At 42.0% G+C, this 121,896-nt stretch overlaps 5 protein-coding genes, 1 long non-coding RNA gene and 2 other non-coding genes across 12 annotated transcripts; 4 read left to right on the top strand and 4 right to left on the bottom strand.

The window, feature by feature from the left end:
* Positions 1 to 2,757: 2,757 nt before the first annotated feature.
* LOC110988915 (uncharacterized) lies at positions 2,758 to 11,291 on the top strand. The gene is made up of 6 exons (XR_002599521.2): positions 2,758 to 2,938; positions 6,812 to 6,836; positions 7,286 to 7,342; positions 7,814 to 7,888; positions 8,824 to 8,921; positions 9,691 to 11,291. It is a non-coding gene; the product is annotated as an uncharacterized LOC110988915 (long non-coding RNA).
* A 1,073-nt stretch (positions 11,292 to 12,364) lies between these two features.
* On the bottom strand, positions 12,365 to 12,526 carry LOC147800645 (U1 spliceosomal RNA). Its single transcript, XR_015428188.1, has one exon. It is a non-coding gene; the product is annotated as a U1 spliceosomal RNA (small nuclear RNA).
* A 1,218-nt stretch (positions 12,527 to 13,744) lies between these two features.
* On the top strand, positions 13,745 to 13,906 carry LOC147800644 (U1 spliceosomal RNA). The gene has a single exon (XR_015428204.1). It is a non-coding gene; the product is annotated as a U1 spliceosomal RNA (small nuclear RNA).
* A 2,221-nt stretch (positions 13,907 to 16,127) lies between these two features.
* On the top strand, positions 16,128 to 17,782 carry LOC110988914 (uncharacterized). Its single transcript, XM_022252873.2, has 2 exons — positions 16,128 to 16,528; positions 16,704 to 17,782. The coding sequence occupies exons 1-2, from the start codon at positions 16,189 to 16,191 to the stop codon at positions 17,102 to 17,104; spliced, it is 741 nt and encodes a 246-aa protein (XP_022108565.2). The 5' UTR covers positions 16,128 to 16,188; the 3' UTR covers positions 17,105 to 17,782.
* LOC110988912 (tRNA (32-2'-O)-methyltransferase regulator THADA-like) lies at positions 17,525 to 48,882 on the bottom strand. The gene is made up of 36 exons (XM_087142434.1): positions 48,762 to 48,882; positions 46,525 to 46,625; positions 45,245 to 45,375; positions 44,546 to 44,736; positions 43,557 to 43,605; positions 42,808 to 42,986; positions 42,311 to 42,408; positions 41,053 to 41,294; positions 40,509 to 40,689; positions 40,243 to 40,315; positions 39,562 to 39,758; positions 38,832 to 38,999; positions 37,850 to 38,128; positions 37,360 to 37,515; positions 36,400 to 36,522; positions 35,750 to 35,876; positions 35,167 to 35,318; positions 34,247 to 34,548; positions 32,952 to 33,088; positions 30,280 to 30,500; positions 29,679 to 29,788; positions 28,920 to 29,046; positions 28,662 to 28,778; positions 27,747 to 27,869; positions 27,379 to 27,470; positions 26,309 to 26,398; positions 25,578 to 25,706; positions 24,714 to 24,882; positions 23,156 to 23,265; positions 21,552 to 22,173; positions 20,939 to 21,063; positions 20,264 to 20,342; positions 19,985 to 20,144; positions 19,734 to 19,856; positions 19,347 to 19,513; positions 17,525 to 19,039 (listed from the first exon to the last, which is right to left on the bottom strand). Exons 1-36 carry the CDS (start codon positions 48,790 to 48,792, stop codon positions 18,260 to 18,262), a joined length of 6,261 nt encoding a protein of 2,086 aa, XP_086998560.1. The 5' UTR covers positions 48,793 to 48,882; the 3' UTR covers positions 17,525 to 18,259.
* A 1,102-nt stretch (positions 48,883 to 49,984) lies between these two features.
* Positions 49,985 to 69,784, bottom strand: haao (3-hydroxyanthranilate 3,4-dioxygenase). 2 transcript variants are annotated; one of them, XM_022252870.2, is made up of 9 exons: positions 69,375 to 69,784; positions 60,749 to 60,830; positions 59,439 to 59,522; positions 58,985 to 59,091; positions 58,110 to 58,243; positions 57,279 to 57,427; positions 55,882 to 55,950; positions 54,397 to 54,488; positions 49,985 to 53,101 (listed from the first exon to the last, which is right to left on the bottom strand). In XM_022252870.2, exons 1-9 carry the CDS (start codon positions 69,497 to 69,499, stop codon positions 53,017 to 53,019), a joined length of 927 nt encoding a protein of 308 aa, XP_022108562.1. In that variant the 5' UTR covers positions 69,500 to 69,784; the 3' UTR covers positions 49,985 to 53,016. The 2 variants fall into 2 exon arrangements, with proteins under 2 accessions (XP_022108562.1, XP_022108563.1); XM_022252871.2 differs by having other exon boundaries at positions 69,327 to 69,780.
* A 7,519-nt stretch (positions 69,785 to 77,303) lies between these two features.
* Positions 77,304 to 86,526, top strand: LOC110988919 (uncharacterized). 3 transcript variants are annotated; one of them, XM_087142305.1, is made up of 9 exons: positions 77,304 to 77,473; positions 81,641 to 81,765; positions 82,104 to 82,215; positions 82,818 to 82,917; positions 83,133 to 83,270; positions 83,482 to 83,530; positions 83,752 to 83,798; positions 84,923 to 84,967; positions 85,548 to 86,526. In XM_087142305.1, the coding sequence occupies exons 1-9, from the start codon at positions 77,360 to 77,362 to the stop codon at positions 85,565 to 85,567; spliced, it is 750 nt and encodes a 249-aa protein (XP_086998431.1). In that variant the 5' UTR covers positions 77,304 to 77,359; the 3' UTR covers positions 85,568 to 86,526. The 3 variants fall into 3 exon arrangements, with proteins under 3 accessions (XP_086998431.1, XP_022108572.2, XP_022108571.2); XM_022252880.2 differs by having other exon boundaries at positions 77,305 to 77,473; positions 83,479 to 83,530; XM_022252879.2 differs by having other exon boundaries at positions 77,310 to 77,473; positions 83,443 to 83,530.
* A 2,570-nt stretch (positions 86,527 to 89,096) lies between these two features.
* On the bottom strand, positions 89,097 to 101,892 carry LOC147800643 (monocarboxylate transporter 2-like). 2 transcript variants are annotated; one of them, XM_087142295.1, is made up of 4 exons: positions 101,505 to 101,892; positions 91,808 to 91,951; positions 90,850 to 91,695; positions 89,097 to 90,195 (listed from the first exon to the last, which is right to left on the bottom strand). In XM_087142295.1, the coding sequence occupies exons 1-4, from the start codon at positions 101,707 to 101,709 to the stop codon at positions 90,077 to 90,079; spliced, it is 1,314 nt and encodes a 437-aa protein (XP_086998421.1). In that variant the 5' UTR covers positions 101,710 to 101,892; the 3' UTR covers positions 89,097 to 90,076. The 2 variants fall into 2 exon arrangements, with proteins under 2 accessions (XP_086998421.1, XP_086998417.1); XM_087142291.1 differs by having other exon boundaries at positions 89,097 to 91,695.
* Between the last annotated feature and the right edge of the window lie 20,004 nt (positions 101,893 to 121,896).

The following is a 121,896-nucleotide window of genomic DNA, read 5'->3' as shown; positions in this document are numbered from 1 at the left end:
GAATCACGCAGGGAAAAAGTAGAGCAGGAATGCATTTGCAGGATAGGGCCTACTCGAAAGTTGACCGTTTAATTATTTTGTTTTAAAAGGAAGGATCCTACACATTGACATCACAACCTCTTCCCTGCATTGACATACTATAAAAGCCATAAAATTCAGATTTAGCAGCAAGAGACAGAGACGAGCCCCGGGTCCATTGGGAGTCGTAACATCAAGGTTAAAGCCTGCAGGCTGCATGCCTTTTCACAAGTTGGAATTTTTCTTACTGTTTTTCCAACATACATGTTGACTGACAACCAAGTGAAAAGTATACACTTAAGTTTGTTTAGAATGATTAACGACTGACGTTATTAACAATTAGGGCCTAACAGTAACAGTAACAGTAACATGACATCATTAATCATGTTATACACCGGCCGAATAATGTCAGACTCTCAGGCACGTTCTAAGTTAGAGTCTTAGTTTCAAGAAATGTTTCGATTTTCTTCGGTGGACGACACGGTGGGGAGCTAAAAGAAATCTGACAAAGAAACATTATTATCCTGTCAACACGAAACCACAAAAGTCAGTTAACACATGCTGCAGTGCCAGATCGGTGCCAAGACAATGGAATCGCCGCCCCAGTCAGATATGGCTAAAATCAAGTCTGGCGCGAGAATCGAGCAGCGGCAGCGCCGGTGGGCCGTGATCCGTGTATGTTTCTTTTTTTTGTTTTCGATCTGAAAACGAAAAACAAACAACAACAAAAACAAGTCTATTCCGTTTTTCGAAACTCAAAAAACAAGACTTAATTGTTCGGTTTTTTTTTATTTGAAATCGCAAATGAGCAAACAGACTGAGGAGTCATTTCTTGTTTTTCCTGTTGAAAACGAAAAACGGAAGTAGGGCCTATATCTTGTTTTGAATTTTAATCCCAATTTCGTTCGACTGCACAATTTTGAGGACGTGTCAGAGCACTTCTCAAGATGAAAATTGTCCTTGAGCATAAAAGAAATTTTCTTGTGATTTGCTTCTCCTTACTTTTGAAGCAACCGGAATCCTTGTATGGTCTTTGTACGTTTTGTTCATTCGTTTATCTGTTGATCCACTGTTTGAAGAATGGAAACCAGTTCCATTTTCATTTTGCAATGAAAGAAACGTCTTTGTAATCCACCAAATTAATCATGGCTGAACTAGAGGAACAAGGAATTCGTTGCTTCTGAAAGTAAAAGGAGCAGCTCACGAGGAAATTTTCGCATTCTGACGTTTCAACGTTCATCTGAAAAATGCTCAGAGACATCCGTGACGCCTCCTCAAATAGACGAGCGCAGCCAAATTAAAAGCAAGATTACTTTCGCTTTTTGTGTTTCATTTTCAATATTAGAAACAAAAAACGACGTCTTCGTCTTTTCCCATAGTTTTCTTTTTCTCATTTAAAAACGAAAAAGGAACGTTTGTGATTTTTTCATATTCAAATCAAACAACGAAACGTACCGTACGCGGACCCTGGTGCCTTCCAGCTGTGTTGTTTCTCCATGCCTGGGTACGAAGCCACAACCTATGATGTGATCGCTGGAATCGATTATTTCGTACAGTATACTTCGATGAGTACACATACCCAGTAAAACGACTTCAGTGCTATGACCACAATCCCCATGACGAAGGGTAGTTTGTTCGTCGCAAGCCATAGCACAGATGATTTTAGCAATAAAGCTGCATTTCATATTTTGAATGCTTGACAAATAATCCTTAATTTTGCAGATTTGGGGGCCACAACTAATTGCATATTTGTGTTTATTCTGCTGAGTTTCAGTTGATGCACGCAGTAAAAGCTAGCAAATAACTTTTTCAAGATAATTGCAAAGGCAGGGCACTTTAATGTAGGCACAACAAGTGACGTTAAAGGATGAGGACTTTTCTTTTCATCAGTCAGAGTGAAGATATTAAGTGCTTAAATAGGGGTTGTTAGTCTGGACAGCGTCTTTGTTTTTTCAGGATTATTTCTGAGCGGCTGCTTAATTCAGTTTATGCAAAAGTGCACTGGGGACGCTGCTTCCTTGCCTTTATCCCCCCACCCCCACCCCAAAAAGAAAAAAGGTAAGTCGGGATCCATCCATAATGACGGCTTGACACGCATGGAAGATGGGGTAAAGTTACCTTTGCCTTTACCTTTACGTTCAATATGACAAATCAAAGTCAATTCAGGTGTTTTTGTAACACATAATATCCAATACTTTTTCATTTTCACCCATATTTTTGCAACTTATATGTAACTTTTTTTCTTTTTTTAACGGACTCGATTTTGCTTTGAGAAGTCTATTTTTCGTACTGATTTTGATTCTATCAGCGTTCTTTGAAGTTGTTTTTAAAATCTCTATCTCGTTACAATCTGCCACTCTGAGCCCCTTCTTCGTGAGTATTGCCATGGGGGACTCGGGGTTCCCCATGAAAAGGTGAAAGAAAAAGCAACATGAAAAAGAGAGGAAAGGGGATGAAAATCATCTTCATGCTTCAACTTCCCTCTGAATGGACCCCTTTCACTATTAGTTTGTTAATGACGAGTAGTTTGCCCCGTCATCCGGTAACGTCCGGATTGCTTCCTGGAAAGTCTTGCCAAATCCCATCCCTCTTCATCAGACTCGTATTACAGTTCCCCGCCACGATCACAGCCTCGTCAAGCGATACCATAAAGCGACACCGAATAGTATCGGGAAAATGTAATCGAATAAACTCCTCAGGCCATGGCACGTACGGCAGGGCGCGCTTGACCCGGTCGGCGACTTTATCTATCGCTCATTCGCATATAGCTCATCACACGCATCGCGTCGAATCGCATCGCGTGTGTTGTGTGTACGACACTGGCCGGAGGTAAGCGCAGGATTGAAGAACTGTTCTACTTCCCTTTAAAATAAGGAGCAATTTCCAGCATGCCGAAGGTCAGGATTTCCGTTGTGTACTGGTAAGTAGGCAGTCTTTTCTCAATTCGGGACCCTGCTAGCTGCTGCTAGGCCTTGCCTACGTGACAAAGACATCCTCTCCGGTCCATATTCTGCTCTCCATACACGCATTAATAACCACACACTGTGGCGTTAGGCTACGCATCCTTGGTCCAGCCAACTCCCAAAGATTGATTGGAAAGAGTTTCTTACAACACTGACTTCCCTCAATAACAGTTGTCAGAAATATGTACATGGAACTCTTTCTTGGGATTGTAAATTTAGGGACTGTGCTCCTTTAATATAGAAAGGAAAGCTAGCTTTTGAATTCACCGTGGTAGGCCTAGATGTACAATGTACATATCATGTACATGTACATGTAGATAACTGTGACATCATGCTCACTGTTGTCAAAAAAGGGCAGAGTTTTGAGTTTCGAGGGAAATTATGAAGGAAAACTGTGAGTATTTTAACACATGACATATGGTGGAATATCCAAATATGCATGGTTGGTTTATCAGTAAGAAAATCACAATTTCTCACTATTTACAATTTGAAATTTCCCCAAAATTTGATTTTGGGGGGACTTATCAATTTTGCAAGATTAAAATGACAAAAAAATGGGGGGTCCCCAAGTATACAATCCCCTTTTTTTCTGAACCGTGTTCATGATGTGTGACTGTTTATTCTCTGCTTTATTTTTGTAACCATTTCAGCACAACTGACGCCATCCCTTCATGTCCCTTTGATTAACATATTCTTGTAACGTCATAAACATCCATGTGGAGTCGTGTTGAAATGGTTTTATTTCAAGATTTTTATCTACTTACCTAGCCTATGCTGGATGCCGGTCTTCATTACGTTACAACTGGGTACTACTTACCATGCTTAGGCCTACATGCACAGGAAAGAGTATCAGTCAAATTTTGGGTGTTTTAGAGATCATGCCATTCAGCAACACCTATAAAGATTGGACAAGCCTGCAAAACTTTCCAACCAAAGTGAACTTTGGATGAACTTGGACAGTCAGGCTGACCAGGGCCAAGTGGTCAGGACTGATAGCGAGCTCCAAACGGTGCAGTTCAATCAATCAGTCAATCAATCTTGTTTATTTTCCACATAACAATATGGTAAATATCACAGATTTACAGCAAAATATGTTCACATTTTGAGCCAGTGTTTTCTTCCCAACATGTACAACTCGTTTTGCTAAAGTCAGAGGCCACGCCCAAGATCTGTGGGAAATCAAAAGTGCCTATGAACAAAGAAAAAGAGGAGCTTTCATAAACGTGAATGACAAAGGGTATGCATCCAAATCTGCAGGGCCAATTTCATAGAGCTGCTTAAGCACAAAATTTGCTGAAGTGAAAGAAAAACCTTGCTTGATAAATCGGGTTACCAACCAAAACTCCAAGTGATGTGTATTGTTTGGGGATGGTATTTTGCTGTCTTTTGGTTAGCATGACAATCAGGTAGAATTTGAGCTGGTAACCTTTCTTTTTTAAGCAAGTTTTTTTTTTCACGCTTAAGAAAATTTTGTACTTAAGCAGCTCTATGAAATTGGCCCCAGCAGCCCATCCTTTCCACTCAGTGTACTCATGTATGAGTCATGGTGCCCCTTTTTGGTACTCCACGACAGCAACGCATTATGCAGAACTTTACTCATACTGTATGTTGGCTGTGCCGTATGGACATGCTTTTACCATGTGTGTGGGCATGGACATGTACTTTACATTCAAACATTTCATGGGCGCATAAAGTTGTGCATGTCCAATGTCCGTATTCCTCTTGGGTCTAGACAAACGGAAAGGGTGCCTGACTATGATTGTGGGTTCCCAAATGTGCGTCGCCCATAATAACGCCATCATTTGTCAAAACAGTCATTTGAGTTGTCAGTAAAATTAACCACAGCAAAGAGAATTGTATTCCATTTTTACATCCCTTATCAGGTTATTGGCATGGGAATGAATATTTGAAACAATTAAATAACAGTTTGTCCACGGAGGTCTTCATGGACCCTTTTAAAAAAATTCTGACTCACTTTAAGTAGCCCAACCCTACATGTACATAATACTACAAATTACTACTTGTAGTAAAATGTAATAATCAGTGCTGCCGCTTGTTAGATGAGGACATGACCATATTGTTCTCTGAAGCCATAAAATACAATAGAAAAGACAATGTACCACACTGTGCTGTGGCACTATAAATGCATGGCTTTATTGTTCTCTGTACGAGTAACAATGGAAGTAACCTAGCCAGAAGTAGTAATTTGTAGCGACAGGTCCTTCAGGCTCAGACTATTACTGAGTATTTTGTAGTACTGAGTACTGTAAGCAAAACAATATGCTTGGCTGTTAGGGTTAAAACATGCCAAAGAAGTGTCGCCCAAAGTAAATATATGAAAAATTAAAAACAAACATAAATAAATAATTTCCCCCAAAGTACCAGTACAACATATACACATTTTTAATCTTCCTGTCATACGCAGGCACAGTAAAAGAGTGAAACATACTGTATTAAAACCAACCTCTTCATGTCAGTTCATTGCTGAAAATTGTTGACTCATTTCAGTTTGGGCCTTTTTTGCTGAGTAATGGCATTCAATATTGATTTCTGTTGGCCTTCTCTTGGATCTGCAGAAGGGTCAGGTCATCCTTATTGTTGAAAATACAGGTTAAGTACTCCCAACAGAGGCTATTTTGGTCATGTGTTGACGCTGTAATTGATAACAGCAACTTATTATGCTTGACTGTCCAGTGTCCTGCTTGGAAAGCCAGTGTTTAACTTGGAAATGGACAAGGTCTAGAATAAGGAGTTCTCTCTGTGTACCAGCATAAAATCCCAAGTCTTAGTTAGAAGTGTTTACAACAGTGGAAGTCTGCTTCAAAGTGTAATAGTAATTAGTATACCTTTGAAAAAGGCCTTTTAATATCTAACTGTAGGCAGTTTTATTGTACATGTAAGCATTTGTATGATTCTTTGGAGGTTTATCGTATTAGTACCTTTAATCAGCCTGAAAGGGATCCAATAGTTTTTCCTGGTTGTCTTCAACCGATACTACCTGTGCATCCTGCATGTCACAGGATTCTTCCTCATGAAAGGACTGGTCCCCAGGGTAGAAGATGTACAGGTGCAGTGTATACATGCGAGTATGCATGTGTACTTGCAGTCAGACTCTTACTGGGACAAAGGACGGGGGATCGTGCTCACTGTACTTGTAACCTGTGTAGTTTTAATCATGGCAAAGCAGTACACCAGATTTTAAACTTGCACCGGTATTTAAAACGCTGCATCATCTTAATAATGGAAAGCTGACTGGTGTGCAATGAAAGATGGTCTCAAATTATGCAAAGTTTCTTTATGTGTGTGCTTGGCAAGTGCAACCATGCCCTGGGTTGGGTATGGTATGCATGGTAGTCTGTCACTCCTTGATGAGGACTTAGTGATGCTCTGATATGATGTCGGTCTCTTTCTCAAGCACGTACATGAAGTTAATACCCTATTCTGGATATCACACCCTGGGTTGCTAATGTAAACTAAAAGATATCAACCATGTTAAAGAGGGCCATATTGTAACTGAAAATTGGTGTGATTTTATTTTGACGTTGTTGGTTCTTGCTTTCACCTTTGGTTTATTTAGTTTAGGTTGAATCTGCTTTGTTTGGGCTTTGGGTCTAGAATTGGGTTTCAATCTGACCTCTTGTGCTTCTCAAGTAAAAAGTGTCAAAAAAATCCCTGAACTGCAATTGATGTTTAATGCTTTGTTAAGCTTTAAAGTTGCTTTGGTTGCAGTGTTTCACTGAGGGTTTTTGCCATTACACCTTTGTGATCATGTGAACCGTATTTCAACAGCTCACTTACCCCACCTTTTTTCCCTTTTTCTTATGTTGCAGTGGTGGATGAGGGTATGGTGTCAAAGTAAGTGTGCCATTGGAAGAAAAATACAGTAGCAAAAGTGATAAATTGGTTGTCAGCTGAGCATAATGAAACTTGATACCAGCAGCCAATTAAAATTGTGGCCACTTCCCTCTTGCATTATGAATGTGCTCATGGGCTGGCCTCAGCTAATTTCTAGTAGATAGGTTTCCCATGGGATTCCTAAGTGTGCTTACTACAGTCACCTCTTTCAATGTCAGATTTGTTCACACTTTCTGTACAGTTCACACAAGTTTTGCCCCTTTGCTTCTGACAGCATGATGTGACACACAGGAAATGTCATGCACCAGAAATTTGCACTGCCTATTCTCCTATAAGTTTTCTCTTTAGTTCATAATGAGTAATGGTCGTGATTCCTTCTTCACTGACAACATGAACGGCACACCGTTAACTTTGCAGTGTCTCACATACAGTCATTTCTTTTTTATTAGTTTCGGAAGCTGAAAACAGCTCTGTTAGAGGAGTTTGATGCGAACAAGATGGACATTGTAAGTATCAACAGTAATTGACAGAGTGATCAGCATACAGAGATTATATTCAGTAGTTGAAATATGCCTGAGTGAAAGAAAGCCCTTGAATCAAATTGTGTACAAGAAAAAAGAAACCTCCTTGTCTCAAAGACCGGTAGTTGTGTGGTATGTGTAACATCAAATTTGGCATTTCAAATTTCCCACATTTTCTCCAGCTTTCTGCAAGGCAACACAGTGGCACCTTCTTTATTCTTATAAATTTCAAGGGGCCTCAAGCCCCAGGTAAACAAATATGTCTCCAGTCTCTCCAGGGCTGCGCACGCCTCAGTCCTGAAAAATCTTTTAAACCTCCTGTTGATTTTGAAATGGACGACAGTGCAAACTTCAAGTACTTTTTTCACTTTCTGTGAATTTTTTACGCGTCATTGAAACTTGTCTATGTCGTGTTCCTTTGGTTTGATTTGCTGCACTTGTACTCCGCTCATGTAGATTGGGGAGTCCACCCCCGGTATAACCGGTTATTTGGAGGTCTCTGTCAATGGCCAGCTTGTCCATTCCAAGAAGGTAAGGGTGCAGTGTTTTATAGTTGCTGTGGGAGCAGCAGAATTGTTCAAGACACAAGGCGCTGTTCACTGTTTTCAAACAAATTGTTGCTAGTCCTGTTCCCCCCCTTCTCCTGTCATAGCTGCTTGTGAGCTGTAATCTTATGATACAAGTTGATTATGACAAGGTTTAGAAAGAAATTAATAAATATACCGAGGCTGTAAAGGCAATTCAGGACATATTTGTAAGTATTGCATAAATGCCACCTTACCATGCATTGCTGATAATTAACACTTATTGTTTATATTAGTAGGCACCTTGTACTAGGATAAGATTTGTCCTTGGTGGACATGCACATGTATTTTTATTATACATGTACAACAGAGAAGTTTTTACAGTTGACCTGAATTTCAGCACAGCGTGTGTCTGTGCACATTTGCAGTTTGTCCATTTCCTGGCTCTTGATTTCAGCCTTGGCAGCATGCCAAAAGCAGGTACCGGTATACCCAATATTGACCCAGTGTATCAGCAAGTTATCTTCCCGTTACCTAAAGTGGTTGGCAGGGACCATCCTGTTTGGTTTCCTGACTGGTACCTCATAAATATTAAAGTTGAATTTTATGGAAGCATTTAGGTCTAAGTTTGGTGAATTTTTTTCTCCATAGGAGAGTCATACGCAACTACGTACATGTTTCCTCTTGGCTAGTAACAGGTTTGCATGAAGAGTGATAAAAAATAAAGCTTCAAAAGATCATCTCCTCACATACCGATCGAAAACAGCCGATGGTCATGTGCAATGGTTTAGCAAGTTTTACTGAATACGGAAATTTGCACCTCACTTTTTTTCAGTGGTTCCTTGCTGTGTGACAGGAATGGTCACTGAGAACCAAGTGTGTGGGGTCTATAAGAAACTGAGATAAGTGCTTGTAAGTTGCCTTCTTTTGTTGCTGTTCCAGAATGGAGATGGCTACATTGACAGTGACGCAAAAGAGAAGAAGATATTTAAAGCTGTGGAAGCTGCCATGGCTTAAAATGTCTTCAGCGCAAACCAGGAGTGAGTGTCCCATTCCTGACACGACGTGGGTTGTGAAGGAGTGTTATTGTTTATTACATGTATGTTCTCCTGAATATGAGACTACAAGTAATCTTGTGTGATTGCATGTACACTGAACTAGGAAAATGTTCTGCTGTTAAAGGTGTGAGTACATTTCCAAGATTTACAAAAAAAATTGTAATCAAGCATGATGGGTCTTGAGCTGGACCAAGAGGGGGTGCTATTTGCTTAGCAATGGAAGCTCCTTTGATGAAACTGAACTTCGCTGGTTCACGAATGACTAGTAAATCCAGGCGTCACGGTCGCATCGCTACCAACCAAATGAACACTCCCAAACAACACGACTTTTTTCAACTGATGTGGGAGTGCTTCTGCTTGAAGCAGATTGTAAACTGGGTCGACATCATTTGCCTCCAAGTTTTACATTAACCAGAGCCAGCAACATTAGTTGGACAAACAAATCTTTAGTATTTGGTGACATCTGAAGAGGTTTAATTGTCTACTTCCTAAAGTGAACACTACTTAATATCCTTTTCTGAAGTAAATTACTGTGGATACTGTTTATCAATTGTAAACAAAGTAAAATCCTTCATGTATGAATTTTTTCTCACACCGACTGCTCTGTGCAACAACAAAATAGGTAATGAATAGGTAATACGTTTGCCAAATGGAGCATCCTCCTGAAGTACCTCTAACATTTTTGCTGTCAGAGGCCAAGCATTTTAATGAATTTCTAATTGTTCTGTTTCTTCTTGACCTTTGCCCTCAGCCAAACGGACTTGACATTGGGGAGTGGATGGGCCTGTTTATGACGGGATGAGCTTAAACGTGACTAACCCTCACAGGGCTCGTGCCTGATGCTTCACCAGGAACATCCACTGGCAATAGTCAACAGGAGTTTGATTCTGCCGTTTCACTTAGCAGTACTTTAGAATGTTTTGGGTACTAAAATCTTTTTCTTATGACCGTTAAAAAAATGCTCTCAGGTCAAGTGTCTTTTGTACAAGTAAGTCTTACGATGAACTATTCACATCTAGGACAATCTTTCAATAAACCTCATATTTTGTCAAACTTCACTTTAGGTGAAGACAGGTATTCTGGAATTGTACCGAACCAAATTAAAAGCAAATTTTGAATTAAGTACCGCAAAAGTTCAATGTCAGGAACAATTAGGAACGACCAGGCGTGCTAGCAGGCGAAAGATTGACACCTTGAGGCACTCGGAACTACACCAGAGCGACTTGGTTTCAGACATCACTCTTTTCATGGGGAGAACCCAGTGCAACTGTATGTATTAAGTTCGTCTGTCTGATAGCAAAATTCAATTGGGTTGACCCTAGTCACTTTTAATTTTATTTGGTTCAGTGCAACCCTAAGAACACCTATTTGAAACGGGTGTACGATGTAACTGAGTTTTTGAATAATATTTTTTGCCCCAGAATACAGCGTAGCAGTTATTGCTTTAGCAGTAAGATGTTTCTTGGTGTGTAGATTTCATTTTGTTGCATATATGTGCCATATCATTCAGTCAAAATATATTGCTTATATTCTCTTCAGTATCAGTACTTATCTCCTTTAAATCACCAACACAAAACCGACAACTGCTGGGAGTTTTCCCCTTAAAATTGACACGTTTTGCAGTGCACACTGAACACATACTCTCAGGCCCAGTGTCTTTTGTACAAATTAGTCAAATGGTAAATCATCGGTCGGTTAAACTCATATTTGATGTGCAAGACAGTCTAAGTTTTTGACAATATTTTTGCCTCTGAATGCAATATAGCAGTGATTGATTTAGCAATTACATATCTACTTGGTGTGTGGTTTACATTTTGTTTCATATATAAAAATAAAAATACTTTGCTTTATATTCTCTTTTACAATAAATATTCAAAGATGATCCTGGATATGAGTGATTCTAGCATATCAGTACTGATCTCCTTCAAATCACCACTAGTCAAAAAAACGAAATGGTTTTTGTCCGAAAATTTTCATATCTAACAGGAACTGCTTGGCCGGGTTTCCCATTAAAATTGACATGCGAAAGTCCTTACTACTGTGTCGTCTTATATCAATAAGTTGCATAGTGTAAGACTGGCTCATGAAAACAGTAGCAAATCAGTGTCAACGCTTATTTGTGGTCATTCTCCAGATGAAATTGTCATCATTCATCATTAGAAGACAATCAGTTATCAGTGTCTTGAAGTTTTTTCTAGTGGTGGTTGGCCTATCACAGGTGGATACATTTTCTGTAGATCCATACATCGGGCAGACCAAATTTAAGCTTCGTGTTGAAGTAGTGGAGCTAAAAGTAAATTATTATGGAATGGTTTGTTTCTTAAGGTCAATAAAAGAGGTGTGGGAAGCGATTGTGAGATGCCTTAGATTGCAAGTTCATTGTAATTCTTGGTAACACTTTTAGTAGAAGTCCAGTCGTTTGGAAAAGAAGGCTGCACTGCAATTTTAGCCTTTTCCAAATCATGATCATCGTTAACCCAAGTGAGGTTTGATCGACAGCAAGAGTTGTATCAGTGCATATTGTGCGTTGTACTAAGCGCGCCAGTCCATGTTCGCTGTTGCCCTTTGTTTATACGTGTACCCAAGCTGTTTGGTCCTGCTCGAGTGTCCTCTATAGTACTTAATATAAGTTGGTAACCACCACTCCGATGAGACCCATGTACGGAAATTCGGCAACTTTTGACAAGGCCGCAAAGGTAAGCGCTTTTTCAACATTTATTGTATGGTTTTTACAAGCGCCAGGCAGGGAATCTTTTACTTGAAATGCTCCTCGTCGGATAAACGGTCAAAAAGCCATTCTTGCTTCTAGAATTCATTTTTAATTACACTCTCTAATGAATGGAATTGTATCAGACGATTTTTTAGGATATCCTGTTGGTCCCGTTTCCCCTTGATTTTTTTTCAAAACCAAACATAAAAGACTACGATACGTTTTATTACAATTGTGACGTTAGTCATTAGAGTAAGCAGGTAACTTTGTCAGAAATTGTAATTTCTTCTTTCATGGACGCCCTCAAACAAAATTGAAAGGAAACCTTGGAAAATACGGTACAATAATGCTATGCAACCTGCGTTGATAGTCGTCTTTGGTATATCCAGGTGGGGGGGGGCAAGGAAAACTCCCCCCCCCGGAATTTTTTTTACAAATAATACTTGATACGTGAGTAGGAAAGAAAGTAATCGGTATACTTATTTAGAAAATATAAGCATCCAAGCCCTTAGAAAACAACACGAAATAAAAGCAAAGATGTTGGTTGAAATCACCCTCCAATCCAGTTTTACTTTCCAACTGCCGTGTTGATTCATCTTTTTAGATGAGAAAAGCTTGTTCTACAATCAGGCGATGAGCTCAATTGAGGATTCGAATGCAGCTCTATAGCATTGAACATAAGTGCAGCTTTAAGACCTTCCTTTTACTTGATCGTGCGGGGAGAGCGCGAACGCAGTCCCCACCATCAGAAATTGTACTCCCGAGTTCCCCACATTTGGGGGAATCGCAAGGGTCAACCCGCCCGAGTGCAATGGCTAGGCCTCGCCTTGGGAGAGCCGCCTTTTTGATCACGGTGTCTCCTGAGCCAGGTAAGTATGATTGATGATGGAAACTTTGGCTACTCAGTGTTTGGAGATATTAAAATCATTCATGGTGGTTCACTTTGTGCTTACTCAGGGCGGTAGGCAAAGCAATTGTCCTCAACTGCGCACGCGTAAACCTTTGATATGCAAGTGTTGGGCGACGTGTATTTATACGGATATTTGCCCGTATATTGTCAAGAATGGTGGACCTTGAATTTGAACGATGAGGAATTCGGCTCTTAACATGACACTGAACGCAAGAGTGCAACGCACATGGTTTTTGAAGACTCCGTGCACATTATCCATACAGAAGACGGCGTTAACACGCATTTCAATAACATTCATCAAAATCTTTGAAGGCGTTACTGGTCACAGTCTCAGTATTCATACGAGGTCTTTGAGTTCACTCCGGAAAATATCCAGAGAGATTCCATAACCCATTGGGTCGGTAATGGTGCTTGACGGAAGGGGTTGTTAACATTTGAAATTTTGCCTCTCGTCCAATTCTGGAACTTTGACCTTTCACTAAAGTGTTGTCAGTAAGTGTGCACACACTCTAGCTTTTGCAGTCTCCGATGAGACCCAGACACAAAGTTATATTAATTTATGGACTCGCAACGTCACTATAACCCCTAGTCAGTTAAACAGACGTGTCACGTATCATCACCAAGCTTGTTGGGATAGGTTTATCAATCCGAAAATGCCGCAGTTAATGCCGTCAGTGTCGGTTTAATGGAATTTTACATCAGAGGATGTAAATTTATACTGTTTAGGATTCTCAACGACGTTCGATCAGAGGTCAACAAATACTGTGGGATGAAGGTTTCGGAAGACTTAAAAATGGATTGGTCAGAGTCGACTATTCCAAGTATGATGTAGGCCTACGTGATTCTGCAAACAACACTGCATTTTGTATAAAGGTAGGCCTACGGCTGCGTCAGAAATTTTTGGCTGTGGAGGCTGGAGATGATATACATGCACTCGCACACCGTTACGCATGTAGTCTTTGTATCTTTTACAAGTGCCTGTCTGATTAGGAGCCAAGTTCCTTATTCATAGTCAAAGCCATCCGCATCTTGACAATACTACTTCATTTGCATATGAAAGGTGATGCACTTGCGCAGTTGAGGACAATTACTTTGCCTACCGCCCTGATTTTAGCACGAAGTGAACCACCGTGACTGCTTTTAATACCTCCAAACTTCGAGTAGCCAAAGTTTCCATCATCAATCATACTTACCTGGCTCAGGAGACACCGTGATCAAAAAGGCGGTTCCCCCAAGGTGAGGCCTAGCCATTGCACTCGGGCGGGTTGACCCTTGCGATTCCCCCAAATGTGGGGAACTCGGGAGTACAATTTCTGATAGTGGGGACTGCGTTCGCGCTCTCCCCGAACAATTAATCAAAAAGAAGGTCCAACGGAGTAACTGACGCACAATTTACACGCAATATCATTTTTGGACGCACACGAAGGTGAGTTTGGCGCTTTTAGATTTTCTCATGTGTATTACCTGATACTGTGACAACTCTTTGCTATGTACATATAGATAAACGCGTATAGGTTTACTGTAATGTAAGAGGCACCATTCACAAGGCAGAGAAATGTGTCTGAAGAACTACACCACAGATCAGATACATCACATAACATGTTATTTAGCAGAACTATTGTAGTCCTGGTTCACTAAAACGTGCTAGGAGTGTCCATAATCACTGGAGGTCGTCTTATTAGCCACACGTTAAGTTTAAGGGACACACTCACTTATTTACATGCAACCAGGTGTTTTTCTTACGTACCTTCATACGTCTTTCTTGGGGTGGGGACATTTTTGGAGCTCACATAATTCCATCACCTACTGTAAGCCGTACATAACACCTTTACAAAGCATTGCCTTTTACTCATTGCTCAACGACCAACTAAAAACAGGAACTTCACGGGCTAATTGCCGATTCCCATATCGTCACTGAATGGAGTGTGGCTGGTTGTTAAATTTGAGTACGAAACACTTTAAGTTAAAAATGTTCTTAAAAAAAGACATCAAACTTCCAAGACGGAAAATCTTAATTTGACAGGGTTATGAGTGATCTTCATAGAGTGATACCCACGTCATTACCCATCTTCAGCCAGCACCATCTGGAAAAACCTGCGAAAATTCAAGAGGGAGGCTATCAACCTCCAATCTTAATCAACGGCTTTCTGGGCCACGCCGGACAGGAGGTCAGCGGAAAACATCGAATTGGTGGGGCTCAGCAGCATGTCCACCAGCATGTCAGTGCGAGACAGACTATCGAATTGCCAAGACGGATGATTTTTTTGTCAGTGTAGGCAGCTACAGGCAGATCATCTCGCTATTGGCGATGAAGCAGGAGTTTCTCTCGACCGAAAAGTCAACTCACCCGATATTTCGAGAGTACACTCCAAACAACACCCAGTTACCTTCAATTACGAGCGCAATGTAACATCGGAAAGTAATTGTGTGGTAGCCTTTACGGCAAAAGCCTCGTCGTCGGCTGACGTTAACTTGAAATGTTAAATGATTCCATTCCCATCCTTTTCTAGGTTCAGGATGATGTGTTTAGGCGCCCGTGGGCTCAAGATGGCGCTCTGGCTCATCGTCTATACAGGACAGCCCATGGCGTTGAATCATTGCACAAATGGCCACCAAGGCATCCAGACCTCAGCCCCTGTAATTTCTACCCTAGGGATGCTAGAACTCTAAGGTGCACACACCTCTTTTTCCAGAGTTACGTCCTGCGGCAGACTCCAGCTGTTAAACAGTGCATGTAAAAAAAAAGGTATTCCAGCTTTAGGGGTTGAACATGCCGAGGTTAATCAGGTTGACAAGTTGTGTGGTTGAAAGCAACCCCTCGGCTTTCCATTGATATTTCGAGCCCCACTTCTGCCACGCACGACCGAGTTGTTATTGAAAACGGCAAGTTCAAAATACATTTTTGCAAAAGTGGACTGTTCTGTTTGGTTGGGATATTGCAGAAGTGGTCAGCAAAGAGAACAGCAAAGTAGATAGACGCTAGGGGGTTTGATCCCGCCCGTCGTGGCAAAAATTGCCATCAAGATTATCATCAGTCACTAGGTTTTTTGCTCAGATTCAGATGCACAGAAGATTGATGTGTTCGTCCAAATGCCCGAGGAACACCTCTGTCGCATTTCTGGAGCCGGCTTCGGGTAGAAAAACTCCAGGCTAAGGGCGACTTTATTTGAGGCACATCTCAAACGCCTGGAGCTGTTTAAAATTGAAACAAGAAATTATATTCAAGTGGATGTTTGGGTGGCTTGGGATATGGAATTTGTTACGTGAAACAAATTTTCCGATGCTTTGAACTCTAAAATTATCTCAGCTTCGTGAAGATTTCTTCCCTGTGTTGAGGGTTACAGACTAACAAAAGTTGTGGTTTGCTAGAGGAAGATCGACACCCAAATGGAATTATTTTTATTCAGTTTAAAAACATCCACGGGCCTGTTGTCAATTCAAAAACGAATCTCCCACAGAATTTAAGTGGCGCCAGCGTGCGCGCAATTTTCTTCTCGCGTCCTATTAGCAAACGCAATGAGCAAACAGCTTAAAATGGCAATAGCGTTCCCTTCGAATAAAATGTCGATTTCCGAATAAAATGTTCCAATTCAAAGTATAACATCATATAGTAGCGATGGACGTAAGTGATGATTGATCATCGGAAAATTAAAACCAAAAAGGCGTCGAAGGCCCTGTACCCCGTAGGTGGCTACACAAAACGGATCGACCAGTACGGAGCCGTGCCAGCCGCCGTCCTCGCGGAGGAACGCCGTCTGCAGAGGCTGGAGGGCCACATCGAGAAGGGCAGACGGTGGCAGCTGGCCTACTGCGAAAGGGAAGAGAGAAAAGCCGCTCGGCACCTCCAAGAGCTCAATGAGGCCAAGGGGAGGGCTTGGCTGCCGGTGGTGTCACATACCGAGTATCTGTACGGTGGATGTCTGGCCGTGAGGGTGGTGGACAGAGAGGATGACAAGGATAAGGAGGAAAGTAAGTTGAGAAACAGGAAGAGGTTTCTTGTATGGAAAAAGATATGACCCTTTCGAGAAGTTGCCTTCCAAAAACACTTTTTTTATGGAAGAAAAATAGGTTTCATCTTAAAAAAAATGCAGAAAAATGCAGAAGAATTTGTAAAATTTACTGCACTGACTATACTCCACAACAGATGATATCCGTCTTCAACCTCGGAGTACAAGCTGCCATCGCACCCAGGCCAAGACAGATTTACCCAAGCTCTTACTTCCTGACCAAAGACCAACGAAGGGGACACCTCGGACGCCACGCAGCTGGGCAACTCTCAAGAAGCAGTTCTCCCAGGGGATGCTTCCTCGCGGTCGGCGACTCGGCAGCACACAGGACGCGCTGGGCACGGCTTCTTGTCTGGTTGACAGGGCCGGTGGGTTAGAGGGTGGGTGCAGCGGGGGTGACGGAGCTTCTGTTAGGAGTAAAGGACAGGGAGGCGATTTCGTCCACGAAATGAAGCGGTGTCGGTATCTGAGGGTTCCTGTGTGGTATCAGAGCTGTGGAGATGACGGTGATTCAAATCACAGTTGTCATCACAATTAAGAGACTTGGGTAAACAAGACTATCCAAGAGTGAAGACGGAAAATGTCACGGACAGAGGTTTCTGGGCACCGCCACAATCAAATATCACACCTGGTCAAGAAGGAGTTTGGGGTGCTGTGTCCAAAACACTCCACATGCGTAGAGTCCACCAAGCTGTTTCAGAGGTCTAAATGATGCATGCCTCGTATTCTAATCTATATGCAGTCAATGCCACCACGGCAGGGATAAAAGGATATTAAAACTATCATCCACCATTATAGTCATCACAAATCATTCATTGTCAAGTTAGAAGTCCTGTAAACTGACACGTGTGATTGACTTGTGCTTGACGTGACCAATACCCTACTTTTATCTTAAGATAACAAAAAAATGTACTTTCATGCAGTCAGACTCATTAAAAATCATGCAGATCAGCCAAGATTTGAGGTTTGATGAAAATTTAATTCAGTAACAATGCAATCTTATAAAGTGCCACTACTCTAGTTTTATAAAATAACAGTGAAGGGGATCTTGTGACTCTCATAGATTAAAAAATAATTTAGATTTTTAGGACGAGTTAAAAACATGGAACGGCTGAAATGATGAAATTTAAACCAGCCCAGCTATTTACAAAATCGATAAAAACATTACTAAAACAAGTATAGTAAAGGTTGTCCATGGGACAAAATAAATCACAAATTGTGGAGTTCACATTTTTGTTTTCTTCTTTTCATTTGTCTCTTTCCAACATAGTTCTTTCCCTTTCAACCCACCACTGGCATTGTCACTGCTGCACAGAGTGAGTAGCCAAAAGAGATTCTATCTAGTGTTCCCGTAGACATTCTCATAACCACTGAACTTCTGTTTTGACCAATGAGAGAGCTGCAGAATTACAACAAAAAAATTGAAAAAAAAAATACTACTGATATCTTATGTAAAAACACACAAATCTTTGATCCTTGGTTTAAAAAACCAAACATATTGCACATTTGGTAAATCTTTGTGTTTCTATCTCCATATTAAGATGATTATCCTGTGGTTTTGAGTTCAACCCGGGCCTTATAACCAAAGAAGCAAATGCAACAGTAGTAAATGCTTCTTTTGAAATAGGCCTTGTTGCAGTGTGGCAGACACAGTAGGACGACATTATTTGGTAAACATAGGCATCAACTTCTGTTAATTATCTTCACTTGAGATGCACCATAGCTTTAGACTCTCTAAAGGTTCTGTCACCAACGGACAGTGGGAACTGAATCCGCATTCTTGGAATCTTGTCCCAACGTTCTCTAATAACTGACCCCATCTCTTTTTGAGTTTAGTTTCAACACCATCTGACAAAAGAACTGTAAGTGCCAAACTGCATAGCAGAATCTTGTAGCACTCCACGCACTGCATCTCCCACTCCCTGGCAGTCAGGAACGGCGATGCCGGCAGCCAGACCTGGAGACGCTCATCTAGCCTGGTGGCAAGGTCCAGCAACCCGACCCTCGCAGCTTGTTGGAGGTGATGGATGGCACTTGCCGACAGTCTTAGAGAGAAGGGTGGGAACAAGAAGTCATCTCCTGTTTGATGGTGGTTGTCAGGAGCAGATGGTTCTGAATCCTTCGAATCTGATGAGGGGACCCCAATCTCATCCTCTGGCTGATTTTCATCTTGACTGGGAGGCAGTTCAGGCACATCTCCTGCACAGGCGACAGCCTTGCTTTCATCACAAACTGCTGTCTGTGTGGGGACAGTCTCATACAGAGCTGACTGTCTTTGTACGGAAGGATTGTTCCCTGTTTCTGGGTCCTCGGTACAAGAATCTTTCCCTGTTGGTTTCGCAATGATGCAGGGGTCAGAGGTGTATCCTGAACAGCACAGTGCGACAGCGTGAAGTTGGTTACTGATGATTTGGGCCAGATGAACACCCTCAAAGGTGGTGTTGGCCTCCCCCTGGTCAAACAGTCTCTCGTCCTGAGGAACAAACAAAACAACAAAATGATGTGAACCGTGCAAATGGATTTCTTATAAAACAGGATGTGTAAATGTTGGTGGCCCTTCAAACTGTAGTGGACAACAGTAAAATGCCAAGATTATAAAAATGACCATTTTTCAAGTGTCTGCATGGCCGTGTACTCCTAAGGGCGGAGTGATCTTTTTGACAAGTTCATGGCATGCCAGGAAAACATTAATTTCATAAGTTTCAATCATCATTATGTCAGACAACCTATGTACAGGCCAGGTTTTCAATCTGTTGATATTCAAGACAACTATAGCTTACCTGGGGTTCCTCTTCGTGATTTGAGGCGGTCTCCTCTGGCCTGCCCATACCCCACTGGAGGAGACTACAAAGGCAGTCTGCCGGATGTCTCTCAGTGAATACTGACATGAAGAGCTGTATACCAAGATGAAGACCCAAAGATGGCTGGGTGTCCATATCATGCAGGTCTAGCGTCAAAGGGAAGGGTGAGAACAGATCAGCTGACAAACAGAGATAGTTGATCAAAATGTCGGTGTTTCGATCTATCACTGAAAGTGACATGGACATAACTGGAATTTGGGGTAACATTGAAAAAGGGATGTCTTTGTCACATTTTCCAAAATTCCTATTTTCCAATTTGTTTTTCTCAACTTAAGGTTGCATAATGGCTCCATTGTGAGCACCTACCACTGAAAAGGTTGACATGGATGGCCAGCTTGACAATGTAAGAAACTGCTCCCTGCTGGACCTCCAGCTCGTCATCCTGTAAAAATCTCATCATAGCTCCCCACAGCACAAATGGAATATTCCCTGAAAAACAAACATTCTTTCAATTTGAACTGAAAATGTGACAAACAGTATACTCATAATGATAATGTTTGGTATTTGAATGTCAAATTTGACAGATATGACGCCGTTATTTCCTGACCAAAACCTACCTAAACATTCTGAAAGGTCCAGCAAAGTTATGGTTGCCAGTGAGCCAATGGCTTTCACTACTGTGAGGCGTGATTGGACAGTTTGGCCAGCCTGACTACACTGATCCAGGAGAAGTGCCCAATCGTGCAGGAGTTTATATACTGACTCCCCAGTGCCAATCTAAACATCAAAATAAAAGATGGTGACGTTGGCAAATGTATCACTGTATCTTTTTTTAATTCTCATTGCTTCATAAAAACCTGAAATGGTATTCAACTGTTACATAACAACTGGCTTACCTCGGTTGAAAGTAATTCAGAGTGAACCACTGGAACTAAACAAGTAGTGAACTGGATGACAGAGCTGATCAAATCTTCCCTGCCACAACGGGAAACAAAAATACAACAAACTAGGCATAAGAACATCTCGCAGCAAGTCAGGTTTGTGCAGTGACAATTCTCTCTATCTCCTTCCATATCTGTCATCCAGTTCCAATCCCACCCTGACCCACATGTGGATGAGGTCTTCAGTCCCTGCCTGATTCAGATAGTTCTCCCAGGACTATCCTTGTTGGGTTTTCCTCCCACCTCTACTCACTAAACCTCATCTTCTCTCAATAGGTTTCTTCTTCATCGGGTTCCCTCTGACCAACTTCTGAGACAACCTTGGTATTGTTTCTCAAAATTATAGAAATACTGCAAAAAGAGATTGAGATCTTATGGCTGCATGTTTTCTTTGAACATATGCATTGCAGATTTTAAGTTCACTCAAATGTGAGATGTACAATTTTGAGTTTCTCACTCTTTTTTTCCGAGTATCCAAGCCAGAGAGCTTCCCACTGCTCATACTGACTTACAGTGCAGTGCTCTAAACGATCAAAGAAATTCTCTGTAGGCACTTCTTGTCTGCGCAAGTCTTTGATGATCAGGGACAGCTCCTGCAGAGAGAACTTGATATCACACAACTCTACTTACTTCTGTCGAGGCAGACAGGCAACACCCATTGCTATTTGGAAACACTCAATGCAGCCCATCTGACATTTGGGTAGTTGCCACGGAAACTGACAAGTCATGGGATGGTAGCTCAGAAGTTCATAAACCTGTGGGAGATATGTATCCACATAGTTCACTGGTCAACTCCATACAGAACTATCCCATTTCTTGATATTGGAAGTTCATTACCTACGTTGTAATTGACGTATGTTTATCATACTTGATACAGGTAAATACAACCATATAAACAGCTTGGAACAAAGATGATGTCGTTTTAAATCAAGTTAGTTTCAAGGACAAGTTTTGCATGCCCAATGATCTGCCTTAAAGTGCCACTGTAGGAAAAGTATTTAGTTTGCTCAACATGAATAGATAATTCTGCTCGAATCTTTAAGAATAAAAAATGTCAACTTCATTTCTACACTTGTTTGGGTGTGCTACATGCGAATAGCAATAGTCTAGCATGTGAATAAAGAGTTTGCAGCTGTGCTTTTATCTACAAAAACCACTGTCAAACTGCAAGGTATCATCACCCTAAAAAACTTGACAACACCAGGTGACCAGGAGGCCCCTGGTAGTAGATTGAATAATTTACCCGGCTGAGGCAAACCTCGTGCTCCTCCTCAGTTACCATGGTAACCAGCTTCTCAAAGAGTTGACTGGATGACGTGATCACTGCTTCAGGACTGTTGCTTACGTTCTCTGAGGGACCATTCTGGCAGCTCTCAATCAGGTGATTTAAGGCCAGCTCTCTGACCTCATAGTACGGTGAGCAGAGAAGACTGACCAAAATAGCTTCAGGTGACTGTTCTAACCGGTACTCATCACACCTGTGTGCTGCTTTGAAACCAACTTTAGACTCCGTTGGTAAATCCTGGAATTTTCTTTCAGCAATCCGTGAACCCACAGGTTTCATTATGGCATCCATGGGCTCTGCTGAAGGAGCTATTTCCTGAGGTTCTTGATGAGATCTCTGCCTCAAGCAAATGGAAGCGCATGTTGTCTGCAGTGTGATAAATCCAGGCTGGTGTAAACTCAGTTCTGTCAGAGCACTGTGATTTTGGATATACCTCGAAGCAATCGAAGTCACCACCATTTTAAGATCCTCTAGGGGCTCCTCTCTAAGGTTAAAGGCCGTTGACAACAAAGAGGTGTTGAACAGAAAGGTTTGAAGGATGTCCAGGAATGAAGCACGGGTCACACAACACCCATTGTCACTGCAGGAAAGGAACAAGTAAAATGAGGATGTTGCTAACCAGCTTAACAACTATAATCTTGCTTTGAAACTTTTTCTCAGTGAAGTAACTGTATGTGGCTATTAATGATGTTACACTCTCAGTAGAAGAGACATAACTGTTATTACAGAATGGTATATGGGCAAAGTCATGAAGCCCTGAAAAGGTTCAGGTTTAAAAATGTCTTGGAATCCTTTCACTTTTCTGAGTGAATATTTGGATTTCTGTGCTGGTAGTAAGTAAATGAGGGCAGCTGAAGATAGCCTGTAGTAGTGTCATTAGAAAACTTTACTTTTAAACATCCAACATCCCCCAAATTGGTCAATCCTAAAAAGGCAGTGCTCTACAATTTGTAACTGGCCAAACAGAGATTTGTTTGTGGTGTACAATGAACGTCTGTCTGGCTGTCTGGACAGACATTCTTCAGCTAATGAGCAATCACTGGGTCTTTCCTGAAGTATATAATAAGTAGCCAGATGACGTAACAAGTCCAAAATATCTGAATTCAAAAATATGGCCCCCCTCCCCCAAATTTTGGCCATCATTTTAAAAAGCAATAAAACCAATGACAAGCAAAGACTATTGACCAATTGCCAATCAACAATTAGCGGAATTGATTTTCCTGTATGCAGAACTGGGCAAAGTTAGACCACTAGTAGTGGCCTCAGGCTCAAAGTGTCCTTATCCGCTCCGAGCAGGGATTAAAGAGGGCGTATTTTGAAATATAACTGACAGTTATTTGGTACGCACTTACTACATAGGCGCACAAGTTTATGTGCGTTTGACGCGTCGCATGCTGAGTACGCGCCACCAATTTAGTCTGAAATTTATTGTCTTCGCATGCAAGCCAAACGGGCGCAAGAACCCAGTTGGAAAATATAGTACCATCGGTCTTTCTTTCACCGGTGAGGGTGCACTTCAGCTCAGGGCAGATAGGACAAGTACCATGCATAATTGTACATACTCAGATGCAAGCCAGACACAATCAGCTACTGATGACATGACGCCTACCAGGGCTGCACAAGTCTGCTGACTACTTGCCATTTGAATGGCACAGTCTAGAATCTCCCGAATCTGTGAAGCATACAACAGCCAGATTAGAAAACTGTCCCTGACAGACCGTCTTTGATTTCAAATAGTTTTCGAAGACTTTCTACTAACATGGAGTATGCGACCACAGGTACAATTAAAGCAAATGAGGGCACATCCCCCCCACCATTTGTTGGTTGTTTCCCCCGCCCCCAATTTTGGAATGCCTACTGCAGAGACGCATCATCGGGTGACAACCTCATCTCTCCAGAAGTGCATACATGAGATTCTGGGGAAAAGTGTGATCATTTATATGTGCACAGAACTCCTCGCATACCTTTTCCGCAATGAGCCAAGTCATTGTGTCAAAAGAGCAGTGTCATTTGAGAAAAAAGCACACAACGTCACGGCAGCTTGAACATGTTTGGTGAGTGTCAGTCGGCTTATAGTCCCCCCCAACAGGGCCACCCACATGAGCATGCATTGATGTTTCTGAATGACCTACACAATTCTAAACTTGTTCATTAAAAGAATACAAACTACTGAGTTACAATAAGTTTAGAAAACAACTTAGTAAGAGCCTTTTTTTAACTAGGCAGCCATTTCTTCCCTCTTGCCACATACAGTCAACTCCCGTTATTACGGGCTCGGTCATAATGATAACCCAGATGCAACAAGCATATTCTCCCAGTCCCGAACAATTTGTGTTCATTGCTATGGAGAAATATTTGGTCATTACGTGCATGAACATTGTGAGACTCCGCCTACGACGATTTGTGCCGACCCCATGTGAGCAAAAGTATTGTTTTCAACCCATTTACAGCGACTTTTTCCCAAAACCGTATTATCTGAAGCTGTTAACGACAAACCTTTTGTCCCGATTTGGGCATCATACATTTCCCAAGTCTGTCAATGCCTTATCAATGCACCTTTGTAAGAACTTCAACGTAATGTTGTTTCATCTCGCCGATCAATGACATTGCGCCCCGGACATACTGGTAATAGTGGCGCCCTCTTCTGACTGGTTTTAGCCAATTCATGACGAAAGCAAAACGTACACTCAGGACATGTGACGTACTTACCAGCACGGACTTGAATGCTTCTTCTCACTCGGCTATTCTCGGTTTCTTCTGATCCAGGTTGTCAAATATTTGACTTTTCATTCATTTTATTCATCAACATTAGATAAAAATTCAGCATCAATAAGAGACACATAACATCGTCTTTTCATGTGTTTGGCGTGCGGTATCGGTGTACCTGTATATGATTCCAACAGACATGTACATGGCTATAAACTTGTGCAAAATGAGTGTGAAAAATTGCGCTCCGGTTTTAACGACGCTCTGGCTATAACAACAGAATTCTGAAAATCCGCCGGCCCTCGTAATAACGGGAGTCGACTGTACATCCCTGTGTACACTTCCTGCTGTGGCAAGTAAGGACTGTTTTTGCATGAACGTGACAAGTGGGGTCGCAAAATCTACCTGACTGACCTGTAAAAGCACTCCATGAATGTGGTTGTGGTGGGCCGGTTGGTCTGGCGTCCTGGGCAGTAATCTGAGGAGATCTTTCAGCATGTCCAGCTGGCGACTGGCCGGGACCAGAGGTACCAGGGCCCTGGCTGCGATGGCCCGTGTCTTGTAGACAGCACTGCTTGCACAACTGAGAAGTGAAGAGTTCAACACAGTAGGAGGGAAATCTGAACAATAACGTTCATGTCTTGTCACGAAATAAATGCCCCTGATGGCCACTTTCAAGTAAGATGTTGTTCAAGGATGCAGTTATTACAGAAAAGAAATACTGCTTCTCAGTTGCTTCTTAGCAGGTTGAAAGTGCGAAGATTGTATTCCAGATTAAGAGACAGGTGGCAGGAATGACAATGGATCAACTAGTTGGAATTTTGAGTACACTGAGATTGAGCAGTTTTATGCCAGGCTTTTGAAAAACTTACAAAATGCATTCTTTTCTCTGATTCCACATCCCTTCTAAAGCAGTAGGAGTGAAAACAACCACCCTTGGACTTTTTTTGAAGTTTATCAAAGTGGTTATAGGCTGTCAATACCTCCCCTCCAAGCCTACATTTTTGTGCACTTGTGAAAAGGACGAAAGAACAAATGGGAGAACAGGTTCAGCCATAATCACAGACAAATCTAACATTCTTTGGTTAAACAAAACAAAGCAGAGATGGGACAAAACGTTCCTAGGGTAGAGACACAGGAGTTCAAAGCCTGTACCTTAACCTTCAAAATATACCTTCCAAACTATTCACAATGAATTGGAATAAAAGGACCAAATCATGAAATAACAAAATCTAGTTATTCAGACCGCAGCTACGATGTGTGGAGCTCAAATTGTACCTGAGCACATGGGGTACAAAGTGGTCCATGCTGAGCCTGGTGCGAGCCCCGTCCATGGGCGATGGGTACAGCCTGGACAGCAGCAGGAGAACCGGGAACAGGCTAGGGTGCAGGCGCGCTGTGCCAGACCTTGAGACCAGAAATATTACAAGAGATTATTGCAAAATTGAAATAGATACAAAAGTCTAAAATTACATCCCATCCCATCCAAAAGACTCCATTGACTGGAGAATCGCCAAGGTTCTGGACCAGGATTCAATTTGGTTCAAAGGTCAACAGGATCTTCCACTTGGGTACCAGTCCATCTGGTCACATGACCAAAGGCCAACTTGTTTATGCAACAGCCTAGATCAGAAACACCACCAGTTCAAAGATTCAGTTGTCGTATCAAAAGCGCTCTATAGTGAACTTTGTTTTTAGCCGTAACGATTAGTTTATTTCTCATTCCAACAACTAATATGTCAACTAGGTCAAAAGAAACTGGGTCAATTTTTTTTCACAGCAAAACAACGGTAGTGAACCATTCCAGAACAGTGCATGAGTGAATATCAATGAATATTTTGGCAAGTACTTACTGGCAAACTTTATGGTATACAGGAAACATGCAAATAAAGTGACTCAACTAAAATTGGTCTTAAGCTCCGTCAAGGTAAGTTATGGATATTCACAATTCAGCCCATAGATGAGCCTCCATGCAATTCCATTCTTAAAAAATTGCCTCTACTGTCTACCTCATATGCACACTGGTTGCCTCCTTCAACTGCTGTAGTAGGAATGGGTGGAGGGATGGGAACCGGGCAAAGAACTCCTTCCCAGTCATGCTGAAAAAACAACATTTAAGTTTCTATAATCGAAACAGCTTTAACCACTTCGTGCCGGGGCATTTTTCAATGTTGAGGATGCTGGGCCGGCATGACTATCATTTTTTTCCGTTTTCAAAATCCTTCAACAATTCATCATTCCATTTAACAGTCGTTTATAGCCCCACAGAGTAATCTTCAGGTACTACTCTAAGTTGACAGGACCTTCATTGACGCTCGAATATTTCAGCCAGGCCTGCAGCCTTGTAAACAGAGCCCAGATTGTGCGGTGTTATACAACTGTCTTTTGTTCACGAACCTGGCTCAGTGCACTGCTGACCTCTTTTCAATAGGGGCCAGATTAGCATGCAGCGGTGCTGTGTGGCTCATCGCTGCGGTGGTGGAGAGCTTTTGTCCCCGGTGGTAATCCGCTTGCTCTAAATACCCCAAACCCTGGTATATGGTTTCAAAATAACGCTGGATTATCACCACTTTTGAGAGTGAAAAATGCGGGTAATGCCCAGCACCCTGGTCTTTTGTTACAGGGCCCTGTTTCCTTTGTCCGAGTTCGGAGACCCCGGCCACACATATAAACCATAGGGCTCCGATTTCGGAGTCCCTGGCTGGTAGTGGTTAATTCCTGTATTTGCACTAATTGAGAGCACACTAGGAACACAAAATGTCTCTAAAAAGAAACCACTTAGCAGTAAAATTTATATATCCACAGAAAAGCAGACATTGTAAATGAAAAGCCAATATTTCTACCTCGTGGTCCATATCCTTGAGGTTTAATGTAAATGACATAGCATGTTGTTGGTTTTATAAATTGAAACAGCAAGTCTTGCCTCAAACTGTATGCTTTGCATACTGGAGTACTGAGGTACCATCGGACTTTAATGGACTAGATGACAACTGATATGATTGAAAATGATTCCATAGATTCACAGATATACGTGAAATAATTGGCGTGTTATGTAACTTATTCCTGTACAAAGCCTCACCAATTCCTCCTGTCATGAGCCTGTTTCGCCCTCTGCACACCAAAGATTCTTGTCACCAGTGCACTGAATAGGAGAGTGGACGAATTCCTCACCTGCCGTTACAAAAAAAGCAGTAGTAAATAACACGGTTTGATCCTTCTATTATAAGGTCAAAACAGGTCACGCTGAATTGGGCCCAAAATCAGCCACTCCTTTTGGAAAACAGTTCACCAACATCAGTGAGGAAACTGTGGTGTTCTGCTACTTGGCTCAACCATCAAAGAGGAGAATTGGGCTGCAATACAATGGCCAATGAGCCTTTGCCAAACACTTTGTCTGAGGAGTGTCAAAGTAACTGGATCAGTGTGCTGAATACCAGAATGACTTACTGCCCAGAGCTGAGCAGCAAAGCCTACAATGGCTGCCCTGACGCCATCAGCTATGTACGGAATCACATCCTCGCCAAGACGGGCATCTTTGAACAGGACTCGCAAAATGTTCAAGGCATGTATCTGCAATGGAGAGAAAGGCAAAGAATGTATGTCACAGAACTACACTTCTGAACTAACCAATTTTTTTTCAGTACTCCAAAGCATCATATCCAGCTTTGTGCTCAGCATAAAGTGAATTCAATACTTAATTTAAACATCCTTGGAATGAAAAACTAACAAAACTCTTGAAAAGGTTACAAGATACGTCAACTTGATTATACTAAATTCAATTTGCAAGAAGTGTGTCTATTTTCAAAGATTCCTTTGTGTAACTATTATCGGAACTAAGGAAACAAAACAATAAAACCTATCTGACACAATGAAGAAGAGACACGATAAACTGTTATATAACTGAATTCAAAATGCAACATCGTTAATTAACAACAGGCACATACTTAAATATAATACTTAAAAATAAATAATTCTAAACCAATATTGATACATTCTTCCCCCAAACTAAAGGTGGGAATATAAGTTTAATTTGAAAAACGTTTGGAAAACTTGTCCATACCATTTAAATGTCCCACCCTAACTACGGTGTCATTGAAAACTTTAAACACTAAAAATTGTATACAATGTAAATATTTGACACAAAGCTCCGGAGATGAATTCATGGTATTCCTTTGACATGACCGAGCAATAAAGTGTTCTGAAAATCAGATTACATTTTACAGGCATCGTTTACGATGAAAACGAATGCCAATTTGCGTTCAAACATTTGGGAAAATTTGTAAATGGATTTCAAAATTTTTTCGTTTAAAAAAATCGTGTAAACGTCCCACCCTTATCCCAAACCTAGTTATTTCCCGGTACCTGTGACGTGATGGCATCGCTTCCCGCAGACTTGGGAAAAGCCAGACTGAGCAGGGTGTCCATGGCTTGCTTGAAGCAACTCTTACCCTGGGAGCTAGGCTCCGAACCGACCAGGGCCTGGCAGGAATCAAACACAGAGTAAAACACAGGTTTAATAAGCCCTGCATCTGTAACACCCAAGTTAACAAAAGACAACCGATAACTCACACCTTAAACATGGCTTTCAACTGGATACAACTGGACGAACTGCCCAAGTACCTGAATGGCAAAAGGTATCCCGGCACTGCGTCGTGTAGCGCACAGCATTGACTGGCTAGCTGTAATGTCTGACAAAAGGCCCTCTAACCACTGTTTGGGTAGCGTGTGCAAGGTTACTGACTCGTTCCTGTAGAATCAAATGAAAGTACACAATAAACAAGTGGCATGCCTATGCGTGATCAATATGTACATGTATTTGTGGTCATGGCAACCCATAATCAAAATTTTCAAAGATTTAAAACTTACAGATTACAAAGTCTATATCTGCAACAACATGATGGCCGATTTCTGTGTACTCAATTAAAAACTTATGATAATTATTTGGTTTAAATGCTATCAAACTATCACAAATCAATACAGCAGAAAGAAAACCCATAAAATGCCATATAGATTCTAGCAAGTACAGACAAATTTTTTGTTTCAAAAATCTATAGAACAACACACATTAATAAGCCCAGTTGCAAAACGTACACAGAGGTTTACATTCAAATTTCAGCAACCCATAATAGACAGTACAAAGACGTGTTCACATCTGAACTCTTGCTTGGCCAATGGTTAACACATGGTGATGCTTTGAATTCACATTAAGTAGTGCTGTATCCAAAGAAAACCTCATAAAAGAAAGAAAATTCAGTAGTCACTTCACATTTTGATGTGAGGTAAATTGCAATAACATACCAAAGTAAATTTGGAAAAACCTCCTTCTTTAAAGCAGTTAGCTACAAGATGAATCAGATGTTATACTAGAAGTATGCTTACTTCCACAGCCTTGTTGTCAGCATGATGAAGCCTGCATAAGCCAGCTCAAAGGCTCCTCTATGCTTGGATTCCTTCAGCAGCCGCAAGAAGAAATGGCCGATGTCTTCCAGCTGACGAGAGGCATAAAGAAAGCAAAACCTGATCAGTCACTTTCAGGATGACTGTGCACACTGACCGACTGGAACAGTTTACAGAGCGATATTTCCAAAAGACTGACAGGTAACGGAAAGGATGTTGACTTATCAGACATAGATCTCCAATATATTTTGTCCAATATTGCCTGGTTTTACACTCTAAAGAACAACGGGCAATAAATAAGTTCTTTTCACTTCCTGGCCAAAAATTGTGTATTCCGGTAATCTTCCATTCTTGGAAAAAATTGTTGCCTGCTAAAACACATTTGTTCAACAAAATTTCTTTGAAACAATGACCTCTTTACTGTGTAAGAATGAATCTCCAACATCTTACCAACTCTTTCGTGCGAAACACCAAAAAATCCCTCATGTACCCAACTTTCAAAAAATCCATGAAAATTTCAACTGAAATATCTTGCAGCCTCCCTCTGGGACCCCAACTGTGGAGAACCTTGGCCTGTCCTCACCTGACAATGCGAGATCAGACCAGGGCAGGTGTCGTCCCCAGCCAGCGGTGCTGAGAGAGCCAAGTGTCCCATCAGCAGGGAGACCTCCTTCATGCTACGCCAGCAGCATACCAGCACCATCTGTGGGGTGACTCTCTTCAGGGCCTTGCTGGCCAAGACTGCTGGGGGTGAGTTGGAGGGGGGACACCCCTCTTCTGATGCTGGTTCAGGCTGTTCAAAAGCTGGAAGCAACCCGGTGGGGGAGGGGAGTTAACTGTGCTTGAAAAACATCTTCACAACACTGTTTTCTGACACTGTAAATACGCTACAGCTTTTATAAATACTCCGTACACCGCTAACTACGATGTACTACAATATGCTTTGGGTTCAGTGTTGCTTTATATGTGTCGAAATTCTTCCTTCCATGTGATTTTTATGGTTAACCACTTCCTGCCGGGGATTCTGGATCCGGACACGTATGCTTTATATGCATGGCTGGGGTCTCCAAACTCGGACAAAGGGAACAGGGCCTTGTAACAAAAGACCGTACTCGGAACAAAAAACCAGGCTGCTGGGAATTATCGACATTTTTCACTCTCAAAATAATCCAGCCTGGTGATAATCCAGCCTTGTTTAGAAACCGTATACCGGGGTTTGGGGCATTGAGAGCGAGCGGATTACCACTGGGGTCAAAAGCGCTCCATCACCGCAGCGATGAGCCACACAGCACCGCTGCATGCTAATCTGGCCCTTATTGAAAAGAGGTCAGCAGCGCCCTGAGCCAGGTTCGTGAACAAATGAAAGTTATATATCACCGCACAATCTGGGCTCTTTTTACAAGGCTGCAGGCCTGGCTGAAATACTCAGGCGTCAATAAATTTTGTCTGTCAGGCTAGAGGGGCCACCAGACAGTCCTTCATGTGTTTGTAAGTGTCCAGTAAATGAAGATGGGAATTTTTAAAGAATTTTGAAAATAGAATGTTGATGATGCTGGGGCTGGATAATTATCATTTTTTTCTGTTTTCAAAATTATTTAAAAATTCCTGTCTTCATTTACTGGACACCTACAACCACACAAAGGACTATCTGGTCCCTACTTTAATCTGACAGACAACATCTATTGACCCTGGAGTATTTCAGCCAGGCCTGCCACCTTGTAAAAAGAGCCCAGATATTGCGGTGTTAGTAATTTTCTTTTGTTCGCAAAACTGGCACAGTGTGCTGCTGATCTCTTTTCAATAGGGGCCAGATTAGCATGCAGCGGTACCGTGTGGCTCATCGCTGTGGTGGTGGAGCGCTTTATCCCTGGTGGTAATCCGCTTGCGCTAAATCCCCCAAACCGTGGTATGCTGTTTAAAAACAAGGCTGGATTATCTCCACTATTGAGAGTGAAAAAATGTCAGTAATGCCCAGCAGCCTGGTCTTTTGTTACGAGTACGGTCTTTTGTTACAAGGCCCCGTTCCTTTTGTCTGATTTCGGAGACCCCGGCCACGCGAATAAAGAATACGTGTCCGGTACCGGAAACCCTGGCGGCAAGTGGTTAACACTTGGTACCCACATATATACACCCAAGATTTGCTGGATTTCACATGTATAACTTCATCAACAAGTTCCATCCCACAGCTGGCTGGTGATGCTATCTGACTTGTTCACAGACACAACTTGTCCCAAACACAGTGCAAGCAAATGCTATTTGTTTTAAACACATATCCGCTGGCAGTATTTATAACATTCATAATTTTAACCACTTCGTGCCGGGGCATATTTCAACGTTGAGGATGCCGGGCCGGCATGACTATCATTTTTTCCGTTTTCAAAATCCTTCAACAATTCATCATTCCATTCAACAGTCATTTATAGCTGCACAGAGTAATCTTTAGGCACTACTCTAAGTTGACAGGTGACCTTCATTGACGCTCGAATATTTCAGCCAGGCCTGCAGCCTTGTAAAAAGAGCCCAGATTGTGTGGTGTTATACAACTGTCTTTTGTTCACGAACCTGGCTCAGTGCACTGCTGACCTCTTTTCAATAGGGGCCAGATTAGCATGCAGCGGGGCTGTGTGGCTCATCGCTGCGGTGGTGGAGAGCTTTTGTCCCCGGTGGTAATCCGCTTGCTCTAAATGCCCCAAACCCTGGTATACGGTTTCAAAATAACGCTGGATTATCACCACTTTTGAGAGTGAAAAATGCCGGTAATGCCCAGCAGCCTGGTCTTTTGTTCCGAATACGGTCTTTTGTTACAGGGCCCTGTTTCCTTTGTCCGAGGTCGGAGACCCCGGCCACACATATAAACCATACGGCTCCGATTTCGGAGTCCCCGGCTGGTAGTGGTTAAAGAGGGCGCTCTTGGTGTGATGCTTTGGTTTCAGCTTATTTGCTTATGGCGATATGAGAGATATGCCCCAGTTTACACAAGCACTCAAAATTGAGTTTGTACCACTCTTTGGCAAAAATGAACTCGTCAGCATGTTTCAGTGTACAGTACTGCCAGCATCTCCAAAGAAATGCTGACAGCCCCACAGTTGGACAGGTCAATAGCCCACTTTGATATTGTAATTAAGTCTAGTGGTCAAACACATTGTGCATCCCATAGAGCATACACACAGGCTCACAATATGAGTGAAACAAACAGTATGGAAAAGACTGGTAAAAGTATGGCACATGTACGTGAGAGGACAAAACAAGGTTTACCACTGTCAGATTCCTCAGGTACGTAGCCCTCCGGGGAGGAGTTACACACGACCACGCAGGCAACCTCAGCCACCTCCAAGCATAGCTGGATCAGCTGAGACACCATGACATTCCAGCCATCCGAATGGGACATAGTCCTACAATGACAAGAGAGATGCAAATTAATTTTCCATTTTTGCACTGCCCGACGCATATTTAACACTGTATGCTCGGTGTATGCCCCCGATAGTTGAAAACCCACAAGCGTACTCGGGTGGGACTAGAACCCATGACCTCCTGCTTACTAGTGCAGACGTCTTAATCACTTGACCACCGAGCTTGCCGGTGTCGGCTGGCAGGTTCGAATCGGATGTAGCAGCGGGTACCGCAAACAACTATTTCAAAGATGGGTTTGCGCCGGGGAGGTGTAAATTAATTTTGCATTTTTGCCCTGCCTGACGTGTATTTAACACTGTATAATCAGTGTATGCCTCCAAAGGCTTGTACCCGCTGCTACATCCGATTCGAACCAGCCAGCCGACACCAGCAGGCTCGGTGGTCGAGTAGTTAAGACATCGGCACTAGCAGGAGGTCGTGGGTTCCAGTCCCACCCGAGTACGCTTGTGGGTTTTTCAACTAGCCTTCGGGGGCATACATTGAGCATACAGTGTTAAATACACATCAGGCAGGGCAAAAATCCAAAATTAATTTACCTCTCCCCAGTGCAAATCCATCTTTGAAGAGAGATGCAATTAGACGAAGCATGTAGTTCCTTCATGACACCATTGAACAGCCAATACACAATGTAATCCTTTAGTGGAGTGGGGTTGAATCAGTAGTACTGTCCTTACCCTCCAACTCTTTGACCTGGGCTTAACAACTTCAACAAGTGGACTGGGGTTCTCTGACAGAATATCTACCTGGATATTCCTCCTATCTCTACAGCTGAACATTTCTTTTTTGTCTTTCTTTACAGCTTACTTCACAAGTGGAAACTTGGTTTAACTGCAAGTAATTAATGGCGCTGTCTTCAAGTACGGCCGACTATCAATACAACAAGATCCCCTACAGCACAGTGATGTATATCAAGAAGAAATTGACAACCCAAGGACACGTCAGTTACAATTAAACATTTGAAATAATACCACTCGTAATCATAGCACTCTACAGTATTAACATAAACCATATATAAGAATCCAACAAATAGTACATCTCACTCAACTTTTTTTTTCTCTTTTAAAATTCATCTTAGTACCTGTCACCATGGAAAATGCTTTGATCAGTAAAAAGACAAGTGAATTGAAACTTCATTGTACCTCAGGTTTACATCTCCAAGCAGTTCTCTGATGCAATGCAGAATTCCATACATGGGCCCCTGCACAGCCGCCTCCAATAAGCTGTCCTTAGCCACGCCCACCTCCTCGGTCAAATTCTTGCACAGATCAGTGAGAATCCCCAGGATGCTCTTAGGTATGTCAGTAACACCTCTTTCCAATACAGGGGTTGGCTGTAGAGCTACGAAACGAAGCACGAACGAAGCCGTTTCACAGTTGTGGGGTTTGTTGCTGGAGGCAAGTTGCAAGGCCTCCAGGTAGATTTGATGGAGACAACTGGGGTCCTACAAAAACAAACGCATAAATTTCAAACCTTCCCAAATTCTTACAATGTACCATCCAGAAACCAATGAAATAACGAATCACTGTGTCAGATCTTTCTTCTGGAAAAAGTATAAAGCAGGATGCTGACCAGTAGCACACACATAGATTTTTAAAAGTACAAACCTTTCCTTGGTTATAAATCTCTTAAAATGCAGCTTAATCTACCGCGCAATGTGATGCAATACATTTCAGTACTGAAAACGTTGCTTCAGTGGAAAGTAATTCTATGTACTCACTGTATCAGAGAGAATGGGCAGTGGACAGTTTGAGTACTACAACACAATTGGAAGATCTCAGTGGAACCGACAAGCAATGTAAAATTAGAGACTGTACAGAAAAGTAATAAACATTGATCCAACCATTTGTAGCATCTCAACCTGCAGTCATTAGTATATGGGAACACAGTGTGATGTAAGACTATTAATGTATATTGAAATACAAATAACAATATCAGGAACACATTAACATGACGATTTTAAATAATTTTCAACATGATTATTTCATAATTTGTATCACATTCAGGGATTCAAGAAACTAACTCGAACAAAACCACTCAAAAATTTAACACAAGAACCTACTCTTAATCCCAGTGTCTCTTGTGAAAGGCCTCGTAGAAGGTCAAAGGCCATGACCTTGTTACTCTCATAAGGGTCAGTCAGCCTGTGCAACAAAAGCTGGGTGTCGCCTGGAGTCCAGATTTCATTCAGGTCAAAGAGTGTTGATATGCTACCTGCAAGAGTAACGATAGTAAGGCCAAATCTGTAGTCTACAGATAGGTCTGGGTCCTTGCCTATGGGAAGTATACGGGGACATGATGACAATAGCCTTGGAAATAGCTTTGGCATTAAAATGGCTTTTAATCTAAAGATATCACAATGCTCTTTTAATACATATGAAGCTTTGTTCCGGGGTATTCTAAGACTCTGTTGTGAGCTCTACAAAGTCCTAAAACACTCTTCTTTGGTGTGGGCTTCCTCCTCAAAATGTGAACCTCCAAGGGCTAAAAGTTCCCTTCATCTCTCCACGCAAACGCTCACTCCGATGATATCATGAAGTACCATCCAATTCCATACAAGACCTACTCCTCCTTACAGTAAGATATCTGTGTGTATCACTACTATCGCTGAAACTATCCAGCGCAAAGCATCAACTTCAACTCACCCTTGGGTTTGTAGCCGTAAATTGGAGCCATCGTCTTGAGAGTGTGCAGCGCTACTGCCCTCCTTGGGTAAGAGCTGCCTGGTTTCAGGGCTCCAAACAGAAAGCAGGTCAGCCAAGACAGGAAATCCTGTAAACAGAAAGGGAGATGTGGACAAATGCTGCAACAAAGTCGTTTCCTTCAGCATGAGGGGAAAAACTTCGCATGGAAGGGAAAAGAGGGAGGTTGAAAAGATTTCCATTTTATTTAGTGGTATCATAATGCTCCAATGAACAATGTGGTACATTTTCTCTAATGTACCAGCTCTCTTAGCCACTTGTTGAATCCAGTTTCCAATTTTAAGAAAAGTGGGTGTATTAAGCTTAAACCTCACAGGGGAGTTACCAAACAAGTTTGTTGTTCATCGCCTGACAATGTTCTTACATCGCTGATAGGAAACCTGACGTAGATGTGCAACATTTTAAAGTGCTCAGATTGGAATGGTACCTGCTTTTCCAATGGCTATGGGTGAATGATTTGAAATTGAATCACAGAACAGCCCATGAAGTATTTCCAGATGACAATTTGAAAACACACTGATAACCAGCTTCTTATCGATTTGTTAAATAATGCATGAAATGAATATAAGGGAAGGCTGCGATATAAATCCTACCTTGTAAGTCTGGATCTGGTCTTCTGAGGAGGAGCATGGTAGGCTGTCTGGTTGTCCGTGCTTCTGCTGCCTGGCCATCTGTTTCAAACATACCCTGCCACTTTCTCGAATTCTTACAAAGAGCTGATGAGCAGAAAGAAAGAAAATCTTTGTTCAAAAGAGTCATCCATATTGCACCATGCAAAGTATCACTTCAGTCAGGTCAAATATAGATTACTGCTCACCAAATGGGTTTCATCCCTAAATCCAGAAGAGCCCTTTTGTGTTTAAAACGCGAACAAGTCTAACATGCACATAAATTAGTGTTAACTGCCAGGCTGATTGGTCCAAGTTAGATCAGCTGATCTTGAATATTCATTATAAATCGAATCACCAACCTCCTGCATGCAAGTAGAAATGTTATTGATTCAACTGCCCAAGTGTCCAGTACAGCCTTTCGTATGTTTGCCTCAGGATATTCATGGCATTCAGCGAGAGCCAAACAATGGTTACAGGGCATTATCCTTGCCCACAGCTGAAAAAAGGTGGCATCTTATGCCAACTGAAATACCAATTAAATGACAGACAATATTGTTCTAAACATTCCACCCTGTTTAAAAACCCTGTTTTTCATTAATAAAAACTAGCAACTGTGGAGGATTTGGGAGCATTGAAATGGATAAAACTTTTCTTTGGGAAGACTGTTTTTTATTCCCCCCTTTCTAACCTTGGTTAAGACCAGCTACATACCTTGCATAAAAGCAAACACAGGTGTCCATAAATGCCACTTTTTGACATCATAATGCATTTGTTGTGAAGTAGGCTAAAGTTGAAATCCTGAGTTTGTACCCCTTGTGTAATTTGCAGTGGAAAATTTGTGGCAACATCACAGACTGGGTGATTGTTTTCTAATTTGACCCGGCCAAACAATGTTTGTAAAATCATTAGCAGTCTGTAAACCTGCCAAAGAAACGCTTGCACCTTCTTGAGGTGAGCTCCCATCATCTGTCTGAAAGATGGTGATGGGCTGTTGATGTTCAGCACCAGGAAGAACCGTAGCAAAGCCAGCTCCTCAGGCAAGACAGCCTCAGTCGTCTTGTTGCAGTCGCACAGAAGACCCAGGCCATCAATTCTGACCTACCCAGAAACCATTACACTGTTCGTCAACATTCACAAGGAGATTTCAAATGGAATTTATTGCACTTTAAAGGACATCCACTGTTGTCGAGTCGATCACAAGTCCCTGCAAGTTCATTGCAAGTCAGTCACAAGCCTTCAAGTCTTAAGTCAAGTCACAAGCTATTCAAATGAACAGTCACAAAAGCAATCCATCAACACTGTTCACCCTATTACTAATGACTGTTCTTATGAGTGGACTAGTTACAGGACTCATGATGGATTTGACTACAGCACTGTTTTGTCTGTATTCAAGCAATACAACAGATACAGCGCTACGGAACTAGCCAGGTACCTGGCTCTCTCTGTGACACAGGGCCTCCCTCAGTTTTCTATAAGGTACCAGACCCCTCCATAGGCAAGCCTGTGATGAGTGGATGCCATAGTTGTCATCAGTCTTCCCAGCATGCTCAATCAGACCCATGGACCGGGCTGTCTTGAGGCAGGTGACAAGGGCCCCCAATAGGCCAGACTTGTCCATAGATGAAGACGAGCTGCCATTGGCCTTGTGGAGGTGTGTCACAATGAATCCTAGGGCTTCAGGACTGCATTTCAGGAGCCTTGGAACACAATACTGCAGGGGGAAAAGTGAAAATTCAATCACACAATCACACCAATCACACGCAAAAGTGTGGAGTTCATTTTTTTCCCCGCATTTTTTACGACTTTTTTTTCACAAAAATGATCTGCATCAAAATATTAACCATGTAACTGCTGCGTGTGTGCTCTGTTAAATTTTAAGATTTAGGACACAGCCTGGAAAATCAAAATGAAATGTAGAAAAAAGTGAACTGGTTCTGTATAGCGTGTTTAAAAGTGAATAAACTCTGTAAAGTGTGGTCTACAGTAAAAAGATATTAAGAGCATTTTGTAGATTTATCATGCATTTTTGTCCTTTTGAGTGATTCTCATCTCCTGAAAATGCTTTAAAAACTTTCCCACAGCAACTGAAGGCCATTTGCTGGTATATTTTGACAAACCTAATGAACACACTGAAAAGTTTAGTCAAATACAGATCAAAACAATTACAATTGTGCTCGGCAATCGTTGCTCTCTGTGTCACTGCACGACGGAAAGTACTGAATAATGATCTCAATTTCGTGAATACAAGGAGATATGATTCAACAAAATTCAGCCAGATGATTTGGTCCGTTCGTTAATTCATATTACTCTATTTTAATACAATATGCTCTTATTAAATACACAGACTTGTGTGTTTGATCATGGCACACAGATCCTGGTAAAAATGTTCCAAATGTTAGCACCGAGCCACCAACCTCAATCAGGTAAGTCTTCTGGTCTTTTGTTGTTGCTGGATTGCACAGGCATTCTAACACTGGCACTATCCACATCTTCTGCCAGCATCCAATGCCATCCGCTCCGGGCCTGCACTGTGCCAGCCAAGCCTTGTGATGGGTGAATAATCTTTCAAGAAGGTCACAAGCCTGCAAGCAAATGGCAATTTCCCAGAGTTCACAGCACAAACAGATGAAAGCAGTCCCCTGATTTGAGCATCCCGACGGTTGCCCAAAGACCGCCTGTTACAAATGCATATGGACTCAACTGGCCAAGAATCTCATGAATGTTTTATAAGTAACAACACTGTAGAGATTTTGTCCATTTTGACAAGACTTACAAATCAAGTACAGCATGGATCTTCTCTACTTTTTTCACCCAATTTAGTAGTTGACAAAACTCACTAAGTGCGCTTCACTTCCTGCCAAGTTCACACAAAACACAACCTGATGAGAAAGCCACCTTGGCCTAGCCATTGGTTCTCTTGCAGGCCATTTACTCAAACGTAAATGCACACGTACTAAAGGTGTCGCAAATCAAGCTGCCGATGATGTCATGTAATTTTAAAGAGTGAGACTAGAGTGAGTGAGAGAGTGAGATAGATCCAAGTGCTGGTCCGAATTCAATTTTTGGTAAATCAGCCCAACCCATTCATAGCTGCTGTTAAAAACTGGTCCAAAAAAATGTCCACTGAAAGACGTTTCAACTCACATAGGGTGCCAGCGTCTGATCCCCAAAGACAAGGAGAAGCTCCTGAGGCATTGTGGGATACGATGCCAAGATCTTCTCAGCTCCCACGTGGATTACCAGGCAACCCAACGGCATGTACTTGCCCCTGACGTGCCAGTTCACTGCCACCAGCGAGTCCAGCAGATCAAGTAAAAACCGATCCTCAGTGGGCTTGTAATCTGTCTCAACAATATATCAAAACAGATTTAACGCACATGCAAAAGTGTGAAGAAGAATCCAATATCTGAATACTTTAGGAGAATCCTATCGTGAGTGGGATCACCACTGCAACAGCAAATGCCAAAAATGTATAATATTATGTAAATATATTTATTAAGAGGGTAAAGCACCAATTTAATGAAACATTTTACATTTCGCCAGCTACTCCTCAGTAGCTGTGCTTCAGGATAAAGAGGCACAGTGGCCAATCATAAATTCTTTCCAAATAACTTCGCTTGGCTCCCTCCTGAATCCAAAAGACACCATTCAAGTGAAACCTGAAGCCTGCGGAACAAATAGGATCTCTCGACTCCAGCAACAGATCTGTTGCTCCTGCCAGGATCTGTAGAATATTTTAATCAATAGAATGTTTCAATGCACACTGAATGCTGAACAAGCCTTGTGGCTGTTATAATTTTAAAATAATCCAGTCAGTGCATTCACCTGATTTCTGTTGAGCAATGACATGTAGCTGCAGGACGTTCTCAAAGATGCTTTTTGTCTGATATCGTATCCCCTGAAAAAGGAAACAAATTGTACACCTGGCTGATTGATCAAATATGCATGCATCCAAGATGTCACTGCTTATGAATTTGTAACATTACTTTTGATAAAGTAATGTTACGAATAAAACCAATGGCAATGCCATATTGCTTTTATTTAAGAACAAAAAAATTCTAACGAACCATCTGGGACTTTTTTTTTCTTACATCAATTGGATGGTCCCAGTTTGTCCACACATAGTGGATCAGTTTCTGTGGGATTTCAGCTGAACCAAAGAGGCAGGCCTCACTGTTGTCATGGGAACCTGACGTCACGGCAACTACAGCTGTGGAGGTCCAAAGTGTAAGAGTTCGGGCTGCTGTCAAGGCAGAGCTAGGCTCTGTCAACCTGTGGAGAAATCACAATTAGTCAATTGCTACGTTTAAAATTAACATTTCTCCATGAAGATTCTAAACCAATGGTGCATGCTTAAAACCTAACAAATATCCAAGTTATATATTTTTTCATTCAAGTTAATCAGTGACCTGAATGTTTGGAAATAAGTTCCAGGATTAAGATTAAAAAAATTCCACATACCTAGACAAATCAGGGTACCTGTTGTTTTTCTACTTGCAAACTAAAAGATCCGTTCAATCCGTTTTCAATCCAGCTTTTGCCCTGCAAACCCAACCCTACACATAAACCACTTCATCAGGACACAAAGTGCTATAACCCATATTGAAGGAGTCTTAAAATATTGAAACTGAAAACCTTTCTGTCAGTCTCAGTATCTCAGGAAACAGGACATCAAATAGAAGACAGTGGCCATCCACTGGAAGCCCCTGGTCCATCAGGTCCTTGGAGTCCAGCATGGCCAACACTCCATGGCAGACAAAGAGGTAGGATTGGGCAGGGAGGCTGGCAGTATCAAACCTGGGAGGCTGGTATTGAACGGATGGCAGGGGTAGCAGGCACGTAGATGTAGAAAGGTGACCAAAGAGGGCCGTGTATATCTGAAAATGGAATGATGTTTGGTGCTGAAGTAAACCTTGTGCATCCTATTTCTTAGATTGGTAACTTTGGGCCATTAAAAAAATGAATATCCATTTTTGTATACATCTCATTTGATACATAACAATTACAAACTTTCCACAGTCGAAAGCGAGACAATTTTGCAAAACATCATCTGACAACCTACACAGTAAAAGGCTAAATTACATGTAAGCCCTTCCCCATTATAATGGCATAATGAATGGAGCGAGTGCAGACAGGACTTTTACATGATGAATGGCAAAGGATGTAAACTTTTCCATTATCCGTGAATCAGTACCAGATTTTTTGTCAAAGCAATGCTCAATGAGCACAAGCTTCTGTATGCATTAACCCTAACTACCCCAAGTCCGTTAAACACCAACTGTACGTTTTGTCAAGTTTTGACTGATTCAGTATCACATATTATGAATTTGTTCTTCAGCTTGATTGGATTGGGGAACAAGTCGTAGGGTAATAGTGTTGGAGTTTAATTGAGTGGGGACACACAGCGGTTGCTCCGTGGAGTGACTGGCTCGTGGTACCCTGTGTTGGACTGTGTTCAATCTCGCCAGGCTTGGTTCTACCACTCTGCGAGTCACCCACACACTGCAGATAGCTATCCATACCAAATGACTCAAACTTCAACACTGTCAACCTGCTGGAGTTTGACAGACTCTCTCCAGTCATGTGCCGATAATTACAGTGACCTCCCTGTAGATACAAATTACACCTGCTGAACTTTTTTAGGTTCAGTGCTATTTCTAGAACAAAAGCTCAGTGGGTTAGAGTTGAGCAGCAAAGGAAGGTATCTTCCCCATCCACTTCAAGAGTCCCACCACCTACAATGCATTTTTGATAAATAGCTTTTGGTGAATGTGGCAGATAAAGTGACTTGGTTGGCACCATTTAAAATGGTACATAAAAACTATCGAGCATTTGCGTGTAAGCAATCATCAGAAAAAGTGTTTATATGCAACTGCATGGTTACATGACTCACCACATTACAAAGCTGGTGCTCATCACCAGAAACCAGTGAACGCTGAAGGAGAACCAAAGCCATGCCAGCAGCACTGCGACAGTCAGCAAGATAGGAGTCTGTCAAATAACCCAATGGACATATCTTCACATTAATTTAAAAAAAAAAGTGTTGATATGGGACTGAAAAACGATCCATCAGAAATAATTCCAAACACATCCACTCCAAGGTGTGTCCTGAACAGATTGTAAGTATTTCACAACACTTATGTACACGGAGAACTGGAAAAAGATGCAAGCCACAAATACAAGGTTTTGGAGGACTTCCAAGGGTTAAGGAAAGCAGCATCCAGCCAATGCTACTTTCCATGGGCTTGAAGCCCCTTAAAAGCTGGGGTACAAACAACATGTGATGGATTTCCTGCACTGAGGGAGGATTCACAAAGGTTCCTAGCTAACTGATCCTGAGTGTTTGGCTTGATATACCATCCTTTAAATTTCTTGTCTGTTGACTCTTACCATCAGATAAAATATCCCACATCATCTGCAGCATTGTTTCCATTGTTCCAGATGTATTTCTTGCATCATCCACTTGGCTTTCCTGTTGGTAACATCTCTGTATGACCGAAATAACGGCCTTGACAGCTGCCATGCAGTTGCACATTGCTTCATTTTGACCAATGGTGTCCTTCACACATCTGAAACATATGAAAAGTAATGTCAGATCTGACTACTGCACAATGAGCCCCCTTGGGGTTGCAGTAAATTTGGAATTTTCTAATTTACAGTCTACTTTTATTCTGAAATTCTAAAGAGTGGATCACTATTTCACCATTCATTCCATCTTTAACCATGGAATCGTCTAAACGCCAAGTTGTTCAATTTAGTTCTTGTCGCTAAACGTTTTGTCAGCTAGAGGCTGACACTGTTCACTGTGGTCTTCCGCATACAAACTTTGGTCATGCACACTACTGAGTTGGTCATGCAGGCAGGTGTGTATTTTAAGGCTTGAACTGCTCCATACATGTAGGTTCTCTTCGTGCCACGAAACTATTTTTACTCGGCCTTTGAAGGAGAACCGTTCAACCCTCAGTTTACCAACGTATGCTGACAAGACTTAACTCCAAATAAAGCCAGGTTTAAACACTGCGGGCATCAGTCAACAGAAGCTTCACAGTAACTTTCACAGACATATTTCTTGAATTGTGTAAATTTCAAACCCTAAGCTCATGTTTTTCTACAAAATAATTTTGAAGCATAAAACTTACCTTGCAGATCTCATAAAAATTTGGAGGACCTCTCCAAGAAATGTGACAACTGCAATCAAAGAATATTGACAGCAAGAACAAAAATTAAACTAAAGAAAATAATTTTAAGTAACTGAATCACTTTCGCAGTCTCTCACTGAATTGTCCGAGGTTCTGAGCTTAACCAAAACTGAGGGTGCAAGTGTTAGGATATTCCCTCGCGACAAAAAGACAAAGGTCTCCAAAACAGTGGTAGCACAGAAAGTAACGGCCAAAAAATATAACTGAATGTATGCTCATGGAAATGTGGAATCAGTTTCATACTTCAGGCAAATGCAAAAGCAAAGCGAATATTGACACCACAGCATGTTTGCAATAAAACTCTCTTTTCTTAAAATGTGTTCAATTGAATGAATATTGAATATTTGATGTAACATCACCAAATCGCATTCACGCTTACTTATCGGCAAACTATGAATGGGCCTTGGCACAGACTCAAATAGCCAGCAGGATATATAGCACAGAGAGAAAAGTCTAATGAAACCCTTGCATGAACGACAGAGGGCTCTTTTTCACCTCACGACAGCCTCCCACTGGGCAGAGACACTGCACATGTCACGTTTTGCTTAACCACACAGGACACAACATAAAGGGAACAAATAATGTTTCCCTGTCCTCAATTGTCAGTCTTTTGTCCTAGGTGGTAAGTACCTGGACTTACAAAGTAGTAATAGTGTCAAGAACAAAAGGAACGCAGTGCCCTCTCTCCAGTGACAACAGTTTGCACTTGTTTGCTTATATTTAGTGGAAGGTATTTGAATGAATAAAACTCATAGGGTCTTCAAGTGTACGCCAGAAGCTCACTAACAAGCGTGTTCAAATGTCCCCCCCCCCGATCTGTCTCTTCATCAATGTTCAGGGAGTGCTTGAAGTTTACAGTGAACCCTCCTCTCTATTCTTTTTTACAGGGGAGATCAGCTTGATCAGTTTCAATTTTCTCCTGTTTTTACCTTGATGAAACATCAATGATAAACTCTTCTCTCCCAGGGGGAAGTTTTCTAGGAGTCCACACACCACATCCACACACTTCCGACACTCTCTAGCATCCATCTTGGAACATAAAAGTAGTTGATTACTGACGACAGTGCTGAGTTTTCTACACACAAGCTCGTGATCTTTGTCAGGGAAACCTTGGAGAATGCTGAAGCATTTTATGGAAGGGAAAAAAAACAGACAATAAATTCCAACTCCTCAGGTAAATTTGCTACGAAGTTCCTTCTCCCAAATCTTCCAAAAGCACTGTGCAGGAACCTAATGGCAGATTCTCAACTTTTTTTACTTTCAACATGCATCGTGCCACGTGTTAAGAAATAACCACTGGGCTCTACATCCCAATCACCCTCCAAAGTTCTCAAAAAGAACTCCAGGTGGATTTTGAAGGATCTGTTTGACAGCGAGGGTCCCAAAATATTTGAGAAGGCCAATGATGCAAATTCATCCAAATAAAACTCTTGAGTGAAAAATCGAGAGAAATCTAATCCACAGACACACACAAAAGTCTGCAATGAGACTACTGTATAATGATATCCCTTATACTGCATGAATGGACTCTATTTGTGAATGAACAATGCCCCCCTTTTTTAAACTTCAAGTTATTCAAAAGAGCTCATTACTGCAATTTAACACTCTGCAAAACTAAAGTACCATACCTTGCAATGCCCCGATGCAATGCTGCCTTAGGATCGACAGCTACAAAAAGCTGTGTTAGTACATCACTGCACAGATCCATCTCTGTGGCTGAGATGGACTCATGGGCCTGCTTCTTCAATACTGCTCCAAACTTTTCAAAAGACAGAAAATTCAACTATTATTTAAGAAATTTACTTAATGGAATGAACATATGACATACAAAATGATTTATATAGGGTTGATACATAAAGACAAAGTTCTAGCTCTAATCTGCCAATGACATCCATATTTGGATTGTTTCAACAGTCATATCACAATTTAATATGACCCAAATGGTACAACAGTTCTCTGTTATGAGCGATGTCAACATTTTCCACATTATTCATGATCACAGATCAGATATTCTGTACTAATCTCTACCAATGTCTCAAAACAACACATCACATTATCAAACAATCATGTGAACAATGCAAACTCCACAGCTTGGATTCCCATAACCACCAAACCCTTTAAGCCCATATCTCACTGGACTGTGACAGCTGGAAGCAAATTGCAAACAGTATTCCCGAAAGAGTTTCAAAAATGTTTTGAAATGTTCGCGGAGGTTTTCATTTTTCCTTCTTCAGTCGCAGGGTCTCGCTTTTGTGTCGTGGGAATTTTGAACATGTTAAAAAAATTTGTGCGACAAATTTTCTCTCAAAGTAGTTACAGAGTTGTCGCAGGTGTCTCAAAGCCATCTTGAACCCTTCTCAAATTAGTTTCTGTGAGGAGGAAAGTGCAAGAAATATAACACAATTTTGTGAGGGGTTGGTGACCTACGAAATAAAACTGTGACTGGTTGAAGAAAAAAATGAGAATCTGACATTCCAGGCATGAGACAGGCATGAATGTCATGCAACAGTCGCAAGAAATGTATGTGAGCTCCTGGCAAATTCTGGCTGAAATTTTGCTGGAGTTCGTGCGACATTTCATGCAATATTCGTGCGACGTATGCAAATGTGTCGTAAGTACCAAATCAGTGTGAGTCCAAGAAAAACTTGTTGCTAAATTCACAGATTTTCTCATAATTTGTCTCTCCAACTAGTTGCGAGCTGTCGTAACCCAGTGCGATACGGACTTTCGCACACAAATGTTTTACTTTGGATCGCTGTTGAGTGTGAAATTCACAAAGGGAGAAAGGAATTGTCAAACATCAAAATGACCCACTTCAGCCTGGATTGGGAATGGTGAGTCACACTCAACGAGTTATCGAGGAACCGCATGATATAATACTGGGAAGGCAATTGTTTCTCGCACATACCTTTTTCAAAGATGTTACTTGTTGTGGATCATGGCATCCATGAAGACATTCGTTCAGATAATCCCAAGGTAGGCATGATGTTTCACCACTGCTCAAAAAGCCTATTGATATAAATTAAGTGTTTATATTTCACAAAGTTGAAATTTAACCTCGTCGACTCCCCCTCAAAAAATTTAAGCCGAAAATAAAAGCTACTCTATATATTATTGACCTGTGGCTTTCCCAACTACGGTACATGTAATCCCTACCAAGGCTGTAGACCAGTAAATTCTCTACCGAGAGAGTATTTACAAACTGCAGCATTGGTAAAAAGGATTGAATGCTTTAATCAGATCCTGATCTTGTGCTTCTGTGAAATAAGACAAGATGTTAGCAGCCCTTGCAGTGGCTCTGTTTTTCCGTGGAGTGAAGGCATTTTATTTCACAATAACAAGTTTTAGGGGTTGCTGATGATCATGTTTGGAAGGATATTTCTGGAAAAAGTTATGAGTTCATCCACCAAAAATGAACAAAAACTACAGGATGAGTTACTAAGCATTTTAAATTGACGTGTTTCTCAAACACTTTGCAGTTCATGTTTTGCTCAGCTCAGAGCTGATGTTCTTAAAATCATTTCCTACTCCACTGTTGGTACATGCATATCCCATATCCCAGGACCATTGGTGTTGCCATAGTTGGGATATAACTAACTGGACAATGTCAGGTTAGGGTCATGTTATTTAGCGTCAATAAGCATTAAAGGGCGTTAACAAAGCGTAAACAAGTTATTCAAGTATATTTTTGCAAAACGTTTGTATTTATAATATTAATTAGGCTCCTTATTATCATATTCAATGTATCACATCTATCTAAAATTATATTTTGTGTGGAAATTTAAGCGACAAAGTCGGGCCTGGGCCCATCATCCTGAGTGCAGACATTTGAATCCATGTGCGTGCTTATAGACCATTCAACATCAGATAAAAATGGATATCGAATGATGAATTCTCAATGCAATGCGTAAGTACAACATACGCAAACATCAGTACGTCTTTTTTGAATAAGATTCACACGTACAGAGCAATAACACATGTTTGTTTACATCAATATTCCATAGCTGATTAGTTTAAAATGAATGTTTCCCTAACATTTGAGCAAGCTTAGGTCGTCCGATTTCATATGTATATCTTTCGATGGCTGTCTTTCGATGAGCAAGTTCAGCTAAATTAAAAAGTTGTACCCTACATTCAGTCAATGTTAAGCGACTTGACGGCTCTGGAGCAGCAGCTGCCATGCTCATCGGGTACCGATAAAACCCAATTAAACAAAAGTCAAGGCAAAATTCATGTGCAATTCATGTGGGTTTTTTGGCGCAGAGTTAAATGAAATGCTCATTTACTGATTGTGCGTTCAGGTTGTTCACGCATTGCCTTTGCTAATGTATCATTTCAGAATACAGACGCAGATATACAAATGGCCATACAAAAGACGTACAAAATGTCCAGTTTTCCATAGGTTTGTGCAAAACATGGATGTGCCCAGCAGGGCTGTACACGAGTCAGCGCTCTAGTTTTTATATATAGCTCTATGGAACCAACATGGTGCAGCAATATCATACCCATGGAAATGAGGCTGATGAAACACATTGTAGCCTACCTGCAAATCATTTCAAGGATGTTGGATGCGCTGTCTTTAGAGCTAGAGATAGGCATAGGCCTAAATTTGGAATGATTCTAGCCATTATTCTACATGAACTAGACTACAGGTTGGAGGCTGCCATTGTGCCCAAATGGTAGGGCCTACAAGTGAAAAACTTTTTTGATTTTTGTATTTCATGTGAAATGGGAAGGGGCCCCTTCTTTGCTTTTTTATGCTAGCTCCTAGCTCTACTGAGTGGAGTGTTAGTATTCCTCTTTTTCGATTTTGGACAGGATCGTCATACTAACATGACTAATGATCCCGTCCAAATTCAAAAAAGAGCAATATTAACACTCCATTCAGTAGAGGCCTATTCATAAATAATGCCCATGGGTTACATGACTGGTGACCCCCCCCCGCCCCGCCGGCTGCCCAAACCTTAACCATGGAGGTTTTCCTACCTCCATCATTACCACTCAACGGTATTGTCCGAAAATTGGGCAGGCGTAAGGTACATACATGTACTGATGTTGGTGGGCCCAACGTTAGCCCTTAGTTTTTGGCAGCATGAGATGTGCTGCAAAAATCATAAGTACACTGAATGCAAATGAACACTTTACATTTTATCTTCCTTTCAAACACTTCCTCCATAGCCCCTATTCGTCTTCGGATGACTTCTTCGACTGCAGCTCTGTCTCATCAATCATATTCATCGTGCACTGCACGTTCACGTGTGGATATTTTTATGCATGTTGACAAAATCGGTAGCTATTTACTGTTTTGTCTAGTAAACAAATCTTACCATGATTCCACAAAACAGCCGTCGGGCTTGACGTTTCGCTGAGCAGCAATATTCCCGCCTCCTCCATGGTTTCATAAAAATGTATTTTGAGGGGAAGGTATTCACTGATATTTATAATACAAAAAGGTTCATACGAAAACAATAAGACTGCCCATGGGCAGTGATTACAAGAAGGAAGAAATCAGATCTGATTTTGTGTGTGTGTGTGTGTGTGTTTTTGGGGGGGGACAATTTAAAGAATAAAAACCATGCAGACTTTTATGGCCTAGGGCTGAGGCTACATCTGGGGCCTTTTTACACAATTTTGAGGGGAAGGGAAATAAAAACAGACCACACAAAATAATTTACCTTTCTTTCATTGTTTCTCGAAAAATAGGGGGATCCTTATTTTGAGGGGAAATTAACAGCCCCCACTGCCCCCTCCCCCCATCTGCCTTTGGCCTGCTGAGCAATAACCAGTGTGTCTTGTCTTTCAATGGCTGGACAGGTGGTACATGGTGAGCTAGATGGGATTGAACCAGAGTTAATGTGTAGATGCTTAACTTGATGCACCCCTGTGTGGTGACCTCTTGTCCAATCTGCAATATTCATGGTGACCAGAGCAGAGGGTGGCCAATGGTAGTCTTCGCGTACCCTGTATATAATTCTTTCATACAGCACAGTCTACCTACCAGTTTATCATTTTTCTACTGGGGGGGCCGGAGAGGGGCCCCCTGGATCCATCAATGGGGGGGGGGAAGGTAACAACACACCGAACAAAATGTTTGAAGTAACCCTTATTTCCATTTTAACATAGTGCTAACTCAAAAGAACAGTTGACCAGTCCACGTACCAGCACTGTCCAACTGCCTAAAAACTCAAGTCGCAAATCATTCAGTCACAAGTCATGAGCTACTCAACTGAACTACGTCTTTGTTCATTCCAACACTTGCAACTTGGCCCAACCTCAACATGTTGAGAGTGATAAGTTATTTAGTTCTAAATTTATTTCCGAGGGGAGGGGAGAGGTAGACTGTATTCATGTAAAAGCAGAAACCAAAGTTTATTCCAAAACTGTTTTATTTCTTTTTGAAAGATCTCCAATTCTCCATATGAAAAAACTAAAACGATAACAGATTTGATCCACACTGAACTCCCTAAATACCCAATTTTGATGTTACCCATGTACTCATACAAATTACTCTCGGACCCTGAAGACTTTTTTCATATATAGCTCTGTGTATTTTCAAACTGTGATATCAGCTGTAATGACATGTATGTCTGCCATGAAGTAAGTCTCTTTTGTGAGTGGGCAAGGTTCTGAAGAGTCAATTTTACCTGCACTGCACCAGCCCAGGAAAGAGATTACCACATGCTGCAAGTGTGAACTTTAACCATTTCGCTTCCTCCAATGTGGACAGCTTCAAATCTCATTAGCTGCAACTTGCTGACAAAAAAGTAGACAGGTAATATTGGGTCTGCTCTTTTGATGTCACAGTTGTTTTCCCTACAAGTGGCTGCAAAAACTACAGTTGGCTATCAGTTCAAAAGTAATGAGAAATTCACAAAGTGTTGAAAGCCCATGTAGCTATCAGTTATATAATTTAAAGAGTAATGGGACAAATGTCCATGAAATCGAAAACCAACCAGAATCTGATATTTCTACAACTTCTGACTGACCATACAAGTTGCAGCCAAAATGAGAGTGGTCTATATTGTGTCTGGAACTGTACAGAAATGTGACAATTTGCAAATAATGAATGTTTTTAAATGCAGAGACACATCTGATTTTTCTGAAGTGACAAATGGAATGCACCATTCTACAAAGCAAAATGGAATGCACCATTCCATGAAGCAAAAATCTGTCACTAAATAAATGACAATGTGTCCAGTTTAGCTAGCATTTTACAAAAGCATTATCATAGTGAATAAACCCCTGGACGAAAAATCCCTAGTACAGGGATTTTGCATCTCAGTGGCATCTCTGTACCTGAACAAAATCCTACTTGAATAAATCCCAATATGAATCACCTACAATCTCAGAAGTTTCATTTGACCAGAGAATAGGGAGTTCAATTTGCCTTAAGATAGAACCTTCTGTTTTGGGGGCAACTAGGACAAACAATTCAGTGATCTACCAATCAGATGACAAGGGGTTTATTCAACCAAGACTTATGTTAATTCATTTGAATCCAAACTTCAAAAGGAAGGAAATGGTTGAATTCTTTGGGTGTGGTATGAAAACATGTTAAAAATGTATATTTGTTGGCAACCAGCATATGCATTATAAAAAGCACAGTTAGATCTATTTTTGAAGATCACTTAAGACACCCTGAAAGGAAAAGGTATTTTTGTGGTTGAAAATGTCAACAATCATGGAGGAATTTTTCCACGATGGATCACATTTTCCCACAACTACCAAACTAATAAATAAAACTTACATTTCTCTATTTTAGCCTGGTCCACAATATCTAAATAAAGCAAACAGCAAAATATAGCAAGAATCCAGTACTTCAGTATTCAAACAATCTGATATTAACGAACTGTTGTTTCAGCATTTCATGATTCTACTAAAAGTGCTCAGAGCAATCAAACAAATCAAGGAATATAATTATTTTTTTGCACGTAATAAAAGCAGCATCAAAAAGCAGATTTAAATTCCCAAAATTCAGAAAGAAAGATATTGTTTACAACAAATCTTATTTCAGAAAAAATGAAATGACAGAGTCATTTGGCTTAATATCAGATACTGCTGCATAATGTGTGGGAATAAGCATCATGAAGGTAGGCAGCAAAATTAGCAATGCTAAAATGCCCTTTCCCTCCTTATATCAGCTGAATTATTTGTTACTTATTTACAAGAAAATGGCAAACAAACATAGTAAAAAATCAACCAACTCTAGTTGAAAAATTAAAAAGCAACTTGGAACTTCTTGCTTTGATTATACAGTATATTTTTAAACTTTCTACATCTTGAGGTCATCATGCGATCTCTGAATTCCACTACACGGCTGTGTCTGTATTATGGCTACAACTTGCACGAGCCTACTTATTCGAAAATTTTGAAAACAGAATGCCGGCCATCTTCATAATACAACTAATAAACCCCTCCGTATGTTTCCTCAAAAAGACAGGATCTTTGTATGTATATAATAATTTTTTTGCTTGGCCTAATATTATAATCCTCCATATTCTGTACAAAATCCATTGCAAGGTAAGTAGGTATGTAGTAGTACTAAGCTTACTGCTTTCAATGGTGCCTGATGCCCCTTGACAGTCTAAGTATAAAGGAGGCTCAATTTTGATATTACAGTGGAGGATTTTAGAAAATTTAGGAAGGTTCATGGTATGAATATCTTGTTAAAAGGGTCCCTGATGAAGTTTTTCTGGGATACACTCTTAAGCAACTCTTACGCTCACCTTCAATGTGTGAGAACTAAATGATATTCCTTTAGGTTATGTGTATTAGAAAGTGCATTTTTTTGAAACATTGAAAATTGTCCAGCTTTTTCCAGATAACTGAGGATGCTGTTGCTGCCGTCATTCATGGAAGACATGATTCAGGTTCTGTGGTTTGGTTCAAATTTTCAAATTGTGAACCCAATATTTGCTCATTGACATAAACTTTGAGAAAGGTCTGCCCATTGGTTTGTGGCCATGTTCTTACAGAATAACTAAAAAAACCCAAAATTTAGGACAGCCCTTTTTGAAACAAATCGATAAACACTGAGGTTTCATGCCCAGGATAAAATAGTAGTTTTTCTCATGAATACAGAATTTCTCGTTGCATTACAAACCAACAAAAGACACCAAATACCTGTTTCAAAAACAAAACAAAATTGATATGAAGCTAGATAGAGACACAAAACCCCCTTCTCAAGGGATGTTACTGAAAAATACCATTTCGTGGACCCTTTATAAGAGTATTAAGCTAGTTCCCTCTTGATTTCTTCTTACATATGTATCAAAATGTATAAAAATCATCTACTTATTTTTCAATGAAAATATCTTTCATTCCCCCATCACTTGAGCTTTTATTGAGTTGATCCCTTTACATGTATATAGACCAACCAATGAAGTGATGACTTTCCCCTTCAGTCTTTTTTGACCAATATCTTCTTCCGTGGGTCTTGGAAGCACGCCAAACGCACAGAGTCCTTCCCCTGCTTAACAGTATACCTTAAGAAGTAGAGGAGAAAATACAGAAATTTGTAATTACTGTATTCAGTCGTTGGTCTTTATGGGTTCCAGGCCTCAGTGAAACAGGGCACTTTAACAATAAAGTCCAAGATGGCAACAGTGGACACTAAGTCTGGAAGGGAACTACAGTTGACCACCGGCCAATAGGCCCATGTACTGCTGATGTCGATCTTTATTTACAAGTGCACTTTCCAATGGAGCCAGTGGGGACCACGGTCCTCAAGGCACCATAGGAAAACACACACACAAGTGTGTATTTGCCTGCAACTGGGGACCCCCTATTGTTCCTCTTTTGTTTGTACTTTAACTTTTTTAGAAGACCACCCATATGTTTTGTACACAGTTGTCAATCGGGGACCTTCTGTCAATCGGGGACCTTATTGTCCTCTATTGTTCAGGGTCCCCAATTGAATGCAGAAACACACACATAAACACAGTGTGATGTCATCGGTACAGGGGTTTATTGCTTTTTGCCAGTGTGCCTGCGCAATGCAGTCCCACACAATTGAGCCCAATCAAACTAAAAACTCACATAATCACTCATATTTGCATCTCTTGTACCACGTACAGTCTGCCATCTTGTACAACAGTTTTCATGTCAATGGTTCCCTCTCTATTGAGTAAGAAGGCTATTGACAACCAACAATGTAACCATTTCCCCCGAGGCATGGTTCCAAATGCTTGAATAGACAGTTCAACACGTTCAACCATCCATCGCTCCAGTGATGTTGGCCAAACATGCCCAGTATTCAACCCAGCCTCCCACTTCAATTCTCTACACCAGCAAGGAAATACTTGTGCAGCAATCACACTGGGTGACTTCAGTCTAATCACTGACTTACTTTGCAACAGCAAGGCGGAAAGGGACCTAAACCCTTGAGTTTGTCATTAAAACACTGAACTGGGACTCAGGTATGCCATCTTCCACTCTGATCCATTTATCCAAAAACATAATTCAGACTGGTGAAAGTGATGTGATTCTCAAGTGAGATAATTCCACAGCCATGCTTGGTTTGAAGGCAGTCCCCTCGATGAACAAAAGAATCCTTGGTATTGTCTACTGTTTCCAGATTTATGAAAAACATACCTGCAACCAGAATTCTTTTACAATAGTCATTCCATAGTGGTAAATAGAGCGTCACTCAAGCTGGATGGTGTGGGTACCCAAGACTTGATCTCAAAGTAAGTAGATTGACATGAAATTTGACTGCAAAAAAAGGCAGGTAACCACTCCAAGCCTTCTAATTACAGAACTTTCAGTCTAATTTTCTTACTTGGTGTCCTTGGGAATCAGCATGCACTGCCGCTCAGTCAATTCAATCTTTTTTACCTTCTCCTGTCCAACAACGATTTCGGATGAACCTTTCTGCAAATTAAGTGATTCCACGTGAACGTGAGCATTGAATTAAAAAAATAAATCGAGAAAAGAATTTTAATTCAGAATTCTGATGCAACTTTGATCACTAGTGGAGAAAAAGACAGCCACTTTGATTCAAGATCACCAGATACACTGTCATTGGCAAGAAACATATTTTATGGAAGTTGTGAAAATATCCACAGTTGCAAAACCGCTAAGCCCTAAAATACATAAAAACTGACGGCAATAAACAATAACTACATTTGTGACCTGTCACCACAGAATTAGCTGAAAGTCAGAATTTTCAAAAATTAAGATACTGATATTTTTGAATTCTGCCGAAAAAGAGCTTGCCAATGGTAGTAGACGGAATACCTAGGGTAAAACATATGAGGTGAAAATGTGCATTATTCTAGCAGCTTTGCAAATTTGTTTCCGACTCTGTTTCAACATTTCTGACCAGGTACGAATAATGCTATCATCAAAATTGCTGAAAAATATTAAATGTTTAAATATCGAATGTTGTGAAAAACTTAAAGGAGCTAGGTTACTCTTTCCAAATATAACAAAACCCCCAAATTGACCTCCAATTCAATATTTGACTTTGAACCGTCAAAATAGGAAAGAGCAGAATGCAACTTTACGCTCATTTTGTCGTGATGGGTCACATTTATCTTCAAGCAAACTTAAATCCTTGATCTTGCCTGGTCAATCCACATATGCTACATATTAAAATAAAAGTCTATATTGCACTCTGTGTATTATGCAATTCCAAAGGTAAGGGTACTCCTGCATTCGTTATGTGAAATGATTCACAGAGCCATACAGTTCATGGTGAACTCAAAAGTGGTACAAGAGCATCTGATGGCATTTTGGTTTGATGGACATCTTCTGTGTTTCATATTACAGTGCATCAAGTTTGCTTGAAGAGACACACTACATTATTCAGTGTTTAATGAGTGCAGTGGGAAATTAACACGAGCTACACGAAAAGTCAAGTCAATCTAATTGATATACATGCAAGGGGATGAGAGAAAAGCCAGGATAAAATTGACCATGTTGATCTATGGCTTCAGTCTTTGTTGCAAACATCATCTCCTCACACTCCCTAAGCTTTGGGTGATGAGCAAAGAAGTCTAGTCTGCTAATCTAATGGACTCTGGGATATGGGATTCAAACATCTGCCCGAGGCACAGACTAATCTATGGGTACTGAGAAAAGAATGCTGGGCTGACACCTGACAGATAAATTTTGGGATACGAGATACAAATGTCTGCACTAGGCACAGCCTAAACGATGGGTGCTTGGCAAAGAATGCTAGGGTTATTGTTTGAGAAATCATTCGTGCAAGACATACACATAAGTCCTTCAGTCCATTTCATTATATATCTACAGCACTCACCAACTGCCAAGTCCATATCTCAGCTGCCTCACAGCCTCCGACGTGATCCCCTGGTCCATACACTGCAATCTAATAAAACACATATCAGCAATACATGGATTAATGAAAACAGCTGCCCTACAAGAGGTAGTTTATGTGAATCAGGTACCAACACTATCAGTCTTCAGTATGCATCCAAATTTGGAAGAAATAAGCTTGGTACATCATATTACTGTAAGATCTTGTCCTTTCCAACTCCAGGCACTTTTGCAGCAATCTGTGTTCTTCATACTTTCTGATAAATTGAAACACCAAACCTCCTGTGGTGTAAAAGTAATCAGGCTTGAACTGACAAAAAAATTGAACCCGGGTGTGGAAGTTTTTGTCAATTCATGAGGGTCAACATCAACAGTGGTGTGCATTTACCAACAGTAGAAGAAGCTGGTGCCCAACTGAAATAAAATGTGGGTCCCCACATGAGCAACATCAAAATTCAAGGAAAAATGAAAAGTATGTAAGAGATTTTTTTTATATATTGGAAGTTTTGCCCTTCACTGACAACACTGTATAGCCAGTGTTGTCCAAGGGCTTGTGAAAAAATGATTAAGCACATGTGACAAATACATTTCAAATAGCCAAATCGGCCTGAACAAAAAGGCTCCAGGACCTTTGGTTTCAAAATCTGAATGACTAGTTTATGTATGCTCACATTGTTAGTGGGCAATGAAAATGCCTGAATTACCACACCAACTTTGAGATCAGTGCACCCTCCCGGTCTCCCCGAAAGAAATGTACTTGGCTTTTGGGAGCTTGTCCAAAAGGTTGAACTGCAGTTGGAACATGGACACTGCGGTTTCACAGGTCCTTAGCAACCAGCCGACTGTCCACTGCCAGTGCCAATATAGTTTGCACCATGAGGTAAAGAAATGTAACGCTTGGTGTCACCCGCTAAAATGCACATAATGGTACACGCACTTTGGCATTCCACGTAGCCTGGTTTTTATTTTGAATTTTCCCCACATAAAATCTTCAAAACCTGTCCATTTTAAACCTGGTATGCAAATGATATTCTAAAAAAAAAACATCAGACTTCAGGCATACAAGAACAATGAAAATTCACTTTCTGAGGGATGTTGTATGCTTGTGCAGAGTTGGCTAGAGGAGAATGCAAAATTAACTATGCAGTAATTTGAGGTTTACCTCAAGGTTTTACAGGGCTTTTTTAGGGTATGTTCAGGTAAAACGTCTATGTACTGCCTCTTTAATTCTGCAATCTCCCCACACAAGTACGTACCTGGTCCAATAATTTGGAACCGGTTTTGACATCAATAGTGAGGTACACAGGTACGTGTCTCTGGTTCTAATGCCCACACACACACATCAAGTAAAGTTATATGCCCAATGAGATGTGAACCAACCTCAAATTGATACTTGTCTCCAAAGACCTTCTTGAACCCTTTCTCTTGGATCTCCTCCTGATGTTCATCAATCCAGCCCTGGAGAGAGAACGGAGCCTCCACCTCTGTCTCGGTGTCCAAGGTCACAGGTGGATTTTCCGGGATGGTCCCTAAGAATGTGACCGGTGACAAATGGTTCACACTTCTGAAGCTTTCTAGGGCGTGGGGTAGTAGATTTCGCGATCTTGGTGGCAAGTTGATCCGAATGTCCCTTGTTTTGAAATAATTCAACCTTACAAACTTGAAACTCGGCGCCAAGAGAGCATGACAGGAAGTGTGGGAATCATGTCTAGTGATTTACATGTCTCTGCACAAACTCATCGACCCCCGAAATAATTTGATGCTTACATCTTCTAGATGTTTCAATTTTTTATCATCATGTATTATTTTTTTACGGGCGTGGCTTTTCTCCGGGATGCCTAGCTCAGGACACACAGCCATATGCCTTTGACTTCAAATACATATCTTTGTTCTGCAGGCACTAGTTATGGAAATGGTCATGTGAGGCACATGTGCTGTTTTGGTAGAGCAAAAACACAGGCACAAAGCTGGCAATAACTGCAATGCTGCCAACATGGATCCAAGGAAATGGAACATACATGTACAACCTCTGAGGGGTAACTGATTGGCCTTTCTTATGTCACATTAGAACATCAGGTTGTCCATTATGAAGATGGGTGGATAGTGTTCAAACATTTGTAGTGTATTCTCTATAGATCCATTTTTATTCTGCAGACTAATACAAGGTTGAGCAGTGTCAATTTTCTGAGTGGGGTTTCTTTGTAAACACACCTGGAATGGGTTTGCCTGTTTTGTACTGCTCTGAGGCAAAGTACTCCTTGATCAACGGGCCAAGCTGAGTGCCAAGGTCCACACAATGAAACCAAACTTCATACAGAGACTCTGTGGTTCCATCAATGTAATACCTAACAGAGACAAAGTTGAAAACAGCAAAATAGGGCAAATCAATTTGTGGGCCAACCACTCCAACAGCATACATTTAGCATAATGTTGAAAGTCATCACTACTGTGTATCCACATCATGACTACAGCTAAGATTAATATATCTGTCCATCCCTTCCACGTCAAAGTTAAAACCTGCCTGTCCACTCCAACTCCAACAAAACTTTCCAACTGGTATGACTGGTGCTACATGTATCTCGGTCCAAGCTTTTATAAAGCCCAATGCATTTGGAGGAAATATTTAAGGTCACACTATCATAACAGAATTACCCATGACAGAATTACCAAGACAGGCGAAAGCTCTTTGTACATGCACAGTGCCATACATGCACGAACCGAATTTGGAACATTGACTCTTTTGAGTAGGCCACAACCGCTCTGTCTGCTGTTCTTGCATGGAGTCTACACAGGGCCGATGATTTAATTAGCTCCATAGGACCACTGGTAACCATGCGATATAGCAAATATGGCCACACACTTCATGAAAGCCATACGCATTCCCCCAGAAGTACCTTCCAGTCCTTTCATTCTAATGAAAATTTTTCCATTGAAAATTCCAAGTACTTTCTGACCTCAAATTTGATAAGTCGGGGGAGCAGACTTCTTGAGTTGTTTATTGCCAGGAAACTGTAGGCCATTAAGATTACAAATGAAGATGGATAAGATACATTTCACATTGTTTCTGCACATTTTCATCAATATACCTCAGGCCGTCCTTTTCGTCTTCACTGCGTTCGCGTTCCAGCACCAAGCCTACGGTGTTTTCTTTCCTTTGTGGGGAGTGGGGAATGCAGGCTGGTAACAGAAAGCACTGCAAAGAATCAAGAAACTGTGCATCAGTGCATCTCAATGGATTCAGCGCAAAGATTCTTGTTCATTGTTCACAGGCGGACAAAACTGGATCTTATAAAAACTGCTAATCGGCGAGTTGGTTCTTCTGGCACAACTAAGGAAAATCCAGGCAGCTGAGCAAAGTGATTCTGTTTTCACTTGCTAGCGTTATCAGCATACAGAATAGACCTGTAACACAATGTCACACTTTGTTTACATGTGCACGATCCTATGGCAGTGACATGGGACTGTATCATTTGAACTTCCCTTGCCCTCTGTGAAAGTCCCAGAGAGCATACAGCTCATGTGCAATAAAGCAATACTGACCTCTCCTTCCTTGATGGGAATATCTTTGTGTTTTCCTCTTTCTACAATCTTCAGGCACATGTCTCCCTTCTCCATGAAGAAAAACTGTACTGACACAAGCAACAACAGAGTGTATAAGTAATTTACATTTTCAGAGAAAATACTGTCTGACTGGAGCATTCCTGGACATGAAAAAAGTGGGTTCCTTTGACACGAATATGTTTAAGGGAAAGTTCAACGTGACCAAGTGGCCAAGGCAAATACAGTCTGTACACTATCAGACTGCATCGTTCCTTGTATTCCCCACTTTAACCACTTGCTGACAGTGCTGTTACGGGCTGAAAACAATCACTTTGAAAAACGGCAAGATACAGTAGCCTACTTTTGCTAAGCGCTTCAAGTGGGACTGAGAGAGGTCTAAACTTTCTTAGCAGCAGAGGCTCCTTTGGTCAGAACTGCACTTTGCTGGTTTACAAACGACTATGAAATGCATGCGTTGAGGTTACATCGCTACCAACAAAAAGAACATTCCCAGCCAATATGGCTATTTTAACCGTTGACGAAGTCCTTCTGCTCCAGGCTGATCCCAATACTGCCAGATGCTTCAAGCACTCATTCACATGAGTTACTTGAACAGTATGTTTGAAGCAATATGTGCTCCCTGCCACTTCAGGATGCGATGAGTGGCTGAGTTCACGTTCAACAAACAGTCCGCCTCCACAGACTTGTCGGACTTTATGTAGTTGTACAAAACAAACGGGGGATTAGGGTGTTCCAACATCAGCCGCAAGCAAGCTGAGGCACACATAGCTGTGCCTGTGTCAGCCAGATCATGTTTACACATCCTCCGGTGCAAAGTGGTTAAAAACTGCGACCCAAATCACAGCTGCATCCAGCCCCACTTTCACACTGCTCACTCCCGAGGCCATTTGCTAGCGAAACCTTCCCGATACCTCCAAAAGCCTGATATGCAGCAAAGTGCATCAAGAAGCATCGGGCCCGGTGCAAAGCAGCAGTGGCTTAGCTCTAACCTTTCCCAGTTATGGTGAATAAACCAGAGGGCTTTTAGGATTCTGACCATAAAATTAACAAGATTGTGTGAAAAAAATGATCAGGTTGTGCTTCACAGGTGGTCACTTATGCACACCTGGGTGCCGCAATACGGGCGATTCACAAGAGTGCGCCTCCAAGAGTTTGCAACATGTTGACCGATCACAATGCAAATCTGTCGACCCAATCCGACAGATTTCGCGTACTGTGACAGGTCAACGCATTGCAAACTCTTGGAGGCGCAATATTGTGAATCGCCCATATTGTCAAATAATCTTCACCTCTTCCCCTTCTTCAATGTGGTAATCTTTTCGCTGGTTTGGTCCCCCAACAAAGAAGGACTTCATCTGGCCAGCACTGTGCCTGCAGTAAAACAAGACATTGGTAACTGGTGATGACAAACAAGACATTACACACACACTAACTACTCTCATGCAAAAATTGTAATAATTTTATAATAATAATTGATAACACAGGCCCTACTACATACATGTTGTGCCAAGTATGCTCAAATGCACTTTATAAATGTGCTGTAGAATGATGATATTAACCCAAAGCGCCTGGGCCTGCCCTTTTGGCTAGGTTGACCCTCAGTCCTTCAAAATCCTTCAACTGCCGGCCCCAATGGAAAACTTGAATACAGCCTCAATCCACTAAAATCCTCTGACATTTCCTGAATGTGTTCTGTGGTGGGGTGCCTACAGCCTCAATCCACTAAAATCCTCTGACATTTCCTGAATGTGTTCTGTGGAGGGGTGTCTACAGCCTCAATCCACTAAAATCCTCTGACATTTCCTGAATGTGTTCTGTGGAGGGGTGTCTACAGCCTCAATCCACTAAAATCCTCTGACATTTCCTGAATGTGTTCTGTGGAGGGGTGCCTACAGCCTCAATCCACTAAAATCCTCTGACATTTCCTGAATGTGTTCTGTGGAGGGGTGCCTACAGCCTCAATCCACTAAAATCCTCTGACTTTTCCTGAATGTGTTCTGTGGAGGGGTGCCTACAGCCTCAATCCACTAAAATCCTCTGACATTTCCTGAATGTGTTCTGTGGAGGGGTGCCTACAGCCTCAATCCACTAAAATCCTCTGACTTTTCCTGAATGTGTTCTGTGGAGGGGTGTCAACAGCCTCAATCCACTAAAATCCTCTGACATTTCCTGAATGTGTTCTGTGGAGGGGTGCCTACAGCCTCAATCCACTAAAATCCTCTGACTTTTCCTGAATGTGTTCTGTGGAGGGGTGCCTACAGCCTCAATCCACTAAAATCCTCTGACATTTCCTGAATGTGTTCTGTGGAGGGGTGCCTACAGCCTCAATCCACTAAAATCCTCTGACATTTCCTGAATGTGTTCTGTGGAGGGGTGCCCATAGCCTCAATCCACTAAAATCCTCTGACATTTCCTGAATGTGTTCTGTGGAGGGGTGCCTACAGCCTCAATCCACTAAAATCCTCTGACATTTCCTGAATGTGTTCTGTGGAGGGGTGTCTACAGCCTCAATCCACTAAAATCCTCTGACATTTCCTGAATGTGTTCTGTGGTGGGGTGCCTACAGCCTCAATCCACTAAAATTCTCTGACTTTTCTTGAATGTGTTCTGTGGAGGGGTGCCTACAGCCTCAATCCACTAAAATCCTCTGACATTTCCTGAATGTGTTCTGTGGAGGGGTGCCTACAGCCTCAATCCACTAAAATCCTCTGACATTTCCTGAATGTGTTCTGTGGAGGGGTGCCTACAGCCTCAATCCACTAAAATCCTCTGACTTTTCCTGAATGTGTTCTGTGGAGGGGTGCCTACAGCCTCAATCCACTAAAATCCTCTGACATTTCCTGAATGTGTTCTGTGGAGGGGTGCCTACAGCCTCAATCCACTAAAATCCTCTGACTTTTCCTGAATGTGTTCTGTGGAGGGGTGCCTACAGCCTCAATCCACTAAAATCCTCTGACATTTCCTGAATGTGTTCTGTGGAGGGGTGCCTACAGCCTCAATCCACTAAAATCCTCTGACATTTCCTGAATGTGTTCTGTGGAGGGGTGCCTACAGCCTCAATCCACTAAAATCCTCTGACATTTCCTGAATGTGTTCTGTGGAGGGGTGTCTACAGCCTCAATCCACTAAAATCCTCTGACATTTCCTGAATGTGTTCTGTGGAGGGGTGCCTACAGCCTCAATCCACTAAAATCCTCTGACATTTCCTGAATGTGTTCTGTGGAGGGGTGCCCATAGCCTCAATCCACTAAAATCCTCTGACATTTCCTGAATGTGTTCTGTGGAGGGTCGCCTACAGCCTCAATCCACTAAAATCCTCTGACATTTCCTGAATGTGTTCTGTGGAGGGGTGCCTACAGCCTCAATCCACTAAAATCCTCTGACATTTCCTGAATGTGTTCTGTGGAGGGTCGCCTACAGCCTCAATCCACTAAAATCCTCTGACATTTCCTGAATGTGTTCTGTGGAGGGGTGCCTACAGCCTCAATCCTTCAGACTCCTCTGGCCATTTCTCTCATTACGTTGAGGCACCGAATATGGTATCCTGGAGCAGTATGGAGGATTTTACACATACATGTACATGTACATGTATGTGGGCATGAATTAATGCATGGCTTAACATAAACAACACAAGGTCTAACCCACAACCTTGAGACAATGCATCCTTTGCAATCAGCACGGCAATTTTGCCATGCAGCCTCAATCCTCTAAAAAAATCCTCCAAAACCATGTGGAGGATTTTGAAAGGATTGATGGATAGGGTTAACAAGGTCCAGCAAGTGGCATACGAGGGTGCCTGAGACAGCTGCCAAATGCATCTACAAAGGAGACAATGAGAAACAGTTACAGTTTTAGAAGTGGAATGAAAACCCCAGAGAATATAATTCTAGGTGAAACCCACAGAATCAGGTAGGGACTGAAAAGCCAATCCACACGTGTGGACCGAGCTAAGAATCGAACCCAGGCCGCAGAGGTGAAATGCAAGGGAAAAAGCCACCACGCCAACCTGACTCCCCAAACTGCTTTGAAACATCCTGCTTTTAAACCTTTTGTCACACAAAACAAACCGATGAACAAAAACAAAGCAATAGTGACATGGTTTGTGGAGACACCATGTGATTTATCTCTTCCATAAGCAGGTGTCGACGTTTCAAACAGCTTGCTCTGTTCGTCTTTAGGAGAATGTATGGTTCTGGCAGGAGAGTGGTTTATTTAGGTTGGCTAGGGATTCTGTGCAGAGAATCACCTCGTTGAGGCGTGTCATACTAGTTGCAAAATGTCAGTTCATTCCAGTCAGCGCATCCTCCACGAACAGAATAAATGCGCCTTCTTTAAAGTACCCCTTAAGATCTGCAACACGATTCAATCTCAATAGGACCAGTTGGAGCCCTTGGGCTTCAAAAGGCCCAACTTTTTTCGGGAATTTGTCCGTTCTACTAAAAATATTACCTGAAATCTATTCAAATGGCTCCTGTTTTCTTTCTTTTCTTTTTCTTTTCTGTCTCCCTGTTGTTTAAAATAACACTCTGGGGGAATAGTCTTAGAACCCATCCTTGTATGAAAACAGAGGGGCCCTTGCCCACAAAGTACTTTGACAGAGATGAGAAACAAAACATATCTGAGGACAGGAAAGTAGGATGAATTCTTTCCTGACAGGCATGCCTACCATTTTAAAATATGTGAAGGATCACATCGTGCCAGAAAATTACAAATTGTTTCATATCAAAATGCACACTATCCCCTTTAGTGTTTGTAAAAGATATTTTTGCCGAGTATGTTTTAAAAAATTTTTTTACAAGTGACTTCAAGCTGGGTTGACGAGCATTCCTGATTTCAGAGAAAGATTTCTCTTTTTATCCCGAACAATGTGTACAAGTATTACTTTTCACCTTCACTGTAATCTTTGATTCCCACTGAATCCCAAAGTGGGCGTATTAGACAGGACTATTTGGAGGGATGAATTCTGAGGATTTTGAACGGGGTACAATTAAGCTATTTTTAGTAAAATGAGTAAATGGAATGGAAACCCTATGGAAGGTAATTATACTCTACTATCACCAACCATGTCCAAATGTTAAACAAGGCCATTTGTAGAGTCAAAGTTACTCAGACTAGGGGTGTCCTGAAAGTAAAAGAATGCCAATCACATGCACACTCGTGACAAATTCACACCTGTCTGTGGAAGACTGCTTTGCTTTTGAAAAGGGAAAGCACATACACTACTACAAAGGTAAGCCAGAACCATGCCACTTAAACATTTATAAATACACCATTACATTAAGATGACTTTCACATCAAACTTGTAAGCTATCCCATCCCAATTTGTATAAACATAAAACGTGATGTGTAAGTGGCAGTTTAGAAAATGCCTTTAAACACCACCCATATGTATATTGAAGGCCCAATCTACTCTGGATAATGCTTTCCCATAAATCATTTGGAGGCTAGAGGTTAGCTGGCCAGTCCTCAAGGTGGTCTATGAACATACTTAGTAAAACTCCCCTGTGAACGGTGAAGTTCTTGGCCATGTTGGCACACTCTCCAAAGTTTCCAGTTGTACACAATTACCCGCATGTCGAGCCCTCATCAACATTTCAAGATTTTGATGTAATATTTGCCGGTACTTTTCCACTTGATGGTAAGAAAAACTCCTTTTATTGTTGTATCATGTTTAAGATAGATGCTTATTATATTAATTGTTTATTTCTGGCACAATGTGGTATTTTAAGAAACAGCATCTGAGTTAGCATTTGACCCAAACACTGAACTTAAGTAGTGCATTGTGTGTCATGTAGTGAGACTTGAGGTGGTTTATTTTCTGTTTTGTTGGCTTTTTCGCAAGTTGCAAAAAAGACATTCTTTTTGTTCTTTTTTTTGGGGGGGGGCTTTTTCGCAACTTTGTGAACAAGGCTTTATTTTTGTTCTGTTTTTTTCAATTCTCGTCTTCTTCCTCTGCTCAATATCCCATTTAATTTGGGCACGTTTTTTCTACACACGACTTTAGTGCTTTCACATCTTTGGATCTTCATCAAACTTGTACCAATGAAGGACCCTTATGCGTAGATGTGTCTAGAACAATTATGTCATGATGACATCATCAAGTGATTTATTATTGATTTTTCAATACTCATTTCAGCCCCATTGACTTTTTACACGTTTTTGAGGCACGATTTTGGGTACTTGGCGATATTCAATTGTCATCCAAGTTACAGCCAGGAAAGACCCTGAAATGAATCATTGCCAAAGTTATGACGTCATGATGACGTCATCACCATATTTCATATTGATTTTTTAATATTTATTTTTTCCCAATAGTTTGTGTACACGTTTTTCTACTTAACACTAGTCCTTTACTTCGGCTCAAGATTACTATAAGAACGAAAGAGAAATTGGGTACTTTACGCTCTGTTATTTGATTTGAAATATGCCTACGATTCCAAATATGAAGTAATGTTTCATAAAAATTGTTCAATTTAAGCGCAAATCATGTGACATGGACTTAAAGGAGCAGTGTTTCTGCAAACGAGTTTATAGCCCATTGACTTTGTACATGTTTTCAAGCCACAATTTTGGTAACTTCGCGATGTTTGAACGCTGACAAAGTGATTGCCAACAAAGACCCTGATGCAAGACTGATATAAGATGGATGACGGCATGATGACGTCATCACCTTATTTTGTATTGATTTTTCAATATTTTATTTTGCCCCAAGTTTTTCAACAGGCACACTTCGCGACGCTGGTCAATCTGATTTCATGTCTGTGCACACTCATACTCCACCACGTAAAGAGGGTCCCAGAACACATGCGTTATCACGATATTATCAGTGGTCACGTGACATGAGATTAAAGGTGGAGTTTTTCTCTGTAGGATTGTACAGTTTTTGCACTACACACAATTATCGAGCTTAATGAGTGGGTAGTCCTCAACCTCGACCAAGAATTACTACCAGAATGAAAGAGAAATCAGACTAAATTTTCTCTTCCGTTCGATTCCCAATATATCCAAGAGTCAGAATATCAAATAATATTTCATAATTTTTTTTCCGTTTAGACGCAAATCACATGACATGAACTTAAAGGAGCAGTTTTTCTGCACACGTGTTTATAGCCCATTGTCATTGTACGCGTTTTCGAGCCACAATTTTGTTTACTCTGCGATGTTTGATCGTTGATAAAGTGATAGCCAACAAAGACCCTGACGCAAGATTTATATACAATAGATGACGTCATGATGACATCATCACCTTATTTTGTATTGATTTTTGAATATTTTATTTTTCCCCATAGGTTTTGTACACGTTTTTCAACAGGCACACTTCGGGACGCAGGTCAATCTAACTGATTTCATGTTTGTGCACACTCACACTCCACCATTTAAAGAGGGTCCCAGAACAAGTGTGTCATCACGACATCACCAGTGGTCATGTGACATGAGATTAAAGGTGCACATTTTCTCCACAGGGATTGGACATCGAGCTTAATGAGTGAGTAGTCTTCAACTTTGACAGAGAATTACAACCAAAAAGAAAGAGAGATCAGACTAAATTTTCCCTTTCTATCGATTACAAATATAGCCTGGAGTAAAACTATCAAGTAATATTTCAGAAAACGTTTTCAGTTTAAAAACAAATCACGTGACATAGGTTCAAAGGAGCAGTTTTTCTGCATGTGTTTTTAGCCCATTGATTTTGTACATGTTTTCAGGGCATCATTTTGGTAATTTAGCGATATTCAATTGTCATCAGAGTTACAGCCAACAAAAAAGTCTGATACAAAACACCAATATTATGACCTTGTGATTTTTTTCTTGATTTTTGAATATTTTATATTCCCAACATGTTTTTTTTGTTCCACAGCCAGTCTCCAGCAATTTTCTTGATCTGATTGACTGTGTATTAGGTGTGCACTCTTTAAGTCCCCAAACTAGACAGGGTCAAAGAACAACATTGTCATAATGACGTCATACGGTGTTAGCCGACATAACATTAAAGGAGCAAACTTCAAAGCCTTATATCTCCTGAAGGACATGTCCGATTTGGTTGAAACCTTGCAGGTACCGGTATCTAGCAGGGGAAGTGCAATAGAAAAAAACTGACCTCATGTGGTGACGTCATCATGTGACCCGTCACGTGACATTAAAGGTGCACTCCTTCAAGCAATGTATCTTGAAAAGTACTTGTCTGATAGGGTTCAAACCTTGCATTTATCTTGAAAGGGGAGGGCTTCAAACGAATAATGACTTGATGTGATAATGACGTCATCAGAAGACAAGTCACGTGACATTAAAGTTGCACTCTTCGAAGTACTATATCTCGTGAAGTACATATTCGATTTAGTTCAAATCTTGCAGGTCTCTTGAAGAGGAGTTTTCGACAAACATTGACCTGATGTGGTAAGGACTTTGTCATGTGACTAGTCACGTGACATTGAAGGTACATTCTTTACAGCCCTATATCTCGTGAACTACATGTCTGATTGGGCTGAAATTTGGTAGATAGCTAGAATGGGAAGTGTTATAAACAAGGTGACATGATGTAAAGGGTGCAAACTTTAATTCCTTGTATCTTCTAATGTCCAAAAGGGTTCGAATATTGTTATAATGAGGTCACCAAAAACGTTGGGACTTTGGGAACTCTTGAATAGATGCTTGAGTAAGAAGTGAGAAATCTAAATGTGGTATTATCCCAAATGAAGGAATGCCCTTTTCTTGAGAAAAAAAAAAGAAAAGCCCTTTGCTCTGTCCTACAGATAGACAAAACCTCTAGTTTGGATTAACAATGCCCACAGAGCTGCCGTTTTGAGTATATGTACTGCGTTATAATATAATAATATATTTACAATTAATATTTACAATTGTGTTTTGTTGATGGTTTAATTAGTACTCTGCGTCAGTAAGTTTCTGGCCTTCTTACGTTGAATAATGCTTTCTTCATTGGCTTTCCAAGAGTTGCATTTAAGATAATCTTTGTGAATCTTTGTGAATGTCTACTCCAGAGTTTCGATCATTGCTGATTTTGTTCCCTTTTTTGTACACTTTCATGTTTTATGGATTTTGAGCACCTATCAATCTATAATGTTAACTTCGATTGTATTTGTGGTCACTCTTGTTGTTTAATTGGATTCCTAGGGAGCTTTGGTCTTTAATTTCTCTAGATATTCCCATGTGCTTTTAATTCTCAATAAGCTGTCCTCTAGATTTAAACATTTTTTGTGTATTTTATATCTCTTACATGTAGTTTACACGATGATTTTGAGCTCTGAATAACACCAATGCTTCAAACATCAGTAGAACCTGGCGTCTGAGTTTTATGATTGATCAACCAGCCGGCCAACCAACTCGACGGCTGTTCCATGTCAAGACATCTAAACTGCTGCCAAAGTTTTGGAATGGCCCTTTGGCACATGAAGTATCTTCGCTCAGTCCGTGTACCGTATGTCAGTCAGATATGTGAGCTTGAATGGGTGAAGGCAAAAAGACTGGAAAATACCAGAGCAACGTGAGTGAAATCATTCAATAAATGGCGCTAAGAAAGTAGAGCAGCTAAGGATCATCTCTGTGTGCAGAAGAAATTGTGCCCACGATGATAAGTGGGTGCGCCGAAAATTTTCAGTACGTTGACACAAAATTGCTTATACAAATGTGTGGCTAAGGATGGAGTGGGAGTGAGAATCCGTGCCACACTGGTGGGGCTATCTTCCTGCAAGATAAGTTCAAGTAAACCTTTTGTGCATTTATTGTCATTAAATCCAAATAGGGCCTAATGAAATATGTCCTCTGGGACAGTGGTACTCGGAGGGCGCTCCACACAGGCCCTGGCAGTCTAGAATAACGCCCCTAAAGAGCCTCAGAGTTTTCAAAGAATACCTGGTGCATCTACCGGTATACGCCTGTAATTCAGTGCTGTCAACTCACATCATTTTGTTGCACACTGGAGGGAGAAACCATTTCTTATTCTCCTCTAACCAGTCATCCACATTGTCGACTTGCACCTGGTCAGCCATGTCGCAAATAATAGTCCACTTCGTACACGTTGGCATAGGCCTACGTTGTGTTATGTGTTTTGGCGTGTGCCTAGAGAGCTAGCTAGCCTAGCCCAAAGATTGTAAACACTCTTTTGCCTAGCCTAGGCCGTTTTCCAATATTCAACTTCGTCTCCGTCTCAAGCTTCGTCCCCCAAACCAATCCCCGATCGTAGGCCTAAAGCATTTAAATTACACTGGATTACTGTAATTTTTGCCTTTTTTGCATCTTATTTGATGTTTTGTGGCACTATTAGACTAAATTACTGCGCTTACAGCTTCAATGTCAGCTAGTAAAAACAGTTGAAGCCCAAGACGGATCCGATATTGATTGAGTATTGGAAAACGGCCCGCGCCAAGCGTAAGCCGCCTGCGAGTGATGGCTCTGTATCATCAACCGATAGAGGGCGGTCACACTCACAGATCGCGGCGCGGCCCGAGGAAATAAATTCCCAGCATAGACATCAGAGATAAATCCCTATTTGGGTAAAGGGCGTGGCCTCTTCAGAAGAGGTCACATTGCTAATTCGTTGATCAAAAAAATTTATGTCCAAATGCAATCACCACCCATCATATCCTACCCCTGTTTATGCTGAAAAGCCTGGTATAGTTACTTCAAAGTCAGGGCTTCCCCTAGCAATTGACAAAACAGCAAAAATTCCAGCCGGACTGTGTGTTAAAGTGGCTCCATGTGTTTATACCAGGGATCATTCACAAAGACAGTGCCTGGGCCACGCAGGGAATGTTTCTTACCAGGGACAGCTTTGTGTAATCGTTTAATATGCACGCACACACCCCTGGATACGAGTGCGTTTCGGTACGAGTTGAATTTTCTGCATTGCACTAATGCGTACAACGACATCAAATTGCCCGACTAAAAGGCCCAAACAAAAACTTTCCGTTCTCATTCATACAGTTTCCTTCTTGCATGATACTTTCTCATTAGAGCGTTCATGATAGTTATATTTGTTATTACTTACAAGTAGAGGAATGTCAGGGAAAACTCGGCAAAACTGAAAACATCCCCTCTAAAAATTGGCTTCTCTTCCAACGTCCGACTCCGTTACTCTGGAGGTACGTAAGAAAGACGGGCAAAAATTTGGCAGAAAATGGATTTTTATCATGTGCAAGTTAGCAAAAGGGACTTTGAGTGTTAAAATACTAATTGGGATGGAAATGAGGGCAAAAAACGTTTTTAGAGCTTGATGTTGATCGATTACTTCTGGGGACCAGGTCGGCTGAGTCAAGAGCCATTTTACTAGCGTCTGGCTGTAGTGAGATTCAGTACGCATGCGCACAAACCAAGTGAGGGACATGAACGTACGTGACTTACAGATGTTTGTTGCAGCGGTCTTTGAAGTGTTATTTTGGTGGAGGGGTGTTGTGGCTTTGCTGGCACGTGGCAAGACCCCCACCCAATCCTGAAGGCATGGGAAACCAGGCCCATGACGGTACTGTGATCTACTTTCTGCGGGTTTTACTAGCTGTAGAGGCTAGAGGACACCCACTGAAGTATTTAAATGCCCCTAGAAAGGAATATGGGCTCTGAAACCCCAAGAAATGATGCGGCCTTTTCTGAAGCGCAGTCCCAGCAAAATAGAAAAACCAAAATCAAAACGTATCGCAGGGTTAAAAATTATTTTTATAGATGCTCACAACTCTCACACGTTTTGCACAGAAAAATGATGTTCTCGTTCAGTTTTCCTTCATGTTCTAATGGGTTGATCAATGAAGTTTTGAGAAATTCTCACCCAAAGCAAACCAAAATCAAGGGAATTTCCTGAAAAATTGGCCATTTTGAAAATACATCCCTCTGCAAAACGGCTAAATAGTGCCACTTTGCTCAGAATTATTGTAATCCCTGGTCGGGTTCAGGCGGCCTGTTCTTGACACGGGTTTCTTGTTCTCGCGCTCGAACGGCGGGAACACGACTCAAGAACACTGTTCCCGGAACAGGATCCCGCACCTCCTCCTCGTCAGGGTTTTACAGGAAGACACGGAAAACTCGTGAGATTTTGATTTTTGAACAGCTGCAAATGTAGAGAGATGGCTTCCAAAGCCAAAGACCATGGGAAGTTTTGAAAAATTAACATTACATGTAATTATTTTCCGTAACACAGAAATGAATGTTTCTGTTTATGTAGAAAAAATTCAGCCCATCCAAACATTAACTCTCGAATCACGTAGCCTACATGGACGCCACCATGTTGCTTGTTACTAACTGTACTACCAGCGATAATCGGTTATTTGTTCCCGACGTTCGAGCGGCCGATCCACGAACAACAAATGGAGCTGTTCGTGAGCATACGGGAACAAGCCGCCGGAACTCAGCCCCTAAGTCCAGGCCGGAGGTTTAGTGCCATATTTCTTCAATTTCCCTATTCCATGGCTCTCAGAACTCTCTAATATAGAATATTTTGAAGTTTTCGCATAGGGCGTTGATGATCAACTACGGCCAGAATCAGCGCGAAAGCCCTTGCAGTGGACTGCGTACCGTAAAAAGTACCTTACGCCAAAGGCAATGGCGTACTAAGCCGGGGGGCTGCCCCCCCCCCAAAAAAAACCCCGAATGAACGGATATTGCCAAAGGCTAACAAAAGCTTGCCTCCCAAAACAAACCACTGAAAGCTGGTGCCCCCCATAAGATTCTGAGCCCCCTTTGTGCCTTCCCCCACCAGTAAAATCTTAGCTACGCCACTGGTCAAAAGTGGTACCTATAGTCTTTACTCAAGACGTGACTACTTACACTATTGTTACCTGAGCACATCGACCATTTCGACCAACAATAGGTGACACGCTATACTTTTATTTTTCTTGAATAGGCCGAAATATACATGAAATAAAAGCTCAAAACAAGAGATAACCCCCATCTGTCAGTAAAGTGGAATATTTGGGGGAATTTTGGGTTTCATAAGATTGAATTCAAAAGAAGTGGTGCTTTTACGGTCAACAGAAATCATGGGATGTCTGTCATTTCTGATGTTCAGTCAAGAGAGAAGGAAATGAAAAAGGCTGTGATCCAATCTCAACTGGAAAAATAAGCAATATGTATGTAATACAAAACAATATCCAAAACGGATAGACCTAACCACATATGCGTTTAGTTCGCACTTGTTTTATCTGTATTTTGTTTTTTTTATCTAATATGTTACATTCAAGTTAAATGCTTACGTTTATTAAATCTTGTCTTTACATGTCATATGTTTGCAAGCAAGATCATCATCAGAAGGATACAAATAACTTGGTCCCAGCAAAGCGGATTGCTGTACCATTCCCTCTAAGAAAATATTCGCGAGTTGCTTGCATCCAAAAGATACTTTCAGTGCACAAGCGCACGAGATTTTCCTGAAGCGAGCCCTCGCGGGGCGTTTTCTCCTCAAATGCCCAGCGAGCCAAAAATAAATTTCTCGCCCACGACAAATTATGACGGAAAAGTCATCAGAAACACATTTGCGTGTCCTGTAGTGTGTTCTTCCAGTTTAATTGTGAAAAACACAACACTCTAAAATTGTTGAAAAAGAAAACGGATAAAAATCACATGGCAAACTGTTCTCTGAGTGCGTGTCCACGCACCCATCCTTAAGAGTGCGCATTATTACAAATGCACAGGTTGGCTCCGAGAACAATTACGATGAAGTCTATACTTCTTATGGTGGAAGGGGGCCATACTAAGAAACGACGATCTCGTGCGCACAGGAGAAATTACGATTTTAATTTTGTTTACAGTGCACTAAAAATTCCACTTAAATTAGAAACTAATAGCACAGTCGATTTAATGGGATTTTCTGAAGAAAAAACTGAACAAAGTTAGAAACCTGAGAGGTCATCGAAGTCATCATCATCATTAGTGAAGAGGGCCATGACCCCCACCTTTCTAGACGAAAAACGCATGTGCAACGGTTAAGATACGCCCATTTTATCATAATTACCCTAACCTTCCTTGGAAAAAAAATTAGCGAAAACGATTCCATGGGATTTTTTAAATAAAAAAAGAAGTAAGTCAGAAACCTGAGAGAAAATGATCTTCGAAGTCGCACTCCTGTACATTTTCAATAGCCTACTCACGCTTCTTGCTGCTAAGACCATTTCTGCGCATGCGTCCATAATTATGAATTTGTTGGTGGAGGTCTATTATCATAAATGGTACACAAACTTTTAAGTATAAGGCACAACAAAACTGCTCTGCAACTGCCGACTTGCATGGTATCTCTGTTAGCAGAGCGTTATGCTTAGAACCAACATGCCAAGAGTTCGAGTTTCGATGTAGTATTTTTTTCTTTTTAATGGGGTATTAGTTGGTTGGATGATGTTTTATAATAAGAAAGTAAAGCCCGACATTTACCTAGTGTCCACTAGCTTGTACCTAAACACTCCCCTATATCATAATTACCCTAACCTTCCCAGGGAAAAATATTCATCCAGGCGCCAGCCCTAGCTTTTCGCAGCGGGTATTATCAAAATGTGAATACACACGGTCAAGTTGTTGCACGGGGAAACTGTCTGAGGTATTTATAAAGTTAAGGACAATACACGAGGAGCGCGCCGTTCATGGATGAGAATGGCCCGCGGGCAAAGCCCGAGGACATTCTCATCGTGCTGCCGAGTGTATTGGCCTACTCAACACCCTCTGAGAACTCATCGTCACTGTTAACACGAATGTCGTGTTTTTGTAAAATTGGAAAAAAACGCAGTAGCCGAATATGGACAATACACAATCTTCAAGCGATATCAAGTAAGCTGTGCTGGGAGAGTTAAGTAAGCTACATTGTTGTGTTCGTTCCCTGGGGATTTTTACGCTCCAACTACATATGAGATGTCAAATAGGTTGATTCAAACGGCACCCATGCCAGTTTTGCTCTGAACGCCAAGGTGGAAACATAGCTAGTTCTGACAGTGATTGCAGCATTTTCCCTACGCAAAACACATTTCGCTCGGACACTGAAGATTCTGCCAGCGTGTCAGATGCCACATTAAATATAGAAGACATTCTATCCCAGTCCAAAATAAAATATGAACCAATAGTGTCCAACATTGCTGCTGACGAGCTACTGGCAGCAACCCTGTTGACTTTATAAGTCGAATTAATAAGAAAAATTATCTCGGTATCTGAACAAGTTGGATGGCACTTCCAGAGCTCCGTAAGGATCTGCTGCATAGCGTGTGACGTCTTAAATATTAATATTTTATATTTACACTTTTGCTGAGAGTATGGAACAGAAAATCCAGTGGGCCGTAGATTTGTTTCATGATTGGCAGATGTGTTGCAATTTGATGAAAGCTGTCTGTGATACCTCACTGAACATCAGTCCCATTAACGTGGATTTGGATAACATGACCAAAGACGAGCATAATTACTCGCTATGAAGATTCATATGTGAGGTGAAAAAGAAGAACGGTGAAGACTACCTAGGGAGACACTTCATGAGCTTGTGATCTACGTCTAGCTTTTTTGAGTTGATAGGCAAAAACTACAAGTTCTTGTCGGATCCAGATTTCCAACAGCTGAGAAATACTCTTGACGGACTTATGAAAGAGCGAGCGAAGGCAGCTTTGGGAACACGTCGCAAACAAGCCGAGGAGATTACGGTCGAGGAAGAAAGTCATTGTGGCAGAACAGTGTTCTCGGCAGTTGCAATCCCACCCAGCTTCTCAACACACTGGTGCACTTGATTGGATTGAATTTCGCCCTACGTGGTGGACAGGAACACAGGAATTTGCGATGGAAATCCTCGCAATCTCAAATTCAGTGTGACAGTAGTGGTTCTTGAGGTACACAGAGGATGCTTCTAAAACCAACCAAGGCGGCTGGAAACATCGTCACCTTCAGCCAAAGGTCGAGGATGCGTACGAGAACAAGGAAGACAGAGAGCGATGTATTGTTACACTGTTCGAGAAGTGCGAACGTCATTGTCTTCCTGAAGACAAACTACTAGACGCTTTTTAGTTCACGACCGCTGCCTCAGCCGAGAGAACAGGTTTGGTAGTAGAAAGTGTGCTGGTGGCTAGAGTTGAACTGTTTGAGACATTCTTGTTCTAATTCAATTAAATTGACTCAAGGTATGTTGAAATGTAACTTCATAATATTACTGTGAAGCGCATCGAGATGTGCTATGTGATGCGCTATATAAGGAATGTGTTGTTATTATTATTATGTGCTGGATAAAAATTAATGTAGTCTATTAATTAAGAGATACTAAATGGCAGAACATGAAACTTGTGCCAGTCGATTAAATTGTGTACTCTACGATAAAATGTTTTGTTAACTTAATTTTTTGTTTTCACGGCATGCATTAACTTACATTTTTCATAGTATGGATTCACTTAAAATGTTAACCCTGTAAGAGACTAGACATCGGTGTTTTTGATACTTCTTGTTTTGTAATGTGAAAAAGGTAATCATTGTTATGGGTTATTTGATTTAGCTTCATATGCACAAAAGCTCATAGCGTACACTCAAGGAGCCTAAATTATAAAAGAGAGGTTTGAACTAATATGTGAAATAAATAGTGACTTCAGTCTCCCTTGTTTGTGTTTTGCGCCGTTTTTACATATTGAATGGTGCGCTTTGCTCCATTCACGCAAAATAACGGCGAGAAAGAATAATAGTGTGACATCACAGGAGGGTGTTAAGAATGATGTTTAAAAAAAGATGCTGAATGTTCTAAAGCCCTTTTCGGCAGCCATGGAATCGTTCAAATAGAAAAAGGGAAAGGATACGAGTTATGACTTCTTTCGGACGATGAAATAAACACTGAGTAAAATGCTGGTCAAAATAATAACCTATGTGAAAACGTGCATAACTCTCATTTTCAGTTCCTCAGTACATTACTCGGTTTTATTCCGACAGAAACAATGAATCAACTTTTTGTTCAATATATTTTAAAATCTGTTTCTCGTGTCTAGTTGACTTCGGGGCAATCTTCAGGGACCCAAAATTTTGTTTTGTAGGATTTTGATTTCAAATCAAAATCTGTCGGGTAATGTTTTGAATTGCATCCGAATTCAGCGTCCCTCAAACGAGATCTCATGTAGCTGATTGCAGCTTCTCGATGTCTCCCACTAAATCAACAAACGCTTGCGCGCGTCCCTTCATCGCTTGCGCACGCTTCGCCGAATTTTAGAGGAACTGCTAATGGCAAGTTTCCTTGGAGTTGGCCTGGCTTTAAAGTGACTGCTTGTCAGAATAAATGATTTAACAGGAAGTTGAGTCCTATAAATACATTCAAACCGAGTAGCCTATGCAATCCATTTCAACAGTGGTACGTCGGTTACTATTTGACAGCAGGAAAATGACGGACTTCACCTTTAAGAAGAAATGCCGTCCTTTTCCAACGTCTGACAATGTTTCTACCTGTTTTGAAACTCGTATTCTGAAGACGCACATAGAGCGCTTATAGTTAACAAAAGTCACACAGGCCCTCATTCACCAACAAGGAACCAACAATGCAGAACAAACATCACAACACAAAACACGGGTCTAATTTCATAAAGCTGCTTAAGCAAAAAATTGCTTAAAGCATGGAAAAACTTTGCTTAATAAACAAAGGTTACCAGCTCAAACTCTATGTGATTGTCATGCTAACCAAAAGACAGGTATACCATTCCAAAACAGTTTACATCACAAGAAGTTTGGGCTGGTAACCTGATTTGTCAAGCAAGGTTTTTTCACGCTTAAACTAAATGTTTCACTTAAGCAGCGCTATGCAATTGTCCCCTGAACTTTAAACATACCGCAATCGCGCTTGTCTAGTAGGCTATGGGATGGGTTAAAGTGCAAGATTTGTGGTCAAGTTCATTGCACATGAATGCAGAGTGAACCAACACGTTCCCCTGTTATACCACCCAGTCGCCATTTTGGCCTGCACGTTCAGCGTAGTCATGCCCCCATATGCCCCATCTGGACCATACTCTATAGTTTGCTGCTTTGGTTTATTGATTGTAGGATGTCTTTCCTTAAATGACCAAGAATTTGACGACAAAGGTGATGACGAGGTAAGACTCTGATAGTTATTTCATTAGAAGTTCTTTCGTCTGTCTTTGCCCGATACTGCTAAAGGGTGTGTCACAACCAGACTTGTATTCGTGTTACCAAACATCGAGTCCGAGTTCGAGTCACATCTCTCGAGTCCGAGTTATTCGGGTCGAGTACAAATCACGAGTCACAAAGATGAGTCCAAGTCACCTTTATTATTGTACTTGAAACATGTTTCAGATTCTGCAAATGTTTCACTTTTCACCACAGCTTTTTCTGATTTTAATGACTGGAAAACATATAAGCTATGACAAAAAGTCTTTTGACCTACATTTGATCAGTATACCCCGTCCTTTGTATATTTAACATAAAAATAAGCATATAAGGGGCTCATTACAAAGGGTTGCTCAGGCAGGGAATGGATGCCATGACTGATCTTCGTGCTGAATATTGGACATCTCGTACCCGGGACAAATCGCACCAGGGCCATCTAGTACCCAGGACAATTCGCGCAAAACAACCTAAAATTGAACACGTGAACACAGAAAATCCACAGAAAATACACACGTAGTTAAGATACATAAAGTTCTATGAGTTAACATGAAGAATATTGCAACATCGATGTCACGTACACGTATCGTCCTCGCGATATGAATAGACTCAACCCCATCACGCATTCTTTTGCATGGGCGCGGCACGGCGGGAACCAGCACTTTGCGCACGGGTTTTAACCACAGCGAAAAACGAAAAGATCGTGGAATGACAGAAGTTGCTTTTCAAATGTTGCAAATGTAACTGGGAAAACTCTAAAACACAAACATTATAATGAGGAAAAGGTTGTTCCGATGTGGTTTGTGAAGACAGAAAAGACAGGATTTATTTATTTGCATTTCTTATATTTATTAAATTTGTTTTTTCTAACTTGCAAATAAAAATTTTTTGGGTCTCGCCAAAAAACAGGGTCGGTCGGGAAATCGGTAACATCTTGTTTTTGCCTTTGCAAATTGGATTCTCCGATCGTTACTAGGATACTCAAACGTCGATGTTTTTATTTGTTGCATTTAGGCCTGTGCCTTTGTTACTAAAGAACAGACTGAACAATATTGTGGAAAAATGGCTTTAATAAGTTTAGGTTTAAGTTGAAAGATGACATCATTCCTATCTTTGTATAGGTGCAGAGAATGCGCGAGACCATTGTACCAATTGGTACCCGTGTAGGACCTACATTAGCATTAATCTGTGCGTAATTCCCATGTAAATATACATGTACATGTTCAAGGCAGCGCGGGACTGGTGCAAGTTTTTGTATGTTTTGTCTGGTTTGTGGCATGCCACGCGCCGTGTAGGCAGTTTCGCAGAAGTCTCGAGGCAGTCTGGAGGCCTGGGCCGTTTTCAAATACTCAACTTCGTCTCCGTCTCATTCTTCGTTCCCAAAACCAATTCCTGATTGTGGGCCTGAAGCGTTTACATTATATTGGATTACTGTAATTTTTGGCTTTCTTGCGTGATCTTATTTGATGTTCTGTGGCACTATTAGACCGATTACTGCGCTTACAGCTTCAAAGTCAACTAGTTAAAAAAACAATTGAAGCCTAAGACCGAGCCAAAGTTGAGTATTGGAAAACGGCCCTGGTTCAACGAGGAAGATGAATGCGTACGTGTGTGACCGTTCCTTTTGAGTACGCTACCGCTGAGAGTCTGCGAGCAATTCAAGTACTGGTTCCGCAATCGTATCCACAGTAGTTGAGTTAGTGTGTACTGTTCTTAATATCGGTCAGAAAGGACCGTGGGTAGAACAAAGAGTTGTGGGCAGAGTTGTCGAAGGTTGTCCGGAGGTCACCGTCTAAAACAGCGGTGAAAGATTGGATAGCCAGAGTGACGGCAGACGCCCTAAGTTACCCGTTAGACCGGCATGGCGGCAGTCCGCCGATATCTTGGGTCAGTCACCCGGGTGAGGAGTACGGATTGCGGATACAGGTTAGAGGTTGCGGAGTGCGGATTGCGGATACAGGTTAGAGGTTGCGGAGTGCGGATACAGGTTAGAGGATGCGGAGTGCGGATTGCGGATACAGGTTAGAGGTTTGCGGATTGCGGATGGCGGATTATTGACGGCACTTTGCGGAGTGCGGAGTGTGGATTATTAAAGTGTTCTTTTGTAATTGTAGTTTGTGTTATTATTCCTTTGTATCTCTTGTATAAACTAGGTAACTCCAATTGTGTAAATATAGTGATTACATAAGCTAAAGAAACGTATATTGAATACGTCTGGATGATCTTGCCGGTAATGTCTTGTTTACGCACATGCTCATTGTTGTGTCAGTCGACCAGGTCACCAAATCAATTAATGATCGATGGTTTATTTCCGTCCAAACGACCCCTAATCCCTGGACCTTAGATTGCTCGTCAAACTCAAGGGCCAAGGCAAATAGTTTAGGTTTAGGTCAGGTGACTTTCCCCACAGTTGGAAACAGTTCGCCCAGACTGGCGAGACCTTGGCTGGCTCGTGGGAATAAAACGCCACAATATTCGGTGGGGCAAAGTGGAAATGGGGCGAAGTGGGATGGGGCGAAGTGGTACATCGATTTCCTAGTAGCCGCATCACGCGCTGTTTTGCTCTCCGAAACAACGCACGATGTAATTTCCGCCGATATACCGATATACACAGGTCGAATCCTTGTCTGAGTCTGCAGCCCCTAGTCCAAGTCCCAGTTCGCGTCACTTTTCAAAGTGACCCGAGTCACGAGTCGCAAAAATCCCGTCATAACTGATAATGCAGTACTAGTAAGCAGTACATAACGTATCACCAACCGATAATGTATCACAAATTGTTTCGCCATTTCCAATTGACTTCCATTAACTAATCTGCAACAGTCTCCCCTTTACTGTAAACTGATTATTATTAAACGTTATTAGCTGATACCTTATCCTTTGACAGGTGATACATTACCGGTTGCAAATTTTACCACACTATTTGTTTAGGCCAATAGTTAACATCTACATCATCAGTTGTAGCACTGCCCTCTCACTGAATCACGTGGCCCGGTGCACATCTGCAAGTGCCGTAGAGAATAAGGACTGCAGTGTATTCAAGTGGTTTATAATGGGTAGCAAAATAGCCTTAAAATCTTTGATAAGTGGCAAGAAAGTGTGGAAAAAAAGAGGTGGCCAACGATAACCATAACGGGATTTACGACCATGATACGACACATTCGTTCATGCATGGTGTCATTGCTTATTGATTTATTTATGTTTAAGCCAAATTACGGTGATTACAACAATTTAAAAAGATCAAAACAAGGTTCATTAATAAAAAGTAACCAACATATTACAATTATAATTACGATAAATCAACACCAACTGAATTAAAAGGACAGACAAACATTCCAAATTCCTAAAAAGCACACAATATTCCCTTCAAACGCCGTTTGAATACATGTACATGTACCTGACAAAGTGCCATTAAAAAAACCACACGAATGACCAGTTGATAATGAGACATACCAACATTACAGTAAGGGAGGATCTGCATATTAAAGGTCATGATGTTTGTAGTTAAACGTTTAGAAATCCCTCAAGAAACTGCGCTACATGTACGTGTTCATGCATAACAAGGATTAGGCAAGTTTAATGCTAATAGATTCAAAAAGCCTTCAGATGTTTAATATTACAACAAAATACCTCTTTGCCCATAATCTTAGTTTCTTCGAACCTAGGCCACAAACAGACCAAAGAATCTTTTGATACGATTAAAGGTGAGTTTAAGGCACGTATTTTGGTGACCGTCAAGCATTAATCACAGGTCAGACAATCCGTTCAAAAGGTCAAACTACGGTTGATGTCTTCAAAAATGACAACAGAAAATCACTAAGACAGAGTCGTTTCGCACCTCAATAGCAATCCTCCAAGAGAGTGATATACAAGTGGGGACAACTGCAAACTGCAGAAAACTCATCGAGGAATCAATCAAGGCGAAAATTACCACTTATACTCTTAAAGCCATGTTTTGCGTTCAGCTCAACTTTCATCTAGGCCTTTCAGTGTATACGGATCTAAAGTGTTGAAAAGTTAAGTGACGTTTTGAGAAAGTGCGCTGTTGTGTACGCCTCAGTGTGTTCGGCAATTCATTCACGGTCATAAACTGTGCGTAGGTTGAAAACCTTACATTCACCCATACTTTTATTTTGCAGTCTCAGTGGGAGTGCATGCTTGGCCCAGAGGACGAAGGAAGGGCAACATTTTACATTGGTGGTGAAGAACATAAAGTTTGCAGAAGAGGCCAATTCTTCAATTTTACCTCTGATCCAGACGCTCCGTAAGCAACTGCATGCAAATACCCTCCATAGAGCATCGCGTTGATGTTGAATGGTTTACTACCGTTTACATTATAAATTGCAGGGACTGTCATTCTTTTACGCGACTACAACTTCATGTGCATGTTTTATTTGCTTAATGTTCAGTTTTTATCACAGTGCGTACAAAGATGGCTGTCATGGTTTTAGTTAAATCAGCCATTAAAAAATCTATGTCCATGCTTTTTTCCTTTTTTTAACTTTAGTTTAATGCACTCACACAGCACCAATTGATTTTGCACGTTTTAATGTTACTGTAACTTTAATATGCAAATTAATACTAATGTACTTGTTTATATAGGGAAAGGGACAGATGCACCGCTTGTCCACTACATACCCACTACATGGACCACAAAAACCATTGCCTCAAATGTAGAAGATGCCGGCCGAACTGCAGTGAAAACGAAAAAGAGGTAAACTGCATTTTACACATCGATATGATACACATTCAAGATTATTTCGCTGTGTTCGTGTAGGGCCTACATGTCTACGTAAACTACTGACTGAAGATTTCCTTTCCCAAGAATATAATTTCCCTCTTATTTAATACCGTCTCACATGTTTTTATGTTTTATAATGATTACGTGAAATACAACACTGAGCGCGTCTGATACAGTCTTGACAACACTGACCGCGTCTGATACAGTCTCGACAACACGGAGCGCGTCTAGTCTGACACAGTCTTGTCAACACGGAGCGCGTCTGACACAGTCTTGACAACACTGAGCGCGTCTGATACAGTCTCGACAAATATTGTGCAGTTCGCCTTGACCAGAAACACCTATTCGTCGGTTGAAAGGAGCCTCATTGGTGGGGAGTTTTTATTTTGCCGGTAGAGACGTAACTGTAAGGAGTGTATTTCATAGTCGTTTATGAACCAGCAAAGTGCAGTTTTCACCAAAGAGCCTGCGTTGCTAGGAAAATTTCGCCCTCTCTTGGTCTAGCTTGGATCTCTTAACTATTTATGTCTGAGGACAGGGGTTTAATGTTCCCACGCTTGTTTTCGTATTTGTAGGTCCTGTCGTGTACCCGAACTCGTAACAGAATATGTAAACCTAGAACAAGTACACCGCGCATCCCATCTACTGAGACCACGACGCTGAAAGCTACATCGGGTAAAACTTGCATTGCGTTGGAATACAGCACATTGATGTACATTCAATGATTGTCAGTAAACACCATATAATAAGGTCTATATCATAAACTGTATTTGTATATTTCATATGACGATAGGAAAAGTGCACCAGTGTAGGGGTTGATAGTCATATCTTCCTTTCCACCAAAACCATCAATACCACCAACACTTGATCATTTTGATGTTCGTATTTAGGGGCTGGAATTACTTCAAAGGGTCACGAGACTTCCTCAACCTCGTCAAATTCCACCAACCAGCTCTGTCCGACCTGTACAACCAACTCAATCAATTTGTCTACAACTGGAGTCCGTCTGACAGAGTGGCTACCTTACGGTACGTGTAATATTATGGTATCCCACGGTCGATGTGCATTACCAGTATATTTTTGTTTTTGAAGGAATTTGAAGAGAGTTGATTAGAATTTTGGAGCTATCCATGGCATTTAATTTCTCTTTAATTTGAAGCCTTGTTCTCTTTAGACACTGTGTTTTTGGACATATTTCAGTTATTGCTCTGTTGATTGTGTGCGTCCTTCTTGTAGCAGCGGTGCTTTATTTGATGAGAGATCGTGTGGATTTGACACGCAGGATCGGGTAAGAAACCTTCAATCACTGCTTGTTACCTTAAAATCAGATTGTCTTTCTGAATCGGTTTCGGTTTTAGAAATAAGGTTTGAATCATTACAATTCATATACAATCCGATGTTCTAACGACTTTTTAGAGCACCAAATTATAACCGTTAGAGCACCAGATTATAACTGTAATTAAGGCAAACTCTAACTGAAAAGGTTATATTTTCGCGTGATTTTCACAGACGCATGGAGCAAATAAACAGGGGCAATTTTGGCGCCGTGCCACAAGGTAAGTCATCTACGTGTAATTCTCTGCAATCGTAACATAATTCATTCCCGTCGATTCTACTGCCGGCAAAGAAGGTAAACAATTCTCAAATAAAGGCTCCTGTTCTCTGAATAACCCAATTTCTTATAATTAAAACGGCTATTACCCTGGTGTTAATGGCGCAGGGATACAGATCAACAAATATCACCAAATATGGTCTTAATCATTTTATCAATGGGCCAATTTGGCTAAGATTTCATGTAATCCTCAACCCAGGCATACATCACAAGCCTGTAGACTCCCATTGGCCAGAGACCAAAGATTGCAGAGTAAGAATTTTTGAAATATCAGTATCTCCAAGACGCCCATATGACTGGGAAATGACCTGGTAGTAAAAAAAAAGAGAGAGAGAGAGAAAAAAAACCACATCGCTGCTCGGAGTTATTTTGGGGGCGTGGCTACAAATGTACTTCCACAGCAGCATACTGAAAAGTAGTAAAAGAGGGGACCCGAGAGATGTATTAGCTACAATCAAACTGTCGCACAAGCTCAGGCATGACCGGGAACTTCCTAGAGACTAAAATCACCACATGCAGAACAAAATCACCACATGGAATATAACGGTGTTATTTTGTGGGCGTGGCTGTTAAGAGGGCAAATCAGACTACATGCAGTATGCATTTTTGTGGGAGGGGGAGTGTACAGAAGCACTGAAGCTAGGGGCGGGGTGCATTATAGAGTGAAAAGAAGTTTTAAGGGGATAGGTATATAAAAAAGTAACATAAAGGGTTGACTTAGAGAGAACGATTCTGCTTTGAAAAAGATTCTGCTGGCATTGGGGCACTTAAGCCCTCCAACTTTTCGACAAGGGGTTGAAGTGAGGTTTAAAAGGGGCAGATACGACTCAGCAAATAATCCAAATTCTTAATATTTAGTTGGCTGTCTACCCTGATATCCCTTATGAAACCGTTATTGTGAACACTTCAGCCACTCTGCATCTTGTGCGTATCATATACAAATGAACGTGCATGGCCTTACAGGGCATCGCCGAAAATACTAACGTAAAAGGTAGCGACTTTATTAAAATACAAAGGTTCACACTCTGCAACGATTTCCGTATATTTATATTTCGTTCATTTTCACAGATCCTGAAAATCAACGGCCATTCTTCGCTGGCAGGGAAATAAATGGTGAGGATACTAGACTTCTGCGAATCGAATTTGTGAAGCAATGATTCTTAAGTTAATATCAAAGTTTTATTTCCATTTTATTTCTGCTTACGTTCTTAACAGAATGGAACATGATGACGAACAGTATTGATACTCTAGTCTGTCACTTATTAAACTGAACTGCAAGACTGCAAACCGGTTAATTATTTTGCACGAAAGCAATCCAGAAGAGTTTCAACTTTGATACCTCGACAGACAAACTGTCATTAGAAACCTAAAGAAAGATCTGAACTTCGCAATTACTTAATTCAATGGTTACAAAATAATGAAACCACGTGGAAATTGCAGAAGATGCATGACTGATCAGACTGATGCTAGTTAGGAGTTAAGCTTATAGGATATATATTTGAGACGCAAAATGGTGCTCATATTAAGATTTATGATTCTTTTGCATTACATGTATAGTGAGATACTAGTTATTTAACTGCATGCAAGTGATCACAGTTTCTTGAAACTTGTCGGAAATTTTGGGAGGAATGCTGTAATAATTGTATCGACCTATTTTATCAGTGACGTTAATTTATTCAATCTGTTTTTACAGATGAGGATGAGCGGGTTTGAGCAACGTTATCCGGGGATATCACAGGACCTTCAAGTTATCCAGAGTTGTGCGCACCCGGTTTGATCACTCTCATCATTTTTCGTTTTCCTTTTTCTTTTTCTTTGTTTTTTGTAGGGGGGAGGTGAAATCTCAGTTCTCTCCTGCTTATTTAATCATTTAAATAAAAAACGGTCTAAAAGATGAGAAAAATATGGCTCACTCATAAGTTGGGGTTCTGCCTTCAGTCGGGTGCCCCCTCTTTGGATAATTACTGTATCCGCCACTGAGTTATAAGGGCACAAAGAGAACTGTTAAGACGATTGACTCTGTCGTCCTTCCGTGTAACATTCGGTATTCGCACTTCTCTCCAAAAACGCATGTACAGTGTCATGTGATTTATGGAGCAGTTTATTCACGAGGGACACTTACAGCAGGCTTTAAATTATGTCACGGTTTGCATGCCGACCAGACAAAATAAGTTAAAGTTGCAGTGATTATCAGCCAGTGCATTGCTTCAGGTGTGCGGTTCTCATATGGTATTTTAATATAGTATATTGGTATAAAAACATTAGTACCTGTGCAAAATTACTTAAAAGATATTTTTATATTATCAAAAATATTTACAGTGCTTTACTCGTGTACTTCACATTTTTTTGGATACTACATATAACAGAATGCAATTGTAAGGTTCATTATTTATAAACTTTAGCAAAAAATCAGGATTCGTTTCTGTAAATTCACTTTTGCAAATGGTGTGTGCTTTTCAAATTAAGATGGGGAGTATATAAAGAGTTTATGAAAAAGCAAGAGTCTAAATCAAACAAAGAAAAACAAACACGAGTAAGAACTATCACAAAATATTACTTAACGATGAAAGTAAATTCGTCTCCAAGTAAATTCTTTCGTTGAAAATGTATTTTCTAGACACTTCCAGCTTGCAGTATACAGCGATGATTAAAGTTATACAAATCACCTCCAATATTGTTTCACGTATCGTGATTTAAACAAGATAAATATGAACAGGGTGATAGGCCTTTGTTTCTATACAAGACTGACAGTTAGACGCACGAGCTAGTCAACTGTCGGACTTACTTCCTAAAATAAAACAAAACAGAGAGCCATGTAGTAGTATGAAGATGTTCGAACCTCACAGCCGTAAGGGGCACCTGGGACATCTTCACTTCTTTTATATAGTGTATATTTTTTTACTTTGAGTAGCCTACTTACGGGTGAAACCGTATGCTGCTTGCATGCGTGGACGGTGCATGCTTGCGAGGACAGTCATTGGAATGTGAGCTTACTGTATGTTGGCCATAGGATGAACTGTTGGTGTTATTTGAAACTTGGGGAAGATTTACAAGATGTAAAATTTTAGGCCGTGCAGCTTTAGGTTGGTGGCTCCCTTGGGCACTCAGGGATGACTGCGAGTATGATGTGTGAGGATGCGTGGATGCCTGGTTGGCCAGCGCGTGAGGTCAGCCTGTATGCCCCATTTCAGTCACATCACAGGACCATACACGACCACCACCATCACCAAACGTCGACCTAGCCCATTGTCCCGTGGCCCCTCCATTCTCTTGCAAACCCACAAATTGTTTATAACATGTCGAAAGAAGTACTTCACAGAGTTGATATTCGTCATGGAGCTATCAAACACAAGGAGTTAGAACGAAGTCCCCACAGACCTATCCAAGCTAGGCCTTCGCGGCTGTGTTTATGTGTAACTGCAAAGCGGCTGGACCGGAGACCACATGCACGTGTGACGCAGCTGCGAGGCCTTTTCCCAACTTGTCAGGAATTTCTTATGTTTTTCTTTATGTTTCCGAATTTTTTATACCAGGCAAGATATGTTACGGAGGGGTACCCCCCTTACCTGTCCAATCCCTATACACACTCTAGACTATTGTTACCTACCATATCCCCCCTAGAAGTCTGTAAAGAATTCCTGCGATTCCGATCAAACAATGACCAACACAAAGGCGGGGGGGGTTCTCTCGGTCCCATATCTTGCTCCAAATGGATTTTTTTCTATCCCGTTGGGGTAGCAAACATCCCAACCAATCATAAGCGAGGGGGTCAGTATACATTAACCTATTATGCATATTGAAAGTATACGAAAGATGGCGAGCGTGTCAAGTGTGTCGAAGGCCGTAAGTGCAGGTCAGTTGTCTGAGCAGTATTTGGACAGTTCTTTAGAATATGCTGCTGGAAAACTTCACCTTGCCGAGTTTAAACCGTTGCACTATTGAAGCATCTGTACGCGAGCGTGACGTTTTCGTTTCTGCCCACGGGATATTGGTGAGACTAAGAGCTCCATATTTCAAGCACTGCCGTTTTGCTTTGACCATTCGGCCTTGATGAACTGCTACTTGCTAGTGTTACTTCAACGTCAGCACCAGCCCTATCAACAAGCATCATAGTTGTCATCTCACCGCTTATTGCCCTTATGAAAACCCAGATGGAAACCCTGCGTAAGCTTCGGAGTTGATGCCGTTTATTTCGAAGACTTATCTGCTGTAACTATTTACATGAAATTTATGAGTAATGCATAGGCCTATCAGAAAGACTATGAATAATTCACCGCAAAAACCTCAAAATCTAGTTGGAAAAGCCCTTGTGGCTGCGCCACTCGCCTGGTCTCCTGTCCAGTCGCTTTGCAGTTACACACACACACACACAGCCACGAAGGCCTCGACGAAAGGCTATTATAGACCGTAATCCGCGATTAACTGCTGCGGTCGGCTCCATAGACAAAGTGCGGTTACCAGCCCCAGTGTTGAAGACCCTAGACATTCTTTGTACACAGTGATCGCCACCGCCAGCGAGCTGGTAACCCACAGACTCGCCGTGTTTCGCTGCGGCATACTGGGGTGAATAAATGGTGGAAAAGATGCACGAAGAAGTTGCGCAGTTCTCTTCATTACTCCTCAGGAGTCAGCGAGTGATCTCCACAGATGAGTTTCCGGCGGTAGGGAACAAATACCCAAATTTTGAACTGCAGTATTTATATCATAAGTCGCAATCCTAGTGATGCCTACGGTTAAAGAAGGTGGGAACATGCCGCAGGAATGCATTTGACAACGTGGTGAGGTTTCATGTCGAGACAATTGTGGACAATGACAGAAAGGACAACGAATCTTCCCATGTTTTTTGTGTTTTGTACTTTCCTCTGGACCAGCTACATTCTTTCAGTTTTCTTGTGCGTATTTTTGGGAGAATTCGTATTAGTTAGTAATTCTGTTTATTGATAAGAGAGGCGTTTTGAGGATGTAAAGACGTAACCAGACTTTCATTGTCATTGGAATATCAGAATAATCACTAAAATTATCGAAATTTAAGTCTCCGACGACGATGATTTCCGTCTTAAGGCGGCCATGTTGAACATGCGGAAGTGTTACGGACACGCATGCGCAGTACCCACGATCCTCTGCAAATGCAACTCCGAGCATTCCTTGTAGCTCGCAAGCAGCGCGGAGTTTGTTTTGTCCTTGCAGCACGCGCAGTACTGGCAGTGGCCACCATTGACCCTTTTGATCTCTACTTGCTGACTCCTTGTGTTTAATAGCTCCTTGATATTCGTTCACAGCATGAGTCCAACATAACAAACTCAACCGACGCCTACAATTCGTCCAAATTTTACTTACTGTCTCTTTAAAGAGATCCAGTGCTACTTTGTGATGGGGCGACACTGATTTATTGGCGTACATCTACATCACTACTTTCCATTTTAGCTACAGCTATAAATTTATTGGCAATTTAGTATTTAGAAAATCAAAATTTGTCCCTCATTACTGAAACGGCAATATACAAAGGAAAATATAAATATTAGAAAGGCCAAGGAGGACTGCTCAGCGCATTATCCACTCTAACTTACCATCCATTACTTCTCTGTATGAACAGTGTGTCTTGCTGAAAGTTCATAAGATAATACTCGATCTTTCACATCCACTCAATGACTTGTTTAAATTCAACAGATCCAGTATACATCTCTGTGTTCCATCTGCTACACGTTGTCGTGCAAAAATTCTTTTGTCTCAAATGCAATCCACTTGTTTAATAGGTTTGTGAATAGGTAATTAATTATCCATGCTGCTAGACGTTGATTCTTTACTGTGAAGTTATTTACTGTGCAATGTTCCCGTACTTTGGTCCTTTAATTGTACTGTATCATTAATTGGTTAGTGATATGCATGTTGCATGTTAATAGTTTATATGTAGCCCTTTTTAGAATTGCCAGTGGAAATTGAATTTTTCTACTTTTTAGTGTGGACAATAAAATGAAACACTGTATACATGTACATGTGTACAAGGGGCATAATCCTTTCTGATGCCCCCTTTCTGACCATTGTTGGTTTTTAGCTCAGGCACTATTGTACCTAATTGAGCAAGTTCGATCAGCGGCAGTTTGTTAACCACTATCCAATTTTCCCTGATGACCGATATATATTTGATGCATACGTTACCAGTCTAAATCGACAACTGGTTGACTATTTGTCGCTGATCGAACTTACCAATGCAAGTAACTGCCACTATGATTTCAGTTTCTCTAGAAACCATTCCAACATTAGCGCCACCAACGGTAGAGTTGATATGCATCCCAAGATAAAAAAGGCCCAGTCATAACTGCCAGTCTGGTCGTACATCCAACCTAATACAACAAAATCAACAACAAAATGATTGCAAGTCTCCAATTACGATCGTCCCTGGCTCATTACCCAGTTTGTAGAAGTGTATACATGTAGAGGTCTGCATTAAGTGCTCGGTTGACTCCAGGACCACTGTTCTGTTGGCCCAAAGCCTTACCCCACCTCACCTTGCAACTACATGCCCAGATTTCATAAAGTGATGGTAGGCTTCGGTTCCAGCTTTGTATTAGTCTTTATTCAAAGACCTTCTATAGTTCATTCCGCGATCCGCGACACGAACTACACAGGGTGAGAATCTTTGCATTTGCACTTCTCATAAAGTATCTCTCTTCTGTGTGTGTACATGCGTGAAATGCTTGTTTTGTTTGTGACACACGTTTTGTATAGGCTCTCAAATTTTTCATAAGCCTCATGCTAGCTGTACAGTTCCTGTGGGATAATCAGGCCCTGTACATCACAACTGTCAATGAAGCCATCAAAATGAGCCACTGTAGACTTCTCAATGAGAGCGAACGCTGCTGGTGGCTTTGCGTAAGTTGCAAATGTTTGATAAAAAAGTAAAATACACGTATGTCCGACTTGAATGAAAGCTACTGAACCCCCCGTTAACATTAACTCAGCCATTAGTTTTGTATGAAACCAATGGTTATCCATACCTGGAACGAATCCAAGACTAAAACTGAAAACAGCTGCCAATAATTCCATCCAGCTGAAAGCGCTAGCCAGGAGATCAACTCCAAGCAGCTCCCTTGTATAGAGATCGTTGAGTGTGAAAAGTGTCCCAGACGAGCCAAAAAAGAGAAAAGCATTGACCATCATTGGCCAATACGTGTTAATCCAGGGAGTTACCAAGAGAGTTATGGAACTCGTTATGATCGTCAGCACCATTGCACATCGCAGTTTCAACCAACCTCGGTCCACGATAAGACCACATGTGATCCTGCAAACTAAGCTACCGAACCCCGCAGCTGCAGTGAATGTCACAGCATCATCCGGAGAGAAGCCCTTGACCTCCGCTAGGGAAACGTAATAGATATACCAAAGATCAGCTGCGAAGTGGCTACATGTGAATACGACTCCTGTGATCCAAAATGAAACCCGACCACAAACGGAGAATCCAAAATGCTTCAGTTGAGCACCGATGGCATCTTTAAAGGCGCCAAATTGTGACTGTATCGAGTTGTCGGTATTCTTGGCACTAGCTCGTATCTCTTCATTAGTGTCGGCGCGAAGTAGCTGGTAGTTTCCCTTCGTTTGAGTTTCGGTCGAAGGTGATCGCAATGTGGCACCACACACGCCAAGATGCAGGCTTAAGCCACCCATAAGAAGCAAGGTACCTCTCCAACCGTACGTGTTCAGCAACAATTGGACAAATGGTCCTGCGGTGATCAATCCTACAGAGGCCCCCGATGTTCCAATTGCATTTGCAGTGCCATAGTTTGTTGGAAAACAGCGTCCAATCAGAGCTCTTGTCAGTATATTGACAAAAATGATAGTTGGTCCTGCAGAAAAGACAGTGTAAAAATATGCGTGTGAATGGGAAATCTGAACAACAATCATTTAAAGATTTTTATCCCAAGAAGTAAATTTATATTACTGATATAACGTCCTTACCAGCTACAAGTGACAGTGTCAAAGTGAACACCACAGGTTTGGTGGTAAAGGACGCGACGATCATAGACATTCCAACCAAGAAGCCGCTGGCTGTGACCACAGTGCGGGTACCAAACATGACCTCCACAGGCCTGGCTAGTGGACCTATAGGGGAGAAAGTACGATGCATGGGATTTAAAAATTTCATAGGCTTCTGGTGTTGACACAAAGCTTATATTGAAGCAGATGAAGAGCACTCAGATGTTATTCAACTGAACGCAAACCAAAACAATTGTCATAATTTATTTTATGACTTATGCTGACTCATCAGAGACAAAACAAAGGAATAAAACAGGCTATGGCGAAAACTCATCACTATTTCTTGCAAATGTCATACTAAAGAAGTTGTAACCATGGACCTTGTTGATGAGCTATAAGATGACATTACCAGTGAATGCAGATGCCGTCCATAACTTGAATAATACGATGGCTGGAAGTGAAGGTGAATTTTGAAAGGTTTTATTTCGTCATATACCCTGGGTGATTGGGGTTAATTAAAAGTCATATATTATCGACCCTTCCCAATTTACTATACTGTGTCATTACAACAAGAAAATTGTACGGATCGAAGTCAAGACAACAAACGAGAGAATACCGACTGCTTTGCTTTTGGATGTGCAAGTTCCCCATCTAGAGCTGCAGTCTGTTCAGTGTATTTTCATCAGATCAAAATCCGATCCTGTGTCCATACATTTATTTTTCAGCTTCAAACAAGATGGGGCCTTGGCCGAGTGCAAGAAGTTTGCGTGATTTGAGCAAAATAGATGGCATGCTGAACAAGGTGCAGGGCCGGAATTCCCGAATAGGTGTAGCGCCCGTTTGTTGTATCGGCTCTCCAGCTTCTTGCGTGATTTGAGCAAAATAGACGGCATGCTGAACAAGGTGCATGGCCGGATTATCCCAAATAGGTGTAGCGTCCGTTTGTTGTATCGGCCCTCCAGCTTCTTGCGCGATTTGAGCAAAATAGATGGCATACTGAACAAGGTGCAGGGCCGTATTATCCCCAATAGGTGTAGCGTCCGTTTGTTGTATCGGCCCTCCAGCTTCTTGCGTGATTTGAGCAAAATAGATGGCATGCTGAACAAGGTGCAGGGCCGGATTATCCCGATTAGGTGTAGCGCCCGTTTGTTGTATCGGCCCTCCAGCTTCTTGCGTGATTTTAGCAAAATAGACGGCATGCTGAACAAGGTGCAAGGCCGGATTATCCCAAATAGGTGTAGCGCCCGTTTGTTGTATTGGCCCCCCAGAATAATGTTTCTCAGAATGTAGCCCACCCATAAAAATTAGGCCAAAGACATCACAGAGTGTACGTGTACCTGATCACTTATTTGGCAAAATAGGTCAGACCTAGTTTCGATCTGCAGTCTCTCCTGTCTTTGCCATAAAACTGATTTCGCTTGTTTTTTTTTTAAATCTGTCTAGGTTCCTTTGTTTCTATTATTAACATTCCATCCACGTAGAGTGGATGACGAACGATTTGAATTTTATAAGTTAGCTGAAGTCAAAATTGGTGAACGTATGAATTTGTTGTTTTTATTCTGTTGCGAAGTTATAAATTCATTAAATTGATTCAAATGATTGATCCTTGTTTTCTGGTGCTGTGAAGGGAACTTGGTGTCATGCTGGTGTTGCTGACTGAGGACGTCACCCCAGTATGTCAAGCCTGTTTGTAGACAAAGCAGAGGATGTCAACTTACTCTGCTGACACAACGGTTTGGATAGCACGTGCCGGATGTAGAGGTATCATGAGGTGGTTACTAGCAGCTTGTGATGCCAGAGAGATCGTACAGACAGCTGGGGAGGTACGGCGGCTTAGGTGAAATGTGACCTTCATCGGGTACAGCGCAATGAGGATCTCAAACCATTCAACCTTGACTTCATGTAGATCACAACACAATGTACACACCTCCCCTGGGATCGATCCTGTAATGACTGGAAGTATGTTATAGACGTGGCTCAACCTCGGGATCCGACACTCGTTTAACAAACTATGTCAACTCTTACCTTGATGTAGAGTCCTTCTGGGCACTCAAGCAAGACACACCGTACTCGGCTTAACTGTAGTTCGCCTACTGATCCTGCTGGCACTGCTCGTCACAACTTCAGTATTGTTAATGGGTTTGTTTTAACAACTTGTACACGAACCCACACGTGGTGGCAATATTCTGGACTTGGTGTTGACTGGTGTAGATTTTCATCATACGCATGTGTCCGTTAAAACCAAACACAGGCGAATCATATCGCTGTTAAATAAGGTGATATCAAAATCAAGAGACCTCTTCACACGATAAGCTCTATGGAGTTCTGTCAAAGCTAACTGGTCTGGAATGAGGCACAACACCTAGGAAATTTTCCCAGTTCTCAGACTGACACCAAATTTGCGGCTGTGAACATCGAAACTATATCTCTCACACTATGGAGAGGTTCCTACCGTGCAGGAACAAACTCATTCGATCCAGTGAACTAAAGCAACTACATGTAGTACGCTGAAGCCTGCAGAATGGCCGGGAAAGAAGTACAAAATGCTATGGAAATGCAGTTAGAGATCCTTTTCAACAAATTGAGAGTCTACGAGCGTCTAGACAAGACCTTATACTGCACGACTTGGAAAAAAGAACTCGCTGGAAGTAATTCATTAGGACTGGTAAACATTTCGCCAACAAAGAAACAAGCCAAAAGGACTAGCGGTGGGCAGTGAATCGCCTTCCTCCCAAAACAATTCCTACAGTGACGCACAAAGGTTGACTTTCACTATTGTTGAAGAAATGTCGGAAGTCTTCTGTAAGTACATTGCCAAATCAAGCTATATACTGTTCAAGTAAGATCAAAAGACAACAGAAGCATCCTGAAACCCATTGACAGTAAGAAACCGAACGAAACTATTGGTGAGACCTGTATCCGCAACCGAATGCTGAAAGAATGCATTGAGTGTCAGGCTGTTCCCCTTTCTAAGTTTTTCAGGAAGTCTCCCCAGACCGTGGAAGGATGCTAATGTTGCTCTTGCACTCAAACGGGGATCATGTTCAACAGCTACTAACTATAGACCCATCAGCCTGCTTTCTATTCTAAGCAAAGTGTTCGAATCAGTCATTCACAGCGAGTTGCAAACACATCTATTCGAACATAACTTGATGAAGATAAGTCAGTTGGGTTTAGACCTGGTCATGTCTGTAAGTTCTCAGTGGGATTTGCAGGCAGGAATTGGGTCAAGTTGGACACGCACAGGTATATGGTTTGTCACTCTTGGTCTTTATTCCTTGTGACTCCCATCCACGAACATGCACGCGGTCAACTAGAGCAGTAAAAACACAAACCACGTTGCTGTATACTAAACTACAATAACGCCATTACAAAAAAACATGCGAATTCTCATGCAAGGTTATTTATCACAGCTATCTAAATAATAATCAGAGTCAGCCTAAAGGGCTACAGAACTAAATAAGAATGTGTGGAAAAGAAGCAGGACTCTCAGACTGCAGTCCAATCCACGAGAAATCCCGAAAAGCAATGTTCTTTACACGTATATAGCAAGAACCCATGCACATGCACAAGTAAATTCACACGGCATTACAACGTAACCTGTGCATAACACGTGCAAATTGCTGCAGAAATTCACTAACTTTAATCCCAATAATCGCCTTGAATGACTCCGAAATATAAAGCCAAATTCTTGCCACTTTTCCCCTTCCCCATTGAGGCTACGATTACATCGGTGAGATGACTACATCCTCTCTTTAGGGCAAGGGATTGTTATGAATCTGAACGGTACGTGGTCTAGAAATTTCGATCAAAGTGAAAGTTGTATCTACTCCGCTACCTGGCCCGCGCAAGGGCGCCAACAGTCGGATTGATACTGCCGAAACCTACACTCCATCTTGAATTTAAACCTTTAAATTTCACACTTAAACTGAACGAGACAGTAAAATATAACATCCTCCCTAAGGGTTACACTGGTTTAATAGTAAGTTAACCAAGTCCACACGCTGCTTCCAGTAGGCAGATTTTGTTCACTGGCCTCCCATACTGTCCCTTGGCAGTCTTCACGCGAACCACTCGAACACAGCCGTCTTCACTGCGATGCACGTCTGTTACACGACAAAGTGGCCAATATCCACGATGACCAAGGGCAAGCTCATCTTTAAGGAGGCACAAGTCTCCAACCTCGAAGTTCCGCGACTGGGTGATGGACCTTTGTCGTTCCTGAAGTGTAGGTAGGTACTCTCTCAGGAATCTGCCCCGGAACTGTTGCACGATGTACTGAGTCTGCCTAAAAACGATTCCGCACCAGAGCATCCCGCTTCTCAAACAGACCTGGAGGGCAGGCACTCGCTGGCTCCGGGTTGACAACATCATTAGGCCTCAACGGAAGTAGGTCATCAGCGCTCGGACTGAGGGCACACAATGGACGACTGTTGTACATAAGCTCACACTCTGCGACTACTGTAGCCAGCTGATCCTCAGCAGGTACAGTGTCTGTCCCTTCAATACAGTCAGAAGGGCACGTCGCAGCGCCCGGAACGGTCGTTCGAAAAGGCCATTTCTTGCAGAAGCCTTCAGCACATTTGGTTGCCACACAATCTCTCGTTTCCACAGGAAGTCTGCAACCTTGCTGCTGTTCCACATCCTCACCAAGGCTTTCATCTCCACAATGCCCGCGGCAAAGTTGCCAGCGTTGTCAGTGACCATCTCGGTAGGTCGGGATCTTCTTGAAATGAAGCGACGAAATGCATTCAGAAAACTGGCAGTATCCAGTGATGGGAGGAGCTCGAAGTGCACTGCTTTGACTGAAAATGATACAATGCCCAATATCCAACGCTTGACATTTGGTCGGCCAATACGGATCATAACAGGGCCCATGACATCTGCTCCGACAACACCCCAGAGTGAGTTGGACTCCATACGACTTTCAGGTAGGCTTCCCTGGAGCTGTTCCTTGGGCTGTGCGATTACTCGTTGACACTCAATGCATCGTTTCTCCACTCCATACGCCAACTTGGGTCAACCAATGGCCGGAACTTCTCACGCAGCAGACACAACATCGTACTTAGAGGAGCATGGCTATAGGTGACATGATACTCTCGGCTAATGATGGTGGTCACGTGATGGCTCTTGGGAAGGATGATCTGGTGCTTCCTTCTATAGCTGATATTTGCCTTGTCCAGACGCCCACCGACTCGTAACAGCCCCACTCCATCAATGAAAGGCCGGAGGTTGTTTATCTCTTTATGCTTCATCATAGGCCTGCCCTTACCAAGCTTACTGATGACATCAGCAAAGCATCGGTTCTGGATGTATTTGAGGATTAACTCTTCGCTGTTCCTCATCTCTGCTACAGAAATACGATCGGCAACGGCTGACTTCTCTCCGCCACACATCCCTTTGTTTGCTGTCCGCCAATTCACAAACCTCACCAGCCACGCCACTGCAATCTTCAAATTTGTCCACGATGAATACCTCTTCACCAGCTTCATCAGACTTTCATCTTCCGCAGTTGGAGATGCATACTGATGCTTCCTTTCTGAACTCTGGGTAGTCGTTTAGTAGCTCTTCAACGATTGGAGATTTTGGCCTGGCTGTGCTTCTTCAATTTCATCCATCCTCAAAGCTGCTTCTAATTTAGCCCTCCTTTGTGCTGCCTCCAGCTCAGCTCGGTGTTTCGCCATGTCTGCCTCCATACGAGTGCGCTCAATTTCAAGCTCTCTTCTGAGTGCAGTTGACCTTGAAGATTTGCTTGAGGACTGAGAAAATGTGCCGCCTTTCTTGCCTGAAGACCTTGTCTTTACTGAACGGTTACCGGTAGCACTCTTTATTTGTGATGACTCTGCCATAACATTGGAAACTTTGGTGGACTTACCGGATGATGATTGATCCGGTAAAACTGTAGCAGCTCCACTGACGTTCTTACCCGACATCTTGCTGAGGGACCGAAGCTTGAATATGGCCTTTTCCAACTTCATACCGCTCTGCAACAGCATGCCATGCTGCACTGGAGGAAGTGTTGACTGTAAGTTCTCAGTGGGATGTGCAGGCAGGAATTGGGTCAAGTTGGACACGCACAGGTCTATGGTTTGTCACTCTTGGTCTTGGTCTTATGTAAAAACATAAACCACGTTGCTATATACTAAACTACAATAACGCCATTACAAAAAAAATATGCGAATTCTCATGCAAGGTTATTCATCACAGCTATGTGTGACTTTCACTCACAGCTTCTCCTTTGCTGCTCATGTGTCAAATGTGGCAGCAAGAGCTGGAAAGAGTGTTGGCATGCTCAGGAGAATAGCTTCATGCTTGGGTCCGGCAGGCAGGCAGAAGGTGTGCAAGGCACACACAAGGAGCAGAATGGTATATGATCCACTTGCACGGTGCTTTTCAAGTAACAGCTCACTGCGCTCACTTGACACCTGCGCTAACCTATTAAATCACCGAGCCAGCTCTACCTTTGCAGTCTCTATACCACTGTCGCACGGTTACCAGGATGGGGCTCGTCAGCCGATAGCCAGTTCCAATTATGGTCAACATGTTGTCAAGCTGCTTAGTAGCAAAAGCTCCTAACTTACAAATGGAGCCTTCAGCATTGCCACCGTTCCTGTCTACCAGCAGCCATCTATGTCTGGACTTGTATACCAGAGAGCATTGTTGGGCAGCCTTTATATAGAGATGGCAGCAAATAATCGTGCACCATTATCTTCAAGGAGATATTTTTTTGTGCTGGCTATATTTATTTTCAAGTTATCTGTTTTTTTATCTTCTTGTTAAATTTTCTTAGTTAATTTAGTAATGTATCATATTTTCTCTTCCCCCATATTTGTATATCTTGAATTTCATTTAGGGCCAATTAATTGGGGTCATCTGTAAAAAAAATGAAATGGTTCCAGTATTGCCTATGACGTGAAAGATTTTCGGGCTTTTGATGAAGTTGCAGTAATTCAAATTTGGTTACCAAATACATATATCTAGATTTTCAATCGAGTGACAATGACAACCAGTAGATGAGTCTGGGTAAAAAAACAAACAGTCTGTGTAAAAATCAAAGCCTGTTTGTCCTGTTGTCACGGTACGATAATTACCGATGTAGACTCCATCCGATCATAGAGCTACAACCCATAGCTCTTTGCCTTTTATTTCGGAAATAGTGGATGTGCCTGAGCGTATTTATTTCATGAATTCAGTGTGAATTCAGTGCGACATGGGCACGGAGAAGAATTACTGGACGATCTGGACATGCTGGCTAATCTGGGTGCATTGGATATTTGTACGCCTTCCCTATCAACACCTTGAACCGTTCTGGTGATTATCCTTCCCTTTTCGTATAGTGTGTCGACCGATTGCCGCTGATCCCCTGCTGTATAGAAAATTTCCTGGTTAGGAACCCTGAAAACTACTTTTCGCGGTGGAATTTGTCATGCGAGTGTGGCATCAAGTGCAACCTCACATGACTGGAAGAAAGTGGGGTGTGCCCTCTCGCTGGGCAAGCAGTTCAACTGAAACAGTCGGTGTATCAAAGGATGTTGAAGTCTATCAAACAATGAAAAGAAAATACATGTTCCATTGTTTAAGGGACTGGATACCTGACACAAGGGGGTTTTCATTATTATTAAAAACCTAGGAAACATAAATATGCAAGTAACAACTCGTTATTACGAGTGTAAATCAATTATACAAATCATTGTGGAGATATGGAGATCAATCCCGTGTGCTCTAAATCTTGATGCTTAAATTGTGCTCTATATGTGATTTAAATCTGGAATTGTGATAGTTAATAGAAACAGGTTGAATGGCCAACATCTATTGCTGCAAGGCAGGCATAAGGTAGCTGGCCAGCCTGTGGAGAGTGGCCCCATAAGAGTTCTGATGGTCAGGAAGTTGTAAAAGTATGTTTCCCTTTGAGTTTTACAGTGCGTTTATATGGAGGTGGCCTTCATCAGTCCCCTTTATTTTACTTTGCTTTACTCCACTTTACTTTGCATTTAATGTGAAGAGATACAAAGATAATATACATGCAGCTGTAGAAGGAAGACCCACAAGAAACATAGCTTGTCGATTAGATGTTCAGAGTACACTGGTAGTGACAAATATTCAAACCATTGGTAAACCTATTACAAATTAATTAGAAAAGGTAAAGTACATGTACGTGTATAAAATGATATGTATCCGGTAACCTGTACGGCTGTTAACCGGTGAAAGAACTTACTTGTCAGCTAAATAGTTATTCCATAATTTATTTTTTATAGGCTTATAGGCTTTTGGAGGTGTAAAGGTGGAGGGGCTGGTTATATTTATTTCAACAAATTATCATTGAGCTCCACAGCTTAGCCCCCTCACGTTTCACAATAGTGTTAGAGATTTTAGTCCGTGCATAGGATCGATGAAATTCATGACGTTGCCCTGTAAAATAGTTGGTGTTTCTTCAGATTTTGCGAGCTGTGAGCAAGTTAGTTTTGGGTAATGTGATTAACGTTAGTAATGTTTAAAAATAGTACAGTTATAAAAGAGATAATCGTTGGAGTCCTGAAAGTTAGCATTGTTAATATTAAGCACAATTTTTTCCTGTAATTTGAGGATTCGATGTCTCGCAGTGTTTCCCCGTGCAAAAATACCATATGTCATGCAAGGTGATATCTAGGCATTGTACAAGGTCAATAAAAGAATCTATGTAAACGTTGACTCAATACCTATATTTCTAGAAATAGTCGTAGAAATATGGCTGATGTGTTTATTTCAAGTTAGGCAGTTAGATATAATCATAAAATTTTTATTGTATCAGTTTTTGTAATAGGACTATCTGTATCCTCGAATGATGCATTCCAGTGGATGGGTGATGTTGTGTTTGCTCATAGAGAAAGGACACAGGAGTTTGCACTGCCCGGGCTGTAGTATCTGGCCAATTGCATGCCTGGTATGTCCATAGCTAGAGTGCAGCGAGGGAGGAGAAGAAAACTACAAGCTTTGCATGGGTAATGGACAGCATATCAACATTTAAAAAGTGTATTTACGATGGCAAAAGTAGGTCTAATATCAGGGATTTTTCTCTCTCTACTTCCTGGTCACAGCAATAATTTGTGTTTAATTGCAAGCAAAAACTACAAGAAGGCTATAGGATGTTACTGGCCACGCTTATTAGGCTATACCTCGCTAAGATCACAGAAAAAGTGCACAGAAGGAGTTGCAACTCTGGCACTTCAAAGTGTTCAATGATGGTCGCCGCCGAGTCAGACGAATAATAGAAAACATTCTAAAAATGCCTCATTACTGCCTGCATCTTAGCCGGACAAGCGGGTCAGTAATATCATACCAATACTTCAAGAAGGGGTATAACAAAAACCATTTCCTAACAAATTCAATAAAAAAACGACAGTATGGACGGGGAAACAGAAAGGCATCCAGAACAGGGGTGGGGCAAAAATAGAGTATTTTGTAGTGTAAATTGTATGGTACTTTGAGGGGTGGGGGTACATTTTGGCCTTTTACACGCATTAGGAACGAAAAGAAATAAAACAGACCCCCAATATTCGCTTTTCTTATTATTTCAAAGAAAAATCTGCCGGGGGGAGGGCATGACCCCCGTTGGCTCCTTGATCTGCCATAGGGAAAAATGATTTTCAAATCAGTTAACAAGGTAAAGGTATAAAGCCAAGGTTCCAATTGAGCATATTACCTGATACATAGATCATGCCATTGATGACAGATATTATCCATCCGATCAGCCAAGTCTGGGCTGTGAATTGTTCCTGTAGTGTTGGTAACATCACTCCCAGACCTTTGAGCATCCCGATCCAAAACAAGAAGCTCATGAAAAGGCAAAGAACTGCACACCAGTTCTGGTAAGAACCACAAACCCGAGTTCTGCCGGTGCGCATCATTATTGGCCAAAATTGTAACTAAACTGCTCCCGGCGTATGCACATACAAGTACATATAAGTCTTACTCAGGGCACCCGTTGTCAGCCGTCGGTGATGGCCAGGAAAGATTAAGCGGTCACCCTTTGTTGAGAGCTGCTGCATGCATACAACTAAGTGCACCGCGTCACGGTTATCGCCCGATACATAAAGAAAGCGAATAAGAGTAACCTCGTTCGGCCTAGGGCCGTTTGTTAGCCTGTTTGGGGTTTGGTATACCCAGCAAGAAATGAGACCAAGGGGTACCTCCCCCCACCATGTCCAATCCCTATACACATTCCAGACTATTGTTACTTAACACATCCTCCCAAGATGTCTGAAAGGAATTCCCCAGATTCCAGCGAGACAATGACCAACACAAAGCAGGGGGGTCTCTCCGTCTCATACCTTGCTGCATATGGGGTTTGGAAGAGACAAGGGCCCTATTTGGTTTGGGTCGAATCTTTTTTGTTCACTCAAAATTTACCCACCTCAAATAGCGCCCACTTATATTGTCTCCACCTTGCTTCAAAAGGCTAATGGTTATCATTTTGGCTTCGACTGAGGGGAAAGTATTTTATGCCGGTGACCCTGTGTGGAATTTCCTACAAAGAAAAATATGGGACAAACCTAATTTTAAGAAATAATATTACACCCTCCCCTCGACCAACCGACCGATCTTCCCTCAGGTGAAAATATGAGAACCATTGAATTAATTACAAACGCCTTTTTGATAGGCAAATCGGCTAAACCCAGATGGACACCTCGGTCCTAAAAGATCTTTGTCCTTTCCATATTGTCGGAAATAATGGGATGGCGCTCATTGTGGTTATAACCCTTTTTTCACAGGTCGATAGGTTATCAGCTGCATGTATGCCGCATGCGCCCACAGGATTATGTTTACACGTGTAGAATATACAGCGCAGTATTAAAGTGGGGATTGGACTTGCCCAGTGGGCAAGCCAGTTCAGTAAAGGGAGATTTGATTCAAGTGAAATTTTCCCGATGCAGTTGGGACTGGTATACGACCTGGCTTCGTCGGTTATTTCTTTTGTCTTACGATCATACCTTCCTCTATGATTATACCAGGCACGAAATGGGACAGAGGGGTATCCCCCAACGAGTCCAATCCGTATAGGCCTACACACTCGAGCCTATATTATCACTTGACACATCCCCCCTAGATATCTGAAAAGAATTCCTGAGATACCAGTATAACATTGACCAGCACAAGAGCAGGGTGGGGTTCTCCCTGTCCCATAGTTTGCTTCATTGTGGTTACGATTATTTAGCAGGCAAATGTTGTCTAAGCGTTGAATGAATAATCGACGTAATGTTGCATAACTGTAGTAAAAGGTATAGCGTTCTAAAGCGGACAAGCAAATGTGTGTGTGAGTTGGAACGTCGTGTTTGTGAATTGTAAACGTCGTGTGTGTGAATTGCAAAGTGCAAATTGTCATTATTTTTTTCTTTTGATTTTATGTGTCGAGTCATCCTGAAAGACTCCGTTCCACAAAAATTTGCAGCCTGAAAAGTCTTTATTTAAGAATTGAATCTGACACATACCGTACAGCTTCATTTTCAAACGCAGAAGTGCACAGATCGACGCTAAAAGCGTCGTATTGGGATCCCTCTATAGAGCCTAAAAGTTGACCTCTGATGGCGCGCTTCTGGAACCCTTGGAGAGGAAAAATAATGTGCAGAGATTTTAGAATTTGTAATATTTTTTTCGTCCAGTTACAGTCTTTAAAAATCCAACTCGGAAAAGGGGCTTTGAAAATATTTGCTAGTAGATCAAGTTATAGAAACGGAAAAATCACCTAACATAAAACAGAAATATCCTGCCAAAAATTGACCCATCACTTCCGAAAATCTAAAATACATGAAGGACAGTGCAATGCGCCAGTCTCGTACATAGCTGAATATTTACGGTTTGAAATTTTATGGTAGTCCGTCGGTAAAAACCGAAATAAAAACAGACAAAATATTTTAAACACTCTCATAATTTATAAGTAGTAAGCCTAAAGCAATATTCTACTTCATTTATGAAAAATTCTAATGTTTTATCTAACCTTTGCTGACAACAATTGCATGATGTCAATTCAACTGAATCTGGAACCCATCAATTGCAAGTAGGTAAATCTTTGAAACGTTGTACAATCTCGTTTTCAAGTAAGCACGGGCAGTGAAAACAAACGTGCATGAACATGGAGACCTAGGTACGATATCGCCGGAAGTGAAAGGTCGTTAGGAAAATTCGTTTTTTACATATCTCAATGTAACTTTTCCTAAATATTACTTGAGGAAGACTAAGTTAATATTCCAACATGACTGTTTCATGGGGTGGTTTCAGTTAGGAATTATTCTTCCAAAAATTATCGAACGTGAACGTAAAATCCCCATAGGAGGACAGCGCGAGGTTCTGGAAGCTCACTGAGTGACCTTTTACTTTCAGGCTCTCTTGGCCCAGCGTCTGGTAGCGTAGACTACACACAGTACTGTCTACACAAGCCTGCTTCCCAGACACACGCGACGTTTGCAATTCACAAACCGAGATTCCAACTCGCACACACTCACACCTGTTTGCATACAAAGTGTGGACATTCTTTTGTTCTCCCGTGGTTAAGGAAACTTGAGGAAAATGCTCGTTTTTATCCAACTACGATAACTCCTTCGAGCTGGATTTTTGATGATGATTTCCTGGACTGTTCCTCTTCATTTTGCCACAAATAACCTTGACTCCAAAGTGCCTCTGAAACTAGAGGGAAAACATTAGGCTATGTGGACGCGTGCGAGTCCACACAACGCCATCGCGCCCTACATTAATTCTTTTGTGCAGAGGTCCACACTATGTTTGCCACGCTTACACATGTAAGGAGGATGATTGTAATTTTCTTTATGTACAATAAGTTCAGTTCCTTTCCCTGGAAAATGATTTTCTTTTTTAAGCTACACCCCCCCTGGTAAGGTAATATCATTCTACAGTAATTAGACCCTTGAACAAAGAGCCCCTTTGATTTAGCACCATGTGCTCAGCATTCCTTCTAGACCCACCCAGTTTTGCAGATTGGCAGTGAAGAGCACACACCACATTTTTATGAGTTCTCTGCCCCTCGCTTAGTCTGCCGTTTTTTCGGTAAGTTCCCTTATATTACTTTGTTTTCCTTAATGAAACTGTTGGAAAGAAGATTTTTATTGTGTGCTGTAGATTACCCTAGGTTCTTTTTGGGATATTTGCATTAAATTGTGAAGTTTTTGTTATATCAATACAATGCCTACGGCCAGGTACATGTGCGTGTACTTGAGTTTCCATCCTCTCGGTAACCTTTGTAGGCTTATTTTAAAAAATATGTTTATTTCATGTTTTATGAAATACATGTAACTTGTGAGAGATGGGTATTACAGCCTGGTCATGTTTGTGCTCGATTCATGAATTCTACACATTTACTCCTGTTCCTGATTTTTATGCATCCTTACTTGATTACGTTTACCATTTTATTGCTCTGTCTTTATTAGTGACGTTCTTTGCTGTTGGGATGAAAAACTAGAGGAATTTAGTTGTGACAAGTTTTAACTTTTACTCATCGTGATTTGTGTAGTCTTGTGCCACAGTAATGACTAAAATGTATTACTTTGCCCTGCATACCTTTGTTGAAAGGATTCAAGCTCTCAAACATTTTTTTCACACTTCAGAGCTGTTTTCACCTTGTTTTCCTTATTAAGGTTAAGCCTAAGTATTTAACAGCGATTTTCTTTCTTGCTTTGTATATTACATGTACATGTACATTTACTTTCACTCTTTAACTGATACACGTAGTAGAGTCCCATTCATAAGATCAGTGGTCTGGTATGTAAGGAGAGATGCTTTACAATGGAGTTAGTGTTTCAGCAGTTTAGACTTGTTCCTTATTCCTTTGGTTAACATTAATTCCGGTCATCTTTTATACATAATGATTGTGTTACTGATTGATTTACGGTGGAAGGACTAAAGTCTCCTCTAGCCTCAAGCCGGGTTGAGCACTTGGTTTGTCTGTAGCCAGCTGACCTTGAAGGCAGGCATAGTCTTATCCTCCATTAGGGATTCACAGGGATTTTGGTGGTTTGGACTGCTACATGCACCTCTGGCTGTGGTTTTTTGTTTACAGGTTGTGAAAGGGAGAGCCAGATGGTTTGTGTGAACTAACTATGGAACTATAGGGACTGGTCATCTTATTTTGTAGACTTATAACATTTGCCTTGTTTAACTTTTAAAGGTACTTTTTGCATATAATCCTCTATCTTTTTCATGTATTCGTTAGTTTTTCTTTGTTTTTTAATGTTGCAGGTTGTCAAAGCTGTTGTGTTAATTGTTTTGCAACCCTCTTATATGCTGTGTTGGCTTTCGGTTATTTTAGTTTTGATTTTGGTTAGGTTTTGGTTTTTTTGTTGAAATTCATTCATTTTTTGGCTTGTATTTGCTTGACTTAAAATTTTGTTGAATCCATGCTCCTATTTCTTGTGACCAGCAAAGTGTCATTAATTGGCTTCCAATTTTTTTCGTAGTTTGACGTAGTTTCATTAAGTGCATTTTTTGAAGATCAAAGTTAATCTAGTCCCATTCTGTCCAGACGTCACACTGGTTCTTCTTTTTTTTTAGATCACCAGTTTGATTGAGTTTGTGGTGAGACACTTCCTTTTTTATATATTGTTTGGATTCTGTTGAGCATTGCCCCTAAGCAATAAATTTTGGAATTTCATTTTTTTGTTTTGTTTCCTCCTTTCTGTAAAATTTGCGGTCGTTTGTCTCCACCTAATTTTCCTTGCGACTCCTCCCTACCCGATCAAATTTGAAGTTTTTTTAGCGAGTTCCCCAAATTCTGGTTTGTTTTTTGTTTATTTAGACTTAGTTTAGGGTGCCATTTTTCCGTGGTACACACACAACGTTTGCAACTCACGCACACGACATTTGCCTGTCCGCTTTAGAACACCATAGAAAGGGAGAGGTGAATATGCATAGAAGGCGTGTGTGAGTGATTGTAGTACCCCCGTTGGGTGGGGGGGTGTCAGTAGATAAAACTGGAATAAATATCTTTGACTGTGGACAAAGGGCAGAAAAGGACACTTGCTGATTGTGGTGTTCACTTAAGCAATGGTCTGCCTCAAGTGTTTAATTCTAACAATTCTCATACTTTGAATTAAACAGAGACATGAATTTATGTCAAGGATATATAATTCACCTAGATTTACTCACTAGGAGTGTTCCTTTTAGTGCATTTGTCACACTTCCTATGGCATTGTGTTCTTGTCAGTGCAGGGTCCAGGAAACAACACTTCAAACTCACATGGCCCATATCCTGCCTCTATAAAGTTTTACATAAACAACATTCCTTGGGACAAAGCCCACATGTGCACCGACCTAGTTCCCTAGCCTGAGACTTGTCTCTCATAAGTAAAAAAACACACATCTGTCCTACTGAGCTGGGCCAATAAACTATCCCAGGCTAATGTGGTTATACAGTGATGAGTCACCACAGTCCATGTGGGAGTCCATGCCACTGTGGCTAGAGTCAATGACCCTGCCATGTGGTCACTGCTGTGCATTCTCTACACATTATCCAGTACATGTATAATACAGGTGTGACACGAGGTTCATAAGTTTTTACTGTCTCCTATCTTCCAATTTCTTCTGCTTCTTACTAACTCAGTTGCAACAATTGTTTCAAGATGATTAACTTTCAGGAAAACTTTGTTACAATGAAATACATCTACTGTCGAACGTTCACCCCAGATCAGAATACATGTAAGGCCGACTCTGATCCAGTGTTTCAAGTCGGGACATTCTCCAGAATAAAAATGGTACAAACTTCATCTACATTTTAATAGCAATGTATGGCAAGTTCTTCTACATGTGTGTAGAGTCCAAAACCTTATATACTTTGGATCCAACATCAACTAGTCCATTGCCAAACAAATACAAGAATAAGGGCAATAAAGTTGTAGCTTTATATACCAAACTATTATCATAAACAGCTATACTTGACATAACACAAAGAACTCAAAATAATGTAGAAAAGAATCAATAAAACAAGAATTGAACTTGAAACATACCTGTGGACAAAGGGCAGAAAAGGACACTTGCTGATTGTGGTGTTCACTTAAGCAATGGTCTGCCTCAAGTGACCAGCACAGTCAACAGAGCCAACATCCTGTCCTTTGGGTTCTACCATAAGTCCAGGGGTAGGGCCACTAAGTAACTTTAGGACTGGTCCATTTCAATTTTGGGGGGTGCCTAATTTCTCTATCCTCTACACTCTCCCCTGCAAAAAGAAAGGTTGTCCCTAACATTTGGCAATAAATAACAAAACAGTCATCTCAGATTAGACAGTTCATCCAAGGAACAGTTCATTAGCGTCCATTCCTAGAGCTGGCGGCTCTGCAGTTGCTTGCTGGTTCCTTCCCACGCAGCAACCTGGTAGAGGGAGAGGTTGATGGGGTCATGACGTCCATCGTGCTCATCTCTCTGGGTCTGTGGAACCGTGGTAGAATGGACAAGAACTGGTGCCCCGTGGAACATCGGATGAAGATACCAATGAAGCTATAAATCCTTGGACCCAGCATCACAGCATGGCACCTCGGTGGTTCTGTACTCACATAGAGGTACCCAGGAGTGGCAGCTCACGGTCCTTCTACACACTGCGCAGTGGTTTTTCCTCTTCACTGGTCTCAGCTATGTGGGTGTTCATAGATCTGGAAACTGAACAGCATTACTGTACTCCAGGGATGGTCCAAGGTGGTGCGTACGGGTAGTTCCTCATCCACGTTGTGGGCATTAATGGCGGAGCTTGATGACTGTATGGGTTGACCCACATCGACATAACAGGAACAGGGGGGTTCGGTGCCTGCATGGGGTACATCTGTGGTGGGGCAAGTGAAACTGCATCTACCTGTGGATGCATGCTGTGAGTAGCTGGAATTCCCAGCTGGTCATACTCAAATATTCTGGGTGGATGCCGATTGCGTGTTGGTCTTTCTTGGACCTCCGGGTGGGTATAGTCCTCAGGATCGGCAAGGCCCTCAGTGGAAGGAGTAGCATCATCTGCTGTGGTGTCGGGGTTCTCTGGCTGTAGCGTAGTTGTTGGCTGGATGTCTGGAACTGCATGGTCACTGTCAGGAGCTGCATCGTGTGTTGCAGAGTCAAGACCAGCTGGAGCATGTGGCGTAGCCACATCAAGCTCAGTTGGGGCCCGAACAAAGGGCGCAGCTTCTGGATTGAGTTCCTGGTTGACATCAGCTTGATCTAGCTGACCTGTCGGAGTGACCATCACCAGGTTGGGCTCATCATCAGAACTCTCATCGGCATCATCAAAGCGCTGGTGTGGGTCAGGTGGCCGTTTCCGGGCTCTCTTTGTTCGTGCTGGTTGAGGAGTCTGCTGGGGGGCATCCTCCTGTTGCAGACTGTCACAGGGCAAGAGGAGGTTGCGGTGGATGACCCGGGATTTGGTACTACCTTGCTCAGCCATCACCTCGTAGACCGGAGAATCCTCCCCTCTCCGCCGTTTCACCACATATACTTCATCCTCCCAGTATGACCGCAGTTTGCCTGGACCTGGATGGCGTCTTAAGTTGCGGACAAGCACTCTGTCACCAGGCTGAAGGACAGAGCTATGGACCTTCAGCTCATGATATCTTTTATTTCGATCACTGGACTTTGCTGAGTTGCGGGCTGCCAGGGCATAAGCCTCTTTCATCTGTGTCTTCCAGCGGCTCACGAAGAGGTTATGATCTTCAGCTGCGGGACCTTCTTGTCGATCCAACCCAAATGCGATGTCTATGGGCAATCGAGGTGATCTGCCGTATAACAGGCAAAAGGGAGAGAACCCGGTTGCTGTGTTGCTAGTGCAGTTGTAGGCATGCACAACCTTCTGCAGTGAGTCTTTCCAGTTAGACTTTTGTTCCTCTGTTAGGGTCCTTAGCATCCCTAGTAGCGTTCTGTTTAGCCTCTCACACTGACCATTCCCTTCGGGATGGTATGGGGTGGTTCTGGAAATCCTGATCCCTGCCAGCTCTTGTAGTCTCCGGAAAAGCTTGTTCTCAAACTCTCCTCCCTGGTCGTGGTGGATCTTTGATGGGTAGCCAAACCGAGGAATAAAATCATTGAAGATTTTATCCGCTACGGTCTTCGCAGACTTATCTCGGGTAGCGTAAGCAACGGCGAACCGTGTGAAGTTGTCAATTAGCACCAGGATGTACTCGAACCCACCCTTGCTACGTTCCAGGTGCAGAAAGTCGACGGAGATAACTTCAAAGGGGGCAGTTGTGGTGATAGTGCCCAAGGACTCTTTGTTATGGCGAGCAGGGGGCTTGTCCTTTAGACACCTGCAGACTCGAGTACAGTAGTGCTCCACATCTCGCTGCATGTGAGGCCAGAAGAATCGATCCCTGATGAGCTGGAGGACTCGTCCTGAACCCAAATGACCCATGTTGTTGTGAAGTTCTTGGTAAACACGCAGCCTTAACTTAGCTGGAATGACCATCTGGGAGCGGCCGTTGATCCGGCGGTAGAGTACTCCCTTGTCTAGCTTCAGATGTTTCCACTCACGAAGTAGGGCAACGGTGTCTGGTAGGTCTTTAGCCATCATCGTTTTCGTGGGTCGATGCCCCTTCTGAAGGTAGTTTATTGCCTTAGCTACACATGGATCTTCACTCTGTGCCCGCTGGACATCACCTTTGGTTAACAAGACGCTGTTGGAAGATGGAGGGGGCACGCTTTGGAGTTCCATCTGGGCAGATACTGCAGTAGCCCAGACTGTGTCGCCATTTCCCTGGGCCTCTATGGCTTCAATTGTGGCATCAATGTCGTCCCTGGAGACTTCCCTGGTACAGTCCTTCATGTAGTGATCCATGTCAAGTGGAAGCCTCGACAGAGTGTCGGCATCGGCGTTGTTCTTTCCTGGGCGGTACTTAATGGTGAAATGAAAGTCCGCAAGTTCGGCAACCCATCGTTGACCTGTTGCATTCAGACGAGCCGATGACAGAACGTACGTCAGAGGATTGTTGTCTGTGTAAACCGTGAAAGGTGGGGAGTAATACAAGTAGTCGTGAAACTTCTCACAGATAGCCCATTTGAGTGCAAGGAACTCAAGCTTGCCTGAGTGATAATGATAATTCTGTTCGGCAGGTGTTAGTGTGCGGGATCCATAGGCGATAACTCGAAGCTTTCCCTGTTGTCTCTGGTACAGCACTGCCCCCAGTCCATCTTGAGAAGCGTCTGTATGGAGAATAAAGGGCTCGCTGTAATCAGGGAATGCCATTACTGGAGGGGTGACAAGGAATCCCAAGAGTTTCTCTAGTATTTGTTGATGTTGGGTTGTCCATTCTATTCTGGTCTTGGAGAGTGGATGTCCAGTTTGGTTCTTCATCCTTGCTGTTTTCTGACCACCTTTTGGCTGCGACTGTTGGTCAGGCTTGAGCAGGGCATATAGTGGCTTGGCGATGGTAGAGAAGCCTTGTATGTAGCCTCGATAGTATCCCAAGAGTCCCAGTAGCTTCCTCACATCTCCAACTGTTGTTGGCTTCCTTTCACTCAAGGACTTCACCGCGGCAACATCTGCGGGGTCCAAGCGATGACCTTCACTGGATACCAGTCGGCCCAGATAGCGGACTTCTTGCTGAAACAGGCTGCATTTCTTCGGCCTGAGCTTGACCCCATTTTCTTTAAGGCGTCTCAAGACCGTCCGCAGGTTCTCCAAGTGGCTCTGGAAGTTCTCACCTAGGACCAGCACATCATCCAGGTAGGTCATAGCAATGTCCCAATTGATCCCATCCAGGCACTTCTCCATATAACGTTGGAACACTGCAGGGGCATTGGTAAGCCCGAATGGGATTCTAACCCATTCGTACAAACCCCATGGCGTGATGAAGGCAGTTAGGTGGCGGCTTTCTGCAGACACAAATCCCTGATGGTAAGCCTTTCCTTGATCTAGGGTGGAGAACCACTTATTTCCACCTAGCCCATTGAGCACATCTTGGATCCTTGGGATTGGCTGGCGATCCGGGACCGTTTTCCGGTTGAGGCTGCGATAATCGACACAAAGCCGAAGGGAGCCATCTTTTTTTCTCACGCAGACTACTGGTGATGAGTATGATGACGTGGACTTGGATATCCACCCACGGGTGATAAGATCTGACAGGTATGTACGAACCTCTTGATACATCGGTCTTGGGATGGAGTTGTATGTCTTGCAGACTGGCTCCTCATTGTGAAGTTTAATTTTCATCTGCAAGTCTCTGATACACCCAAGGTCTGTGTCGTCCCTGGCGAAAGCAGCAGACTCTTCTCTTAAGATCTTTTCAACTGCAGCCATCTGAGAGGGTGGGAGATGGCTCAGATCCACCGGAGGTATCCAATCATCTGCAGCTAGGGTGTTATCAGAAACTGAGTTGATCTGTTGCTGAGGTCCTGGCTTTTCTCTCCACTCCGAGAAGGTGGACGGATCTACTGAGTATACTGACTGGATTAAGTCAATACTGCCGAGTTGACTCCGGCGTGGAAGAGTGATGTCACGGTTGGTGCAATTTCTAACCCGAATCCCTACAGAGCAGGATGAACCTGCTGCTACATCCACCACAGATTCTTCAACTACAAGACCTTCTGGCCATCGCTGTTCCATATCTGGTTCAAACAGTGCCGTCGCCTTGCCTTGAAGACCAGCATGGACTACACATCTAACCCCTACCAGACTCTGCTTGGGTATGACTGTGTTCCGTTTGCCAGTCCTCACGGTACACAGTGTTTCTTGTTCTGGCATCTGTATGACTTGCACAAGCACTTTGGCTCGGTCCCGTCTCAAGGTGGTCATGGCCCCCAGCAGGAGATCATTGGCACCGCTTCCATAGGACTTAACTGCCTCTTCGATCACATTGAAACCGATGATAGGGTTCTGGAGGAGGTCTTTAGTTACAAGAGCAGGAAACTGGATGGAGGTATTGTTGGACTTCTCTGGTAGTAGGACAAGGTTAACATCAATCCATCCCAAGAAAGGGATGGGGGTTCCATTGGCAGCCCTCAAGTCTAACCCCTCAGGACAGTCAAGAAGCTCCGAGATGGGTCGGACCGGAGTGTCCTTTAGGTTGCTTTTTACCCAGGAGAGACTGAGTATCGATACTTGGGCACCTGTATCCCAAAGAACTGTTGTTGGAACATCATTGATGGTACACTGGACAACACACTTCTTTCCAACCAGATTCCTGACTCGTGCCCTCCTGGTAGTCACTTGGCACGCCAGTTGATTAACTCTTGTAGGGTTTTGTGGTTGTTGGGACATTCCCGCTGCTGGGGCTACTCCCTGTCCCCTGGGAGCAACCCTCTGTCGTTTCCCTGCGGCTTGGATCTCCTCCTTTGTTTGCATCCACGTGCAAAGTGCTCTGAGGACCCGCAGTGATAACAGTGATCGCAGGTGTCACTTTGTTGTTCCCGGGAGCATTTCTCACAGCCTCGGCGGGGTTTGGGACGCTGGCGCTCTCCTTGACGGGGTTCTTGTTTCTGCTGCAGTTGTTGCTGAAGTGCGGCAACTTGACCCTTGAGGGGGGCCAAATCAGCGATGCCAGCTCTGAGGGCAGCAATTTCCGTCATCAGAATGCCTGGCTTCGGACTTTCCTTCCGCTTTGGCTCCTCCACATCAACTTCCTGTACTGCTGTGAATCTGGCCTGATTGAGCTTGGCCCGCCTCTCATTTTCCAGACTAGAGAAAACATTCATTTTCTCAAACAAGACCTCATCTGATGTCTCAGGGTCATCAAGATAGGGGCGGAGCTCTGTTTTAATGGCCTCGCTACGTAGACCGGTTAGTAGGGTGTGACGAAACATCTCCCGGACTAACTGCGGCTCGTAGCGCAGTTTCGACTCGACTTCTTGGCTGGCGAAGATCACCTTCTGTCGAATGTTGAATGCTCGGAGTAGAAACGCCTGTGGCGTCTCCTTCGCACCTTGTGTGAGCTGGGATAACTCCTTGAACAATTCGGTTGCCTCCCGTTCCTGGTAGTGAGAACGAATGATTCGTCTCAGGCTTGGGAGTGAGATCTTGTTTCTTCCCTCAAGGTAGCCACGGAGTTCGGACCCTGGAACAATGGCGCGAATGACGGCATGCACAATGTCCCTGTCCGAATAGCCTTTCTCTCGCCCTGTTTCAATCTGGTTTGCGAGGCTAGCAAAAGTCAGGCGATCCTTTTGGCCTGGTTCCCCGATTTGTCCCGAGATTTTGAATTCCCGCCGGATCAAACTCACAATGTCGGTGTTCACTTCGGGCTTGTCTACCGGTGTTGTCGTTTCGGCTTCGGCTGACTCCATCTTTGACGATTTTGATGTCGAAGCTGATGGGGCTGTGGTGGGCGGTTCAGGGGGCATCAGTCCCTCGATGAACTTCTCCAGCTCTTGTAGAATTTCCAGACCACCATCTTCCTGGTCCTGGATGTCATCACTATTGAGATGGCTGATCACTTTCCGGGCTAGTCGGAGGCGGCCGTTCGTCTGTGCCGCTGCATCTCCAACATCCACTTTGAGTTGCTGGCACACCAGGAGGAGTTGCTCAACAGAAAGACTGCCGAGGCAGGTGGTCAGCCGTCCAACAATTTCGAGCGTTTCCATCTTGGGATATTGGACAGCACGGATGAGTTGATGACGTCACTGGAGTTGCAGTTCCTGTTCAATAGTGCAAGGCGATCCAGGTAAGGCGATCCCTCTCCTCTCTTCAGTGCTGCACACGCTCAGTCGACTCGTCTTCCCACCAGCTGTCTATGTCCCTCCCGGTTACTGGCTCATCATCAAACAGCCGCAGCTAGGGTAGAACCCGTATTGTTGGATAGACGCATGTTGTCCGGTTGAACGCAAAGGGTGGCACCGGACACGTCTATCCCTCTCGTGCCTCCAAAAATGTAGTACCCCCGTTGGGTGGGGGGGGTGTCAGTAGATAAAACTGGAATAAATATCTTTGACTGTGGACAAAGGGCAGAAAAGGACACTTGCTGATTGTGGTGTTCACTTAAGCAATGGTCTGCCTCAAGTGTTTAATTCTAACAATTCTCATACTTTGAATTAAACAGAGACATGAATTTATGTCAAGGATATATAATTCACCTAGATTTACTCACTAGGAGTGTTCCTTTTAGTGCATTTGTCACACTTCCTATGGCATTGTGTTCTTGTCAGTGCAGGGTCCAGGAAACAACACTTCAAACTCACATGGCCCATATCCTGCCTCTATAAAGTTTTACATAAACAACATTCCTTGGGACAAAGCCCACATGTGCACCGACCTAGTTCCCTAGCCTGAGACTTGTCTCTCATAAGTAAAAAAACACACATCTGTCCTACTGAGCTGGGCCAATAAACTATCCCAGGCTAATGTGGTTATACAGTGATGAGTCACCACAGTCCATGTGGGAGTCCATGCCACTGTGGCTAGAGTCAATGACCCTGCCATGTGGTCACTGCTGTGCATTCTCTACACATTATCCAGTACATGTATAATACAGGTGTGACACGAGGTTCATAAGTTTTTACTGTCTCCTATCTTCCAATTTCTTCTGCTTCTTACTAACTCAGTTGCAACAATTGTTTCAAGATGATTAACTTTCAGGAAAACTTTGTTACAATGAAATACATCTACTGTCGAACGTTCACCCCAGATCAGAATACATGTAAGGCCGACTCTGATCCAGTGTTTCAAGTCGGGACATTCTCCAGAATAAAAATGGTACAAACTTCATCTACATTTTAATAGCAATGTATGGCAAGTTCTTCTACATGTGTGTAGAGTCCAAAACCTTATATACTTTGGATCCAACATCAACTAGTCCATTGCCAAACAAATACAAGAATAAGGGCAATAAAGTTGTAGCTTTATATACCAAACTATTATCATAAACAGCTATACTTGACATAACACAAAGAACTCAAAATAATGTAGAAAAGAATCAATAAAACAAGAATTGAACTTGAAACATACCTGTGGACAAAGGGCAGAAAAGGACACTTGCTGATTGTGGTGTTCACTTAAGCAATGGTCTGCCTCAAGTGACCAGCACAGTCAACAGAGCCAACATCCTGTCCTTTGGGTTCTACCATAAGTCCAGGGGTAGGGCCACTAAGTAACTTTAGGACTGGTCCATTTCAATTTTGGGGGGTGCCTAATTTCTCTATCCTCTACATGATATCTCTATTGTTTTGTTTTAATGACGCTTTCAGCTACTCAGGCTTAATCAGCATCACATTACGGAGTTGGGAAGAACGTGCACTTTTGGAGGAAGCAGGAAACCGGAATATTCGGAGAAAACCTGAGAGAGCGAGTATGGACTGGAAACCAAATGCACTTAAAGCCTGGGCCAAGCCGGGACTCGAACCCAGGCCTCATTGGTGCAAAGCGAGGAAAGAACCGCCACGTTGACCTGCTCCCCGTGCTATCTCGGAATTGTGTTTGTGAGTTTTCAACGAACGGACGTGAAGTCCTTGACCAATAAAAAATGTTAACTTTGCAGGCTCCACCGTAAGCTCCTACGAAGCAGAATTAGAGTCAAAAAGATCGGAACATGTTTTCCTAGAAATGGAATGGTTTTTTAAAAATCGATTTTTTTTAATGTAATGTAATGTTTTTTTAAAACAGACCGTACTTTTTTGAATTCATTTTCCAAAACCGAATGAAATCTTTCGTATCTAATATGTTTTTTGGATGAAATTTTACAGGCCTAACGTGTTTTTAAGATTCGAATGAAATTTTTTAACCCAACATGTTTTTAAGATTCGAATAAAATTTTGTAGACCTGACATGTTTTCAAGATATGAATACAATATTTTGGACCTAATATGTTTTTAAGATTTAAATAAATTTTTCAGACCTAACATGTTTTGAAGATTCGAATGAAGTTTTTCAGACCTAACATGTTTTCGAAATCCGAATGAAATTTGACAGACCTAATGTTTTCCAGATTCGACTGTTTGCCAGACTGTTCACCCATTTAGTTTGTGTATTCGCGCATGCGCAATAGTGACATAATGGTCGTCGGCCTAAAAAATTATTCTGGCAGACGACGTATATCTGTGGTGACCCATGTGGGGGATAGTATTGTCATTTCCCTTGAAGACACCATTTGTGAATAAGTTGCCAAGAGTCTATCAAATGGTGATATGTAATAGCATCTGGTACAAGAAAACGCTGGGAAAAAAATCCAAGAAAGTGGAAAATATCAATTTTTCGACAAAGTATAATTATGAAAAATTATGTATTTTTACCTAGCTTTGTGTCCAATTTTCACACTTTTGTCGAATTCCCCTCAGATCACCGGTGATACTGTCTGGAAGACTGATAATTGTTTTGTATGTAATTTTTTTCAAGACCAGGATATTTGTCTGAAATGCATTTCGTTTTTCATGCAGATTCAAGTTGCCACACGGGTTTGGCAGAGGTCAAAACTGATATGTCCTGATTTTGGGCATGGCGCATGCACGTACCTACGCAGACCTGGATACGAGTACGTTTGGGTACAAGTTGACCTATTGCATTGCATAATTTTTCAGGCCGACGACCATTATGTCACTATTGCGCATGCGCGAATACACAAACTAAATGGGTGAACAGTCTATGGATACGAAGATGCATGGACGTCGTATGTAGTCGCTTGACTAAATTCGTAATTTGGAGCCTATAGCACTGACTGCCCGATTGTTTAAGGGAGCGGGAATAATTCTATAGTTTGAATGCGCATGCGCACACCGAACACAGCCGAATCGCAGAAAAAGGTTCGGAACTTCGGGTACCATCGGGCCGAACACCGTCAAAAAGATCGGATGCTTTCTCAATTCGGATGCTTTTTCAACATTCGGATGCTTTTTAAAGTCGGATGCTCTCGAAATTCGGGTGCTTTCTGAATTTGGATGAAATGCGGGTGCGGAACTCGAAACCTTCTGCTGTTTATTGTCGGAGGAAATGCATTCGAATCTGGAACACGTTAGGTCTGTCAAATTTCACACGGATTAAGAAAACATGTTAAGTCTGAAAAATTTCATTCGAATCTTCAAAACATGTTAGCTCTGAAAAATTTCATTCGAATCTTAAAAACATTTCAGGTCTACAAAATTTTATTCGCATCTTAAAAATGTTTTTGGTCAAAAAAATTTCATCCGAATCTTAAAAACATGTTAGGTCTTTAAAATTTCATCCAAAAAGATATGTTAGGTAAGAAAGATTTCATTCGGTTTTGGAAAATGATTTCAAAAATTCAAAGTACGGTCTGTTTTTAAAAAAAATTACATTAAAAAAATCGATTTTTAAAAAAACATTACATTTCTCAGAAAACATGTTCCGATCTTTTTGACTCTAATTCTGCTTCGTAAGCTCCTCCCACCACAAATGTCGCGACAGTCGAATTCAAATTTCGTGCATTCCATTTATAGAAAACGCCTGCGCAAATCCTTGTTCAGAACTGTTATATCACAATCAGCGCTGGGAAAATTCCTCTGAACTCAAACATTTGCTTTGTAAATCCGTGGATATGTATATAACATCTATATTACCAAGTAATATCTCAAGATGTATGGCTCAGCCAACATCTGAAGATCCCCCTCAAAAGTGGCCAATACAAATTTGCGCACTTTTTTGTAGGGGTTTGGGTTGAATCCGAAAAACAAAAACATTATGTTGGTGCCCTCCAAGATTAGGCAAAGTATAATAATCGAGTGGGGTGCATCAGTCCCTCGCTCCCTTCTCTATTTTCACTAAGTTCTTTAAATGGGCAAAGCAGGTGGTACCACAATAGCGAAGCAAAATGAATGCTTTCAAAACTCTCTTTCTGGCAAGATGGCGGTGCCGTCGTCCCAGTCCCCGGCCTGATTAAAACCACTTACCGCCGTGATGCCCGGTACCGGACAAGTATTCTTTATACCATGCATGGGGAGATGTTAATTTGTATAACGGGTTTTGCCCTTACGCAACGTATATATTAATAAAAACTGTATGCTCAGTGCATCTCCCCAACGCAAAAATACATCTTGAAAATAGTTCGCGGTACCCGCTGCTTCACTTGACTCGGACCGGCCAGCTGACCCCGGCAAGCTCGGTGGTCGAGTGGTTAAGACGTCTGCACTAGTAAGCAGAAGGTCGTGGGCTCGAGTCCCACCCAAGTAAGCTTGTGACTTTTTTCGCAAGCTCTTGGACAAGCACTGAGCATACAGTGTTTATTAATATATATGTTGGGTAAGGGCAAAACCCGTTATATAAAATGTACATCAAACTGGGGTATCAGTTTGGCTTCAAGAGGAAACATTGCCACCTAAAAAAGGCATTTTGGGCGAAAATTCGCCGAGTTTAGGGCGCCATTTTGTTTAATTTTTTGGGTGGACTGACGTCGCGCTGCGTCTCTCCCGCGACTGTCTGCGTCTTGACGTCTTGCAGACCGTCTGCGTTACAGATGACCATATGGAAACCAGGCTTAACATAAGACACGTAACGGATACGCAACATTTGACGCAAATGTTGACGCAAATGTTGACGCGTTTATGGAAAGGTGCCTTAAGACCGGCACAAGAGAATGGACGCAACCATCAGCGTTCGTTCCCCTGAAGCACATATGTATTCCCATTTATTAATTCCTTTTTATTGAAAAAGTCAAAAGAATTCAACAAATTGTGGCGGTGGGGTTGTTTCCCCGGGCCTAACTTAAGTTTGAAGATCAAGTCTGAAACCGGTTGGGGTGTCGACTCTAGCCTAAACTCGGGTTCCTCCTCTGTCCAGAGATCACTAAAAGCGACCTAAAGGCTAAGGCAGCAGACCCGTTTTGGTGGAAATATACCACCGATTATGATGACTGTGATGCTCTCTGTCAATTAGACAATACACAACAACAAGGACACCCGTCAATTAGATTGCCGGTAACCTCAACAACAGTGTGATTTTATATTCAGACATTCAACGAATAATTAATTGATTAATTGAGTGATTAGGGGTAATTCGTATTGGGTAAGCTTAATTACAACCTCTTTTGCTTCGCGTGGTCTTGAGGAGAGGCTATTAGAAATACCCAGCTAATATCGCACTGCGTCGCGCCAATCAGCAACGCACTGACTATTAATGTCGCCTCGCGCAACTCGTACATGCAATGCACATAACAATGTCGCATCACATAAACGCTATCAGCAATGCACGTCCAACGTTGCCAACACAAGACCAATAATTACCAACGCTGGACCCAAGTAGCACTGCACATCTCAATGTCGCACTGCCTAGGCCTAAACAACATCGCATTGCATAGTCAGTGTCACTATAGCGATATACGGCACGCATGCACTAAGCACCACGGCACCGTGGGCCCAGCCCAAATCTACTACAATGCACCCATAAGTGAACGGCTGGACCGTACAACCTGTGTAATGCTACACGGAATGCCACTTGAGCCCATATGGCTACTGTGTTAAATTGTGTCGAGGCAGATGTAGCCAGTAGTAGGAGAGAAGCCAAGTTAGCATATCCATTTTCTGCGGCGCAGAAACCTATCCGGCAACACGGCCGGATTATACGACAATAATATAAACACAACTCTTCCTGGTTCTTTATCCTGGTTGGCTGAAATACGGTCACGTGTGGTTCACTATATAGGCCAGTGCATGAATTTGGCGTCAGCGTGACTCGGCACGCGCCTAGACATGGCGCGCGCGAATCAATTCCAGAGACTAGTGCCTGGTCAGGTACTAGTCTTGAAAATTTTTGACTGGTTATTGCACCCTCTAAGAGGTTGTCCTGAATTGAAAAAGCTCAAACCCCGGAAGATTTCTCTCCTAGTTGTTATACACCGACTAAAACTTAGACTACGTTTATGAAAACTGAAATGAACCTGGGAACTCAATTTCATCGAACAGACGTAGAGCGTGGTTAGTATCCTTGACATAGCTAGGGAGCGTTTTGACAGTGGGTGTTAGAATGGTGTCAAGGAAGTTGCACATCAATTTAGGGGGTCAATTACAAGCAGACACAATGGGGCGGCCTGGATTTCCTGATTTGTGAATTTTGGGTAGCAAGTAGAAGGCTGCCGTGCGTGGGTTGGGAACGACTAGCGCTTACGAAAAGAGCTTTTCACAAAGTCACTAGTTTCTACCACTCCAGTGCTATTTCTTATTTTCAGTTTCCCAAAACACGTTAGGAAAAGGCCTTATCTCTAATACCGTGAAAATGTTTTCGGCAGGTATTTTTTCCCCAAAATGTTAAAATAAGACGTAAAGTTAATGAAATGAAGCAGCTGCTCGCCTGGCACGAATTCCCATGGCCCTCATTATGTATGCAAATGATCCTAAATGTGGGACATGCGCAGTAATAATTTTCCTCTGAAACATACGTGACGCAAGTATTTATGTACCATGACATCTGCCTTCTATTACCTTCAAGTTCGCTTGTCGTCGAGCGCCCGAACAAGGCACTGGAAAGTCTAATGGCTTTGCACTGTGATTGGCTTCGTTGTACACGACCTATCACCAAAGATTGTATAGCACCGCACAGCGGTGCAAGATGAAGAACTTCACCGTGATATACGGGTAAAACGTTTATCGTATGAGCGCCATTTGGGTGTGAATACGCCATGTTAACGCAACAGGCGCCGCGACACCGCGACAGGCACGCACAACTGGTATGCCTGCGCCTATCCGGTTCGTAAGTGTGATGTCACTTCAGTTTAAACCACGCCCGCTGCACATGCAGAGCACATGGGTACATAAATTGATGGCCGTTTACATAGAACCATGGAACCGGAAGTTAACGCGCAACTTCAGCGATTGTCCAATGGGGGCCTGCAAATTTGTGACGAATTCGGCTGCATCCGAAACTTTTGTCTAGAGCTAGGTCTAGGTCTTCGCTCCATTGGAAATGCATAGAGATGCTTAGACAATAGACCTAGCCGTAGCTCTGGAAGCCCGTTTCGGACACGGCCGAAGTCACTTACGAACGGGATAGAGCACTGAAGTGAATAAAACACGCGCACAATTATTATGTGTGTAAACATTGATCTCCATTATATATATCCGATTCGTAAGTGACTTCGTCACAAAAGCGGACGCGCCACGATTTGTGGGCTCCCATTGGACAATCGCTGAAGTTGCGCGTTAACTTCCGGTTCCATGGTTCCACATAACGGTGATCAATGGGTGCGTTCGATTAGCTT

Source organism: Acanthaster planci, linkage group LG01 (genome assembly GCF_054643075.1).
Source record: "Acanthaster planci isolate LZ-2023a linkage group LG01, COTS_SCS, whole genome shotgun sequence".
NCBI lineage: Eukaryota > Metazoa > Echinodermata > Asteroidea > Valvatida > Acanthasteridae > Acanthaster > Acanthaster planci.
Note: the sequence above shows the minus strand (reverse complement) of the source record. Positions and strands in the feature narration are given on the sequence as shown.

Bases quoted from the DNA above. Each gene is read 5' to 3' on its own strand.
- LOC110988914 (XM_022252873.2), top strand. From the start codon at position 16,189: ATGATTGATCATCGGAAAATTAAAACCAAAAAGGCGTCGAAGGCCCTG. The intron at 16,529-16,703 runs GTAAGTTGAGAA...ACTCCACAACAG, and splicing joins TGACAAGGATAAGGAGGAAA to ATGATATCCGTCTTCAACCT.
- LOC110988912 (XM_087142434.1), bottom strand. From the start codon at position 48,792: ATGGAGGAAGTGTTTGAAAGGAAGATAAAAT. The intron at 39,000-39,561 runs GTGAGTTGAAAC...ATTTGCTTGCAG, and splicing joins ATCAGACGCTGGCACCCTAT to GCTTGTGACCTTCTTGAAAG. The intron at 38,129-38,831 runs GTTGGTGGCTCG...TTCCCCCTGCAG, and splicing joins AGAAGACTTACCTGATTGAG to TATTGTGTTCCAAGGCTCCT.
- haao (XM_022252870.2), bottom strand. From the start codon at position 69,499: ATGCCAACGTGTACGAAGTGGACTATTATTTGCGACATGGCTGACCAG. The intron at 59,523-60,748 runs GTGAAGATTATT...GTGTCAGTACAG, and splicing joins ACATTGAAGAAGGGGAAGAG to TTTTTCTTCATGGAGAAGGG. The intron at 57,428-58,109 runs GTGTGTTTACAA...TCACATTCTTAG, and splicing joins AACAGGCAAACCCATTCCAG to GGACCATCCCGGAAAATCCA.
- LOC110988919 (XM_022252879.2), top strand. From the start codon at position 77,360: ATGCCCCCATATGCCCCATCTGGACCATACTCTATAGTTTGCTGCTTT. The intron at 82,216-82,817 runs GTAAACTGCATT...TCGTATTTGTAG, and splicing joins GCAGTGAAAACGAAAAAGAG to GTCCTGTCGTGTACCCGAAC. The intron at 83,799-84,922 runs GTAAGTCATCTA...TCATTTTCACAG, and splicing joins TTTTGGCGCCGTGCCACAAG to ATCCTGAAAATCAACGGCCA.
- LOC147800643 (XM_087142291.1), bottom strand. From the start codon at position 101,709: ATGATGCGCACCGGCAGAACTCGGGTTTGTGGTTCTTACCAGAACTGG. The intron at 91,952-101,504 runs GTAATATGCTCA...TCTCCCCTATAG, and splicing joins TGGCATGATCTATGTATCAG to GTCCACTAGCCAGGCCTGTG. The intron at 91,696-91,807 runs GTAAGGACGTTA...TCTTTTCTGCAG, and splicing joins GACACTGTCACTTGTAGCTG to GACCAACTATCATTTTTGTC.